The sequence below is a fragment of the Mesoplodon mirus genome, assembly GCF_964341445.2.
Source record: "Mesoplodon mirus genome assembly, chromosome: 14".
NCBI classification, from domain to species: Eukaryota; Metazoa; Chordata; class Mammalia; order Artiodactyla; family Ziphiidae; genus Mesoplodon; species Mesoplodon mirus.
In genome coordinates this window covers 45,460,768-45,603,064 of record NC_138990.1, presented here as the reverse complement: position 1 = coordinate 45,603,064, position 142,297 = coordinate 45,460,768, and the positions used below count along the sequence as shown (strand labels likewise).

At 50.0% G+C, this 142,297-nt stretch overlaps 3 protein-coding genes across 4 annotated transcripts; all 3 read right to left on the bottom strand.

The window, feature by feature from the left end:
- Positions 1-42,749: 42,749 nt before the first annotated feature.
- Positions 42,750-50,624, bottom strand: CENPA (centromere protein A). Its single transcript, XM_082642346.1, has 5 exons — positions 50,359-50,624; positions 45,389-45,495; positions 44,803-44,880; positions 44,339-44,519; positions 42,750-43,990 (listed from the first exon to the last, which is right to left on the bottom strand). The coding sequence occupies exons 1-4, from the start codon at positions 50,450-50,452 to the stop codon at positions 44,385-44,387; spliced, it is 414 nt and encodes a 137-aa protein (XP_082498472.1). The 5' UTR covers positions 50,453-50,624; the 3' UTR covers positions 42,750-43,990; positions 44,339-44,384.
- A 6,287-nt stretch (positions 50,625-56,911) lies between these two features.
- On the bottom strand, positions 56,912-71,059 carry SLC35F6 (solute carrier family 35 member F6). Of its 2 annotated transcripts, none has more exons than XM_082641981.1 (6): positions 70,878-71,059; positions 62,057-62,129; positions 60,997-61,168; positions 60,536-60,748; positions 59,696-59,806; positions 56,912-58,146 (listed from the first exon to the last, which is right to left on the bottom strand). In XM_082641981.1, the coding sequence occupies exons 1-6, from the start codon at positions 70,952-70,954 to the stop codon at positions 57,677-57,679; spliced, it is 1,116 nt and encodes a 371-aa protein (XP_082498107.1). In that variant the 5' UTR covers positions 70,955-71,059; the 3' UTR covers positions 56,912-57,676. The 2 variants fall into 2 exon arrangements, with proteins under 2 accessions (XP_082498107.1, XP_082498106.1); XM_082641980.1 differs by lacking the exon at positions 70,878-71,059 and adding an exon at positions 65,494-66,753.
- Positions 71,060-90,713: 19,654 nt separating this feature from the next.
- On the bottom strand, positions 90,714-129,374 carry KCNK3 (potassium two pore domain channel subfamily K member 3; the record flags this gene model as incomplete). The annotated part of the gene is made up of 2 exons (XM_082642319.1): positions 90,714-93,937; positions 129,092-129,374. 2 exons carry the CDS (start codon positions 129,372-129,374, stop codon positions 93,027-93,029), a joined length of 1,194 nt encoding a protein of 397 aa, XP_082498445.1. The 3' UTR covers positions 90,714-93,026.
- Between the last annotated feature and the right edge of the window lie 12,923 nt (positions 129,375-142,297).

Here is a 142,297-nt window from a genome sequence, read left to right as displayed (position 1 = left end):
GAAAGGGGATGACCGCAGTCTGTCATTGTGATGGATGTGAATGTGGTGACCAAGGAAGGGCTTGCCCCTGAGAAAGTATAAAATACCAGCTTAGGACCAGGGAGCTGCTACAAGTAAAGTCCAAGAGGTGGGCATGGCTTCCGGGAAAGTGTATACAAATCCAACAGGGGTGAGTCCTTAACAGTCTAAGATCAAGTAAGTGGTTTTAATCCCATGGGTTCATCTGGCCTGGCCTGGCCCAGCAGGGTGCGGCTTACCGAGCGGGCAGAGGGTGGTAAGAAATGGAGCCGCAGGCCACTTGTTCGACAAGAGTAGCTATGAGAGACATTGGGCAGTTGTTAGAAGGCAAAGCTGAGCGTGCATGTGAGTGTGTGTGTTGCTGACCCGGAACAGGCTTCTCGGTGCGCTGACACACGTGTGTGTCTGTGTGGGCATCCCGGCCCAGCATGCCCAGTTTCTGGCATTTGGGCAGCAACGTAGCTCCTTTCAGGTGCCCACTTACTCACTGAGGTCAGGAGGGTCATTTGAGACCCGGAGAGGCTGAGCACCAGCAAACACCAGTAAGTATGAGTTAAATCCCCCTTCCGTGGGCCCAGCTGCTCCAGGGCCCTGGAAGGAGGGCAGAGGAAGGCGTGCACACACTGGAGACAAGGCTTCCTGACTCCTGACTGAGGCTTTAGCCGGAGAACACCTGGCTTTTCGTGCCCAGTCGTGTCACCACCACCACCAGAACCCTCCCGGTTCTGGCCAATCCTCTGGCAGATTCCTCAGCCCTGCTGTGCTTTCCATGCTCTCGCCAGCTGTCTCCAGGCCCCAGAAATAATTCCAGCAACTCCCTTGGAAGGACGGCAGCTGCAGCTCAAGGGTCTCCAGCGGCCCACAGAGTGGCTGCTTCCTAGAACGCCAGCCAAATGGCAGAGAGGGCCAGCGCCATGGTCAGAAAAAGAGGAATTGCTCTTCTCACTGAGAGCTACATTCTCAGGCAGGGGTTGGGGAAAGTCACAAGCAGGGGAAAGGAATGAGTTTTCCCGACTGTAAAAGCATCACAAACCTGGGTTACGTGATAAAGTCTAGATTTGGGATAGAAACAGAGCAGGAAAATAAAACTACTCTTTTAAACTGAAAATGAGTATGAATTAACTACAGCCATATACAATGTCTTGAAAACAATAACTGAAGGAAAGAAGCAAGACACAAAAAGTAAGTAAGGTATGATTCCATTCATATAATGTTCAAAAACAGGTAAAAGTGAATTATAGGCACATAGTGGTAGAACTATGAAGAAAAGGCCAAGGAAAAGGTTCTCAGAAAAGTCAGATTGGTGGTTCTCTCTGGGGGAGAGGGGGTTGTGTTTGGGGAGGGCCACAAGCTTCTTGAGAGCTGCAAATACTCGAGTCTTTTACCTGGGTGGGAGTTAAAATAATTTAAATTATTCTTTAAACTGGCCATATATTTTCTGTGCTCTTCTGGATGTATCCCATAAAACATTTCACAATTAAAAAAAAACAAAAAACAAACAGAACTGCATGCCAGTATACAAAAATGGTATGTCAAGTACTATTACAACCATGTGAAAATATGCATTCAAAAACTAGACCAGATGAAAATAAACAACAAGGTTTGTTATGGGATTGTAGGTGATTTCCCCTTCTGATTTTTCAAATTTTCTATATATTAATTTTATAATGAAAAGTAAATATGGTTATTTAAAATGACATAAATACTTCTATATTGTTTGAAAAAATTGACATAAGGTGAAAGACGTTCTCTCTTCTTTTCAGTAGGTGTTACCATCACCCTGCCATCTTCTGGAAGATTTCCTAAAAGGACTGGGCTTTGAAACAAACCAATCTCCTTCCTTGTATCGACTCTTAAGTAGGTTTCAGAAGGACACAAGCTTTTTTTTTCTGAGATATGACTCCTTTAAAGAGGTACCAGATATTTCAACTTGGGCTTAAAATGTGCTTTCAGGCCTCTCTCCCAAATGCAATGCTTTTACCTGCCATTGACTTAACATCACTAGTGCTTCCAGTCAATTAGTGACCCTCTTCCTGTGCCTGCTTCTGCCAGCTGCCTTCTCATGGACCAGACTCACCTCCATCACTGAGGCAGACTGGGTATTTTTACCCCAATCCAGAATTCCTGGAGCCTGAGAAGCAAACCTCATCAGTGCCCATGGACAGACACGACTAATGGAACCCAACTTTGGGGAGATGGACAGCAAGGCGGGTGAGCCACAGTGAGCTTATCAACTCCTTCCTAGAGACAAACTCACATGGGTGAGACAGCCGGGCACTTGCGGGAAGCACCTGGAGTGGCAGGCCAAGTGGGCACGCTTAGGAGGCTTAAAGAAAGGACTAGGGATGAAAATGACCAACTTCCCCTTGACTGGGGCAGTGATGCCATTAGCCTGATTGTGTCCGTATTTCAGAGACCTGTTTAAGGGAGTAGTGATTGAGAGTGAGTGGGACACAAAGGAAGCAAAGGGGGATATGAGGAGGAGATGGAGTGGGCGACGGGGTAGGGCCGTGCTACAAGCATCGAACTTGGCTTTGTCCCTCTAGCCGTGTGACTGTGGGCACATCCTTAACAGCTCCAAGCCCATCTTCACAGCTGTAAAGTGGCCATCGGCACCATCCATCCACATCATTGCTATTAAGCTCTTTTTGTGTCACACACAACTTCATATAAATCTTACAACAACCCTGTGAGGTCATTAAACATTATCATCCCCATTTTATGGCCAAGGAAACTGTGGGTTGGAATTCGTACTTACTAGACTGGAGCTCCTAGAGAGCAAAGGTTATACCTTATTTTATCCTTCCCAGGGTTGGTATGCAGAGTGGACTCATTAAATGCCAGTTGAAGGAAAGCAGGAGGACTGATCATATGAGACAGCGGTGGGAAAGCGTTTTATGAGTACAAAGTGTTAGCCACAGTAATGGGCTGTTAGCAATGGCAAGGAAGGCGTCTCAAAAGAGAGTTCTGTGCCAGTTGTGAGGGTGTTTGGTGCAAGCCTGGGGCAGGGGAACAAAGCAGGCATTCTGTGGGATGAAAAAAAGACAAGAGGCAGAAGTAAGCAAAGATGGGCTGGGAACGGCAAGCCGACCAACGGCCTTGGAGCAGAGAGGCTAGGCTGGGATGAGGAAGCAGCCTGGAGAGCCAGGGTGTGCAGAGCAAGAGGCCCAGGCTTCTGAATGAGATCTGCAGGGCCTGGGAAGCCCTGGAGCATTCAGAGCAGGATGCTGAGTATGGTCAGGGGATATAACCATGATTCGGGGGCTGGACTTCCTGCTTGTTTACCTGGCACAGGTTGAATGGAGGCTGGGAGAGCAGTGACTGCTGTGATCCCGGCATGAGGATGCAGTAGGTTAGTTACGTAGTGCTCACGGAATAGAAAAGGAAGGAGGAGAGCTTGGAAAGGACTGAATGCTGGGAGGGTCTCTGGAGGAAAAGGAAAACAGACTGGGGACGACAGTAAGAATGGCAGCATGGGCAAACAGAGCGAGCAGAGAGCTGTGGACAGATGGAGAGCAGCTGTCAGGGCACGCCTGTGCTTTGTGGAAACGCAATAACAAACGCTGATTTCAGCTTCTCTCTCTAGGAATCCCTTAGGTCAGTCAGAAGATGGCAACTGACCCAATCACCCAAGGTAAGCAGGTGGCGGAGGCCAGACTGTTAACATTTACTGAGTGCTACTATGTTAGGGGCTGTGAAGGCTCATAACACATGGCATTTAATTGAACCAACCTCACAATTGCCCTTGGAGCTGATAGGCTATCTCCACTCGACAGATGATGACTGGAGGTGATGACTAGCCAACATCACACAGCTTCACGGAAAGGAATAGGAGTAGGGGTAATTCTAAACACCAAATACCAGAAGCAAAAGGTCTGGACGGTGCTAATACGCTAACATTTTTATTTACTCGTTTGTTGAACATTCAGGAGACACTTCAAACAAAACACTCTACTCAAGCACTGTCCATTCTACCCACTAAATCTGTTTCTTCAACTCTTTTCTCCAAACCCACCACCTCAGTCCAGGTCCTTGTCAGCTACCTGGATGAGGACATCACTATTACCTGGATAATTCTAATTGGTCTCCCAGCCTCCACACTGTTAGCGCATTGAGCTTGCTAAGATGCAAATCAGATCACAGGGGCAGGCTTAGCACCTGCTAAATGGTACTGTACCAAGCGCCAGATGCTGCACGCCCCCACCCCCCAGCCCCGGAGCTCACAAGTTTGTAGTGGAAAGAAATGCATAAAGAAAAATTTCAACATGAGTTAAGAGAATAGCTGTGTCAGTCCCAGGAGGCGCAGGAAGCACTTAACATTGACTGGGATAAAAGGCTGCTTCGCAGAGGAAGTGCCCTTGAGGTGATTCTTGATAATTGCTTAGGAGTTCACCAGACAGTGGGGGAGAAGACAAGCATGGGCGTTGCAAACAGAAGCAGAGCAGTGCTTTTGGGATGGTTGATATATTTGATTTATGAGGATGGAGTACAGGCAGAGCCCAGATCATCCAAGGCCTAGTGGGCTAGGCCAAGAGTATGGCCTAGCCACACTAAGTGCTACGGAAGTGCGTCAGGAAGGCTCACTTATATGGCAAAGAAGGAAGTGACATCATTAGATTTACATTTTACATAAAAAATAAAAGTATAAAGTACTAGAAGGAAACATAGATATTTTTATAAATTTTGGATGGGTTACGATTTTCTTAGCATAATCTAAAGCCAGAAACTATAAAACATAAGATTGATGTAGAAATGACTAAAATAACAATGAAAAACTGTGATGCAGCAAAAGATACCACAAACTACTTTTAACAAAGACAAATAAAAACTAGTTATGACATGTTTGCACCATATAACTAACCCTAAGGATAACTGTAATACGTAAGTGCACTTATAAATCTTAAGAGAAAGACAAACACTCCAGTACAAAAAATAGGCAAAGGATATGAATAGGTAACCCACAGGGGTAGGGGGAATATAGACAGCTAAGAAGCAAATGAAATAATGTGCATCTTTATTAATAATCAAAGATATGTGAATGAAAACAATGAAATTACATTTTTCGCTTATCATAATGGCATAGATAAAAGGGAACAAAGCCCAGAGCAAGTGAGAAAAGCATGTACTCACTCTCAGACACCATTAGTAGTTCAAATTGGTACAATCTCATCAGAAGGAAATCTGTATGAAATCTGTCTGTATGAAAACTTAAAATGTGCATTCCACATCTAAAAACTTCTTCTAAGAAAATAGTTGGACCATTGCACAAAAAGGTATTATTTATGTGGGTATTTTGTTGCATTGCTGTTTAAAATAACAAATATTTTGAGAACAAGCTGAATGTCTATCAATCTGAGGACTGTTTAAATAAATAATGGCATATTCACACAATAGAAGGCTATGCAGCCATTGAAAAGGATTGTTTAGATCTCTAAGTACTGACATGGGAGGCTGTCTGTGATTCAGAGCTAAGTTAAGAAAAGCAGGTTACAGAACAGGACCTGTGGTGTGTGTATCTACTTGTGTATTTACATATAAGTGAGATTTCACATATATATGAATATTAAATCTCATTTATATGTAAATCTCATTTATAAATATTCATCTATATACATAAACTCACACATAAATGAGCTTTCTGCATAAAACACTATTAACTGCAGTTGTCCCAGAGAAAGGGAATTGCAGCAGGACTCAATCTCTCGGTACTATTTGATTACATAAATATTTTTATAACAAACTAGCTGTGGAATTGACGATAGCCCTGGTCAAGCGAGCAGCAGCCCTGGAGTACACTCTAAGGAAGTCTGTGCCAGCACAGGCAATCCACTAGCAAGTCAACATCTCTTGTACATTTATTCAACTACCATTCATCAGTACATCTCATGGCTTATGGGATCACTCTGCTCTGATGTCTCACTGGCCCTTCAAACTCATCACATCTAAAACTAAGCTCATCATACTCTTTCTGCACCTGGCTCCTCTTCCAGTGTCCCCTATCTCAGTGAAAGACACTCCACCTCCCACCTTGGGACCAAGCCAGCACAAGGGGCATCATCTTCAATGAAGAGAGCAAATGGGGGCCACCTCCACAGGCAATAGCGAATGGCCCCCTTCCTCCACTCCGTTCACCGGGGCCCCAGACAAGGCAGAGTCTTTTCAAATGGCTGCAAAATAGGAGCTGAACACCCTCTCTAACCCAGCCCATCTGGCTGCTGCCTTCCTTGAATGAACAGTTGGAGAGAGGGTGCAATGGATTGTTCGGGGTCCAAAAGCTTTTCCTGGTGGTTGAGTCTGAAAAAGTAGAGATACCTTCATTCACTTAAACAAAAAGAGCTAATGAGCCTTTTCTTCAGCCCTTGCTGGGCTGTGGAGCACCTGCTGTGTAACTGCCAACAAAAGGGATGAATAAGTCTACATCTCTTGAAAGCAAGTAAATGGGAGTAATGGGAAGTCTGGTTGTCTGCCCATCTAATTCACCCTGAATGCCAGCATTTCCTCTTTTCCTTGTTCATCTGCTCATACTAGAAAAGGGGAGGGGTTGGAACTGATGACAGACTCCCAATTACCTTTATAAACACAATTTATTTCCCTTTCCTTCGCAGAAGGGCTGGCCAGATTCCCTAGGTTCCTAGTCCCTGGCAGCCTCCTCTCCAGCCCCAGCCCAGGCCAAGGACCAATCCCTGAAGACAAGTCTAAAGACTAGAGCCCAGCATGCTAAGACACCCAGTTAGGACACCTGGCTCTGGACAAGCCCTGAATGTGCACTCTACCTCTTCTGCTGTAGAGGGTCAGACCCCAGATTCCACATCAGGTACCAGATACCTTGCGCCCAAGCCCTGCTTGGTAAAGGGTCCACTATCTCATGCCTGGTAGGCTGGCATGCTCTTCCTTCTTGTTGCTTATTGCCTTTTCTGGGAGTCAAGTCCTGCCCATCTGCGTCTGAGGCCCCTCCACCTGTTGGCACACTCTTCTGACACCAACTGCTTCCTCTCACCACCTGTGCCCACACTTCCATCACTGTGCTCTACCTGCTGTTTTCAGACACATGCCTGGGTTCCTACCAGCTGTGGTCTCTACCATCATGGGTATGCTGAGCAGTGGAATGAAGGTGCTCCAGTCTCTGTGGCTAGTTGTCCCCTCACCCCACCCCCACCCATTCCAGCTCTAGTCCTTCCCAATTTGCCTGCTTCTGTTGAGGGTCATCAACTGATCCACAGAATGAGGCAGCTTACATGATTAAAACATTTATCTCATTTACAATAGCACCAAAAGCATGATGAATTTGAAAACAGGTGAAGCAAAACTTGTACAACGAAAACTACACAACATTGTTAACAGAAACTAGAGAAGAACTAAGTAAATGAAATATTTACGTTTTTGTTTGTGGATTGGAAGACTTAACATTGTTAAGATGACAGTTCTCCCCAATTTGATTTAGAGATTCAACACAACCTCAATCAAAATCCTAATAGACCTTTTTATGGATATTGATAAGCTGATTCTAAAGTTATATAAAAATGTGTACAACCTAGAATAGGCAAACTTATTTTGAAAAAGAACAAAACTGGAAGACTTACATTACCTGATTTCAAGACTTACTATAAAGCTACAGTAATCAAGACAGTGTGGTACTCGTTTAAGAATAGACAAATATATGGATAGTGCAGAATGGAGCATCCAGAAATAGGCCTACATATATGTATGGTCAATTGATTTTTGACAAAGTAATTCAATGGAGGAAAAGGTAGTCTTTTCAACAAATGAAGCTAAGCAAATGTACTTCCATGTGGGGAAAAAATGAATTCAAAATGGGTAATAGACCTAATCATAAATACTAAACTATAAACCTCTAAAAGAAAACATAGGAGAAAGTCTTTAGGATCTTGGATTAGGACAAAAAAAAGCATGAACCCTAAAAGATAAAATGATAAATGGAACTTAATCAAAATTTAAAACTTTTGCTCTTCAAAAGATACTGTTAAGAAAGTGAAAAGTCATAGACCGGGACAAACTATTTGCAAAACATATACCTGCAAAGGACATATCCAGAACATGGAGAGAATTTCTTTATTCAATAAGAAGACAAACAATACAATAAAAAATGAGCAAAAGATTTGAAAAGACACTTCACAAAAAAGATACAAATGGCAAATAAGCACATGAAAAGATGTTAACATCATTGATTACCAGGGAAATGCAAATTAAAACCATAATGAAATATCACTGCCCATTAGAATGGCTAAACTTAAAAAGACCAATAATATCAAGGTTAGAATGGGTGTGGAACAACTGGAACTCTTGTGCATTCCTGGTAGGAATGTAAAATGGTGCAATCATTTTTGAAAATATTTTGGCAATTTCTCATAAAGTTAGACATACACTTACCATACTACTCAGTAGTCCCACTCTATAGATACTTGCCAGAGAGATATAAAGATATGTGCACACAAAGAATTATCCTTGTAATAACTTTTTTCATAATAACCCCAAACTGGAAACAACCCTAGCGTCTACCAGCAAGTGAATGGATGAACGAATTGTGAGTACAGTACTAATTCCAAATAAACAAGGGAATAATACGCATTAATAAAAAGGAACTAACTCCCAGAGAATGGGAAGAAGATTTGCAAATCAGATATCTGACAAGGGACTTATATCTAGAATATATAAAGAATTTCTACAACTCTGTAATAAAAAGACATAACCCAATTTAAAAATGGGCAAAGGATCTGAATCAACATTCCTCTAAAGAATATATATGAATGACCAATAAACACATGAAAAGATGCTCATTTAGCAATCCGTGGGATGCAAATCAAAACCACAGTGGGATACCACCTCACACCCACTAGGATGGTTATAATAAAAAAGACAGATAATAACAAGTGTTGGTGGGGATGTGGAGAGAAACTGGAACCTTCATGTACCGCAGTAGAAGTGTAAAATGATGCACCTGCTTTAGAAAACAGTCTGGCAATTCCTCAAAAAGTTATCACTGTATGACCCAGAAGTTCCACTCTTAAGTATACTGTATACCCAAAAGAAATGAAAACATATGTCCACACAAAAACTTACACAAGAATGTTCATAGCAGCATTATTTATAATAGCCAAAAAGTTGAAACAATCCAAACCTCCATCAACTGATGAAAGATAAACAAATGTGTCAAATCCATGCAATGGAATATTATTCAGCAATAAAAAGAGAAGAGGTATTGAGTCACGCTGCAACATGGGTGAACATCATGCTAAGTGAAAGAAGCCAGTCATGCTGGAGTACATATTGAACCCATTTCTAACTTATGGGCTGCACAAAACCAGGCAATGAGGCTGGATTTGAGCCGTAGGATACCATTTGCTTGCCCAATCTATAGCTAGAGTAGGGTTTCCTAGTCTTGGCATGACTGAAATTTTGGGTTGGTTAATTCTTTGTTGCAGGGACTATCCTGTGCATTGTAGCATATTTAGCAGTATTCTTGGCCTCGACCCACTGACGCCAGTAGCACCTGCACAAAAATGTCTCGAGACATTGCCATATTGGCCCCTAAGGGGCAAACTCTCCCCTGGTAGAGAAACACTGATCTACAGTGATAGCAAATCACTGACTGGGGAGGGAGGAGGAAAGGGGATTGAACAGAAGGAGGCACAAGGGAACTCCGGGTGGTAATAAAAATATTCCATATTTCAATTGTGGTAGTGATTACTCAGGTATATAAATATGTCAAAACTCTTAAATGAACACTGAAAATGGTTATGTCTATTTTATGTAAATTACACCTCAGCAAAGTTGACTTAAAAGCAACAAAAAACCCATTAAAAAGAGGACTGCTAAATGGAACTCAGAAAAAGAAGAGATATAATTTAGTAGGAATTATATTTAATGTCAAGCTTCCTGGCAGTTAGAGCAAAGGGGGAAATGGTTTGGGAAGGAAGGGGAAAACTCTTCTTATTATTGGATAAAAGGGAAGCTCCGATTCACCCAAAGGAAAGGCATTTTGAATCCCAAGTAATTCCCTGCTCTCCTCTACCTAAACGAACATTCAAAAGAAGGTCTTAGAATGTTTTCGAGAAAGCAGGTCTGCTCTCTATGTAGATAATTCTAGAAGGAATTTATTGGATTACTCTTTAAGGAAAATAAGAAACAGATATATATATTTTTTGTTTGTTTTTGTTTTTGTTTTGTGGTACGCGGGCCTCTCACTGTTGTGGCCTCTCCCCTTGCGGAGCACAGGCTCTGAACGCGCAGGCTCAGCGGCCATGGCTCACGGGCCCAGCCGCTCAGCGGCATGTGGGATCTTCCCGGACCGGGGCACGAACCCGCGTCCCCTGCATCGGCAGGCAGACTCTCAACCACTGCGCCACCTGGGAAGCCCGAAACAGATATATTTTATTGCAGTTTTGCAGAAGGAGCAGAAATATTTTCCCAGTGGTCATTTTTAATATAGAGCAAACATCAATAAAAGGCCGAGGAAATATCATTAAATTTTAACTCAGCAATGACATTTCTGTGGAGGTTAAAGTGATATGGTCCAATTATAAATTTACATCTGGTGCTCTAACCTAGAGTAAAAAGTGACACAAATGTATCTTGTACACCCTTAAACTGGTAATGATAAGGAAGGTGTCTAAATATTGCTCCTCTAGTTAGGCCACCCCAACTCCAGCCATCGCCTATGCCAAGTTCATGCTCCCCACCTCCTCTCCCCTCAGCCTAGTGTTCCAAAATTGAGGAACACTACAGGTGATTCCAGAAGGTACGTGTCCCTCCATCCCCCATCGGAAAGTAGAGCATTCCTATGAAAACCTTCTAAGCAAAGTGGCCTAAAGCAAAGAAGCAATTACCTTAGGACACATCTTGCTAATGGATGCACAAAATAAATCTAGATAAAGCGCAGATGCTCACAGACACAGTTCAAAGCTCTGGCAGCCTGATGCTGAGATGCCGAGTGTAGTTCCCGGGGAAGGAGCTTGGCGGCGCCACTCCTATCTTGAGGTGCGCGTTGCCTCTGTAAAGGGTCTCAGCAAAACAAAAGCTGAACACTGTTTTCGCTTTTTGCCTTTGTTCCTAAAAGCAGAAATCCTCTTTCTGTCTGTTAGCGAAAACAGATACTCATGCAGGTCTTTCGTAAAACTGAAGCAGCCGTAAAATGAGCTTTTGAAGCGGGAGACACCTGTACACGTCCCCGGACATAAGTGACCTTGAATCATGAGTGAGGCGGCGGTTTCTTTTTCAGTTCTCTTTTTCTACTTCTGATTACATCATGGAACACCTCTCAAGTGGTGGATGTGTCTCGTCTAATACTTAGCACTTGCTAATTTCTCTTTTTTAACAAAAGAAAGAGCAAAGTCTAGTTTCTTATTGGAATTTAATAACATCGGGTGGCTTTCATTCTATTTATTTTTCTAGTTATTTATTTATGGCAAACATTTCCATTTACGGTATTGATATAATGTTTCCTTTTTTAAAAAGTCAAGTTTTTTAAAGAAAAATATTAAGCATCTATCTCATAGATGATATTGTAATAAGAAAAATGGAAAGAAGGTATATAAAAATGACTCAGTTGGAGAGACAATACTCTCGACCAGGGGTCTCCAAACTTTTTCTGTAAAAGGCCTTTGGACCAATTTGGGTTCTGTCACATATTCTGTTTTGTTTTAAGTAATCCCTTAAAACTGTAACCACCACTCGAAGCTGGGTCTAAGAACTGTGCTGTCCAGTGAGGTAGCCATGAGCCACGTGTGGTTACTGAGCACTTGAAACGTGGCACTTGAAACTGAGGAACTGAAATTTTAGTTGTATTTATTTTTAAGTGGCTAAGGCACTATGCAGTGCAGCTAATGATTAAGGGAACATATAACTATTTCATAGCAGCCTTAACAGAAATGGCAATGGAAAGGTAACTCCCTCTCAACCTTCTTTTGACTGTCCCTGCCTCTGCAGTTCATCAATAGTTGTCAATAAATTACATTTTAATGGCAATTCATAGTCATTACAATCAGGAATAAAGCAGGGATGCCTTCTCTGACTACGATTATTAAATGATGTTTGCAATTTGCTTAAAAATGCAATAAGAAAATTAAATCCTCAAGATAAAATGGAAAAAAAGAGATAAATTATGTTATGATTGTATACCTAGAAAACCTATGAAAATTGGTAAGACAACAGATTATAAGATAAATAAAATCAAAATATTTTTTTCCTATGCTAGCAGTCAGCCAGCTTGAAATAGAAACAGGAAAAGATATTGTGTTCACAATCGTGAAGAACACTGGAAAACACTTAAGCATAAAAAAATAAAACACTAAGAATAGTCCAGGGCTTCCCTGGTGGCGCAGTGGTTGAGGGTCTGCCTGCCGATGCAGGGGACATGGGTTCGTGCCCTGGTCCGGGAAGATCCCACATGCCGCGGAGCGGCTGGGCCCGTGAGCCACGGCTGCTGAGCCTGCGCATCCGGAGCCTGTGCTCCGCAACAGGAGAGGCCACAACAGTGAGAGGCCGGCGTACAGAAAAAAAAAAAAAAAAAAAAGAATAGTCCAGAAAAGGCAAATCTAAATATAAAGTATTTTCTCTATTTGGATCTATTTTGTTTAGAGGCTGCTCAAGGTTGGGGGTGGAAATGGGAATAAATGCAAATGGGCTTGAGTTTTCTTTTGGGGGTGATAGAAATTTTCTAAAAGTAAATTGCATGATGGTGGCATAACCCTTTAAATATACTAATAATCAGTGAATTGTACACTTAAAGTGGGTGAATTTTATTGTATATAAGTTATATCTCAATACAACTTCACACAAAAAGAGACCAAAAACAAAAAACTAAGACAGGCACAGACTCCTATAGAACTTCTCAAAGTACATAAAATAGGATGTAAACACAATGAAACAAATATATTCAGACAGGAAAAGCTAATATCATAAAATGTCAATTATCCCAAAATTTATAGATAAATGTCATGAAATTCCTATTAGAATTCCCAAAGGGTTTATTTTGAAACAGATAATAATGGAATTGAGAAGAGTCAAGAAAATTATGGAAAGGAATACTATGGGGTAGGTAAAGGACTTCCTTAGAAATAATAAAAGATACTATATGAAATTACTGTAATTAAATCTGTACAGTATCAGCATATGATTAGACAGAGAAGTGGAAAAGAGTACGGCAATTGGTAGCAGATTTCAATTAAATCCAACAAAAGAGATATTTCAGTTCAGCAGGGGGAAAAATGATTTACTTAATAATAGATGGTGCTGGCATCACTGGCTATTTGTCTGGAAGAAAATTAAGCTGGCTCCCTACCTTACAGCATATACCCAAATCTGTAACCCATCTGGAATTTATTTACATGTAAAACATAAAACAGTTAAAAATATTAGAAGAAAGCCCAGGAAAATACATATATAACCTAGAAGCAGGAGAGAACTTTTATGTCAATCTAGAAACCCAGAAGCCATAAAAGTCACATTTCTGACCTTATAAAACTTTTTAAATGTGATATTACAGAAGATGATCTCATTTGATATAAAAATGATATCATAGAAATAAAGTCAATAAGCAATAAATAGCCTGAGAAAACATGTGCAGTGCATATGACAGCTATGAACTCTTACAAATTGATAAGAAAAATACAACCAAGAGAAAGATGGGCACAGGATATGGATAAGTGATACATAGAAGAGCAAATCTAAATGAACCACAACATATAGAAAGGTGTTCAACCTCGCCAGTAATCAAGGAGATGCAAATAAAAGTCATGATGAGGTGCCACTTCATATCCATCAGAAATGGCAAAAATTCCAGAGTGATACCTGATGTTGGCAGGACTTGGGGGAGGAGGGGTGGGGGTTGGGAGAGGTTGCGTAAGCGTTGCTGATGGAAATGTAAATTATTACACACTTTTGGGGAATAGTCTGAAAGCCTCTATTAAAATTTTAAAAAGCTCTCTGGCTCAGCAACTCCACTTGTAGGGCTCCATCCATAGAAATAAAAGCATGAGAACATAAGGAGACATGTACAGAGAGTCTACTGCAGCACTGTTCGTAGGGCAAAAAACCCAGAAAACTGGAAGGAAATTGAATGCCCATCAATGGGGCATGGCTGAAAACCTGTGGTACTATCCAAAGGAAAACTGTTTCTCTATTCACAACACTTCTGACACTAACCACCGGAAGTTAGTGCAGACTCTGGAAGCTAAGGGCTCAGTCCCACAAGATTGTCCCCAGCTGCAGATGCAAGTTGTCACCGGTACTTCTGACCATCCAACTATAAATCTGGGGTTCCCACAATGCCCTCTTGGAGTTTGCTAATTCGCTAGAACAGCTCACAAACCTCAGAGAAACACTTTACTATTACTGGATACAACTCAGGAACAGCCAGGTGGAAGACATGCACAGGGCAAGGTATGGGGAAGGGACTTGGAGCTTCCATACCCCCTCTGGTGCACCACCCTCCCTGCACCTTGATGTGTTCACCAATGTGGAAGCTCTCTAAACTCCTTTGGGCTTTATGAAGGTTCCATTACACAGGCATGAGTGATTAAATCACTGGGCCTTGGTGATTAACCCAGTCTCCAGCTCCTTTTCTCTCCCTGGAGGTGGGGTGAGGGGTGAGGGGTGGGGCTGAAAGTTCCAAACCTCCATCACCTAGTTGGTTCCCTTGACAACCAGCTCCATCCTCAGAGTCACCTTATTAGCATAAACTCAGGGAAGGTGGAAAGGGGCTTATTATGAATAACAAGACACTCCTCTCACACCAATCACTCAGAAAATTAAGAGTTTTATGAGCTCTGTGCCAAGAATTGGGAATGACGACCAAATATATATTTCTTTACTTTATATCAAAACAAAAAAGGGTAGATTGTGGACTAGGGTGCAGATATTGCATTTTTTTAAAAAAACTTTTGGCCGTGCATGTGGGATCTTAGTTCCCTGACCAGGGAATGAACCTGCATCCCCTGCACTGGAAGCGTGGAGTATTAACCACTGGTCCGCCAGGGAAGTTCCTGCATTATTATTATTTTTTTCTTTTTTTTGCGGTACGCGGGCCTCTCACTGTTGTGGCCTCTTCCGTTGCAGAGCACAGGCTCCGGACGTGCAGGCTCAGCAGCCATGGCTCACGGGCCTAGCCGCTCCACGGCATGTGGGATCTTCCCGGACCGGGGCACGAACCCGTGTCCCCTGCATCGGCAGGGGGACTCTCAAACACTGCGCCACCAGGGAAGCACCTATTTTTTTAAGATTAAAAAAAATGAAGCTTCAACAGTCACAAAAGGTCTTCTCTGTTGGTGCAGTGGTTAAAAATTCGCCTGCCAATTCAGGAGACACGGGTTCGAGCCCTGGTCCGGGAAGATCCCACATACCGCGGAACAACTAAGCCCGTGCACCACAACTACTGAGCCTGTGCTCTAGAGCCTGCGAGCCACAACGACTGAGCCTGCGTGCCACAACTACTGAAGCCTGTGTGCCTAGAGCCCATGCTCTGCAACAAGAGAAGCCACCGCAATGAGAAGCCCGCGCACCACAACGAAGAGTAGCCCCCACTCGCTGCAACTAGAGAAAGCCCGCACGCAACAAGGAAGACCCGTTGCAGCCAATAAATAAATAAAATTAAAAAACAAAACAAAACAAAAAACAGTCACAAAAGGCCACATTTGATTCCATTTATATGAAATGTCCAGAATAGGCAAAGCTATAGAGATAGAAGGTAGATTTAGTGGTTGCCAGGAGCTGGGGTCGGGGAGGGGAATGGGAAGTGATTTGGGGGTAAAGGGTTTCCTTTTGGATGATGGAAGTGTTCAAAAATTAGAGAATGGTGAAATCATTGAATTGTACACATTACATGGGTGAACTTTATGGTATTTACATTGCATCTCATTAATGCTGTTAAAAAGGCTTCAAAGCTATTTCAAACTTGCATCAGGTGCTTCAAGCTAAGGCTGCAGGGCCAGCTTTAAGAAGCAGTAATAGGAAAGAACGGACACTTCAGCCTGACTCATAAGTCGAGAAACAGGTCGGAGTGGATGTGCCAGATGTTCCAAAAAAGGGACTGAAATGGGAGAATGCCCTCAACAAGCACTCTCTCCACCACCAAAACAAAACACAACAAAAACAATGGAGGACAGAATGAAACAACTTCTGGAATAGGTTACATACATTGAAAAGGGCCACAAAATGGAGTGTTGACCACCTCCATGACTGCTTTCTAGTATATTCCCAGGCAGAGCTCTATCCCAGTCACCCCTCCCCACCAACTTGGGCAAAATGCCCTCTTCCACTCTGCTGGACCTCCACCACAGGGGCCAGAAGTGCCCACTAGCCTGATGACTTCCATCAGCCCTGTCAGGGTCAGAGCACAACTCCTCTCCACCTCTATCCCCCAGAAGTCAGGAGTCAGGGGGCGGGGGAGGGCGAGCAAAGACTCAGAAAGAGAATGATGAACAAATGAAGCAGTGGGTTCATGGGGTAAAACGGGTGAAGAAAACATGGACTAGAACAGTGATGCAGGAGAGGTGTGAATTAGTTTTCTATGCTGTTTAACAAATTACTACAAACTTAGTGGCTTAAAACTGTGCATATTCATTACCTCCCCTTCTGTGGGCCAAGGAGGCCTAAGTTCTCTGCTTTAGAGCCTCACAGGCTGCAATCAAGGTGTTGGACGGGCTGTGTTCTCATCTGGAGGTCTGACTGGGAAGAACCCACTTCCAAGCTCGCTCAGGTTGTTGACAGAATTCATTTCCTTAGGGTCATAGGCTTCTAGCTAGAGGCCACCCAGCTTCTAGAGGCCACCCAATCTCCTGCCAAGTGGGCTTTCCCAGCACAGCCACTAGCTCATCAAACTGCGCGTCTAGAGCACGTTTGCTAGCAAGACGACAGGGTCTTACATCACATAACAGTCATGGGAATGACATCCCCATCATCTTTGTCATCTTCTATTGGTTAAAAGCAAGTCACAGGAAGAGATCACACAAAGGTATGAACCCAGGAGTTTGTCTTCACAGCCCTTACAGAGAAAACATGCCCCAAAAGTAACCAGAATGCAAAACAGAATGGAACCAACACTCTACTCTACATGAGGGAACTAATTCTCCAGGAGGATCCAGAGGTCTCTTAACCTTCTCCAGTTTTCTCGCGTCTCTAAGAGGTGAGCCAGAACCAACCAGGGCTGCCAAGTTATTGTTATTGTTTAAACAGGTAAAATATACACATGATAAACATTTAAAACTACAGAAAGAGTGAAACGTTCCCCAGTCCCCTCCTCCAGAGACAAGCACCATCATGGATTTTCTTGTGTTTCTTTCCAAGGACAGTCTGTGCATATTTAAGCGTATATGTATATATTTTATATCACATAAATGGCAAACATGCATTAAATATTGGTCTGCCTGCTTTCCTTTCTATTCACTGATATATACTGGATGTTGTTCTTTATCAGATCAGAAATTATCTGCCTTATTTTTTTCAAATGGCTACATAATATTTCTTTGTAAGGATGGATCATAATGTATTTAACTAGCTCACCAATGCTGAGAATTTAGGTTGGGTCTAATTTTTTTGCTAGTACAAATAATGCTGCAATAATATCCCTTCCTATTTTTCGTCGTGCACATGTACTTGTACATCTTTAGGATAAATTCCCAGAAGTGGTACTGCTCGGTTAAAGGGTGTGTGCAGTTTTCGTTTTGATAGATGGTGCCAAACTGCAAGTCTGCTGATTTGAGCTGGGAAGGAATTACATAGCAGCAACATAGCACGGCTGTCACAGATCAGAGCTGCCGATAGAATCTAGTCTCCATCTCCTCACTGTACGGAGGAGGGACCTGAACCATTGTGACTGAACTTCTCAGGTGCTCTCTATTCCCTCTGCACCAGCTATCCTATTGTCCAGCCTGTTCATTTGACAATCATGTACTTTGACAATACTGTTCTACACCGTCATGTAGCTCAAAGCACCTAACTTTAGCACCTAGAGAATACCATTAGCTCCACTTACTGAGTGCTTACGACGTACACACCAGGCTCCCTGCATGTTTTTCCTTAAGTCCTCCTTATAAACCTATGAGAAAGATATTAACAATCCTTTAAATCACAAGGAAACCGAGGCTTGGGAAGATTAGGTGACTTTGTCCAAGATCTCTCACGTCTAGAAAGTAGCAGAGTCAGGATTCAAACCCCATCTCTCTCCCACGTGCAAGCTCCTTCCTGGAAATTGCACTGTTCCTTGCAGGCACTCAGGAAATATGTGAGAGGAGGTTTGAGCCCATCTCAAATAACAGCTCAGTGCAACTTAAGTCCAGTTACTGGATGGTTAGCAAACCTCTCTCACTTGCTAGGCTGCTCCAACAGTCATTTCTGGTCCTGGCTATTTGCATTCTACTGGCAGATATTTAGAATTTAACTAAGTATTGGATGCTTCTCATAACTGTTTCATCTCTTTGCAACTTTCATTTTTTTCACTATGGCCAACTTTTGGTGCTACCTGATATTGAGACAACACAATTTTATAGAATTTATTGGTAAAATTGGCTTAGCTTGGAGTCCTTTGTGCTCCAAATTATTATTACATGTCCTGCTTGTAAAATGATTGATTATCTCAGACAATTTTATTCCTACATTTACAAAAGTTCTTTGATAAACAACTTGCCAGCTAAGACTGATTAGAAGGCATTCTCTGATCAGGGAACTTTGTGACACATATTATGCATTTCAAGGAATTAACACATATTTATGCATTTCTCTTTATGTGAGAACTATCAGGTATTATGAGTAAAACTGCATCCCCCACATCAAAAGCTTTTTTTAAGGGAATCTCAATTTTCAAAAACATATTATCAGCTGGGTAATAAAATCATGTACGTGATTTTCACAAAGATGTAAACACTATCTAAAATTTTAAAAATCGGGGACTTCCCTGGTGGGGCAGTGGTTGGGAATCTGCCTGCCAATGCAGGGGACACAGGTTCGAGCCCTGATCCGGGAAGACCCCACATGCCGCGGAGCAACTAAGCCTGTGCACCACAACTACTGAGCCTGTGCTCTAGAGCCCACGTGCCACAACTACTGAAGCCCACGTGCCTAGAGTCCGTGCTCCGCAACAAGAGAAGCCACTGCCTTGAGAAGCTCGTGCACCACAGCGAAGAGTAGCCCCTGCTCTCGGCAACTATGGAAAGCCCACGCACAGCAGCAAAGACCCAATGCAGCCATAAATAAATAAATAAATGTATTAAAAAAATAAAAATAAAAGAATAAAAATCGAACATAATTTAAATGTTCATCAGTAAGTAAATGTTTAAATATACTACATTCCAATGAAATGATAGGCAGTCAATTAAAAGTTTACATTTCTAAATTAGGTAGAGACACAGAAAAGTTTTTTTTCTAATGTCAGATGACAGAACAAAATACAAAATAGTATCCATGTTGTGGTTACAACTCTGTAAAAATTACATTGAGTGTATGGACAAGGATTTGATGAAACGCAAACATTACACTAGCTATATTAGCAAAATGGTCTATAAGTGGTTTTATAATTGATTAAATATTGGAATATACATTTTAAAGAACAAAATTAAATCCTATATTAAAAGAGATATGAAATATCTAAGTGCTTAAGGGACTCAGAGTTCAAGCAGTAAATCTAGGTTTTAAAGCAGTGATAAATCTGATCTCACTCACTTGCTTATATGAGGACCAATACCAAACATGAAAGGCCACATGACAGGAAAATATTCTTTATCAGGAACAACTTGGGCTGTGAATGGGTCTCATAAGCAAAAACCAGCCAAGTTAGGAATTCATGACTGCCTTGTTGTGCTCCACCTAAATCTCTGATCTTGATCTATACTGGCCAAATTTATCACTGCCATCTCTCCTGGGCCAACAATGAAGACCAGCTATGGAGGGGAGATGGGTTTGCCTATATCCACAATCTGGATAGAGGCTACTGCACATATCTTTGTGCCTCATCTTTATCGTTTTTCAGTAGTTGCAGGGGTTTTTCCGTTATAATCACATTGTAATGGGAACTATACTCAATATTTTATAATAACCTATAAGGGGAAAGAATCTGGTTGGTTTTATTTGGGGGGGGGCACCGTACCACATGGCATATGGGATCTTAGTTCCCTGACCAGGTATGGAACCCGCGCCCCCTGCAGTGGAAGCGCAGCACTGGACCACCAGGGAAGTCCCAGGGAAAGAATTTGAAAAAAGAATGTGTGTGTGTGTATATATATATATATATATATATACAGTTTGCTGTACACCTGAAACAACATTGTAAATCAACTGTACTTCAATTATAAAAAGAGAGAAAAAAAAGAAAATAAATAAATAAATAAGATTAACACCCCCCATAACATGTGCATTTTAAGTCTTTTTAGAAAAACCCACAAAAAATGAGATATAGGCTATACTTCTAATTCCCAAATAAGAAATATGAACTTTGCGATTACAAGCTGACAGTTTTGAGGCGTTTTTTAAGCCACAGAAATCACACAATTCAAAACTGCTATCTGGGGCTTCCCTGGTGGCGCAGTGGTTGAGAGTCCGCCTGCCGATGCAGGGGACACGGGTTCGTGCCCCGGTCCGGGAAGATCCCACATGCCGCGGAGCGGCTGGGCCCGTGAGCCATGGCTGCTGAGCCTGCACGTCCAGAGCCTGTGCTCCAGAACGCGAGAGGCCACAACAGTGAGAGGCCCGCATACGGCAAAAAAAACAAAAAACAAAAAAACCCCTGCTATCTGACTCAATACAAGAAATCCCAAATAGTTAACCGAATAAATATCACTTGTTAATCTTGTTCAAGACTGACAGGACATCTCCGGAATGATCTTTGGACCCATGTTGCAATTATAATCTGATTCTCAGCTTTTCCTTAAGAAACAGGAGTAAGGAAATTGCTGTAGCAAGACCAAGGCTGAAGCACATCCTTGGTCTTTAGTTTAGAAATGTTCACTTCAGCTACTGTAGAGTCAGACACAGCTAAAGTTCTATTTTTTTGCTGAAGAATAAGAGTTGAAAACCAACCTCTGATCAAGCCACTAAATTATGCCAGCATTTAGGGTGTCTAAAAAAAGTTTAATCACAGCATTGCATGCCTTGGGATTGACTTTTTAAAAAAAAAAATTCACCAGTAATCTTACTATTTGGTGTGGTCTATTAAAACACAACATATGCACATCCTTGACCTGAATTCCACTCCTAACTATATACCCAAGAGAAACACACATTTGTTCACAAAAGACAGGTACTAGAAGGGTCACAACAGCACTATTCATGAGAGCACCAAACTAGAAACTAGCCAAATACCCACTAACAACATAATGGATAAACAAATTGTGGTACATTTACAAATGGAATGCTATATAGCAATGAAAATGAGCATATAAAATGCAACAAACGTAACATTGAGCAAAAGAAGCTACTTTTTGAAAGAGTACCCACTATATGATTCCATCTATAAAAAGTTCAAAAATAGGCAAATCTGATCTATGCTGATAGGGGTTAGAGAACTTGGAGGAAGAGTAGTGACTGGCAGGGGACTTAAGGGGGGTTTTGGGATATGCACTGGTAATCTGTTTCTTCATCAATTGCTGATTACGTGGCCATGTTTAGTTTGTGAAAATTCAGTAAGCTATACACTTACAATTCGTATACTTTTCTGTATATCTGTTATACTTTACTAAAAAGTTTAAAAAATAAAAATATTTTAAAAATACACTCTCAATCCCCAATGTTACTGTTTTATGTATGTGTGTGGCCCAAATATTTGGCAATATGCCAAACTTAAAACATTCCGAGCAACTTTCTTAAAGTTGAGTTTCACGTCTGTTGGAAACAGGAGCAAAAAGGCATTAAATGAAAAAATTGGGGGCTACATTTGAATTTTATAACAGAATGAATATATTGATCTACAAAGACGAAAATCTGGTTGAAGCACTAAAAATGGGAAAGGAGGCGACTTCTCCATCAATAGTGGTCATGCTCTGGGGAAGGACAAAGGGAAGGACAGGACCGGACAAAAGCAGGGAGAATAAAGACTGGAGGCTTGAGAAATTAGAGGGAGCCCATGGCGGATTTGAAATCAACAAAGGGAATGCTTGTCCGTGGACAACAAAGGGACACAAATATGGTGTGACTGAGTCCTGGGCACTGCTACTGTGTACAGGACACATTCACAAGGAGTTGAGGCAGTGACAGATCCAAAAATCTTTGCTAAAGCCAGTGAAAATGGACAGCTGTCGGGAGGTGGGGAGCTCAATTCAGAATGCAGATATTCTCCTGTCTTTTTTTTTTTCGGCTGCACTGAATGGCACGCAGGATCTTAGTTCCTGACCAGGGATCGAACATGTGCCCCCTGCCTTGGAGGCGTGGAGTCTTATCCACTGGGCCACCAGGGAAGTACCTCTCCTGTTTTGATTCAACAGAGTCTAGTCATTCATAAAACCTCAACCTCACTTGGGCCAAATGATTTTAAATTTAAATGGGGAGTTAGAGGTCTCAATGGCTGGAAAACCCTGTAAAATATCATCTCAATCTTTCAGTTGGTCATTCTTTCAATATTATCTATTGAATGCTTGCTCTGAGCATTATTTTGTGCTAGAAGCTACATGGATGAAAAAAGAGGTCCAAATTCTATTTTCAACAAGGTAAGGAGCACCATATTGTAGCGGGATAAATAGCCCATTGCTAAATTCTTTAGTTTATTGTAAATCTTATACCCAACAAGTAAGGTTCTTATCTTGGGGTGGTGTTTAAAAGCACGGACCCTGTGATAGTTTTTTGTGTCAACCTGGCTAGGTTTTAGTAGTCAGTTATTCAATAAAACACACATCTATATGTGTTGCTGGGAAGGTATTTTATAGATGTGGTTAACATCCACAGTCAGTTGACTTTAAGATTTTCCCCAATAATGTAGGTGGGCCTCATACAATCAATTGAAAGACCTTAAGAGAAAAACTAAGGTTTCCCAGAGGAAGAAGAAGTTCTGCCGTAAGACTAACCATTATGGGGCCCACGCAACCTCAGCTCCCACATGAAAGCTTCCAGCCCGCTGGACTGCACTACACACATCAGACGCGCCAGCCCCCACAACCACATAAACCAATCCTTATTGGTTCTGTTTCTCTGGAGAACCCCGACTTCTACAGACTCTGAGCAGGCCCTTTGGGTTCGAAGCTTGGCTCCACCACTTCTCTAGCTGGCTGGTTTCTGTACCTCCGTTGCTTCATCTGTAAAATGGGAATAATGACAGTACTGTACTTAACTCACAGGAACTAGAACAACCCCTAACACAGAGTTAAGTGTTTTGAAAATGTTTGTTAAATAAACAATTATGTGCTGCCAAATTTATTTCTTAGCTGGAAAACTTGAGCTAAGAAATAAACTCAACAATTTTTATTCCCAACAACTTGCCACCAACAAAACATGATTGCTCTTTCCCACACCAAGAACAGAACATCCTCAGAACAACAGCATCTCACCAGTTCTGGATGCCTGATTGTTCTTTAGACGGTGTAGGAGCAGGGTGAGTTGCCAGGCCAACTCTATACACAGGGACAATTTGGCAAAGCTGGGGTCAGAGCACTTCTGGAACATTCTTAACTCTGCAAGTTCTCAGCTGCTCAAAACAGCTGTACTTAAAGAGGCTCAGACTCAGCCCAGAGCTATTCCTACTATTTATAAGGGTGGGAGCTTCAGAAAGGTGTCCTAATCATTCTTTCTGTTCCCCCTATCGATACCCTACAGCAGCTTGCCCCAGACCCTGGTGATATCCGCACCAGCTTGCCCCGGATGAAAGATTAAATGGGGAATCAAAATGTTTTTATGGGCACACATTCTGGGGTAAGGGTATGACGATGGTGTTGATGTTGATAACTAACATGTATTGAGCACTTACTAGGTGCCAGACTCTGGTCTCAGTGCTATACGTATATTAACTCATATAAACCTCCTTGTACAGAAGAAGAAACTGAGTCCCTGAGAGAAAAATAACTCATCTAAGGATAGACGGAGAGAAAGTGGCAGGGCTTGGATTTGACCCCAGGCTTCCTGGCTCAGACCAAGGCTCTCCCTCCTGTGTACATTGTCTCTGAGTCTGGATTGTGAGGAGGGAGTCGAGGTGGGAGGAGACAAGGGAACGAGCGCAAAACTGGGCTGTGATTGATGGGAGGGTATGAGAGGGTCAGGGGATGCTATGGTTAAGTCCATTTATTTTAAATGGAAGAAATTTCAAAGATTGAGACAGAACAAATCATATACAATATTGTTTCACAAATTTTTTTTGTTAAAGTATATAATGTGTCTGCTTTTATGCATATATATCAAAGTTCATTAAAGATTCATGCCACAGTATTTGAACCTTTCATCTTCTTATAAAAAATTTAAGACAAAGTGATTTTGAAATTATTTCTTATTTATTCACTAGCAGTGCAAGACAATCAAACACCTTCTTGTTATTCTCATTTGACTTTATTTTATACCAACTTCTCCCTACAGGTTCTCACACTGATAAAGATTTCTTATATTATTATTCTTCTATAAGCTCCTGTCAACTAAGTCTTAGAAGACTTTTCTGAAAAAATGTTCTTATAGCTCAGAAAACAAAAATGTATGAACAGGATCCGATTCTATCAGACTTTGTTTAGTTTTGACACCAGAAAGATATCTTACATACTCTTTTCTAATAATACCAACTTCTCTGGCTCTCAATATTTATCTAAATCCTAATTTACCCCAGAGATTTGTCCACAGTTGTGATGGCCTTTGGCCTACAGGGAGAATTCTTAGATATCCATGGCAGGACAAGGAGAGGTGGAGGTACCACAGATGAAGTCAAACCAAGTCCTCAAACCAAATTTTGGCCAGTTGTGCAGACTTGCCTTGCTGGGTAACTGTTTCCAGAGGTGGAAACGTGCAGTGCATTGAGAATACTGAAACTACTCTGGCTTACATCTACATCTTGGAGAGGCTATGCTGAAAACAGCCAGTTGTTCATGTCCCATGAACATCTTTTCTATACCTAGCTGAGCTCCCCAAGGGCACCCTGGAATTCTGGGTACATAAAGTCCTTCTCTGGAGCCACTTGTCTCTCCCCTCTGTCTGCCAGGCATTTTCACAGGAGGTGGGAAGGGGGCGTGCTGCTTTCTCTCTGTCTTCCCTATAGAAATGGGCTGGTCATACTGGCATCCCTCATCTATGAACTGACTCCCCATGGGGAAAAAATTGGGTTGGATATTCACACAGTGCTTTAACAGGATTACACCCTTAAACAAATCCATAAGTTCCTTCAAGAAGAATAAACCAACAAAACATTCCCTCCTGAAACTTTTCCTTTGGGAAATGACATGAAAACACACTTCCCATTTGAGTTTTTTCATAAGAAAAAACTTTCAGCCTCAGATTTTGGGTGTTCTAATACTGAGATTCCTGGTTTTCACTTACTCTGGAGATAGATAGGTCTGTTAATTTAATTAAACACATCCAATGAACAACATTCCAGCTAGTCCTTTGTAAATTCTGAGAGGCACCTCCTCAAAGCACCATCCTTTAAAAGCAGCAGGATATAGCCTACTGCTGCTGCCACTGGGTACAGCCCAGATAGGAGGACTTCACGTTGGCAGCAACCATACGTTTTGGGCAAGAGCCAACAGTCACATCACAGTCCCTCACCTTGTGCATCAACCCGAGTAAAACCCTGAGGTTTCAAGGCTAGGCTAAGAGAGCCAAAAGGCTCATCGGTCAACTTCATGCCAAATATGTCATATCGATTTGTCCTATGATGCTCTGACCGTCATTTAGCCAAGCTTCCTCCACTCCTGGAACAAAAATGCTTCTGCCTTGCTTTTTTTTTTCTTTTCATTTTTTAAATGAATGACCATTTAAAAGTATAAATCTATGCTAAAGAGTCACCTTTAATATCAGCTAAACAATTATCAAAGAAAACCTATAAAACAGAATGCTAGTTTCTGGCTGTCATTTCACATGTCGAGATGCTGCACGTGGCGTGAAAGATGCTTAGACAGCAAGCAAGACTATGAGTGCATGGAAAGCTCTGTTGAACCCCTTTTTGTGTTTCCATTTCTGTCCATTTGCTTTCCCATGAGCAAGGAGATGCCTCCTATCACAGAGCCATCCCTGTCTTAGGTCAGCAGACAATACCAGCGAAAACTGCAGGATGGATACGCTGGCTTGGGTGTGGTCACTGGTAAAGGGAAGCACTGGTCTCCTGGCTGCCGGCTCTAAGGCCAGGAGTGGCACCCGTGGCAGGTAATCTCCACGACAGCTTCTCCCCATTTTACCACAGTCCGCACCAGCCCTGACTACTCCCTCTAGGAACACATAGCAGACCTTCGATGTGGGCCGCCTCGCCAGACAAAGCCGGGTACTCAGGGAGCCCGCTCAGTACCGAGGCAACCTCCACAGGTCGCCCCAGACTGTCTCGGTGGTTGGTCAACAGCAAGGGGCAGTGGGCGGTGCCGCAGCCAGAAGGTACCAAAGCCAGGGGCGGCGACTGTCTGCCGGTGCCACAGTCTAGGAGGATGCGCGACTCACACCAGGGAATTAACGGCGGGGCTCGGTTCCCCAACACAAACCCCAAGAGACGAGCACGTGCCCTGTGATTTCTCCGGGAGCATTTTCTGCACCAGAAAACTGCGCACTTCAGTTCTGGTGGGGGGGTGGCTCTAGTTCGCTGTCGGGCGGATACCAGTGTCGGCTATTGTTCTCCGGGTCTCCCGGGCGGGAGGCGACCCCCATTCCGCCTCCCTGGCAGCATCTGCCGCTGGACCAAGCCTTTCAGCTCTGCGAAGAAAAGGGTGTGCCTGCGGCGCTGCGGATTATCACAAAACCCTAAACGAGTCCCTACGGGCTGGTGTCAAGGCGGGAGACAAAGCTCCTCGCGGGGACAGCCAGTTCGGTCCCGGATCCGCCATCCTGGGTCCGTCGCCCAGTGCAAGAGCCACGCCCAGCCAGCCACAGGACAGCCAGGCCCATCGCCAGAGCTGAGGGTCTTCAGGCCCGAGACCCGCGACCCCAGCTGCCTGCCCAGGGAGACCCCTCCTCCTCACCGCGCTGGTCTCCTCCTCCCCAGCGTCTACCCGCCTCAAACCCAGGCAGTCTCCACCCTCCACAGCATCCCTCCTCCCCTCCACATTCTTCGTCAGCCCCAGCCTCGCCTCGCGCCACCTGCTCCAAGCTCCGTCCCTCCCTCCTCAGACCCTTCTCTTTCCTCCTCAAACCCTAATCTCCAGTTTACCCCTCTTCCCAGATCCAGTCACCTGTCCCCACCCAGCTTCCCTATCTCCCATTTCCCCCCATCTCTGCTCAAACGCAGGCCTCGCCTCCGCCTCTCTCCATCCCAGCTTCTCTCCAGCTCGGACCCCTGCCTCCTCCCCGGGCCTGGGGCGTCGACGTCTCTCGCTCGCCAAGATCGATGCAGCCAGAAGGGCTCCCGCGCTGGGCTCAAGCGAAGAGACCCAGCTTGGCGCCCGCCGAGAGGGCCGGGCCGCAAAAAGCGGCCTTTGTGGTTCAGACAGGTGCCTCGGAGGCGGCTGGCGAATCGTCCTCAGGCGTCCGCTCCGTTAGCCGGACGGGTGGACGGGCCGCCGGGTCCGGTTCAGGCTGGGAGAACCCCAACCCGGAGGGGAGAGGGACAGAGGGTGTCTGCGGATGGGGGTGGGGGCAGAGGACGGAGCCGATCTAGAACTGGGGCCGGACGGGCCCACGGCCAGCAAGCCCCCACCCAGCCTTCCAGCTATTCACTGCGCCTCGACGAGTGAGGCTGGGCGTCTACTGTGTGCTAGGAGTGAACCCCCTTCAACCAAGCCGCCTCCTCACCCCAGTTCTTTGCAATCCCACGAGCACCTATTAAACGCCTACTATGAGCAAGGCACCGCTCGGCGCTCTGGGAGCTCTGTGGGCTTACAAAGAGGAACCGATTCGGGCCCCAGTTTAGCCCGGGAAGGCTGCCGCCATTCCCAAACCACACTTCCCGCCGCGTCCCCCGCAGCCGGCCCCCTAGGCGCACCCGGACCCCGGCCCTATTGTGCGCCTCCCAGAGAAACAGAGACTGTGTGAGATGGATGTCCCAGCCCGGGGAGAATAAGCCCACCGCCCACCCTGCCATCACCCACTCCTCCGGGATGCCGCGGCTGCGAGGGTCCGTCGGTCGGTGGGTTCTCCTCCGGTCTCGCCGCGGCGCCGGAGCTGCGGGTGCTCGGGGCGGCGGCGGCTGCACGCTCGCTCGCTCGATCGCCGCCTTGGCACGCCGGGCGCTGGAGTCAGAAGCCGCGAGCAGGGGAGGGGTCTTGGGTGGAGGCTGGAGGCGTCCTCGGCCAATCACCGAAGCGACGGCTCCTCCCCAGCGCTCCCCACCTCTCGCTAGCAGGTTAGGGAGAGGCGGGGAGCGGCGGCGCCTGGCATCCTCGGCGCCTCTCGCGGCCGCCGCTTTGGGACTACAACTCCCGACAGGCCCTGCCGCAGGGCCAGGGTCCGAGAGGGGACGGAGGGCGCGGCCTGAGAACCCGCCGACCTCCTGGCGCCCTTCTCCGCGTTCCTTTGGATTTCCATGGTGACTCAAGACATTTCACAAAGCCCGAGCGCTTGGACGTGCTGATGCACGGGTCCCCTGGGAGGGCTACCGCGTCCCCTCCCCCTGCAGGACCCCACCCGAGGGGCTGAACAATGCCCCAGTCGCCTCTCCCGGGCTGCTGCCGGTCTTCCCCTTCCCTGCAGGCCGGGCTAAGGCCGCCTGGTTCCCGCCAGGACCCAGTCCGACGCCTTCGAAATGGGCGCCCGGCTAAATTGCAGGATGGAGAGGGCGGGGGTGTAGTTGTAAAAAAATGTTCTCACGTACAACGTGGACGGCCACTCGGGGCCACCTAAGTTCGCATCTGCACCCTCTGGGGCCTGGAACTCGGAGTTCATAATCTCGGCCAGCGCTTCTCTATCCTGAGCTCTCAGGTCTAGCTGCCTGTCCTATTTCTGACACCTCCTTTCAGGGCGTGGTGAAGCCTCCGTAAATGTTTTATAATTCAATTTACATTAGCTTCACCTTTTTTCTTCACGTTTTGAATACACACAGAATTTAACAAAATCAACAAGTCCAGAAAAGAGAGAGGATCACCATGGCTTTACAACCTCCCTGATTCCCTCTCAGTCCTTCACCGTTTATCTGTTATTTCAGTAGTTGTAATAATAGCTTAGATATGGTTTAGTAATTTGCCTCTTTTCACTTATTGTCACTCCAAAAGCGTTGCTATTGATACGGTGTTAAAATGCAGCATTGAGTCATCACTCCAACCCCATACCGGGGTCCTTGGGGAACCCCAAGGGGCTGCTGTAGAAGGCCCTCCCCTGCCGGGCCCCTGGGAAGGGGTGAAGATGAGGGAGTTCCCTGGCTGTAGCCGCACAACCATGGCCCCGAGAGATGTTTCTCTCTGCAAGATATATTCAAACAAAATGATGCTTCACTACTCTGGAGGGTCCCTCCTCCCCGTCTCAGCAAAATCTACCCGGGCCCCGGGTCCCCGCAGAGCCCACCGAAGTGAGATCGCCTTAGGCCACTTGCTCAGTACTTCTCTGCGTTGGGCTCAGAGCCTGGAGCAGGCCAGGCTGGCATTTGGGCCTCACTTCTGGATTACCACCATAGAATCTCCACCTCTCCTGGGAGGAAAGTTTACTTCTTTGCCCCCTCTCACATCATAAGCTTATGCAGGGAGCCCCCAAATGAGCCTAGGGACTACCTCAAAGCATCCCCAACTCAGAGGAGCATGGGGATGTGCCTGTGAAAACCAGGGGGACGTGGCTCCTCCTTCCCACACTGCTCCAGCTTGGGGCACTGCCATAGGGATTCCCCCAGGCTGGCCAACTTCTGCGCTGACCCAGGGATTTAGGTTAAATGGGTTGAGGTGGAGGGAGGTGGAGTGGAGCCCAGAGGCGGCTCACCGCAGCTGGGTCTGCTGGAAAGTTCCAGGCCTCACATATTGCCTAAAGGGAGAGGAAGCCCTCTAGTGGCAGTAAGCTTTTTCTGCAGCATTTAGTGGACCCCACGTTTGGATTCCTGCTTCTTGGCTTTACTGGGCCTACCTCCCTTGGTCAGAAAAGAAATGCCTGGAGGTTATTTGCAGGCTTGGGACATTGCTGAAAGTCGCACCCAAACCTGAGGTTGTAAATAGCCCCGGTAGTTGATTTTAATTGTATTTATTTATTTTTAATTTAGGCTCTCTCTTGGGAAGTAGAAGGAACGCAGGGCTTGGGGGGTCACACATCCCTAGGTTGGAATCCTTGCTCTTCTTTCTGGACACTTGACCTTGGGAAAGTTACTAAGTCCATCTGAACCTTAGCTCCCCACAGAGCGTGGGGACCATAATATGTTCTTTTAACCTTGCTGAAATAATTACATGAGGAAATGCATATAAAAAGGCATAGCAAAAAAAAAAAAAAAGGCATAGCACACTACCTGACATATAGCATGTACTCAACAAATGTAACTATTATTATTCATTTCTTCAGCAATAGTTGTTGAACAGTGTGAGGGCTATAAGAACATGACACTCCATTATAACAGCCACAAAAGGCAGTATGCTGTCACTTTTATTGTAAAGCTCCTGTGACCAACTGAGGTGAAGTGGAATGTCAATTCAGACAAGAGAAAAATCAGTTCTGAACAGCTCGTCGGAGCATGGAGGCACTGGATTTGGATTTCACCTGGATATTGATTTCCTGAAGGGTTCTAAGCAGAGGTCTGAGATTCCAGGATGAAGGAGTAAAAGTTTGTGGATAGAGAAGCTGAGGGATGTTTGGAAGACAGCTGAAGATCCCACCATGTCTTGAAAGTCCAGACCATGAATGGGAGTGGTGGGAAGAGAAGGAGGACGGCAAGGTAGGCTGGAGTCGGGGCCAGGCTTCACACAGCTCAGGGCTACTGGTTTTTATGAGAAAATGTGTTTGAGGTTCCAAACTGCCTTAACAGCAAGCTTCTGAATAATGGGCAAGTGAAGGGCTACCATAAAAGGGGTAGGAGGAAAGAGTAGTAGGTGTTTTTAGAACACATTTGACCCTTCCCCCTGCACGTGGCAGGTAGCACTGCTCATCTCTTGCAGATGAGGAGATCCAGGTCCAGAGAGTCAGGCCCTCTAAGTAGCAGAACCATGGTTCCCAGCCCCATCTGCCTGATGCAAAGCTGAACCCTTCCTGCTCCAGCATGCCCTCCCCTTCGATCCACCAGAAGGTGACAGACTGTTGTGACCATGAATGACCAGCTCTCAAGGGGAGGCAAGCCAAGTCATCGGCACCCAGATGTTCCTCCTGCAGTTTCAACCTGCTCCTCCTCGAGGTGCCCTGTGAGAAGGGGTGTTCTCCAGCATTCCTGAGGACCTTTGTGTTAAATTTCTTCCTTGGCTTTCTCTTTTCACCTCTTTTCCCCCTCATACTTCTCCATAACAACCCTACTCTGGAGTTCACGTTGTGAAGTCTACTTAGCCGTTAAAAGAATTGTGAGCCAGCAGTCAAACCTCTATGTTCAGGGCTTCCCTGGTGGCGCAGTGGTTGAGAGTCTGCCTGCCGATGCAGGGGACGCGAGTTCGTGTCCCGGTCCGGGAAGATCCCACGTGCCGCGGAGAGGCTGGGCCCGTTAGCCATGGCCGCTGAGCCTGTGCGTCTGGAGCCTGTGCTCCGCAACGGGAGAGGCCTCAACAGTGAGAGGCCCGCGTACCGCAAAAAAAAAAAAAAAAAAAGCTCGCCCCTTACAGATGACTCCTGAGGGGGCATGCCCTTCCTGAGACAGAGAGGTTTCCATGGTGGCGTGGGGTGTGAGGAGGTGGGCAGATGTGGGTCTGGGGTGTATTTTGGTCTCCAGTAAAGAAATCAGTCGCCACTTGTTGAGTAAGGTGCCAGGGGTAGGCTGAGTGCTTTACAAACAGAACCCCATTTAATCTTTCCAACAGCTTGATTAAATTTTAGATGAGAGAATTGAAGCTCAGAGAGGTTAAGTTACCAACCTAACAGTCACAGCGCAAGTGAGTGGGAGAGCTAGGTTTCAGGCTGACGTCTGTCTGACTTTGAACCCTGTGCCTCCTCTGTAGAGGGATTCAGTGGGGCATCGCTGGGTGTGGTGTCCAGGTGGTGGAAGTGGAGTTATTTCAGGAGGTCAGGACTGAGGGGTGGAGTCCTTACGACCCTCCACCCCAAGGAAGGCCAATCCCAGGGCACGTGCAGGAGACTTGAGGGGTCCAGGGCTGGGGTCTTACAGAGACAGGAAAGGCCAGCGGGAAGGTGGCAGTAGATCAGCTGTAAGGAGATGAGGTGAGGAAGGAAGCAATGAGTTTGAGAGGACCAGGGAGAAGAATTGTGTGTTGGTGACTGGCTGGGAGGTGGAAAGGCCAGGCTTACAGAAAAGCCCAAGGTGACTGAGAATTGGAGCATGGTGGGCAGAAGCCCAGTCCCTGCAAGATGGAGGTTGCTTTGTGGAGTCTGGCTTTAGAAACTTATGTTGCAAGACCCCAGGATGTTGAGCAGCCAAGGGGATTTGGAGATATAGAACCCAAATCCGGAGGAGGCTGCAGCCAGAGGGTGGATTTGGGGGCCATCTGGAGAGAAGTCCCAGCTGAAACCTGGGGAGAGTGCAGGAATGCCATGCAGAGGGACAGAGGAAGGACCTTGGGAAACTCCTGGCCAGGAGGGCAGACGAAGGGGAGCTGCTGGGGGGTTGGGTGGGCGATGAGGGCCTGCCCTGCACCAGGCACATAAAGCAGCACAGCAAGAGGGATTGTGGAGAAGCAGGAGAGGCACTGGCTTTAGAATCAGGCTGCTATAAACTTGAACCAGATGCTGTGAACCTCTGTTACCGTGTCTGTAACCTGGGCTAACAGTACCCATCTCTCAAGGTCTTTTAAGGATGGATGGCACAGCACCTGCTGGAGTAGACCCTCAGTGTATGGTGGTTATTATTATTCAGGATATTGAGAACAGTGCCTGGTGAGCAGTTGCAATGTAAGGGGTGAAGGTGAAAGTCCGCCTGTGCGCACAGGAGTATGTGGTAAAAAACAGAAGCAGGGCTTCCCTGGTGGCACAGTGGTTGAGAGTCCACCTGCCAATGCAGGGGACACGGGTTCATGCCCCGGTCCGGGAGGATCCCACATGCCACGGAGCAGCTGGGCCCGTGAGCCATGGCTGCTGAGCCTGCGTGTCCGGAGCCTGTGCTCCGCAACGGGAGAGGCCACAACAGTGAGAGGCCTGTGTACCGCAAAAAAAACAAAACAAAACAGAAGCAACCACGGTTGATAGTCAGGGGAAACTTGCCAGGGAGAGGAAGGGCCAGAGCTGGGATGGCTAAGAGGAGGGGCAGCAGGGTACGGGGGAAGGTTTTTCCAGCTGCAGTTGCATAGCCATATGAAGCTCTGCACGGGAGATAGGGGTGTAGAAGGGTCGAAGAAGGTGAGTCCTGGGACAAAGAGAGAGGGCAAGGGATTGAGAACATAGGAGGAATTTGGGGGAGCCCTGGGAAGGAGAAAATAGCAAACACGACAATGCATGGAGGTACCAATGTGCAGCAGTGCATGATGGGAAAGTCCTCAGTTGGGAAAGGCACTCAGGCTCCCGGGGCTCCCATTTACCCATCTGTAAAATGGGGTCAACCCCACCTGTCAGTTTACTTCCCAGAGTGCCACTGAGGATAGGTGCAAAAGCCTTTTGCTAGAACATACAGAATTATAAAGTCTCAGAGACGGACTGAGGCCAAGTGGAGCTCATAGGTGAAATGTGCTTTTCCCCCACTGGCTTCTTTCTCAGAAAAGTTCAGAGGAAATTATTTTCAAGTGCTTTGATCTCCTTGGCAGAAAGACACCAAATAAATTCGAGATGTTATGGTACATTAGTCCCTCTGCTTGGGAACTGAGGGTGACCAATTTTATTCAATAGCTAATGACAACCTTTCAGAATTGCTTAAACCACTTAAGCCCCCCACCAAGTCCTAGCGCCTAAGATGGCTGCCCTCTGAGCCCTCGTCATGCAACAGTCCTGAAATAGGGCTCCTGTGAAGGCGATTTGAGGGCCAACAGCCAGTTTATGTGGCCGTACTCCTTGCTTGGTACCAGGTTGTCCAAGTCTGTGAATTTGGCCCGAAGACTGTGTTCAAGCTTCTGCCACATGGCCGCTCAGCCTCCCTGAAGGCATTGCTATGGAACCGTGATAACAATAGCAGCTGCTGCCGTTTATGAGGAGGCAGGCGCTGCCAGACCCCGCAACGGGGCTGACGGGGAATGAGCAGCTTGCCCGGGTTACAGAGCCACAGTCAGAGTCGGGCTTCAGACATGCGGCTGCCCGTGCCAGGCCCAGATTCCTTGCTACTCTGGTTGTTTCACTACCTCGTGTGGAACGTGAGGTCCCAACAGTCCCCTCAGGGTTGTCAGGAAGGACAGGTGAGTCTCAGCCACGTGAAAGCCTCTGGAACAGGAAGCTTCTTTACCAATGTGTTCCATCTCTCTTTTTACAGTTATTTTCTAATTTAAATACCTGCACAGATGTTATGATCTAATCGGGTTTCTTTTCCTTCAGGTTTCTCCCTGGGCCTGTGGCCTGTGGTTCTTGCCCCACTGGACGTTAGAGGTGAGCCTGGGGCCTGCAGAGCTCTCTTCCCACCGTGAGTTCTACAGTTCTCCTTCTGACTCAACATCCTCTGCCCCTGGGTGCCGGTGGAAAAGGCCAAGTGAGTCTGGGACTCCCTCCCAAGCACATAGGGACCGGTCTCTTCTACTGGGCATGTTCACTTGCACAGACCTGAGCCCTGCTGCCCTGAACAGCCCACGCCCTGTGTCTGCCGGGGTGACGTTTCACCTCCTCTCCCCACACCACCACACCCGCTCTCTGTGATGGACCCAGTGTCCACTTCCACCGTCACACAGCCTGCTGTCTTGTGGATGCTGCAGTAACAGTGAGATCCGGGTGATAGACAAGGGCTGTATTCATTTGCAGAAATACAAAGTACCACGTGGGATGGGGGGCTTAAACAACAGACACTTATTTTCTCATAGTTCTGGAGGCTGGAAGTCCAAGTTCAAGGTGCCAGTGGGGTTGTTTCTTCTGAGGTCTCTCTCCGTGGCTGGTAGATGGCCATCTTCTCCCTGTTTCTCCACACGGTCTTCCCTCAATACACATCTGTGTCCAAATTTCCTCTTCTTATAAGGAGACGAGTCACACTGGATTGAGACCCACCCTAATGACCTTGTTCTACCCTAATTACTTCTCCAAAGACTCTGTTTCCAAGTACAGGCACATTCTGAGGTACTGGCCGTTAGGACTTCAACAAAGGAATTTGCGGGGGACACAATTCAGCCCATAACGAGGGCCAAGGGGACATTTTAGAGGGGTCTCCAAAGTCAGAATCCTGTACCAGTGAGGGCAGTGGCAGCAGGGAGGGAGGGGGACAGGAAGTGTCCCTGACGTCCTGCCACGTCTGTCGTACCTGGCCATGGTGGCCACTAGGGCTCCCACCCTTTCTCTCCTGACGGAAAGGTGAGGGCTGGAGAGTTTCCTGGGACCCCAGAGGAGCTGGACTCTGCTTTTTGTAGGAATGGGTTTGGGGAGAACAGAGATCCTGGGGCCCCTTGGGATCCTGGGGGTGACTCAGCTGACTGCTGCCACAGTCTAATGCTGTGTCTCTTTTCTTTGTCCCTTCTCTCCCTATGGTGGTCTCCCTGGCTGGTCGTCCGTCCCCATCTCTGCGGCAGAACTAAGAACCATCCTCCACCTCATGCCTGCAAAGTCCCCTCGACCTCAGTCAGGGGAGCTTCTTTGCTCAAGAATTTACTCAACCTCTCTGGGTTTCCATTTCCTTGGCTGTGGAAGGGGGAGGCTGGGAGGGACCCCAGGGAGAGAGCCCCATGGGACCCCAGGCCTATGAGAGCCCCTGGAAATCTTTTTCTGTTGTTGAAATTTTATTTATTTATTTTTGGCTGTGTTGGGTCTTTGTTGCTGCACGCAGGCTTTCTCTAGTTGCGGCAAGTGGGGGGCTACTCTTCGTTGCGGTGCACGGGATTCTTCTTGCAGTGGCTTCTCTTGTTGCAGAGCACGGGCTCTAGGCGCTCGGGCTGCATTAGTTGTGGCTCGCAGGCTCAGTAGTTATGGTGCACGGGCTTAGTTGCTCTGCAGTATGTGGGATCTTCCTGGACCAGGGCTCGAACCCGTGTCCCCTGCATTGGCAGACGGATTCTTAACCACTGTGCCACCAGGGAAGTCCCCCTGGAAATCTTTTGTGTGGTATTGCAGGACTGTCTTATCCTGATCTCTTGGCTCCAGGAGAGGATGAGAGGCGCCTGGTTACTGCTAATCCCTCGGGCTGAGTGTGCAGACCTGTCATCATAGCTGCTCCACTTCCCCCCAACACAGCTTCAGGGGTTGGTGACCTTGGATTTGGTGTGCCATGATCTTGGTCCCAGTGACCATCGGTTAGCACGTACGGCCTTCTAATCACCACACCTAACTACCAGGCCATCTCCTCACTGTCATTCATATATTAATGTGCCTGGTAAGTTTTAGTTGTATTGTTTTTCTATACTCAGTCTTCCAAGTTTGTAGTTTACAGAGCAAATTTATCTACTCAACTTTTTAAAATTTTGTAAAAAATACTGGTTCAGTTGCAGGGGAGAAAGGAGGACATCAGGCAGGGGGAGAGTTGTGATGGTGACGAGAGCCTTGTGGTGCCCAGCATGGGAGGGTCAGAGACGAGCTGAAGACACAGCAGTGCAGGAAATGAAGGCACCGCCTCTCGGCTGGCCCATGCCTCTTCCTTGAGACTGTAAGCAGCCTGGCTTTAGACATAGATTGTGAACAGATGGGTGCATGTAATGCTCCTTAGAGAATCAGAAAGCTCAGGGTGGTCCTGGGAAGCCAGCCCCCTCCACCCCTACGATGCCCCTGTCCTACTTTCTCCCCCAGGGGACCTGAGAGTGAGCAACAAAGGCCTGGGAGCAAGAGACTCCCCTGGGGGAGGGGGAGGTGCTCTGAGAGGGCCTTTGTCTGGTCCTGGAACCTTCCCTTTCCTCCTTGATTTGAATGGCAAAACCAAATTTTAATAACCTCCAAGCCAAGGAGCTGGAGTCTCTGATTTAATAGTCATGACAATCAGTCCAGTGGTGACTTTGGAGCTGTCACTGGACTGTCTTCTTGCAGGAAAGCCTGTCATTTTTGGGAGGAGTGAGGTATGGTCTATATGGGCCCCAAGAAGGGGAACTGGAAATAGTAGGAGGAAATTACTGATTCTTCTGGAGTCGGAGTATCAGGGTATGGAATAGGCTGCCTAGGGAAGTAATGAGCTCCCTGTCAGTAGAGGAGTCCAAGGAGAGAACAGCCAGCTGCTTTGCAGGGAGGTGTGGGGAGGACATTGTTAGAAAGGAGATTCAGGCATAGGTGTGTGTATACACTGGCTGGTTATTACCATTATTCCCAAACCTATGAGTCTGATTCCACGAAAGGGCTTGAAGAAAACTAATTTTATCTCAAGTGTACTAACTACGCTGTCTCTTGCGCCTTGTGGTGGAATCTGGGTCTAATCTGATGTTGGCTGCCTCCTGTTCTTTGCTGCTGTTTCTGTGGAAGAGTTGCAGGTGAGTCATGCTATTATTAACAGCAGAGTTAGGGTTTCAGTTCTCTGGGTGTCTGAATGTGATCTGATAAAAGGGAATAGAGTGAGATTTGACCCTGTGTGCGCACTGGTAAACCAAGGAAATCTAACACTGAAGAGGCTTGGAGAGACACTTGTTAGGCAAAGGGATGGTTTCGTATTTTTTGGACAGAGTGACAGTTCTCTTTCTCTCCACAACCTTCGCTGGCATCTGGTATCTGGCCTTCTGCCATCTACTCTGAAGACCCTGTTCTGTGCAAGTTGATGGTCAGAGCAGAGAGGGTGTCCACACCGACTCGGTTGGCTGGGGTGGAGTGGGGACCATCCAGAACTTAGCAAACACCCAGAGAGAGGCACCTTGCCAGTTCTCTTCAGCTCACTTAGAGACTCTGAAACGCAAGTCTCTTGTTTCTCTCCTGGATCAAGCTGCATTTGATACTCTCTGGGTGCCATTTCTTGGAATCCTCTACAGGCTGGGGATTTGGAACTAACTGTACATTTTCATCAGACAGTTTAGCCAATAATGAAAATAGCTATTATCAACTGGGATTTAAACATAAACATTCAGGAATGAGTCTCATTTTTTTCCCCATTGGGAAGATATATTATAAAATTTGAAAAAAATGTTATTGAATGTTTAGAGTTACAAAACTAACATTCTTTTTGCAACATATTCCTCTATTCAAGTCCTTTGCTCATTTTTAAAATAGATTTATTTATTTATTTATTTATTTATGGCTGCGTTGGGTCTTCGTTGCTGCCCGCGGGCTTTCTCTAGTTGCAGCGAGCGGGGGCTGCTCTTTGTTGCAATGCGCGGGCTTCTCATTGCAGTGGCCTCTCTTGTTGCAGAGCACGGGCTCTAGGCGCGCGGGCTTCAATAGTTGTGGTGCATGGGCTCACTAGTTGGTGGCTTGTGGGCTCTAGAGCGCAGACTAAGTAGTTGTGGCACATGGGCTTAGTTGCTCCGTGGCATGTGGGATCTTCCCGGACCAGGGCTCAAACCCGTAGTCCCCTGCATTGGCAGGCGGATTCTTAACCACTGCACCACCAGGGAAGCCCCCTTTGCTCATTTTTGAATCAAGTTTTTGTTGTCGTTTTTAGTTCTCTATATATTCTGATATTAATCTCTTAACAGATATGATTTGCAAATTTTTCTCATTCTGTGATATTTGTCTCATTATCTCATTATACATCATTATATGTTATGTATATGTCATCATATATCATATATATCTCATTATATATCTCACAAATACTTGTCTCATTCTGCCTTTTCACTCTGTGGATAGTGTCCTTTGATGCACAGAAATTTTTAATTTTCATGAACTCAAATTTGTCTATTTTTTCTTTTATTGCCTGTGCTTTTGGTGTCATATCCAAGAAATCATTGCCAAATCCAATGTTGTGAAGTATTTGCCTTATGTTTTTCTCTAAGAGTTTTATAATTGTCATTTTTACATTTAGGTTTTTGGTCCATTTTGAGTTGATTTTTCTATATGGTATTAGGTAAGGTTCCAACTTCATTCTTTTACATGGGGATATCTGGTTTTCCCAGAAACATTTGTTGGAAAGACTGTCTTTTCCCCATTGAATGGCCTTGGCACCCTTGTCAAAAATCATTTGACCATATATGCGAGGGTTTATTTCTAGGCTCCCTATTCTATTCTATTCTGTTCTGTTCTGTTGTGTTCTATTCTATTCCATTGGTCTATCTGTCTTTATGCCAGTAGTCACTTGGACCATTCTCCTACTGAAGACAACTAAAAAAAGTTGGACAACTATATTTTTTCTTCCTTAAAAGCATTAAACTGCTAACAAGATAGTGACTACTTATTAGTAATTACTGATCCAAGATCAAAGAGAGGACAGAAATCTAGAGGTGAGTTTAACAGCAGATTAGGCCTAACGCTTTCTCATGGGGATGTTTGCCAGTCCTAAAAAAGTAGCTGAGGAATGAGGTATGCTTTTGCTAACCTTGTGGGGTTAGGGAGACAAAGGTTGAAGTGCAGGCCTGCCAATGTAAGCATGATAAGCTGACCTTGCAGGGCAGGTTGTACCTTAGGAATAAAGTGAATGAGAAACAATTCCAACCTGACACTGTACCTTGGCTTTTTTTTTTTTTTTTTTTTTGCCGTACGTGGGCCTCTCACTGTTGTGGCCTCTCCTGTTGCGGAGCACAGGCTCCGGATATGCAGGCTCAGCGGCCATGGCTCACGGGCCCAGCCGCTCCGCAGCATGTGGGATCTTCCCGGACCGGGGCACGAACCTGTGTCCCCTGCATCGGCAGGCGGACGCTCAACCACTGTACCACCAGGGAAGCACTGTACCTTGGCTTTGAAACATCTGGGTGGCTCAGAAAATCTCAAGCTCTAAAACTGAATTAAGGTGGTTCTGAATGTTTAGTGCCTCCAAGTACATGGCAGAGAAAATGCCAATCCTCTCTAGAGGAAAGTACCATTCTAGGCCTCAAATTATTTCCTCATATAGATGTGTCGGGCATACTATCAAATGTAATCAACACCAAAGAGAAAAAAACATGAGTGAGAATCAACAGAAACCACAAATAGAAACAGACCCAGAGGGAGTCTAAATATGAATGTTATCAGACAGTCTGTAAAGCAACTATGCTTACTATGTTAAAGGATATAAAAGCCAAGCTTGACATTTTAAGCAGGGAACTAGAAACTATAAAAAGTGACAGGACAATTTTGAAAAGAATCAAAAATTCTAGAACTAAAAATACAATAACTGAAATTAAGAAAATGATCTGGTTTAAAACTAGATTAGACATAGCTGAAAGAAAATCAATTAATTACAGGGTAGAAGAAAGAAGATATGCAGAAGAAAGAAGATATGCAGCACCGATAGAAAAAAGATGGAAAATAGAAGAGGGGAAGAAACATTAAGGATACAGTGAGAAGAAGGCCCAGCAAGCAGATAATTGGCATCCCAGAATGAGGGGAGAGAGAATGCAAAGGGGCAGTGTTTGATGAGAGAATTTTCCAAAATTGATAAAAAGACATCAATCCATATCCAAGAAGCCCTATGAATGCCAAGCAAGACAAATAAAAAGAAATGCACACTTAGACACATCAGAATGACACTGCAGAACACCAAAAACAAAGAAAAATCTTCTAGGAAGCGAAAGTCAGAGATAACATTAGCTTCCAAGGAGCATCTGTTGGACTGAGAGCTGACTTCTCAACAGCAAGAACAGAACCCAGAAAATAGTGGAACAGCTTTCTCATGTAAAGAGAGAAAATAACTGCCAATCTACAATGCTATATATGATAGGAAGCTCAACATAAATTCATAAGGATGGGGAAGACAGGACAGGAAAAAACAGTAACAAAAATCCTGAAACTTAGAAAGCAGATGGATGAGTAGAAACTGACTTCACAGACCCAAGACAGTGGAATCCTAAACTAGCAGTGGGGGAAGTTAAGAACCATCACAACCTACAAGGCAAAATCTTTATAAGGCTCAGGAACAAAAGAGTATCAATTACTTCCACAACTGGGTGTGAGTGAGGGTTGGCTAAAATAGAGGATTGGTTAGATGCTGCTTAGGAAACAAGTCCCTAAATGTTCTTCTCCTACCACTCAATCACTGGTGACTCTCTTTCCCCCATCCCAGCAGAAGCTTGGAGGCTGATTCTCAAGAGAGAGAAAGTCGAGTCTCTGGACTTCAGGAGGCCAAAGCCAGGGAGATTAAGGAAGCTTATGCACAGTGAACTTTGCATATGGATATCCTCAGCACTCCGCCACTCAGCTCCTAGAACCAGCTGGGCCTTTGCTGTCCAAGTGGTAAGGGCTGGATGATTCTGCCCTGGGGATCTGGCTGGCCTAAGAGAGCAGGGTGTCCCCAACAAAAGACCCACCTGACCATTCTACAGTAAAGCTCCAAGTCAACAAGCCCCACCAACATGCTCAGAACTACCTATTAGCTTTTCTGTCTCCCACTTTTAAACGTAAAGATTGTTAAACATTAAAGGAAAACCTTATAAGTGAAAGGGAAACTAGAACAGGAAAAACAAAAACAACTTAGAGGAAACAGGATGATGCAGCAGAAAGAAAACAAAAACCAGTAGCAAAATTATAATAAATATCCTTAAAATGGTATTGCATCTATGAAACAAGATTGGGATTGGGTGCTGAGAGCACACGTCCTGCAGACTGTGTCTATTGGCCCTCAAAGCTCCATTCTCACCCATTCAAGTTCTCGTCCCTAACACAAGGGGGTTAGAAGGCAACAGTTGGGTTCTCAGACTCCCTTGCAGCTGCTCTGGCTAGGTTCTGCCAATGGAAAATGCTGGTGGGGCCTGGCAGGTGGGAGTTGAGACATTTCTCTGTTGTTTTGGTAGTGCCTTTGGCAGCAGAAGCAGCAGCAGATGACAGGAGCTTCCTCGGTGTCAGTGGTAGCTGCACAGCATTGGCTGGAGCGGGGGCTCCTTATTCCTGCTCAGTAGCATTGGTGTGGTTCTAACACAGTGGTGGCGGGGGCCATGCTTCCAGCCGAGCAGCAGTGAGCGTGGGCTTTGAGCATTGGAAGCTTCCTGATCCTGGGGTAGCGTCCTCTCTTCCCTTTAGCTCTTCCGGCCCTCTTGACATCATTTAACCAATCCCTTCCATTAAATTCCACTTGGCTTGAAATATCTAGATTGGTTTTTTTTTTTTTTTTTGAGTAAATACTGATTGGGATGCTATAAAAAAGAAACATTCAAAAAATAAGAGAGTTCTTGGATATTAAAAAAATGTGAAAGCAGAAATAAAAAACTCAATGGAAAGGTTAGAACATAATGTTGGTGAAATCACCCAGAAAGTAGACAAAAACAAAAACAAAACTCCAACAACATCAGCAATGTAAGTGCTCAAAGTTTACAGTAAATTGTCATGATCTCATATAACAGTATCATGGTGTAAATTACTTATTCTCACGTTACTGTATAAATACTCTGTGGTGCTGAGCACACATCCTGCCTGGCATTTGCGTGTGACATGTGACCATGTGTTACAGTGGGGTCCTGGTTAGTACAATTTTAAGAGAGCAGAGAAGTGTCAATTTAAAGAAAACTAGAGGAAGAGTATAATCTTCTGATTAATAACATACTGACAAGAACTTTAAATATAGTCATAGATAGGTAAGCTTTATTCCAATGTCTACATAAAAATGAGTTTATGTCGAACAGGAAACGGTTTTTCCAAAGGGTTAAAATCTATCACACAACAGAACTGGGTCCTTTCCCCTTTAGTTTGTCTCTCAGTTCAGTTGGCTGACACATCATTATTAGTGTCCGCCCTCACTAATCATTTTCACCACACACAATATCTAAAAGTCTTCGGGTGGCACTTCCCATTTCTCTGGAAATCTCTTCAACTGCTCTCAGTTACAAGCGATGGGCAAGGTTTTTATCTGCTCACACTCTACTCCACCGGAGACAAAAACACATCCCTGAATTCTCATTTAAATTGTGGCTGTTGGCAAAGTGTCCAAATGAAGAACTTAACGCTAACACACAAAGGACACAGTATAATCTCTGCATAATAGTGACTTCGCTTCAACGTTTTCTCATTAAAGAATTATTTTTATTATCTCTCCACAAGGGAGTTATAAAAAATACCTGTAAAAACATTGAAAAGGCTCTTGAAAGTCCTGGAATGAAAAATCCTGCAGTATAAATTACGATACATCGTCTATGACTTGCAAATAAGAATAAAATAAATTCTACAAGCTAAAATTTCTGAATGATTTTGATAGGAATTTACCAGAAGGAGCCAGAACATCAAACCTTAACGATTTCCTGTTTTCATCCCAATTGAGTTTTTGAAAAGCTGTATAATCTGTCGACAGGCACAGTCCACACAGGAACTTGCTGCTGCCACGAATGATGAAGTCAATCTGAAGGACAGAGATTTGTATGCTGGACGCGCCAGGCTCTTCCATGCAACTGGTTGAGGTGGTCTTCTCTTATTTTTTCCCTTATGTTTTAAATAAAAGTAAATATACATATGGTAAAAAATTTAAATGGTACAGAAAGATCTAAAATAATCAGTAAATATCCTTTTCTCTCATAACCTAGAAAATCTGATGTCTTCCAAATCATCAGGTGTGTGAATAATTTGCAAAGTGAAGTCAAACTTGGAGTCTCTTCATCTGAAAATGATTGTCAGGACTTTTGGAATGTGTTGATTCTGTCACGTATTACCTCTGTTACAGAGGAAAGCCATGCAGTCTTCTCCTTCTTAAAAAAACCTAATTACAAAAGCAACACACACACTCTGCTCAGAGATAGCAAGTCCAGGCAGCACCTTGTACGCCATGATCTGGTCCTAGTTATGGGCAGAGTCCCTGGTATCATCCCTGAAATACAGGAATCACAATTACTAACAAGGCATTTTCAAAAATAAGAACTTTGTTTTAATCAAAATGAGGTCATCTGGTCCTTGTAAAATGGAGAGGATTAACTCTGTCAGAGATTCAGGTTGTCTGATCATTACTTAATTGAAAAATATCTTTATTTAACATTGTACAAAAGGGCATGAGCCACAGAATCCCAAGCATTCAAGTTAAAACTAGGTCAAACCTTTCCTAGAGAACAAAGGGAAGGCGAGGCAGCAAAGGACTAAGGATGGAGAAGGAAGATTCCTTCACAGAAACTCCCACCACAGTGATGAGAAGCTAGGTGTTTTTCCCCCAAAGTGCACTCACTCTCTGGTGAGCAGGAAAAGCTTACAGAGTCACGGGCAGCAGGAGCTCAGCCGAGCCCTTCCTGAATGCCTCGGATCCTCCTGGCCAGCTGCACGTCCTTCGGGAAGAGAGTGACGCGGCCGGCGTGTAAGGAGAGGAGATAGGCATCCTCAAAGAGATGAACTAGAAACGCTTCTGCTGCCTGCGGACAGAAAGAAAAGCAGAAAGACTGACACAGACGAGGGGGCACGGGCTGCTTTTTGCTGAGAGACCTGCTAAACTCAGTCTCTAAGGGCTCAAAGGACTGCGGGGAAGGATTATTCACAGAATGAGACTGAACTTTGCCTGGGAATTTCACTACCACCAAATGAGAACCTAGCCTCCAAACCCTGGGTGTTCCTTGTTCTTTTCAAGGAGGTGAGATTTAGCCTTGCCTTTCTCCCATACTCAGCCCTCACCCAACTGTACCTTGGCCCCCTTCTTACCTCTTGTAGGGCCAACAGGGCCTGGGCTTGCCAATTGAAGTCCACACCACGAGTGAATATGACACATATTTCTCTTGCCTGCGAAGGAGTGGGGATGGGGAGCAAGGGAGAAGGGGAGTGGGGAGGAGTGGAGAGTAAAAGGAGATTCAAGAGAAGACAGACTCTCTCCATGAGTCTCCATGAATCTTCATTTCCGTTATCCCTTCCCTTAATCATAGAACCGAACTAGTAGCTGGTGTCAACTCCAGGGAGCTTAGAGATTGGCCCGTCTCTCCTCATTGGTGGTGGGGAGAGGAGGAGACAATCTCTCAGGGCAAGACAAGGGATGAAAGGGTGGTTGGATGAGAGAGTTCCTTGTACGTAATCAAAGAACACCGTTCAAAGGTGGTAGGGGTTAGAAATTAATTCCATAAAGAATTAGAAGGTGCCCTTGGTGGGCTCATGTTTTCAGAAGATGAAGAGTCCCCGACCAGGCTAGAGAAGAGGTCCCTTGCCATTTGGGCAAGAGGCGATAGGGGCCCAATACCTGGGAAATTTAAAGAAAGGAGGTGGCATGGGGGTTGGCGGGAAGCTCCCTGGAGCTCACCAGGCGGCTGAAGGGGCTCTTCCTTAACAACAGGTGTGTGCTCTTCTGAAGAGTTCGGATCTCCTTCAGAACCCGATATCTCCGGCGAGCAAGGTGACGGGAAGCGCCTGAGCAAAAGAGTTGGGTCATAGAGCAAAATGCATTGGATAACGGGTGGTGCATTGCAACCTGGCTGTCAAACTACCAAATCGTAGACTGTATATAATAAGCCCCCCCAAAGCAGGGCTTTTTGTCTATTGTAGTCATTGTGGTTATCTTCAGCAACTGGAGGACAGTGGTTGGTGCTAAATAAATTTTTGTTAAATGAATGAATAAGTGATCCTTTGAGGGTCCTACTGACCCTCAGTGATGATCCTCTGAGGGTCTTATTTTAAATGCCGACTCTTCCATGCAGCCTTTCCTGACTCCCAATCCCTTTCAAACCGATGGGTCACTTCCCTCCTCTGGGCCCACAGTACTCTGTGCATCTCCTCTATCTTTCCCACCTGGATTGGAAACCCAGTTTCCAATTTTGTTTTTAGGGGTTTTTGGCCCTGCCACGCAGCACGTGGGATCTTAGTTCCCCAACCAGGGATCGAACAGGCGCCCGCTGCATTGGAAGCACGGAGTCTTAACCACTGGACCACCAGGGAAGTCCAATTTTTAGGTATTTTTTAAGAGCTGGAAGGAATCTGAGAGATTATCTAGTATAATTCCCTTGTCTCTGTTATCCTGAGGCCCAGAGAGGTTAAGACAGTTGGCCAGAGCACGTTAGCGGCCAAGGTGGGAGCTCAGAAGTGGCATAACTCAGTGCCAGTGTCGGGCCTTTGGGCTATGAAGTCAGAGCCTTTGGCTCAAAGCCTAGTTTCAACAACAACAAAAAAAGACAAAAAAATCTTAAAAGCATTCCTAAAAGTAGAAATCAAAAAAGTCAAACTCTGATCAGAAATTAAAAACACAAGAATATAAAAAATAAAAATCCTTCTAACTCTCTTGTTAAAGAGGAAAATTCACTGAAATTAGACTATTTAGAAATGAATAAAAATAAAAAGTCTACACCTTAAAACTTAAGCGATATAGCCAAATAGTCCTAAAGGAAAATGTACAGCCTCAAGATCTATCTACGAGAAAACAAGAACATTAAAAGATAATTCCGCTAATTGTTCAACTCACGTATTAGGAAGAGAATTATTAAAGTAAATCAAAAGAAGGTAGAGCAAAAGAAATATTAAAGATAATAAACTAACTTAATGAAAAAGAGTGTAAAACAAAAACAGTACAGCTGGCTCCATAAATTAAACCAAGGACCAATAAAAACAAATGAACCTCTGAGAAGTTGAACAAATAAAAAAAAAGAAAAAAAAACCCCATGAAAACTAACATTTTGAAGAAATGTTATTCATGGTCCAGCCAAGAAGAGAGAATCCACACCAAGTAGTTGCATAGAAGGGATTTAATATGGTGAACTAATTGCCAAGTGTTAGACAAGCTGCCAAGAGCAAATGGGGACGGAGGGGCAATGCAGAGGTGTGCTGGCAGTGGAGACTTTATCCCAGGGGCCAAAGAAACAGGGGACTTTTTAGAAAGAGAGAGGCCCCCCACCCAGGAGACGAGCTACTGGCACCTGCCTCCCTCCTCACCACCAGTCCCCAGTCCAGTCGCTGGAAGCAGCCTTTAATAATCACACACGGCAGTCACAGAATGGAAAGACGAGCACAACTAAAGATCACCAAGCAATGTAAAAAGGCCAACACCATGAAAGGAAGGGACCAAACTCAGCAAACAAAATAACCAATACCAGAGGGACTTGAGTTATTACAGAAAAGAGAGAAAGAAAAATACACATAATAACCTCAGAGGGGTAAGGGGAGATGTGAAGTCTATGACTCAGGAACAAGTGTTTGTGAAAAGTAACCAATTAGAGAGATCACGGGAAAGAACTGGGATTAAACATTCAATAGTTGGGTCTTAAAATCCGACATAAGGAGTTGGGATTTAATCCTAAGGTAATGGGAAGCCACGGAAGAGCTTTAAGCAGGACGGAGAGATGATCCACTTACATTTAAAGATCATTCCAGTTGCTGTGTAAGGAGAGAACCGAAAAGGGACAAGAGTGGAAGGGAAGTCGTAGCCAGGTTAGGGTGCTGGGGGCTTGGACTAGGCTGGTGGGAGTGGAGAGGGCAACGAGTGGCATGATTAGGATGCGCCGTGGAGGTGGAAGTGCCTGAGCTTACATTTGGATTGGATGGACATGGGGGCAAGATGAAAAATCTCTCCCGGGTTTCTGGCTTAAACAATCCTGTGAGTGGCTATGCCATTTCCTGAAATGGGGGAAACCGGGGATGAAGCGGCAGGAGGGGAGTAACCAAAAGTGTGCTTTTAGATGTGTTTAGTGTGACATACCCAAGAGTCTTCGAGTAGAAAGGCCGTTGGATGTAGGTGTGCGGGGTCAGAGGAGAGATGTGGGCTGGAGCTATAAATGTGAGAGCTGTCAGTGTATGAATGGTACTGGAGCCACGGGGAGGGATGAGCCCACCTGGGGAAGGGAAAGAAGGGAAAAGTAGACCATGGAAGTCCAGCATCAACATGCTGAAGAGAGGTGGCACAGGCAGTAAAAACCACTGAGCAGAAACTGCAGAGTGTGTGTATCACGGAGCCAGGGGGATGGAGTGTTTTGAAGAAGAAATGACCCACTGTGTCAAATGCTTCTGAGAGGATAAAAGAAGGACGCAGGCATGTCTAATAAAGTTGGCAACATGAAAGTAGCTGGTGACCTTCACAACAGCAGTTCAAGGGTACTGGAAGTAAGGGTAGTGGTTGTGGGGAGTCAGACTGGAATGGGTTGAAGGGTGTCTGGGAAGAGGGGAAACAGACACATGTGTAGACTTAAGTCTGGCTGTTTTAAAAAGCTGTGGGGCTTCCCTGGTGGCGCAGGGGTTGGGAGTCCGCCTGCCAATGCAGGGGACAGGGGTTCGGGCCCTGGTCCGGGAGGTTCCCACACGCCGCGGAGCAACAGAGCCCGTGCGCCACAACTACTGAGCCTGCGCTCTAGAGTCCGCGAACCAACTACGGAGGACCGCGTGCCTGGAGCCCGCACTCCGCAACGGGAGAGGCCGCTGTGATGAGAAGCCCGCGCACCGCAACGAGGAGTAGCCTCCGCTCTTCGCGACTAGAGAGAGCATGCATGCAGCGGTGGGGGGAAGACCCAACGCAGCCAAAAATAAATAAAATAAAAAAAAAATAATAGGGGCTTCCCTGGTGGCGGTGGTTTTGAGTCCGCCTGCCAATGCAGGGGAAGCGGGTTCGTGTCCCGGTCTGGGAAGATTGCACGTGCCGCGGCTGGGCTCATAAGCCATGGCGGCTGAGCCTGCGCGTCTGGAGCCTGTGCTGCGCAACGGGAGAGGCCACAACAGTGAGAGGCCCGCGTACCTCAAAAAAAAAAAAATAAATAAAATAAAAAGGGTAGCTGTGAAGGGCAGAAATGAGAAATGGGGAGTGTGAGGGAGCCAGGGATGTGGGGTGCCCTTTTCTTTAGAACAGAAATAGCAGAGCACATTTGCCAAATGCCAATGTAAGGAGTATGAATTTACTTCCAAGTGCCGGTGGTAAGGATAACAGAAAGCCCCTGGGAAGGTGACAGAAGAATATGACCAAGAGCTCATGTAGGAGGAGTGGCTTTTGATGGAAAGGGGTCACCTAGGTTCTCTGTTGTGAGAAGATAAAGGGGAATCCAGTCTGGAGGCTTCTATTTCCTCAGTGAAGCATGAGGCAAGGTCATCCTGAGCTGAGAGTGAATCAGGGGACTGGAGTTGTAAGGACGCTTCTACATCCGGAAGCAACAGTGAACATCATATGTAACAATATTCTGTTAAAATTACAAATGAGACAAAGATGACCAAAACATTGCTCTTATTTCAACACTAGTCTCAGGGCCTCACTAACAATAAAATAAGAAATAAAATGTATAAAAATGAAAAGAAGACTCAAAAGTCATTATTTGCAAACAGTATAATGGTCCACTTAAAATTTTCAATTAAAGCAGCTGAAAGACTATTAGGATTAACAAGAGAATGCAGCAAGTTAGCTAGATGCAAAGGTTATTTATGTTAAGGAAAGAAAAATAAAAACCCATTCACAATAGCAACATCTATAAATAACCAATAATACTTTCTTCACCCTCCTCTTAGCTATGGAGCAGAAAACAAGTAAAGCAGTTGCTGCCACAGTTCTTGTTTGTGGGTATCCCATCCACCAGACCACAGCACAGAAACTAAGGACCACAGACCAGCCTTCTTTCCGGGCATGCTACCTCTGGAAGGGAACAAGGTGGGAGCACCGGCTGAGTTAAGGCACTTTGGTTAAGGACCAATACAGCCACTCACTGGAGGAAAAAAACAAAACAAAACAAAAAACCCCCAAAAAACCTGGAAAGGCACCTTCTAAAATTAGAACTGTTGTTTGAAATTGTCACAAAAAGCAGCCAATACTTTTGCATTTGAAAAAAGCACAAACACCGATTTTTTAAAATCCCGTGTCTGCGGGAACAAGCTGGGTGACCTTGTTTAAATTATCAGGTCTGTCTGCGCTTCAGTTGCCTCATCTGTAAAATGGGCACAATATAAAATTGAGTTAATTCATATAAAGAGTCTAACACAATGCCTAGTTAGTGGTAAGCACTCAATACACGTTAGTATTATTAAGCATACTGTCGGGGCCAGTCCTTTCTCCTCCTCAGAGCTGCCTTCCCCAGCCCCTCCCCGGTCTTGGACCTTGGGCCGTCCCGGAACGGATACTGGACGGCAGAACCGTTTTGCCCCCCTGCAGAGGAAGGCCAGCGGACCGGGGGTCGGGAGACTGGGCTGGACCCCAGGCTCAGCAAGCGAGCATAGGTTTTTTCGTCTGTGAAATGGGCACGCGGACCCGGCCGTACCCACCTCACAGACAGGCTGCAGGGAGGCCGGCTCGGAGGGAAAGGGATCACGACGGGTTACCTAAGGGTGGGCCCGGCCGGGGCGGGGCGGGAGCCGGGCTCGCGGCTCGCCTCCTTGGGGCCTCGGGCTTGCGGATCCGGCGGCGCGGGCCCATGGTTGGCGCTCAGGGTTGCGGACCGCGGCTCCTTCTCGGCCTTCCGGGTCCGGAGGCAGAGGCTGGGGTTCAGGGGAGGGCCAGCAGCGCCCCGGCCGCATGCCCCGGCTGGGTGGCGTTCAAATTGCCCGCTCCGCCGCGGATTCACTGCCGGCGTTTTTTAAAAACCGAATCCAGCGACTCCCAGTGGCTGCCTCTGGAACGCTCCTGGAGCAGAGCGATTGCGGGGAGGACCAATGAGAGCACAGGATGAGAGCTAACGGCGGCGGTGATAGGAGAAGACAGCGGGGACAAGGCGGATCGATGGTAGGAATCAGCCAATGGGGACTTGGAAAAGTGAAGTGAGGCGGGAACTGCCCCAGTCCTCCGCTCCCTGGGGCAGGACCGCATCTTTGATGGATCAGACCCAGGTCCTCCGGTGCTCTCTGGTCGAGAAATGAAAGCTCGATTATGAAGATGTAGCTGGTGCGTGTGTAGAACGCGTTTCTCTCTAGACGAATCACCTTGCGCAAACATTTTGTGTTTTGCTCTATCAATCTTGAGGTGGGTTTTAAAGATGAGGAGACGGGCCCACGGAGAATGTGACCATCCCATGTCTCGCCTGAGACCAGGAGCAGCCCATGAATATGACTCAGAAGTCAGCTTAACTGCATGAAACTTATTGATGATTAGGGTCCTGGGACAGCCAGGATGGGGCCTCTCACCATGAGGTCAAGCAGGGCAGGCCTCAGCTCTATTTTTGGGTCACGGTCTCCAGCATTTTCGTAACAGGGAAATGACCCCTTCCCTTCCTGTTGGGGATAATATGTATTGAGGTCAAATGTAGAACTAGGTAGTGAGAATAAAGGGAATTTTATATTCTACACTTTGTTTTTTTACATTATCTAGATGTTCTACAGTTAACATGCACTGTAATCAGGAAATATGTTACGAAATCAGTGATTTTATGGAACCCTTGTTCACTGCTGGTGGGAACGCAAAATGGTGCGGCTACAGTGGAAAACAATATGGCAATTGGTCAAAAAATTAAACACAGAATTACCATATGATCCAGCAAGTCCACTTCTGGGTATATATTCAATTAAAAGCAGGGGCTTGAACAGGTATTTGTACACTAAGGCTCATAGCAGTGTTATTCACAATAGCCAGAAATGTCCAAGCAAATGAATAGATAAATAAAATGTGGTATATACGTACAATGGAATATTATTCAGCCTTATGAAGAAAGTAAATTTTGATATATATTACAACATGGATGAGTCTTGAAGGTATTATGTTAAGCAAAATAAATGAGATACAAAAGGACAAATATTGTATGATTCCACTTACATGAGGTGCCTAGAGTAGTCAAATTCATAGAGACAGAAAGGTAGGATGGTGGTTGCTAGGGGCTGGGGGAAGGGAGGAAAGGGGAATTATTGTTTACTGGGTACAGAGTTTCAGTTTGGGAAGATGAAAAAGTTCTGGAGATGGGTGATGATTGCACAACAAATATGAATGTTCTTAATGCCACTGAATTGTACACTTAATAATGGTCAATACGGTGAGTTTTATGTTGTGTATATTTCACCACAATAAGAAAGAAAGAGAAAGAAAGAAAGAAAGAAAGAAAGAAAGGGAGAAAGAAAGAGTAGAGGAGGGGGGAAGGGAAGGGGAGGAAGGAAGGGAAAGGAATGTTTGGTTGAACCCATTGAGATGCAGTCAAATCACAGAAGGACAGTTGTTTTTCAGTGACACAGAGGCAAGAAGTCCTACTACACCAGTCCTCAGGACCCATTAATCAGACAAAGCAAATCTTCACTCATTAATTCTGCTTTTAGACCTAGAGTGCCTTCTTTGCGCCATTAGAAATAAGTAGAAAACAAAGGTAGAAAATAGAGGTGTTTTTTTTTTTAAGATTCCACATATAAGTGAGATCATACAGTATTGTCTTTCTCTGACTGACTTATTTCACTTAGCATAATGCCCTTGAGGTTCATCCATGTTGTTGCAGATGGCAAGATTTCTTTCTTTTTATGCCTGAATAATATTCCATTGTGAATATATATATATATACATACCACAATTTCTTTATCCGTTCATCCACTGATGAACACTTAGGTGTTTCCAAATCTTGGTTATTGTAAATAATGCTGCAATGAACACAAAGGTGCATATATCTTTTCAGGTTAGTGTTTTTGTTTCCTTTGAATACTCAGAAGTAGAATTGCTGAATCACATGGTCGTTCTATTTTTAATTTTTCCAGGAACCTCCATACAATTTTCCACAGTGGCTGCACTAATTTACTCCCACCAATAGCGCACAAGTCGTCCCTTTTCTCCACATCCTCCCCAAAACTTGTTATTTCTTGTCTTTTTGATAATAGCCATTCTAACAGATGTGAGGTGATATCTCACTGTGGTTTTGATTTGCATTTTCCTGATTAATGATGTTGAGCATCTTCTCATGTCCCTGTTGGGCATCTGTACGTCTTCTTCGGAACAATGTCTATTCAGATCATTTGACCATTTTTATTTTATTTTATTTTTGGCCACACCACAGGACATGTGGGATCTTAGTTTCCTGACCAGGGATCGAACCCGTGCCCTCTGAATGGAAGTGCGGAGTCTTAACCACTGGACCACCAGGGAAGTCCCCATTTGCCCATTTATAAATCAAATTGTTTATCTGTTCTCACCACTGAGTTGTATGCATTCTTTATATATTTTGGATATTAATCCAAGATCAGATATATAATTTGCAAATGTTTTCTCCCATTCAGTAGGTTGCCTTTTTATTTTGTTGATGGCTCCCTTTGCTGTGCTGAAGCTTTTTAGTTTGAAGTGATCCTACTTATTTATTTTTGCTTTTGGTGTCAGATTCAAAAAACCATTGTCAAGACCTATGTCAAGGAACTTGTTCTTTTCCTCTAGCAGTTATATGCTTTCAGGCCTTATGTTCAAGTCTTTAATCCATATTGAGTTAATTTTTGTGTATAGTGTAAGAGAGTGGTCCAGTTTCATTCTTTTGCATGTTGCTGTCCAGTTTTCCCAACACCATTTACTAAAGAGATGGTTCTTTTCTCCATTGTAGTCTTGGCTCCTTTGTCATAAATTAATTGACCATGTATGTGCAGGTTTATTTCTGGGCTCTCTATTCTGTTCCATTAATCTATGTGTCTGTTTTTAGGCCAATACCATACTGTTTTAATTATTATAGCTTTGTAGTCTAGTTTGAAATCAGGGAATGTGATGCCTTCAGTTTTGTTCTTCTCACTCAAGATTGCATTGGCTATTTGGGGTCTTTTGTGGTTCCGTACAAATTTTGGATTTTTTGTTCTATTTCTGTGAAGAATGCCATTGGAGTTCTGTAGAATTGAATCTGATAGGCATTGAATCTGTAGATTGCTTTGGATGGTATGAACATTTTAACAATATTAATTCTTCCAATCCATGAACATGGAATATCTTTCCATTTATTTGTGTTTTCAATTTCATTCATTAATGTCTTGTAGTTTTCAGTATACAGGTCTTTCACCTCCTTGGTTAAATTTATTCCTGGGTATTTTATCTTTTTGATGCAATTGTAAATGGGATTGTTTTCTTAATTTCTCTTTCTGATAGTTTGTTAGTGTATATAAATGCAACAGATTTTTGTGTATTGATTTTGTATCCTGCAACTTTACTGAATTTGTTTTTTAGTTCTAACAGTTTTTTGATGGTGTCTTTAAGGTTTTCTATATATAATACGTCATTTGCAAATCCTGACAGTTTTTCTTCCTCCTTTCCAACTTGGATCCTTTCCTTTCTTTCTCTTGCCTAATTGCTTTATCTAGGGCTTCCGATACTATGTTGAATAAAAGTGGCAAGAGTGGGAAAAACTGTCTCATTCCCAATCTTAGAGTTAAAGCTTTCAGCTTTTTTCATCATTCAGTGTGATGTTAGCTGTGGGCTTGTAATATATGGCCTTTATTATGTTGAGATACATTCCCTCTATACCCACTTTGTTGAGAATTTTTATCATAAATGGATGTTGAATTTTGTCAAATGCTTTTTCTGCATCTATGAGATGATCATATGATTTTTATCCTTTATTTTGTAAATGTGGTGTATCACACTGACTGATTTGCAGATGTGGAAACATCCTTGCATCTCTGGAATAAATCCCACTTGATCATGGTGAGAGGTAACATCACTTGTCCAAAGCCACCCAGTGAAGGGAGAGACAGAGCTGAGGACACATCTCTGGGTCCCCCTAAACCACATGGCTGTTTGCTCCAATCCTCCTACCGTCCTCTGATCTCCTTGAGTGCTGTTTGCTTGTTAAAGTACAGAGACCTTTGGACAGAGCGAAGGCAAATGGAACCACCTGGCATGGTCCTAAACCTCTTGTGGACAGCAAGCCTGAGGGCTACTCCAGGACCTGGATGGCAGTCCTGGAGGACACCCCAGCCCCAGGGTCCCCCAGGACCACTATGAACGGGGCAGGAACTGGTCAGTTCACTACAGTGCAGATGGTCTGAATTACACTGTATTTGAACTGATGTTTACAGAAGTCTGTTATCAGTCAATTCTAATTTGGGGTCCAGGGCCCTATTATTCCACTCAGAGCAGTAGGCCACAGCTACAGACATTCCTCACAACCCTCTAGACTCAGCAGGAGAGTAGAGACTCTTTCTCCCTCCACCCCCATTACCAGCATGACACAGCATGGCCTCTCAAACTCATCCTCCGAAGCACTCCAGACACTAGGATAGAGAGGACGCACCTCCAGGGTCTGGAAGGGTACTTAGGGTCAACATAAACATTTTACGAGGCATCCTGTTTTATCTTGTAATCGATGCGAAATTTACACTCTACTCCATGATGGTATGTTTTAACAAAACATTTCTCCCTCTCCGAGCAAAGCCGATGCTCCACACCATGGCTCTGCTGGGACTTCAATTCCTGACAGACCGCCCTAGTGGGCAGTGCCGCCTTACAGGGCACTCCACTGTATGTTGGCATTTACAGCCACCTTCCATTTATATCTTAGGTAATATTCACAGCCATCCTGTGAGATGCAGGCTTCCCCATTTTAGAGATGTGAAGACCCAAAGCTCCAGGAGATAAAACAAGTTGCCTGAGTGGGTGGCAGGCCTGACCCTAAGTCCCCTCCCCATCCTCTGCCACCTCTCACCACTGAAGTCCCATTATAGTCCCCCCAACCCTTCAATGCTAAAATCCACACGTGATTTCTATGCTTTGGTACTTTACAGCTTTTCCATCCAACGTTCTAGACGTTACCTCCAGAAATGTCCTAACCCTCGTGCTCCTTCCCTCTTATCAAAGAAAAAAGTCCACACTGCCAACTTCCCTCTTCTTTTTAAAAATAAAAAGCCTGAAACAACACTGTAAGGCCCCAGTTTTTTTGGACAAAGCAGCTATAGCACCCACCACGCTCGATCTCCATTTCCTTCTTCCTGTGACACACACCGCGGCCCAGAGCAGCTCAGGGCCCCCTGAGACTCGGAGCTGGTGGGATGGAGAGGCCTTTCTCTCCTGACGGTAAGAACCTGCTGGATTCCCACTGCCCGAGGGCTTTGCTTGTCAGAGATCCCTTCTTCCAGGATCTAGTTTAAGGAAGGCATTCGGTATTTGTTTCACGATGGAGCTGCCCAGGAAAGTGATCTGCCACAGAGTGAGGACCACTGGAATGAAGGGCCGCTCAGCTCCCTGGGGTCCCTGCTGCCAGTCCCCTCTCTTCAGGGTGGGGTTACTGGGAGGATAACAGCACAGGATGCCTCTCTCCCAGCCACAGGAAGTACCCCCAAAGATTTCTGAGACTCTTATGGTAAGTGGGCACACAGGTTTGGAATCAGGCAAAAACCCAGCTTGAAATACCAGCTCCACGAGGAAGTCACTTGACCTTCTCTGGGCCACACTTTTCTCACCTGCATCCACCTGTGCAGGCTGTTATGCAAGAGAATGATAGCTAAGCACTGAACATAACGCCTGGGATACCAGCATCACTCTCAATGGTAGACTCCTGGTAAACCCATCACCTTGGAGGGTTCTCCATGGTGTCTGTCGGGTTGCTGGGGGTGAGGCAGAACCCCAGACGTGCTCTACAACCCAGCCGACTGCCTGGTCGTGTGGCAGCACGGCCAGAGCCCATGGCAGGAGAGCCCTTTTGCCAAACAACTTAGAACTCTGGGACTCAAGTTTCCTCATCTTTAAAATGGAAGGTGAAGAGTTCATAAAAGCTATTACCAAGGGCTGCCTGGAAATCCCCCTGTAACTTCTCCCAGGTGGGGAGGACTTCAAGGTGTGAGCAAGGATGCCAGAGCAGGCGTGGGGAGGGGTGCCGTGGGCAGGGGGCATCTTCAATAAACGGGCTGTCATCTGAGTGGGCAAAACTCAGGAGACACGAGGAGGTTGCCTCATACCTTCGTGAAACATCTGTAATGGGAGTCATGACAAATATACTTTTAGACTTAATGGTTATTAAATCTAAAACCATAATTTAGTTATATATGAAAGTAAGTATATATATGACTTTAAATCAATAGAAAGTTCTTTATGAGTGACATGGGTTGTACACTAAAAACCATGGATAAGCTAAAGGATTATATTTCTTTGAATACAAAGTTTTAAAATTGGGAAAAATAAATAAATAAACGGGCTGTCACTCCTTCCCCAGGTTGGTCAAAACCACAGGCCTGCAGAATGGGCCCAGTTGGGCCGGAAGGCATGGAAGCCACACTGTGGACACCTTCTGCAGAGCAGGGTGCCAAGGCCCAGAGTGACCAGGTCAGGGCTGGGGAGCACACACTGAGTTTGCGGCAAGGCCCTGGCTGAAACCCCGGTTCCCAGACAGGGTTAGAGAGTATCTTACAAGTTTTAGAAACTGTGGTGCTTAGTTCTATCAGAATTTGCTCAGTGACCTCTCTTCTTGGGAGAACCACATTTAGCTTATGATTTAGGAGGAAACCCTAGGGCTGCTGGTTCCTGCAATTCTACTCCGTGATGTAGCTCGAGTGTTGCAGGAAGGGCTGGGGAAGCCTGCTGGGGGTCGGGCACTGCACTCAGGCCTGAATGGGGTGGCGACAAAGGAGGACCTGGGTGTTGTGTCATCTTCTGTGGCAGCAGCTGCCCTGGGCAGGGGGTCTGTGGGGAGGGGGCAGGGCACTTGAGGTTCACCAGCCACGTGGCCTCAGCCTCAGGGTGAACAAGGAGCGTCCAGGTGGCAGTAGAGCAGGAGGCTCAGCTGGCGTCGTTGATGGCAGTCCGAGGGCCCCCCAGCAGTCTCTCACGCTCGCCCTCCTCTGCCGGGGGCCGGCCCCTGGACAGGCGGCTCAGTAGCAGGCAGTGCAGCCCGTTGTAGAGGGCTGTGCCCGTCAGGAGGATGAGGAAGCCAAGGATCTGCAGCGGGTGGAAGGCCTCCCAGCCCAGCGTCAGGCTCAGTGCCCAGATGACAATGGTACGCAGGCTGTCCAGAACCATTCGGGTGGTGGCGCTCAGTTCCTTGGTGACACTGATGCCCGCAAAGTTGAAGAAGGCGATGCTGCTGATGTTGCCCAGCAGCGCCAGTGCGATGAGTGGCTGCCGGCCCACCTGGCAGAAGGCGTCCAGTGCGTCCTCCAGCGTCCCGCGAGGGTTTCCACTGAAGGAACCGGCGGGGATGTAGTACATGGGCACCAGCAGCAGGAAGAGGATCACGAAGCCAAAGAGGCCTGCGGGAGTGGAGGGAGCACGTCACGCTCTCCGCCGGGCCCCCCGCCCCGGCAGCGTGCCCCGGCCCACCCAGCCGGGCTCCGCTGACCTCCCAGCCACCCCTCCGAGCCGCCCTCACACCAGCTCCTTCCTTCCAGCTCCTGGAGCCGTTCTGCTCACTAGGAACTACAACGGCCTACTGAACGGGCTCTGACGGCCCCTTCTCCACTTGAATCCGTGTCTTCTGACCGGACAAGAATAGGAAATACATTTTATATTGTGACCAGTGCACAGACATGTACACATACTTTCACAAAACGACAGCTACCCTGACAATGTACAATGCTCTCTGACACTTTTTTTTTTTTTTTTTTTTTTTTTTTTTGCTGTACGCGGGCCTCTCACTGTTGTGGCCTCTCCCCTTGCGGAGCATAGGCTCCGGACGCGCAGGCTCAGCGGCCATGGCTCACGGGCCCAGGCGCTCCGCGGCATGTGGGATCCTCCCAGACCGGGGCACGAACCCGTGTCCCCTGCATCGGCAGGCGGACTCTCAACCACTGCGCCACCAGGGAAGCCCTCTCTGACACTTTTTAAACTCAGTTCTATTCACTGACGAAAGGGTTGCTGGCTGCAAGCACGACACTGCTCTCACGAGTGTGGAAAAACAGAGCTAACTCAGCGCTGTTTGTGTGCGACAAGGAGCTGGGCCAGAATGTAAATCAAGGCACTGCTTCACTCAGAAAGTCTTGCTAGGAAAAAAAAGCGAGTGGAAGCAATCAGTATGCTTGATGACATAGTTGATCTAGGTGGTTAACGTTCTGCTGCACGCCCTCAGCTCACGGTGGACCAGGCACCAATAGCTCCCTGACAAGCCCGTAGGTCACACTTCGGTAGCACTGCTCTAATCCGCCCTGCTAGTTCCATAGTTTTAAAGCATCATTTTGACTTACTTCCCTGCTCAAAAACCTTTGGTGGCTCTTCCCTGCCTGCCATTTAAAGTCTAAGGCCACTTGCCTGATGTCCCAAGGCTCTCCAAGATATGACCCTGACATATTCAATTCCTGATCATTTCCCCTACATCAAACCTGTACCTCCTCCAAACTATTCCTCACTGGTTTCCAAACTCATATCCAGCTCCCCATGTCTCCACTCTGCCTGGAGTTCCCTCATGTCCATTCTTGCTTCCTGAAATCTGTAGGGCAAATGCCACCTTCCCTGGGCCATGACACTCAGATATGCTTGGCAAGTGAAGCGTCACTTGAGTAAAAGCGGTCCGAGCTAAAACGCACTGCCTGCTCCTTTCTTGCAGGTCGGCTCCTCTAGAGCGGGGCTTGCGTCTCATTCATCTTCGTCCCTGTCCTCCCTTAGCTCCTGGCCGAGTGCACGGCAGCTGTCAGGGTATTTGTCAACATGAACATGGTGAAGGGAGCGAGGAAGGAGGGCGGGAGGCTCGCCCTTCCCAGAGGCCCCCGGCACCTTGCCAGGTGCCCTCACTGCCTTCCCTCCACGTGCCGCCCCGCAGGGCGCGCCCCACCCAGCGCCCTCCTGCCAGCCCGTGTTCACACGCACCCTCAGTGCCGACTGCCCGCAGTGGGTGCACGTTGTGCTTGTAGACAAACTTCTCCTCCAGCACCATCTGGATGGAGATGACGATCTGGGCCATGATGATCAACAGGTCCCCTGTGGGAAAGGAGGGGCCCAGGGTGAGGCCAGGCTGAGGCAGACATCTCAGCCCACGGAAACCTAAGAGCCCCTACAGCCCCTGACTCCGCAGGGCACTGTACAGTCCACGAGGTCCGGCCACGACAGCCCCCGCCCCTGACCTCCTGGCCCCTGAGGGGTGAGGCAGGCCACCAGGGAAGGCACTGTCAGCCTGTAAGGCTCCAGAAGGTCCAGGGGTCTGCCTGGGCCTGAGGGCTGCACAACTGGGGTAAGCAGGTCTTTTGAGAAGCGACAGGCTCTGAGATGGACATTTCTGGTTTAACCCTGCCATGCGTGAGCAGGGTGGCCACTTCACTGTAAAATGGGCTGCAGTGCTTCCTTTCCGGGACCGTGAGGACGGCAGTGACGACGAGCGCAGTGCGAAGCACCGGTTGTACGCTCGCTCAGTGCTCAGTCAGCATGAATTCCTTTCCTCCTCCGGATCCTGCAGTCTGCGTGGCTGTAAGTAGATCGCAGAACTAGCCCTCTCCTTCCTCAGACCTCCCCCTCCTCCCCCACCTCTCCCTCATGCTTGTCCCTTGCTGGTCTTCCCTACACTGTTCCCATCACCTCGGGAGCAGGTGCATGTCCACATCAGCTGGTGTCCCACATGCCCTCCCCCAGGGCTTGGCGGGCAGCAGAGCTTGTAAAATGCTTTGTCGAGTGACTCTGTGCTGGGCAGCCCCGGGATGCCCACCCCGGCCACACCTGTGATCACTTCGCTGAGCTTGTGCTGACTGTCGTGCTTGTTCAGGAGGTCAGCCAGGCCCACGACCACCAGCCCTGCGATGGTTGCGAAGATACCCAGCCACTGGCTCAGTGCCAGCCTCCGTCCCAGGAAGGTCACCGAAAACAGGCCTGTGAATATGATCACTGCTCCCCGCAGCATCTGGAAGCTGGAAGCACTGGTCATGTTCAGGGCTAGGAGAGGAGAGACATATGACATTAGCTCCTAAGGGCCCAGCTTGTCTGTTCACTGAGGTGTCCTCAGGGCTGACAGGGCTGGCACGTGGTAAGTACTCAGTAAACCTTGGTTGCGGGCGTGTGTGTAAAGGTCGGTGGGAGAAGGGTGGGGGGAGCTGAAGATGAGTTGGGGGTGGCTCTTTCCCAGCAGCCCCCTTGGGCCACAGGCTTCGCTGAGCCCTTGGCAGCCTGGCTTGGCTACTCACCCACATACATGATGTTGGTCCCGGTCATGTCGCAGAGGGCTGGGGGCAGGAATAGAAGGGGGTTGAAGGGCTGCTGGGGATCCGTGCTGGTGTCTGGGTGCCCTGCAGCTCTGCACCGGAGTAGGTAGAAGACAGCCAGGCAGAAGAACTCCCCCAGGAACATGCCGACTGCCTGTAGGGACAGAAACAGGACTTCAGAGCTGGAAGGAAGACCACCTATAACAAGAGTTTTTTTTTTTGGCCGTGCTGCATGGCTTGTGGGATCTTAGTTCCCCAGCCAGGGATCAAACCTGTGCCCTCGGCAGTGAAAGCATGGAGTTCTAACCACCGGACTGCCAGGGAATTCTCTGTAACAAAATTTTTTAAACATAACTTTTCTTCACACAAGAGTTTACCTATAACCCCAACATGTAAAACAGACAAAAGCAGAACTGCTCTGTGTGAGAGGCCAGAGCCTGCCTCCTAGGTCTACCCCTAAGCTCTTCAAACACCTCGATGGAAACTCTAAGGCCATGTAGAGCCTGATCTGAAAACCCACCAATCTAGACCAATCCCTGGTCATGTTCCAGATGGAGAAACTGAGGCCCCAAGAGGCTTGAGAACTTATATAAGGTCACAAAGCAAGTTGCTGGCAGAGCTGGACTAAACTTTAAGTCTCCTGCTTCCCAGTCTAGCAATAAGGTACCTTCCATTGATGGTGTCTGCCCTGCCCCAGTGGGGTCTGGGCTCCCCGTGGTTGGGGAGCAGGTTTTACGACAGGGCTGGAATTTTCCAAATGTGTCCTGACTTGGCCATGGTGAGGGCTGGCCTCAAGGAGTCCAGGGCATGACCGCTCACCAGGACTTGTGCAGGCTTCCTACAGGGACTGTGCCTTCTGACCCCTTCCAGGGACACCTCACACCCTGGCCTCTGTTCTGGGAGGGAGAGAGAGAAGCAACTGGCTCTCCTGAGAGCAAGGGAGGACGCCCCAAACCCAGGTCAGGAAACAACAGCATGGCCTCGTGGGGGCCCCTGACCTGAGGCCTGGGAGACGGAGATGGGCGAGGACAGGCACAGATACCTGGAGGAAGGGATGCTGGAAGCTGTGCTCCTGGCTCCCTCCGCAGCCTGGGGCCACGAAGTTGTCCGCCCACCTGCAGCAGACAGAGAGAAGGTCAAACCCTGCAGTGTGGCAGCGGGCTCTCCCACCTGGTCCTGGGGCCTGCAGAGAGCTCACACCACCTGAAACCAAGAGACCAGACTTAGCGGACTCGGCCCAGAGCGGGGCTCCCTCTCGAAGGGACCAGTCTCCACGGCAAGGAGTCTTCCCCTGGGATGGCAGACAGAACGCGGGGGCCTGTGACCCTTTAGCTGAAATTTCATGAACCTCTAACAGAAATTTAGCATTTCCTCCATTTATGAGTGTAGTATTGCAGTACCTGTGACTTTGTCACACACGGAAATCACAGCTCTTCTCATTATCACATTCGAGTCACTGCAGATACTGTGAAGTATTATTTACCCTCATCACTGCTCCAAAATTACAGTAATTAGACCCACTGCTTACTCTTTCATATGTTAAGAAATGCATGCACACATGTACATTACTATATCACAAACTGGCTTAATGTCTTGATAACTTTATTTCAATACAATTAGATTTTTCTGTAATCCTTGGTCTTTTATTTGCACGTTTTAAAACAGTACTCTAGGCTTCACCAGACTATCAAAGGGACCCATATCAAGAGTCCCTGGTCTACAAGGTCACGTGGGCCCTGGGAAATGGCCACCTGACACAGACCACCCGGTCACCTTCCCATAACCTGAAGGGTCTGGAGGGTTTTCTCTAGCACTGGCTCGGAAGCAGGTGGCAAGTACATGGCACTTGCGGAGTGGGTGCCAGCCAGCACCCCGGCAGATGGGCCTCACTGATTATGGCATGCTCCCCGCCGAGCCCAGAGTCCGTCACGGCACAGCGCTCTGGGCAGCTACCGCCAACCATTTTGCACTGACCAACATCTGTCACTAAAACTTATGCCTCTGAATTTCACTTTCGCTGGCCTTCGTTATGTCCCTGGGAATCTAATCTCTCTTTCATTTGAAAGCCCTTCATATACGTGGAGACTTCCCCACCTTCTGAATCTTCTCCTGGTTAAGCAGCCCCATCCCTTGCTAACCTTTCACTCCCCTGGCTGCTGACTTCTGGAAGCACTCTGGTGGGCCCAGGCCCACCCAGAGCCAAGGGCATGTGATCTGGCCCAGACTGAGTCGGGCAACAGGGCAGCCCCTCCCACGTGTCGGACATCCTGGTTAGTTGACCTGGCTTGGACTGCATGCGCCACATCACACTGCTGACTCAAGTCAATGCAGACCAAGGGCCGCTTGCGGTGGGCCACTGACCTGCCCCCGCTGCAGCAACCCCACTTGTAGGCGGTGGCGGTCCCTAAAGTGTAAGACTCAGGACTTTTTTTTTTTTTTTTTTTTTTTTGCGGTACGCAGGCCTCTCACTGTTGTGGCCTCTCCCGTTGTGGAGCACAGGCTCCGGACGCACAGGCTCAGCGGCCATCTCATGGGCCCAGCCGCTTTGTGGCATGTGGGATCTTCCCGGACCGGGGCACAAATCCGCGTCCCCTGCATCGGCAGGCGGACTCTCAACCACTGCGCCACCAGGGAAGCCCCCAGGACTTCTTCTTAAATGTCTTTCCTTACAATGTTTGTCAAGAGCAGCTACGTGGTGGTCCCCAGCCCATCTGCTGGCTCCTCTGTGCACAAGCCTCAGCTCCCAGAGTGCAGGGAAGCCTTCTGCTTCCTGTGCCCCAAGCAGGGGCCACTGGTCATGCCAAACGGTGCAGGTCTGGGTTTGACAAAGATCCTGTGCAGGCGGCGCTTCTCTGTGCCTGAGTCTGAGGAAGGGAACAGGGAGCTCTTTCCCACAGCCCGGGGCAAGTGGGCAGGCGGTGGGAAGGGTGGGCTGAGCGCTGGTGGTAGCACAGACCTGGAGGGAGAGATCACTTCTACAAAGAGATCTGAACCTATCCCAGGGCAAGTGAACAAAACAGGACTATGGCAAACTTATCTCAAGGTAGGAGACCCCACCCACTCCCACAGACGTGAGGAGGGAAGGTAGGAGGGCTTCTGGTGCTTGGGAATGGTGGAGGTCAAAGGACAGCTGATGGGCAGCTAGAAGTTCTGATATGCCTGGTTGGGAAGGCAGAGGAAATCTGGGTCAGGGGATCAGGCTGGAACCAGACCCAGTACCAAAGGGGCAAAGATAATCCCCATCAAGGACAGAAACCACCTGTTCTCTGGGGTCTCATTTCTGCCCGATCTGCTGTAGGTTGCGACTCTGGGATCCCCAGGCAGGGAAGGACAGGACATGGGATGTGGGTGTGGGACACATACCACCTGTATGGCTCGCCCAGCCTGCCTGGCCTGCTCTCCAGGCAGTTTCACAGACAGAGCCCTCTGGGAGGGCCTGGGTGGGGCAGCTGAGCAAAAGAGAGAAGCGAAGGAGAGCCAAGAGGTCAAGCTTTACCAAGGGCGCAGAAACAACTGCCCTGGAGCGAGGGAGCAGGTCAGAGAGAGAGTTCCCAGGACTCCTTCAGGAGGGACAAGGGCAGTCCTGCCAACTTCATGGTCAACCAGAAGCCTAGGGCAAGGGCTGGTATGGAAGCCCCTTCCCCATCCTGGGGCCACATCCAGAGCACAGACTGGCAGGCTCAAGGCCCCCCCATCTAGCAGTGGGGCCACCTCCTGGAACTCCCCCTGGGCTCCTGCCTGTGCACCTTACAGTCATGACAACTCGTATCTCCATCACTTTCTGGTTCCATAGTCCTTGTCACTTGAGAGGCTGTGAGCTCAGCAACTTCTACAGCTTTCAATCCCCTGCTCCTGGCACATTATTATACAGAAGTTCAAACATTTTTTTGTTGTTGTTGAATGAGTGGGACTTCCAGACACCGCTAGACAAATAGGCAGGTACTACAGTCTGACTGCTAATTTGCCATCCGGTCCGAGGTGTCCCCTGCTGGTGGGACCAGCTGGGCCTGCCCTTCCCCAGGGAGGGGCCCTGCACGGGGAGCAGGCTGTAGGGCTGGTGCTAAGCCTTCTCCCCTCCCCCTGCGCTGTCTGCTTTCTCCAAGGGGTGGGTCTGCCTGAACAGGCTGGGGCTGGCAGGTTCCCAGCAGGGGAAATGCAATCTTTTTGTATCTGAGTGCCTGAGGCAGGTTTACACCCCAAGGGTTTGGGTGTCAGGACAGGCTGCCTGCCCTGCCCAGACTCTTGGGGCCAGGCAGTTCAGGCCTGCAGTCACTTTGGGATAGAGTCAGCCTTCTCATCTTGGCCCTGGGAAAGGTCTGGCTCACAGAAGGACCCCAGGTAGCACAGAACAAGAGCCAAAAGCCAGACCCGGTTCATCTGGGGGTGAAAGCAATCACTCCCCAGTGGGATAGCACTTACCTCTTTGCAAAACGCTTCACTAACATGTTTTTATGAATGTACAATTCACTGTGTACTGACCTTGTACCAGGCCTGTACTTCTCCCTGAGGAGGCTGGGCACTTCATGTGGGCTGTGTGGTTTAGGCCTCACAAGGAGGATCCTCATTTTACAGATGGGGACTTCAGACCCTGGGGTGGAGAGAGCCGTGTTCAGGCTCATACAGTTAACAATGGGCGGCTCTAGGGCCAAACCCATCAGCTTGAACTTATTTTCAGAAAAGGCAGCAGGATACACGGAAAGCTCAGACTTTTGTCTCTCACAGGTTGGATGAGTTATAGATTTCTCACCTATAAGTTGGGGATAATAATGCCAACACTGAAGAACTGGCAAAAGTACTAAGACATGTAAGACCTGGCATATGGCAGGTGGTCACTACACGTTCTTTGCTGTCCCTCTTCCCCCTCTTTCTCCTCTGCTGAGAGGAGCCACTTCCCCTTGCGTTGGGTGGGTGTGGCCCCAGCTCTGCACCAGCCTGAAAGCTTCCGGGGAGAGTATCCATCCTCTGGGACCCAGCCTGCAGGCTGACGCAGAGGCACCTGGAGGGCCACGAAGTGCTGAAAGAGGAGAACAAACTCGGCCATCATCTCGGGAAGCTCCTTGTTTGAGAGATGAGAAACCCAGGGACAGACAGGGCTTGAGGGACACAGGGAAGCACCAGTACCCAGGAGCACCACCCCCTGTTCTGTGCTCCTTCCTCAACACCCATCACCTTCTTACTCAAGATTCTTCCCACCCTCCTGGCTGAGGTGAGGAAAAGGTCAGCCCTGCAGATGGGCCCTCCATTCTCTCTGGACACTATATCCTGGGGAAAGCTGTGGTCTCTAGGGCAGGAGGCCTTGGGGACCCACCAGGCTCAGGCTGAGGCCACATGAGGTAGTGCCCTCCACTGGCAGAGGAGGGCTTCCTTTAGAGTTCCCTGGGCCTTGGAGGGCTCCGGGTGGGCTACCCTTACTAGGGGTGAGTCATTCTGGCGTGGCCTCGCTCAGTAAACTCAAAGCTCAGCGTTCCGAGAGGTGTACGCGTCTGTGTGGGACCAGGGGTGGCAGTCAGAAGCTGAGGAAGTGGTTAATGTGGCTGCCTCGGACCGATTAGCTGTGTATCCATATTCGCCACAGAATCTGTGCCATTTCCGCTCTCATCCTGGGCCTCTTAAGCCCAGTGAGTCAGCTTCTTTCTCTGGCTTGGGATCTTCAGAAGGGCCCCAGGGCTTCTCCACTCTCTGGGGTGTCATAGCAGGTGGCCCTGGCTCACGTGGTGATAAATGATGACAGCCCCCACTCTCTTAAGTATTAGATAACTCTCCTCCGTAGATCTTACAAGGAGTCTGGGAAGAAGGTGGGGCAGGGATTATCATGCCCATTTTATAGATGAAACTGAGGCTTGGAGATGCCCAGTGACTCATCTAATCCCATAGCTTCCAAGCCTCATGCTCTTTTCACTGCTACACTGCCCTGCTGATTTAAGGCTTTCTCCAGCTGGCCTGAACCCCTCTGAAGCAATTATCCCGTACCCACTTTTGGAACCTATGGGTGGGGGGAGGGGCAGCTGTCAAGGCAAAAGTTAGAGCTGGTGCAGGAAGGACAGTGAGTCCTCCCCTAAAAGAGGCCCAGTGATCGCAGGCCTCCTGCCACCTTCCTGCAGGTTCCCCAGACCCAGTGGGCCTGACTGTTGGAGAAATGACCCCCATGGCCCCTTCGTGGCTGGGTGGGCTTCACAGCCTTCAGAAATTTAGGAGGGGATGTGAGCCTTCCTGAGTGAGCGTCTACTTGACCCTGGCTCTTTACATGCAGAACCCCAGCTGGATTCAGGAGGGTGGGGCTCCGAAACGTGCACTGATTCAGGCAGACAGCCCTACGCGGTGCCAGGGGAGGGCAAATGTTTGGTCCCCAGGAAGTGCATCAGCAGAAGCCTGGTGAGGGGGAGAAAGCAGCCACAGAAAGGAGAAGGGAGGGACCTTCTGCCAACACCCAGGGACGAGGCTACAGGGCCAGCCTGATCGGTGACTTTCCCTCCTGGGGGTAGGTGATCCCCAGCTCCAGCCCAGTCCAGCCTGGCCAGGCCGGCTCCCTGCAGCACACCCAATCCTGCTGAGTGGGCAGTGACCTCCTGCAGCAGACAGCTGACCTGTGGTCCCAGCACAGGAGCAGCACATGCTCACGCCCACTTCCTCATCCACTGTCTTCAGTCCTCCCAAGAAGCCAGGGAGGGAAACATTATGCGCATTTTACAGGCCAAGAAACTGCAAGAGGCTACTAGAGACTCTAACCCTGAATCCTGAGTGACCTCTGGGATGGAGGCTTCAGATGCTTGTCACCCAGTCCCAGAGGGAAGGCACCCCGATGGCAGGGAGAGGAGATGCCACTTATAGGATTACAACTTCCATGGGCACATGCTTGTCTGTTCTTGCCTGGGGAGATGTAAGAGGAAACCCCCAAGGAAGAGGGAGTTTTGGGTACTGTAGCTGTAGAAGACCAGCACTGGACCAAAATCCTGAGACCTAGGTTCTAGACACCACCCCCCTCTTAAGTATTAGATAACTCTCCTCCGTAGATCTTACAAGGAGTCTGGGAAGAAGGTGGGGCAGGGATTATCATGCCCATTTTATAGATGAAACTGAGGCTTGGAGATGCCCAGTGACTCATCTAATCCCATAGCTTCCAAGCCTCATGCTCTTTTCACTGCTACACTGCCCTGCTGATTTAAGGCTTTCTCCAGCTGGCCTGAACCCCTCTGAAGCAATTATCCCGTGCCCACTTTTGGAACCTATGGGTGGGGGGAGGGGCAGCTGCCAAGGCAAAACTTAGTCACACACACACGAAACTTTTCTTGGGACCTTGACTGTAAACTGTGGGGATGAGAATGGATCATTTCTGTGTTTCTAACAACTTTAAATGCCCCTAAGAATGACTAGAGAAGTCCCCAGCCTCATCCATAGTGGAGGTTAAGAGCATGGATTCTAGAGCCAGACTACTTAGGCTCAAATATAAACTTTGCCACTTAATAGCTGAGTTGAACTTGGGTAAGCAAGCCCCTCTTTCCAGAACCTCAGTTTCCTTATCCAGGGACAAGGAATTTATCTACCTCATAGGGTGGTTATGAGAATTCATTAACTTAACTCATGAAAGGCGGCCAGGGCAGGACGTGGCACGTGGAGTTCTCTGTGTATTAGCTGGTTAGCGCTTGCTGTGGTCACATTCTCGTCTGTCTGTCCCTACTAGAAACTGCAGGTCAGCGTGTGATTTCAAATCAATAATCTCTGTCAGGATGTACACAGCTGCTCTCCCACGTTCTTTCTCTGAGAGCGTCCTTCTCACAGTCTGGTCTTAGGACACTGTTTAGGGTCCAATACTGGGGCCCATCACAGGTAGGGAGGCTCCTAAGAGGCCCCACATCAGGCCACAGGGCAGGGGACAGGACCAAAGGTTGGGACCCCACCTGGGAACCTCTTTCTGGCCTCTCAGGCAGCCTCCAAGGGCAAGGCGTCCTGGGGCTGAGGATCCCCTGGCTTCTTACCTGACAGGGCTGGAGCTTTTTACGGAAGGAGCTGAGTCAGCACAGTTTACCTCAGTAGGTAATTCAGCTCTCCTTGTGGACAGCGGCCCTGGCAGACCACAGCCACCCTATAAGCACCAGACTGAGGCCTTGGCTTGTGGGACGGATGGACAGATGACTTGTTCTGCTGCAGTCAGATCCTGAGATGGGAGCCCTCAGGTTGAGTTTCCTTTATAGCTAAGGGCTCAGCAAAAGGAGTACCCTTCAGGAGGCCTCAGGGCCCAGGAGCCCAGCACAAGACACAGACACAGCCGGCCAGAGCCCAACGAGAGAGACAGGTGGGCCTCACCCAGAGGTCCACCTCCTGTGGAGAAGGGAGGACACTGTGATTGCCAAGCGTGTACACAACTGTCTCCTCTGCTGCAGATTCTAAGCATCTCAAAGCCTGGGACCTTCTCTCGGTCACTTCTGTCTCCTTCCCTAGGTCTAGGCAGTGCGTCATACACTGTAAGGACCTTATACATGCCTGATGAATCGAACAGGATACTTCTCTCCCAGACCTCTCTTCTGGGGCATTTCTCACATCACTGATGGAGTACGCTGGGAAGAAACACCCCCCAAAACGAATAAGATACGACTATCCCCACCACCCTCAGGGGGCCTGGAGCGCAGCCCAGAGGGTGACTGGGGTGACTCCCCTTTGCTCTGGAGCCTGGCACGGCTCAGGTGGAAGGGAGGTCTGACTGGGAGAGGGTTACTGTCTACTGTCCTCCACGTGCACCTTGGAATTGGTTCAGAGAAAGGGCAGGCTCTTGGTACTGGGGCTCTTAGATGGTGGGCAGAGGGGCAGGAGGGCCCCGCCCCGAGGTGGGAGCAGAGAAAGGGACGAAGGGCCGCCAAGAGAAGGGGCTGCTTCCCGGGCTTCCCGCTTGTTACAGAGAGGAGGCTGTGCTCGGTCCCTTAGCCTCATGACAGCCCCAGGTCCTCAATCCCCAACCTCCTGAGGACTGTCCTCACCGTCCCACGAGCACCACACCCTCTTACATCAGAGCTGAACTGCCCCCCTGCCCACCCTGCCTCGGTTAATGCCACTTCTGTTTCCCCAGGCAGAAGCCCAGGAGTGATTATTGGATCTTGTGGGTCAGGCCCTGTGGCTTCACTCTGCACCTGGTCTCTCCCACCTGACCCTTCCCTTCCCACCTCACTGCCTCCTCCCAGTTGCCCGTATCTGCTATGCAGCAGCCTTGGAGTGGTCTTCCCTGCAGCCAACTACTTTTCACCTTGACCACCAGGTTCATCGTATCACTTTTAACATGTCACTCCCCATCTCAAAAGCCCCTCTTTGATTATGGGATAAAATCCAGCCTGGGCATTTGGTGCTAGTTACAATCCACTTGGATCTGGCCTTGCTGTTCCTGCCTCGATGTCCCCACCACATGTAGAAATCCTACCAAAGCTTCGAGGCCCAGCTGTAACCCTTCCTCCAAGAGGGGCCCATGGTGCACCCCCTTCTCTGTCATCGTAGACCGCCACGCTCACTGGTCACTCGGTCCGCATGATGTTTATGGTAGCCCTCCCTGGCCCACAGCTCCTGGAGGGCGGGGCCCCTGATGCCAGCTTGGAAGGGGCAGGGGAGAGAAACTCCCTCCCATTTAAAGATGAGGAAACTGAGGCGCTGAGTTAGAAAGTGACTCGCTGAGATCAAGCACACAGCGAATCAAAGCCGGGGCTCGGATCCTCCAGCCGGGGACACGGCCCTGCCCCGCATTTTCCTGGGCCTCGTACCCCTTGGGTGGTCCATAAACCGCATGAACGGATCAGAGCAACTGAGCTGGCTGGTGAAGCCAGGAAAGGAGAGCCGCGAAGGGAGGGCGCGGAGTCCCCTCCCCTCCCGGCCAGGCCCGGACTCACTTTGCCGACAGCGTGTTGATGGAGCCGGTGACGAGCATGAGCCCGGTCAGGAACACCTGGTACTTGGTCCAGGCCATGGCGGCGGATGCTGGGAGCGCGAAACAGGAACGCGACCTCCGCGCTCGCTGCAAGTGGTAGCCCCCAACCTGGTCACCCCGGGGTCTGGGGCGCGAGTACTTCCGGGCCGGGAGTCATATGACCTGAAAGGCCCCGCCCCGCGCCTGCTCACTCCGCCCCCAGGGAGGGCGCGGGGGCCGGGCGTCTGCGCTCTCCAGAGCCGGAGCTGGGGCGCTGGTCCTCACAGAGTGACAGTGGCAAGTCACGGGCCCAGGTCTCCCCATCTGCAAAAGGGGCTGATGGGATGATGAAGTGAGAATGCATCGTGGATATTAGAGCGTTCTGTAAACCCTTTAGAGAGATTGAGCTGAACAATGTCAGAGGCAAACCACGAACTAGAAACGTCCAGCGTGGGAATCTCTTCTCTACTGGATACCCAGGGAACTCCCAGGAGGCCTGAGACATGTCCCTAGAGATCCCAACCCGCGGTGTTGCTCACATCTTACAGAAAAGTGGCGTAAGAATCTAGTTCCTGCTCCCTGGGAGACTGTTTTATAGCAAAAGAAACTAAATTAAGAAAAGCCGGGCTTCGCCGGTGGCACAGTGGTTAAGAATCCGCCCGCCAATGCAGGAGACACAGGTTCGAGCCCTGGTCCAGGAAGATCCCACATGCCGCGGAGCAACTCAGCTTGTGCGCCACAACTACTGAGCCTGCGCTCTAGAGCCTGCTAGCCACAACGACTGAGCCCGTGTGCCACAACTACTGAAGCCCGCGTGTCTAGAGCCCGTGCTCTGCAACAAGAGAAGCCACCACAATGAGAAGCCTGTGCACCACAACGAAGAGTAGCCCTTGCTCGCCGCATCCAGAGGAAAAGCCCGCGTGCAGCAACGAAGACACGACACAGCCAAAAGTAAAATAAATAAAAGAAAATAAAATAGAAAAAAGAAAAGCCGAGTGATTTGCTTGTGATCAACGCTAGTGAGTGACGGAGTGGGGGTTTGCATGCACATTCTTCAGTCTCCGCCAAATCCGTGCCTTCCGCTCAGCGCCTCCACGAATCTCACCCCGTTGCTCCTTTCTGCATTCCCCGGATGCTGCTCAGAGCATGGAAGGCAGGAAGTCCTCGGTTTGTGCGCAGAGGCTTCCAGCTTTTAAAATCCTGCTCCTAGTTTTCAGCCCCCAGCTGCCCTCAGTCCTCACCTCCAGCTCTCTGTCTGCACGCCATGCCATGCCCAGTCACACCACAGGCTGGAGCACAAGGCCTTCGAGGATCTGCTTCAGACCCAGTGAGCACATTTTCCCGTTATTACAGATCTTGCTGCTGGGGGTGCAGGGGTAGGGCCTGCCTGCCACCTCCTCCTGCTTGCCCTAAGACTGCCTTGACCTTATGAAAATGACCAGTGTTGAATCACAAAAACTCGCAAGGGGCTGGACCAGGAACACCTGAGAGAAAAGGTGTAGAAGGGGGGTTCTGGACAGAAGTAGGATAGAAGGGGAGGGGCTATCCCAGAGGAGGGAACGGCGGTGCGAGTGGGCGTGGAGTGTGTCTGGGAGCCGCAGACCATCCGGGAACTTTCCTACACTGTAGTCTGTTCTTTTCAGTCAGTGGGGGAGTTGAGAGACGCAGAAAAAGGTTTCTTCTGAGCTTCTTGTCTTCAACACCACTAGTTTCATGTAAAGGAATTACTTCAGTTATCCAAAAATATTGACTTAGACGTTGAGGCCTGTAGAGATGAATGAAACACAGCTTCTGTCCCAAGGGGTAGACCAGCTCGGTCCACAGCAGCTGCATAGCCCCATCCCTGTCGGAGCCAGTTCCTACAGCACAGTGACACACTCAGCGGGGCTCTGAACTGTTTTCCCCACGTGTCCAAGCCAAGGACATTGTCTTGAAATAAACATTACTAATGATTAGTGGTGTCACCTTCCTGACATGATGTCACAGTCTTTGTGTGTCTCCATAGCCACATCATAAAATGAATTTTAGTTTATCACGATGTTCTGACCATTCATCCAACTGCTATCTTTGGAGCCCAGGAGACAGAAGGATTTATTGGCAAATACACATGGAGTCCACTAAGTGCCAGGCCCAGAGCCAGTCATGGAAGCCCAAAGACAAGCAGGACGAGGTCTCTGCCCTCAAGGAGTTTGGGATTTTATGGAGGAGAGGAGTGAGCTCACCGGCAACCATGCGGCAGCATGAGGATGTGTAAGAGGCAGAGGGAGTTGGGAAGGGGACAGATTCCTCAAGAGGGGTGGGAGTAAGGGCATGACAGTGACAATCAGGGCTGTCCTGGATCAGCCACCCCGTCTGTGCCCGCCTGTGGAGAAGGCGGTTGCTCCAGGTAGAGACAACCCTGCTGGACACACGGGAGGTGGTGCCAGCCCCCGCATTGGGGAGTGACCTACACCGAGGTTCCAGGCGTCTGCCAGCCTGGCTAGACTACACTTTCCAGGTGGAAAGTAAGGTTGACATTAGTGTCCCCAGGTAGCAGCAAGGCATGGGGCCTCAGGAGATTGGAATTCTGAGAAAAGTAGAGAGGAATCAGGGTGGATATTGTAGACAGAGAATGTTACTTGCCATTTCAGTAAACAAAGGGTGATGGTCATAAAGCCCTCAGCCACCGCAGCCCCCAGCGGTGCGCCCTGAGGGGATTCAGGATGGAGAAAGCGGGATAGGTAGTTAAGGTGCATATCAAAGGAATAATTTTAATAAGTCCAGATTCTTGCATTGCTCCATACAAAGTAAAGCGCTAAAATCATTACCTTGAGATGTGTGTGTGTGTGATTAGCAGTAATCTTTTTTTTTTTTTTTTTTTTTTTGCTGTACGCGGGCCTCTCACTGTTGTGGCCTCTCCCGTTGCAGAGCACAGGCTCTGGACGTGCAGGCTCAGCGGCCATGGCTCGTGGGCCCAGCCGCTCCGCGGCATGTGGGATCCTCCCGGACTGGGGCACGAACCTGTGTCCCCTGCATCGGCAGGCAGACTCTCAACCACTGCACCACCAGGGAAGCCCAGCAGTAATCTTTGATGTTCAACCACAGGGGTTTTTTTCCAGCAAAACTCCTCTATATCCTGGCTCCTCCCGTACCTCTCTGGAACAGTTCCTCAGAGCTATCTGAGAAGCTGATTCCCGGGCTATAGTCCTCAGTAAGAGCATCGAATAAAACATAACTCGGTTTTTAGTGTGTTATGTTTTGTTTATTCTGTCGACAATATGTTCATACACTGGCTTTGCAAAATCCTTCAGATTGTTATTTGATGAAATTCAGGGGTAGAGCTTAAGGTATATTTTGGTACAAATTTGCCTCGTAATTTTGGAAGTGCTGATTTCCTGGGCTAAATAACATGTTCCCAAACATATGTTGTTAATACTTTGTACTTGGCCTGGATCTCTGCCCTTCTAAATTTCTGGGGAGATCTGGTGTCCTTGAGGATGCTGCCCAGGGAAGCCACTGAAGACTTTGGTGGCTGGGGACAGCGGAGACAATGGGTAAGGTGAAGTGGGGCAGGGAGATTTGGGGGCCTCCGGAGCCTCCTCTCTCCCTCTCCGAAACTTTACAAAGTCAAAGGTGGGCCAGCCTTCTTTGGGTGGTGATCTTGTCCATCAGAGTAGCAGTTGTCTTCTAATTGCTCAGTTTTTATTGTCCTGACTAAAGACTATAGCTTGCCCAAAGATCACTTGGAGTTATATGAAAGGGAGCAAATTTTCAGCAAAGGGAGGAAATTTACTGACCCTTAGGGGTGCCAGAGCCACAGAATCCTCATGTGTGGATGGGGTGGTAGGTGGAGATAGGAATTTTTTCATGTACCCCTAAAAGGGCAGAATCTCCAGAAGTGGAATGACATCTGTGCAAGTTGTCCCAGGCTAGGGAAGAGAGGGAGGCTGGGTCTGCCACTTAGAGCAAAGTGACTGGGTTCAGTCACTTAACCATTCAGAGCCCTACTTTCCTATCTATAAAATGGAAACAGTACAGTCTCAGCTTTTTGTGCAGAGGGAAGGAGGGCAGATGTGGGAGTGCAGCAGAGGCATGGGGAGAGTTATTATAGCTGCTCTGAGGTCAGGGCAGGTCTAGCTGAGCAGTGCCAAGAAGGATCTCAGGCTGTGTGTTAAAAAGCACTTCTCAGGATTTTCATAAAAGCATGATACAGGCTTTGGGTCTTTTCTCTCAAAGTCTGGGACACTTTGAACAAAATTGTGTGCTACCTTCAAAGAGCCTCTAATTTCCAGAATCAAATAAAGTGCGTCCCTGCAAACTTCTGCATTCGTACTCAAAGCTTACTGCCTGCCTGTGGCTTGTCTGAAAGACTGAACATTCTCTAATGAATTTAATCACATTTTGGATTAGAAGAGTTATTTTACCCTGGGAAGGACAGTGATACATTGAGAGACAGGCCAGGTCAGACATGTTTTGGTTTGAACAAGAAGTTTTTTGCTGTACGTCCTTGGGCCATTTCCCTCCTGTGTAGACTGCTCCCCTGCTAGAAGGTGCCCTCCTGATGGGCAGGTAACCAAACCTTAGTCAGGCTCCTGAACCTTCTCCTAGGCCCATCTGCGCACTTTCTTATAAAATCCAGTTTTATCAAGAACCCTGCTAAGTCAGTTTAACCAGAACCTGCCCCCCACCTCCATATCTGACCATCTTTGTTATCTGATGGAGTTCCTCACCTTCCACCATCCCTCAGGGGATGTCTGATTACCCTGGCCTGTCTTCAGCAAGAATCCTATTATGTCGGTTTAGCCAAATGCCCCTTACCCCGATGTATCCTCTTAGTAATTTTCCATCCTCTGACTACTCCCCACCCCCACCCCCCTGACCTGTTACTAGGCTATAAATTCCCATTGCCCATGCTGTATTTGGAATTGAGCCTTGTTCTAGACTGAGGTGTCTTTCCCCCTATTGTAATTCTCCTGAATAAAATCTGTTTTTATCACTCTAACTAGTGTCCGGCTCTGTTTTTTCTTTGACACAGGACTGGGTATCTAGTTGCCCATCTCTCCCGACAGGGTGGGCATTGCAGGGCAGCCATCTGAGACTGTGGCTGGAAAGAGGAGGGAGGGGTTTGGGAGGAGGAGGGCAGGGTCAAGATCCGGCTCTCTCCTGGGGGGAGACCCAGGAGACGACAGAACCGGGCCTGACAGGACCTAACAGGGAAGGGAATGTGAATGGTCCATACCGGTGCAGACGGGGTAGATGTTGTTCGTGAGCTCTTTCTGGCTGACTTTACAGCTGGTTTCTATGGCGACCAGAGATGATTAGATTAGGCAGCACCTGCTCCTTCCAGCTTCAGGCCCTCATAAGGTCATTCTCAAATCTTTCCTCTTTGCCTTTATTTCATAACATCGTCTTTGGCCTGAAGTATCTAAGCTCTTATTATATTGGGTTTGCTGGTGTATGAGACCAAAATGAATCACGGCTGATAATTCCAGAAATGCCATTTCCAGGGATTTATTCTAAAGGATTTTCCGTATGAGTTTGTTAAAGCAGTGGATCGGGAACCACCTAAATGTCCATTGAAAGTATAGTAATTAAATGGTACCTCCATATATCCCCCACAGGGAATGCAGGGTGGCTTTACAAAGGGACAAGGATGCTATTTATATGCTGATGTACAGCGATCTTCAAGATGCCTTTTTTGTTTGTTTGTTTGTTTGTTTTTTAAATACCTATTTATTTGGTTGTGCCGGGTTAGTTATGGCACACAGGATGTTCGTTGCTGCCTGTGGGATCTTTGTTGTGGCGTGCAGATCTTTAGTTGCAGCATGGAGAATCTTTTAGTTGCTGCATGCAGGCTCTTAGCTGCGGCATGTGTGATCTAGTTCCCTGACCAGGGATCGAACCCCCGCCCCCTGCATTGGGAGTGCCGTGTCTTAACCGCTGGACCACCAGGGAAGTCCCCAAGATGCCTTGTTAAGTGCCCTGTGCAGGAAAAGCTATCATTTGTGTAAAAAAGTTAAAAAGAATCTTTGTAAATTACAAAGATTACTCTGGACACACATGTAGAAACTGATAATCCCGGAATTTGGCAGTAGAGGGCTAAAAGACTCACTTTTCATCACATACCCTTTTTCTACCTTTTGGATTTCATACCATATGTACCTTTGCCTATTCAAAAATGATAAACAGAATAAAGGATGCAGTACCAGGAAGATGGTGCACCTATGAACGGGACACTTCATTTTCACAACTACCAGAATTGAGAACTTCTCCCAGACACACAGCTTCCCTAAAACTGTGTGGGAAGTTTGGGAAGCACAGTCTTGCTGCCCAAGAGCTGGGTTATGGTCCTGAGGACTGAATACTGACTTGCTGTGTGCTTGTAGGCTGGTCACTTCCCCTCTCTGAACTTCAGTTGGACCACCTGACAACCTAGGGGCCTCCCAGATCCTGGGCTCTGCCCTGCAGGTTGGCCAATACGAGGTTCACCACACAGCCACTAGGTGGTGTGCTGCCCTTACTGCTAAAGGAGAGATGCTGTGGCTGGGGCCCATCCAGCTTTTAAAAATGTTTGTGAGTCACGTGAGGAAACTTTAATATCAAAAAGCATCCACCCCAGGAGTATCTTGGGCATTGTAAGGTAAGTGATTCAGAGAGATGCAGAATAACAAAAAGAGGGGCTGAGGGCTCCGCTTCTCTCGGGATCAAATGGTGGAGGGTGCAGTCAAGTGTCCTCAACCACGATGGGAGAGTGGACTGCTTAAGAGGTTGGCAGGACCCCAGGCCTGGCACAAGGTTTCAGCCTCCCTGTCAGTTTAGGGATTCCTTGGCTGGGGCAGACAGCCTTGAAGGGCATGGGCTGTGGAATCAATGGTGGGCAGGTCTGTTGACCTCCTTGAGCCTCTGTTTCCCATTTGCAAAATGGGTATAATAGTCATAGCTACCCTATAGGGTTGATCTGGCAAATAAACAATTATATGTAGTTCCCTTAGTAGTCTCTGACCTTGACACATCAGAAGAGCTCAGTAAATGTAGCTTTCGTGCATATAAAGAGTGGAGACTCAGCTGCGTCTATGGAGGACACTCCTGGGGACTGATATCCATGACCAAGCCCAGATGGAAGGCAGGAGGGCTTCTCGGAGAAGGAGGTTCCCCATGTGAGGCAGAAGTATGCTGAACTGTTTTGCAGATGGAGCTAATCACTGCTGGGCTCAGAAGGGGAGGATGGCCTTTTATTTTTCTTTTATTTTTTTTTTGCTGTACGCGGGCCTCTCACTGTTGTGGCCTCTTCCGTTGTGGAGCACAGGCTCCGGACGCGCAGGCTCAGTGGCCATGGCTCATGGGCCCAGCCGCTCTGCGGCATGTGGGATCTTCCCGGACTGGGGCACGAACCCATGTCCCCTTCATCGGCAGGTGGACTCTCAACCACTGTGCCACCAGGGAAGCCTGGGAGGATGGCCTTTTAAAGAAGTTTTTGGCCAAAGCCAGCATTTGAAATGGCTGGAAATCAGTAGGACTATTAATGTGTAATTTTTAGCGACTCCAGGCAAACGACCTTTTCTCCACAGCAGAGATGGGTTTTAGCCTGAGGGGGCAGGCAGGGCAAGTGTGCCAGGGGAGGACATGTTCTCTGGAGTGAGATGTGACCGTGTGGGCGGGGCATCGGCACCTCCTAGCTTTCTTTCCCCCTGAGCGGCTCCCTCCGCTATGGAGGTGCCTGGAGGAAGGGGCGTCCTTTTCCCCCACACAATGGGGATGTTTTTCACCACATGAGGTGGTGCCTCCCAGGAGGGGCTCCTTTGATTCCACCAAGGGGAATCGAAACCAGCTTGCTTTAGGCCTGAGAGAGTCGAGTGGAAATAGGTTTTCCTTTCTCCAACATAGAGAGACCTGCGGGAGATCTTTACTGAAAGCAGCAGATCTCAGTCTTTCTCACTTTCTTTCTCCAAAACAGTGCTTCCAAAAGGTTCCTGTAAAAATGCAGATTCCCAAGTTGATTGCTTGGAGATTCTCAAAGGGTGGGTCTGGTGAGTTGGTCCTGGCTGGCCTGGGCTGTCTCCGCACCATCCGATGAGGGTACTCCTGTGTGAGGGGCCCTGGGGCGGGGGCCGGGGGTCAGCACTGAATGATCCTAGAAGCATGGGCTGGAGAGAGACAGCCGAAGGACCACAGAGGCCCCATCTCAGGGCTGCTGGCTGAGCAGATGAGCTTGGGCAATTCCTTCCAGAAGCAAAGAGCAGCGTGGCCCAGGCTGAGGGCAGTGAGGTGCGGTGGGAAGGACACTGCATTTTCAGTCTGGGCTTTGCTCCTTCCCACTTGTGTAACCTTGGGCAGATCATTCAACCTCCCTGAATCTTGGCTCATCTGTAAAGCGAGGAGAGTGATTCCTGCCTTGTACAGTGCTGGCATCTGGTAGGTATTCAACAGTGGTGGCTGTTCTTTTCCCTGTAGTAGAGAATTTTAACTTGGCCATGGACCCCTGGGGGACAGGCTTCAGGGTATCTGCCTGGGCTGTGGGAACAGGGGATGGGGTGAGCCTATGCCCCTCGTAACTCTGCCCAAGCACACCCTCTCCCTGCCAAGGACCCCCTGGGCCAGCCGGTCCAGGCCTCTCCCTGATTCTTATTCTCTCAGTTCAGAGCTGCTGAAAGTACAGATTCCTGTGACCACCTCCTTGGTCCTTCTCAGGCCTCAGTTTTCTGATGGGTGAAATGAGGCAGGTTGAGCCTTTGAGGTTCCTTCTAACTCTGGTCAAATCTTGTGCAGTGATTAATTCTGCCCTAGGCAGACTGAGGCAGGGAAAGGCAAGCCCCATGTGATGCTTTACAGCCCTGCTGAAGACGGGACCTGGACCTGCGCTGACTCCCCGGCAGCTCCCAGTGCATCCTTGGTGACACGGGACATTGTCTGCATGTGAGAGTCAGATTTTTCCCCATGAATCGACAGGAAGGAAGGGAGAAGTGCTCTCCACAGTTGTTAAAACCAGAGAGGCCTTTCAGGCCGAGACTGGCTCTGCCACTTTCCTTGTATGACTGTGGACATGTTATTTCAGCATTGAATCTCCTCATTTACAAAATCGAAGGGCCTCTCCGTAATGGCAGACCCATGAGGCTGGGACAGCTTGGTCCTACCCTGGGCTGTCTGTAAATTTCCTCATAAAGATCCATCCTGTCCTCATGCTTTCTGGGCCCTTCTTGAGGTTGGCTTGGAAGCTGAAGCTCCCTCCTCCTAAGCGTTTTAGCTGTGGGACTTCAGACAAGTCCACAGGCCCAGCTGAATTATGCAACCCTTATTTGTAGGGTTTGACTGCTTCACAGGTTCAGGGAGGAGATGAAGGGGTCAAATGTACAGTGATGCGCTGGGTATGGTAGATTACAAGGTTCATCTTCACACCCCAGGCAGCTGCTATTCATTTTTGATGCTTTGATGCAGGACGACAGCAGTCTGGTCCAGGCAGGCAGCTGGCCCAACATCCTGGAAGCCCATTCATTTGCCCACCCCTACTCCCAGCCCAGAGCTGGCCCTGGGGGAGGTGGTCTCTTGGGGGAGGGACTTGGGTCTTCTGAGTTTCCTCAGCTGTTGGGTTGTGGAAGAGCCAGGTGGACATGTGGTACCTGCCTGCCCCTCCTGGCCTCATACCCTCCTACAGGCCTGTGTTCCTCCTTCCTGCCCTGGAGGCAGGGCTGCTGGGGCTACTGCTGCCCCCGGAGCATCTGATCTGTGGGTTGGAAGCACCTGTGAAACATGAGGCTGGGGAGAGCCAGGGAGATTCCATCACAGGATTTTGAAAATCTTCCCCCTTCCTAGCTGTGCCACAGGCCCTCCTTGGCCTCCCTGGCAGGCAAGGAGAGTAAATTGTTCTCAGCTCTGGAAGCAGCAGCTGGGGCATCCCAGGCCCTCCCAGCTCTTGGAGAAGTGCCTGCTATGTGCCCCCTGCCACTCCCCTGTCCAGGCTGGTATAGAGATGGAGCAGTCCTTCCAGAGAGCAGCTGCATCCATCAGGACAGAGTGGAGGTCACCGTACTTTGCTGCCAGGCGTGTTTTCTGAAACTCTAAATTACATGCATTGCTCCTTTGCCCTGGCTCCCTGCTGCCTGTGGAATAATATACCCACACACCCCAGCTTGGTGGATGCATCCAGGGTCTCTCTTCCACTCTCCTCATCTTTTCCCTCCTCTTTCTCCCTCCACAGGTCCACAACCATCTTTTTTTTTTTTTTTTCTTTTTTGCGGTATGCGGGCCTCTCACTGTTGTGGCCTCTCCCGTTGCGGAGCACAGGCTCCGGATGCGCAGGCCCAGCGGCCTTGGCTCACGGGCCCAGCCGCTCTGCGGCATATGGGATCCTCCCAGACCGGGGCACGAACCCGTATCCCCTGCATCGGCAGGCGGACTCTCAACCACTGCGCCACCAGGGAGGCCCCACACAACCATCTTTTGATGCCTGTTAAGTGTAGGTACCTGTGAGGCTCCAGAGATATAACCATGAAGGAGATGGACACAAAGCTTCCCTCCTCAGCCCCACGCCCTCCCCATCCCAAGAAGCCCTGGGCTCTTCCCATTGTTCTGGATCCTTCTGAGAGCATTGCCTTGTCTGAGCCTTCATTCAAGCTCCTGCCTCTGCAGTGCCTTTGCCATTTGCTACATCCCAGCCTTCCTTCCAGGCTCTGTCAGGGCCAGCTCTATTCCATGTTCATCCCCTCCCCGACCAGTTCTCCCCCCGCATCAGCTCCCTCCCCTCCCCAGCATGTGTGCATACCTGCGAAAACAACAGCACAATCAAGACAGTGAATATACCCCTCACCCCAAATCTTTCCTGTGCCCCTTTTTAAAGTGCCCCTCCCGGCGCTGTAAACTGTCGATTTGCTGTCTGTCCCTCTAGACCAGTTTACACTTCCCAGAGTTTTCAATGGATGGAATTCTACAGTGTGTCCTCTCTGTCTGACTTCTGTGATCTTTTGTGACTCATCCATGATGCACGTATCACTGGTTCATCCCTTCCTGTTGCTGAGTGGTAACTAGCTCTCGGCATGGAAATGCCCAGTTGGTTTAACCATTTCCCTGCTGGTGGATGTTTGGGTTGTTCCTGTGTTTTGCTGTTACAAATAAAGCTCGGCAGCTTGTGCTGATAGGGAAGGAGCACTGCTCGGGAGCTGGCAGCCCCCCTGGCTCTGTCACCCACTCCCTGTGTGCAGGTTCCCTCTCCTCGCCGAGCCTCAGTGTTTGCTTCTGGAACATAAAGAGGACTCACGGGTCCTAAGGTGCCTCTAGCCCTGATGGCTGCTGTCTTTATGTGTCTGCATAGTCCTGGCCTCCCAGGGCCTGCTCCACCCCACTGTGCTCATGGTGATGGGAGGGCCCGCGTAGAGTCTGGGCCTGGTTAGGACCAGGGTGCTCTGGGCACAGCGCTGCCCAAGCCTCGCTCTAGAGCCCCGAGGAGGAAGCTCCTGTTCCTCATCCATTCCAGTGGTCTCAGGTGAAGGACTTTGGAATTAGAAAGGACTGCCTGACTTGTGCATGAATCCCCTGCAATGTTCGTCCAGGCTCCGCTCCAGGGACCAGAGTCTTTGCCTCGCGTGGCAACCCCACTCACCGTTGGCAGCAGACAGCTGACCCTCAGAGTCTACCCGCCTTGGAAGCTGGGGGGCCCAGGCAGGGGAGGTGGAGCTAGGTCTGCCCCTGTTCTCCCTGCCTGGCTCACTGGCTCCCTCCCTGCCTCCCAGCAGCCCCAGCAGTGCCCTACTTAGACCCCAGGGAGGGGTCTGCCCATCTGTTCCGCCAGCAATGGGCTGGAGGGGGCGGGGCAGCAGCAGATTCGTATCGCATCTGTGGTGCCAGATCTGGAAGATTAATCCCAAATCATTCAGGTCTTGGGAACACTGGACTCGTTTCCCTGCAGCCTGATTTCACCCCCTGCCCCTCCTTCCCCCTCCTCTTGCCCTCAACCTGCTACTCCCTCCCGGGGGCTCAGGGAGGGCTGTGCTCAAGCTTACCCTGTCTTCCAGAGGCAGCTGAAGCAGCAGCCAGTCCCTAACTGCCTGGGAGGTAATCTGGGAAGGTGAGAAAACAGAGCAGCACAGCTACCCAGAGGGTATGGTGGCCAGTTTGGAAGGTGGAAGCACAACCTCGGGGTCAGAAACTGGTTCTGCCACTTACTGGTTGGTTGGGTGACTTTAGGCAAATGGAGTGACCTCCCTCACCTCCTCTCCTCACCCAGGAGATGGAGACAATTGATGTGATGAGGGTTCTGATGAGGTTCTGGTAACACATCTAGCCCAGCTCCTGGCGCTTGCTTAATACATATTCTGTGCTCCACCCACCCCAGCCCCAGCTGACCTCAGGGTCCTGGACGTCAGCAGCTTCCCGTGGCAGATCTCAACTCTTAAGGTCATCTGAGTGCTCCAGTGACTGCCCTCCCACCCCTCCCCTCAGGGACAGACCAGTTGCCTGAGAGAGGAGCTGAGTCTGAGCCGGGAAGGGGATGAATGGGCGGTGCTCAGCTCTGGGGCTGGGGCTGGGCTGGGGCTGGGCAGAGCTGAGCTAAATGATGATGCCCAAACGAGGCGGTGGCGGTGGTGGGTGGCGGGGGGAAGAGGGTGAAGGCTGAGCGAGGCGAGGAAGCACCTGCTATTTTCAGCAAGTCCAAATCCCCAGCCCAGATCACTGACATCCTGGGAGACTGGAGAGCTATGGACTGGAGGCTCATCACCTGTGAGCGTTGATTAAACAGACAGTTTTAGAGCACAGATAAAAGGAAGTGGTAAGTAGCTGAAGCCAGTAACAGTTCACCAAGAACATGCTGGAATAAATGTCGTCCTAAATTAAGGGTCCTCTATTCGGTCTTGTTCTCTTTGATATTTTCATCAAAGGCTTGAATAATGGCACAGAAAGCTGGATTATCAAATCTGTGGGTGACACGGAGCTGGGAGAGAGTGGGAGTAGATTTAACAGTGGAACAAGGCTTCAACACCCAGAACATCATCAAAAGCCTGGAACCAACCAGATGAGATTCTAGTAGCGCTAAGTCAGCAAGATCTTGCACTGACATTAAGAAAAGCAGGGCTTCCCTGGTGGCGCAGTGGTTGAGAGTCCGCCTGCCGATGCAGGGGACACAGGTTCGTGCCCCGGTCCGGGAGGATCCCACATGCCGCGGAGCGGCTGGGCCCGTGAGCCATGGTTGCTGAGCCTGCGCGTCCGGAGCCTGTGCTCCACAGCAGGAGAGGCCACAACAGTGAGAGGCCCGTGTACCACACACACACAAAAAAAGAAAGAAAAGCAGCTGCTCAGCTACGTCGCAGGAAAGATCTGGCTTGAAAGGTACATAACAGGCATTGACTTTCTCTCTTACCCTGGCATTTGCTACCTGGCATGTGCACACTCAAGGGCAAAGAGATGTCCTCAGTCTTCCCCGGCCTGGATAAATAAGCAGGACATCAGAGAGAGGAGGGAGAACCACTTTAGTTCTGAGTTGTCGATGTGGGGGAAGAATGCTGTGGTTCCCTCCTCTCCAGCCTAACCAGGTTGGGGCAGCGGGCTCCCAGGAATCCCTCACTGAAACTACCAGAAGGGGAGACAGCATCTTCTTCCCAGGTTGGATGTCTACTTAGACATAAACTTGCTGCTCCATCTTCTGCTTATTTGGACAAGGGTGAAGAGCATTGGGGAGGGGTGGCAGGCGTTCCTGGGGGCCGTCTGTACTCCCACTGACTGGCATGGTCAGGATGTGGGCGTGTCCTGTGGACCAAGTGGACACTGGAAGTTGGCTGGGCCACCTTTGGATTTTTACAGTGCTCCACCCAAGAGGGCAGGCTGTGGGGCCAGAGGAGGCTGTGGGGGGACCCCCACGGGCTAGAGCCTGTGGGGACATAGGGTTGCCCCTCCGTGGAACAGGGCGATGAAGAGGCTCCTGTGTGGGTTCTGAAAGCTGGCTCTGGAGAGCCAGCACTGGGAGCCAGGCCACACGGAGGGCTTCCACTGTCTTTTTTTTTTTTTTAAGTCTTTATTGAATTTGTTACAATATTGCTTCTGTTTTATGTTTTGGTTTTCTGGCCAGGAGGCATGTGGGATCTTAGCTCCCTTACAAGGGATGGAACCTGCACCCCCTTTACTGGAAGGTGAAGTCTTAACCACTGGACCACCAGGGAAGTCCCTCCACTGTCTTTTTTTTTTTTTTTTTTTTTCGTTGCGGTACGCGGGCCTTTCACTGTTGTGGCCTCTCCCGTTGCGGAGCACAGGCTCCGGACGCGCAGGGGCCATGGCTCATGGGCCCAGCCGCTCCGCGGCATGTGGGATCTTCCCGGACCAGGGCACAAATCCGTGTCCCCTGCATCAGCAGGCGGACTCTCAACAACTGCGCCACCAGGAAAGCCCCCTCCATTGCCTTTAATTCCTCTCCCCAACCTGAGACTGTGGAAGGGCCAGAAATAGAAGGAGGGGGCTGGGGAGAAGAGCATGCCTCCTCCCCTTTCTAAGTCCCTTTGGCTGATGGATGGTCTATTCTGGGAACAGGGAGACTATGAGCATTAAAATGGATCTGAGATTAAAGTTTTAAACTGGACTAGACTGGACTGGACTTCCTTATACCCAAGAGTGACCACAAAGCTCTGGGATTAGCCCCAGCTGATATTTAAGAGGCAGGAATGGAAGACTCAAGCTAGCGTTGCTAAAGGCCGTGAAGGGAGGAAAAACAAAGCCGTTTCTCCCTTGGGGTCCACCAGGTTCCGACAGTACAATAATCCTGTTGCAGGAGCCTGAGGGCCATGGGGCTTTCAGCTGCCAGTAATGGAAAACCGATCTGGGTCTTACACTTTTTGTCTCCTGTGATGAGACGGCCTGAGGTCAGGGGTTTCAGGGGCCGCTCACTGTCACAGTGACAAATAAGCTCTTCATCTTCTCCTTCTGTCATCCCCACTGTGTCCATGATGTCTTCTCTCATGGCTGTCACTATTCCAGGCATCACACATAGACCTGGCAAGGTCCAGTCAAAGTAGAGTGGCATTTCCTCCCCTGTAATTTCTTTTAGGAAAGCCTCTCCTAGTAGCCCCCAGCAGACTTCTCTGAAGAACCCATTAACCAGAATGGAACACACTCATACTAATTCAGTCTTCGGAAAGCTGCTTGAGGTCACCGTGATTGGTTTATTTCCTGGAACAGGCGTTGAGGGAGGGTGAGCACCTGAGGAATGTCTCCCTCTGCCATCGAGGCAGAGGGCGCAAGGATGGCTCTCGATTAGGTAACCAGTGGTGTCTGTCACAGTGGTTCACACGACAAGCTCCGGGAAAGTTTCGGTGGGCTGCAAGCTCAGCGTGAGGTGGCTGCCCATATGTCAGACGTGCTCTTAGGCTGCATTATAGGAACATCCTGAGCAAGGGAGGGGATGCTCATCACCTCTGTGCGGCTGGACCACACATGACGGATCAAACTCCTGGGGAAGAAGTAACCTGAAGCTCTTCCAGAGAAGGGCTGGTGAGAGGTCTAGATGTACTGTTTATGGAGGTGTGCCTGAAAGAAGAGGACATTTAACCTGGAGAAGACTGGGAGGTACCTGCCCATGTGGGGAGCCATCTTGAATCCTTTAGAGCAATGCCTGAAACAGAGGGAGTTACTTCCTGTGGCTCCAGAAGGCACAGCCAGAACTGGAAGCAGTTCTTGTCTCAATAGAAAGAATATGGTCAATGTCTCCATATGGTCATTAGAGCTGCTTTTCAGTGAATGAAGGGGCGGCCTCAGAGAACAAGGGTCCTGTAAACCGAGGCTGTATGGCCTGGTAGGGAAGATGTTGAGGCAATTCTTGTTTTGTGGGGAGGCTGGACTAGATGTATTCCAGGCACGGGTGTGCACTGGAAAGTGCCTGAGCATTAGAGCCAGAGGGTCCTGGGTGCGGCTTTGCTACTTACTATCTGTGTGACCTTGGGCAAGTCACTTAACCTCTCTGAGTCTTACCTTTCTCACCTACCAAAATGAGGGTAACAGCACCTGCCTCACAGGGTGGTTGTGAGATTTGTAAAGTCGTGGCACATAGTAGGTGTTCAGTAATGAACATACCCTGGATTCTCGGGCATGTCCTTTACCTTTGGAGAGAGGCTGGCACAGTACTTCTGGCAGTCAAAAGTTTCCTTAGAAGTTTTGGTGGCCTGAAATAAGGGCAGGATGAGAGTTTTTACGACAAAGGTGAGGACAAAGCACAACACAGCCCAGGCCAGGCTCCTTGCCCCAGCGGCACCCTCAGTCTCCCCAGTTGGACCTGTGCAATCTGGAAGGACAGTACCTCTCAAACCCTGATGCTGGGTCCAGAACAAGCCCAGGGCTGTGGGTCTTCTTCCTACCACTCTGATCCGGTAGTCAGACCAGAATACTCTGTAGTCAGGGAGGATCTGTTCACGTGTTCCCTCTTCAGGGAACAAGAACTGTGGAAGAGTGTTGACTTAGGGACTTGGCCTGGGTCAAAGTCACGAACTTCTCCCAGGGATCCTGTGGCCCTTCCAGCTGAAGGGTGGGGGTTGTTATTAAGGGCATTGTGCTGCCCTTAATCCAAAGTCCATGGCTCTGGACAAAGTTTGCTCAGGGCTCATGGTGAAGTGGGTAAAATGTTCATGACTCCTTGTCTCCTTCTGCTAATAGGTTCTGTGAGTCACATCCACCTGGGCCCCCCCAACCCATGGGAACCAGCCTGGCACACTGTGGGGGACACTTGGGGCCCAGAGGTACTGGGGCACACAGGGAGCCGTGGCCCGGCACAACCATCAACAATATGGAAGTGAATGTGGAACAGTGCCGGCTCTCAGGACCTTGAGTCTTCCTTTAATTCTGTCATCTGTAAAATGGGAGCGTTAATCCTCACTTAAATCACAGAGTTGTCCAACGAACCAACGAGAGAATGAAGTGAGAGGGCTTTGTAAATGGAAAACGCCCTTAGCGTGGATTTTCTGGGAGTTCACGGCCAGAGAAGATCATGGAGAAGATCATGTCAGTTCCATCACAGCCCCCATCCTAAGGGTGGCACTACCCACAAGGCCCTCGCCTGCAGCTGGGTGAATAAGGGGTGGGGGTGTGAGTCTCCTGGTGTGTGTCCAGATGTAGATGTGGGAAATTTCCAGCATGAGAGTGAGAGTGACTCAACCTCAGAGATTAGCAATTAGCAGCTTTCATCTGAAATCAGAGTCAGAGAAGGCTGGGCCCCTACTCTGTGTGGGTGTGTGGGGAGGGAGTGTGGAAAGTGAGGCTATCTGGATACCCATCCTGGCTACACCGCTATCTTGCCTCTTGACCTTGAGCATCTCACTTCCTCTCTCTGAACCAAAATCCCTTCCTCTGAGAAAGAGGAGCTGGACCAGAAATCTAGAGGAGTGTGTGTGTGTGTGTGTGTGTGTGTGTGTGTGTGTGATTCTTTGCAAACTTTGATCAAGGTGATGGCAGTGCCTGAGGCTGTTGTTCCAGTATCACTGGGCAAGAGGAGGGGACCGTGTCCACTACAGACTGGGCTGTTCAAAGGCCCCTAGGGAAATGAAGTCTCAGCCTTCTAGGCTGAACCCAGCTTCGGGAGCGACAGGGGGGCTTAAGCTTCATGCTACTCAGTGCAGACGGCGAGGTGCGCCCTGAGGAGGGGCTGTTGCTTTTTCCTCTGACTGTGTGTTTGTTCTGAAGTTCTTCCCTGGCCCTAGACATCCCTTCCCTGCCCCTGGCTTCCTGAGATAAGTTGTAGTGAAGCTAAAAGAAAGAAGGAGCTAAATGGTCCTATCTATGGGAGTGCGAGGACTTAAGATGGAACAGAATTTCCTGGCTGCATCAGGATCTGTCATCCTTGAAGGGAGACATGTTTAGGTTATAGTCTCCCCACTCACCAAGATTCTGAATAAGAAATGACACGTCCTAAACAGCTCTGCGACTTCCACCAAACTTTTGCTGAAGACGTGGACCACCTGGGGACAGGACGCAGCGAGGTGGCTGAGAGCTTACGCCTCGGAGCCATCAGGCCTGGGCTCAAATCCCAACTCTGCCACCAGCCCACCGCCTGATCTTGGCACGTGAGCTACTCCGAGCCTTGGTTTGACCTGACGTATAATAAGGAATCAAATATGTATTTCATAATGTCACGGCCTTCAGTTATAGAAGGACTTATAAGCTAAGCTCCTTTTGGAATTTATTGAGGGGGTAGGATCAAACTTCTCTCTTCATCAGACAGGTTTCACTAGATCAGCATTTCCCAAAGCGTGCTCTGTGGGACCCGGGGTGTGAGGAAACGTGCAAACAGAAGGACTGGTGCTGGGAGTGATTTTGGGCAATGCTGTGAGTTTAAGCACAGGTAAACAGCTGTGTCTGCCGCCGGCCTTTTCAGAACCTTCACTGGGCTAAGATGTCTCGGGAAACTCCACACTTGAGCGATGTGTGCAGTGTTGCCCCAGATTCATCTGACCAAGGAACTCTTTTGGCCACAAGGTATACCATGGGACACATTTTGGGAAGAGTTCCATTGCGGACCTTTTTCTCTCTTAGCTCCCAGGAAGCTTCTGTTTCCATTTGAGGCTGGCACAGAGGAACCACATCAGTCAGAGTCTTGGTATATTTATACCCCACCCCGCTCTGGGGTGCTGGTTTTCTATTTTTGTTTTGCTGTACATATATTTTTTTAGTGCAGGATGCCTCAGAGGCTGTGTGGAAGTGAGGAGGGTGGGGATGGCATCACCTGGAGATAAAGAGCCCATGGTAGGACCGAGGGCAATTCTGAGCCATTAGGAGCTATGGGCAGGGGCTGGGGTGCAGGTCATTGCTGCCATGATTCTGATCACCCCCGGAAGACTGGGATGACTGCAGCCCCTTGGGGAATTCCTTCGAATTCTGATTATTTCACCCTAGACAATGAAGAAAAGAGGGCAAGTGTCAGCAAGTTTATGTCCTGTAGGAACTTCTTAGGAAAGTCAAAGCTATATTGGACTGGTCACTGCTGACCTCAAAAATGACATTGTTTAACTTAGCTCTTCTAAGAAAGACAGAGGCAGATAGGCCGTGGGCAGGAAGCCCTGGCTTTTGATGAGGTGGTCTTAGGTGCGGTGAGCCAATGGGAGCTCAGGGCCGGTTGTGCCGTGGCCACCCCAAGGACCGAAGGCCAAGCAGTGTGTCCCGGGGGCCTGCCTGCAGCTGCAAGGAGCAGCCAGGAGCGCCGTCACACAAGGCTTGGCTGTGTCCTGCCTCCTGCAGGTGCCACCACTTCTTTCTTCGACCCCTGGATCCCCAGTAAGTAGGTCTCTCTCTGTATTTTTCAACTGACCTATGTGGGTGGGTGGGAGGACTGGGATAAAGCAGTCTTACCCACACTGCCTTTATTTCTCTAGTGTATTTCAATCTGCAGGGAGCAAACCATTAGTGGGGAGAGAAATCAATTTAGTGGGTTGTGAGCAGCATTTTATAACATGAACTAGAATAGAAAGTATTAGAGTGCATTGGCTGTAGTAGGGGTTAAGTATTGTTTCATGAAAGAAAGACAGACAGGGAGATAGGCATGGGTTGTGGTGTCAAAGGCCACCGTGGATTGTACTCAGTGACATCTGGAAGCCACTGGCTAGCTGATTCCAGGCACTGGCACCACTTGAGGATGCATCTGCTTCCGGGTCTATCCTGGGCTCTGGGGCCCAGTCCCAGGCTGAGTTGTCCCTCCACACCCAGAGGAAAATGTACCTGGAAGAGAGGTGCCTGCAATGTATCTCACCCCTGAGCTGCGTCTGCTGGGTGTGTCCTCAGACCCCAGAGGGGGAGTGGCCACTCCCTGGCAGTGCCAAGGGTACACGATGACAGAGGCGGCTGAGCCTGACCCTGGTCTCCATGGACAGCATTTATTAGGTGCCATTCTCAGTGTGAAGACAGATAGGCAGGAGGGGCTGAAGGGAGGCCGTGGCAGCTGCGGCCTGTGGGGTCCAGGGGCTGCCCGGGGTGAGGGTGTGGGCGCGGGGGCATGTCACCCACACGTATTGCATATTCTGTGGCAGTGTGCCCAGGCATAAGGCATTGGGGAAGCAGAAAGGCTGCCTTCAGTGGGAGGGGGTGAGGGAGAAGCAACACCGGCCTTCCAGTTCCCTAGGAAAGACCTGGCCAGAGACCAAGCAGTCTGCCGTGCTCCGCGAGGGCCATTCGGCCTCCTTCCCCACCATCTCCCTACAGCTTTGGTTGTGGCTCCCTTGGGACTGACGGGACGGGACCCCTCGAGGGCAGGGTCGTACACTGGACAGAGGCACCCCAACATAAACACAGAGGGCAGCCCCGGATCCTGGGCCCTGCTCTCTGTGGCACCTGGGCAGCCAGATCCTCCACACTGAGACGGGACTCACACACAGGCCAGGCCAGACTTCTTCCCTCCCTCCCAGGGGTGCCCAGAAGCCGGAGCGCAGGGTCAGGGTGGGGCTAAGGCTGATCACCCTGGGGGCCTCCACTACAGCTTCCCTGAATGCCAGGGCTGGCCTTGCTCAGCAGTGTTAAGGAGCTAACACGGAAACAGTAAGAGGGGGCAGCTGGAGGGGGAGAGGCCCCTCACCCATCCCTTGATGCTGTCCTGAGTCACGGTCCCAGCTCTAGCTCTGGGCCCTGACCGTGGAGCCTAGGGTCTCACCTCCAACTGTTGCTCTCTACCTGGGCTTCTGGGTTGCAGGTGGGGTAGGCAGGGGGTACACCTGGGAGGAGCGTTCCTTGCTGCAGCTATGGCTTATCTCTAGCTACTTGGGACACAGGCACCGGCACTGGTTGTGGGGTCAGGGTTCACATCCCAGGAGGATACGCCTGCCAGCTCTCTAGGCTGCTCTGCCCAATTCCCCAGCTCCTAGAGCTCCAGCTCCTGGCCCTTCTGCTGTCAGCCCCAGCTCTGCTTATCTGGCCCTAAGGACTCCCCTGTTTGTAAGTAGGAAGTTCATTGACCGAGTGGTCTTACCCTGCTTCAGCGGCCCACTCAGAGCCCTGCCTCGTGGCCAAGCAGAGGAGCGGCTGAGCCCAGCACTGGCTCAGTCCTGGGTTCTGGTTCTGGTCTAAAGCCCAGTTGCCTACACAATGCCAGGGTGTGCAGGCTGGGAACTTTGCTTTCAAAGAGCGGGAAGAGGAGTCGAAAGAAAGAGCACTTAGGCTCAGAACAAACAGCCTGGGTTCTTGCTCCCCTTTGCCTTTTGCTACCCGTGTCACCTTGGGCAAGTCATGTTACCTGTCTGGGTCTCAGTGTCATCTGTAAAATGGGGATGACAACTCCTGCCCTGGTGACCTAACTGGGGTGTGGTGAGAATCAAACGAATGGGTAGTCAGGACAGGGTTTTCAAACTCACTTCACGGATCTAAGAGTCGGTTATTAGCAGCAGCGGCCAGTGATGGCAAGGAGGAAGTTTTCTGTTTGATTTCAAGGCCAGTGTCTGGAAGGCTGGACTCCCTCTGGCCCCACATGAGGATGTGACTGGAGGCCAGTTAGCTCTCACCTACCAAGGGGACCACCCTGCAGACTGCTTGGCCCCTGCCTCCCCCTTCCCTTCTCCACCCCTTCTGCAGCCTTCCTATCCTTGCTTCCATCTGCCTGACCTCTGGGGACTAGCTTTAGGGACTGCTGGGTTTCCATTTCCTCCATAACTGCAAAGCCATGCAAAACAACACAAAAGGTAGTGGGAGACTGGGAGACACAGCTGGGGATGAGGAAGGGGAGTGGGACTGAGTGGGGTGACCTCGACAAAGACACCCTGACTTTTGGAGCCAAGGGAAGGTGGGAGACCTGGCAGGACAGAGGTATAAATAGAGATGCAAACTTACACAGAACACGAAGGTCCCTCCGTAAGGGACAGGGGGAGGGGGTGATGGTCTAGTTACCAGCAGGGCCTCTGCGAATTGGTGAGCTCCTTCTTTTTCCAAAGGGATGGGAGGCTCCCAGCTTCTGCCTTCCCTCCCCGACCCCCCCCCACCAAGTTTCACATTTCTCGGAATTTGCAGGGCGCAGATGCGGGCTCCAGGGGTCCTCAGAGCCCCGGCTCCTGCCGGCTGGTGCAAGCAGGCACAGTCGGAGATGGGGGGCGGGGGAGGGTGGTGAGGGGTGTAGGGGCGCCAAAGGCGGCTGGGGCGGTCTCTTCGCCGACCCCGCTGCTCCTCCGGGCAGGAGCCCCCCGCCCCGCCCGCGCTCCCAGGTGCTCCAGGCCCCGCAAGGCGTTCACACGGAGCTCCTGCGCTTCATGAGGCTGCGGAAGGTGGACAGGCTGTGTAGGCCCGTGGACACGGAGCTGATGGCGGAGCGCTGCGCCCCGCTGCATAGGCAGCGGTGCGAGGGCGTGTCGCTGTAGCGGCCGCCCCCTCCCGGCGACGAGTGGCTCTGCTCGACGCACGTGTCGGACGTGGAGAGGTCCCGCGGGATGATCATGGGGATGGAGTACTGCAGCTTCTCGCGGCTCTTGTACCAGAGGCACGAGCACATGGACTGGAAGTGCAGCACCTCGGCGTAGACGTTGCGGAAGCCGCCGCCGCCGCCTGCCGCAGCCGTGGACGAGGCGGTGTCCGTGGTGTGCGCGCTGCCTCCCGCGCCGCCGGTGCCGCCGCCCGCCTGCCCGTTGCGCGTGAGCAGCGCGCGGTGCTCGGCGTCGCGCTTCTCGTCCTCGGCATTCATGGTCATGAAGCGCAGCACCACGAGGTTGAGGAAGGCGCCGATGACCGTGAGGCCCGTGAGGATGTAGACGAAGCTGAAGGCCACGTACTGCGGCTGCGTCTGCAGCGCCTGGTCCTTCTGCAGCGCCACGTAGTCGCCGAAGCCGATAGTGGTGAGCGTGATGAAGCAGTAGTAGTAGGCCTGGAAGAAGGTCCAGTGCTCGTAGTAGGAGAAGGCCGCGGCGCCGATGCACAGCGTGCTAATGCACGAGAAGAAGCCGATGAGCACCATGTTGGCCATGGACACGTCCGCGCGCCGCATGCCCAGCCCCCTCTTGGCGCGGTGCAGCAGGTACTTGACGAAGGTGTTGATGCGCTCGCCCAGGCTCTGGAACATGACCAGCGTGAGCGGGATGCCCAGCAGCGCGTAGAACATGCAGAACACCTTGCCGCCGTCGGTGCTGGGCGCTGCGTGGCCGTAGCCTGGGGGAAGAAGGGGAAGAGGAGATAAAACACGTGCTATGGGGCTGCCCTTCCAGAAACCTGCCTCCCTTCCCCCTGCTCTCCCCTCTCCTTCCCCAACCTCGCAGAGTCTGGCCTCTTCTTCCTTTGGCCGAAGAGAAGACGACTCACAGTTATGGGTGCATCCTTGTCCCTAGGCACTGGGCTAGTTCCTTGCTGATGATTTCTCGCTTACTGTCATGACCACTCCAGGGGGTAGGTAGGAAGGAAAGAGGAAGCAGGGAGGGTTAAGTGACTTTTCCGGGGTCCCACTGTTTGGAGGCAGAGCAGCCTGCGTTTGAATTAGAGTCTGTTTGGCTTCAAAGACCCGACCATTTTCTCTACCCAGAATAGGAGCTGACTCGTGCTGCTGTTAGGAACTTAGTCTAGAGGCAGCGTGGATAGCGTGAAACGGTACTGGCAAGTCAGTTGGGAGACCTGGATTCTAGTTTAGTGTCTGTGGGCTTTGGACTTGTTCCTAGTCCTCTCTGGGCCTCGGTTTCCTTGACTGTAAGGGGTGGAGGTTGGACTGAATGAGTCCTGCATCCTGCGATTCAGTGTGAAGGGAGGGACCCTGGGGGTCCTTGATGACTTCCTTGCTTCCAGCCAAAGCTTATGGGGGTAGTTCGCCCCTGGAGCCCACCAGTCTCCCAGAGGCAGCTGGCCCACCCGTGTCAGAGGAGGAGAAAGGAGACAGTGCCCTCCCCCCATGAATTAGTGCCCCAGACTCCTCATCAAACCCTCTGTGGGGCCCTGGCGTCATCCTCTATGCCTGGCCCCAATGTAGGGTCTCTGCTCATGGGGATGCGGCATTGCCTTTGTCAAAGCAAGGGCCCTGGGTGTCCTTCCAGGTGTTACTATCACCAGTCAGACAGTCTCAACCCTATCACGCCCTACCATGCCCCTCAGCCCTCACCCAGCTAGGAGCCAGGCAGAGGCAAAGCCTCCCTCTGAGCCAACCATCACATGGCCTAAGTCAAGAGTTCTGCCTGAAGACCTAGAGGGGAAAGGACCCTAGATGGGAACTCAGAAGCCCTAGGCACAAGTTCTGGCCCTGTCACTAGTGGCTGTGTGACCTTGGGCAAATTACTCCCCCTCTCTGAGCATGTTTCCTCATTTTAAAATTATGTCTGCTGGTCCTGGCCCTGCTTCCTTCACTGAGCTATTAAGATATTTATTACTTTTATTAACAGGATTATTATAATAAAGTAATGCTTTCCATTTTTCCCACCTTTTAAAGCCTTATCAAAACTTAACCAAGGGCTTCCCTGGTGGCACAGTGGTTAAGAATCTGCCTGCCAATGCAGGGGACACGGGTTCGAGCCCTGTTGCAGGAAGATACCGCATGCTGCGGAGCAACTAAGCCTGTGCGCCACCACTACCGAGCCTGTGCTCTAGAGCCCACGAGCCACACTACTGAGCCCGCATGCCACAACTACTGAAGCCCGAGCACCTAGAGCCCATGCTCCGCAACAAGAGAAGCCACCACAATGAGAAGCCCGAGCACTGCAAAGAGTAGCCCCTGCTCGCCGCAACTAGAGAAAGCCTGCGCCCAGCAACAAAGACCCAATGCAGCCAAAAATAAAATAAATTTTAAAAAATTTAAAAAAAAACTTAAAAATGCTGCTGCTTCTCTGCAGCCATCCTGGGTTGCTCACAGCTGGAAGTGATCCCTGCTTTGAGTGGCACTGAGAATGTTCCGCTTTGAAGTCCAGGGCCAGTACTACCACCATCGCCTACTCTGTCACTCAGGTCCCCCAACTGTAAATACATATGTACAGCTAAATACTAGCTTGGGGTGGGTGGGGGTGGGCACTGCTGGACTTTGTCATGTTCCTCCCTACCCCCCCATTGCCAGCCATGACCATAGGCTATGCCCAAAATATGTTTGATGAATTGATGGCAAGGCAGGATACCGTCTGCTTTGGTATGGGATCTGAATTCAAATCCTGACTCTGCCATGGACTGTGTATTTTCTAAAAAAAAAAAAAAACCTCTCCGAGCCTTAGTGTCCACATCTGTAAAATGGGGCTAATAAGTAGCACCTGCATCACAGGACTTTTGGGGAGAAATAAGTGAGATAATGTGTATAACACTTAGCACAGAGTCTGGTACATAACAAGCGCTCAGTAACAGCTCACAATGAAGTGTCAGGTTTCCCTCACATTTCCAAGAGATCACCTGGGCTGGCAGACAGCTCATTTCCAGTAAACTTTGCATCTCTGTCAGCTTAAAGCCATGTGAATCTTAAAGCTCAGGGAGGTCGAGGGACTGCTGCTGGGGTGTGTGAGGCTGTGGGCTGCCCTTAGAATGGGCTCCCCTGCTCCCTGACCATGGCATCTAGCTGGTGACTGTGTCACCCTTTGCCAGGGGCCTGGATAGCTGAGCTCTTGAGCTACCATGCCTGGCCCATCTGCACCCCAGCAGGGTGAGAACAGATTGTGCCCGCCAGCTCGGCCACAGCAGCCAGACCACAACTCACCTCGACAGCTGGGCAGGCTCTGAGTCAAAGCAGCTGCTCATCCTGCCCTTCCCCGTCCCCAAGGCCGGCGCAGCATAGGATGCGGGGGAGGGAACAGCACTGAGGCCATGGCTGAACAGGGATAGGGAGGCATGGACCAGCCCCAGCTTGACCACAGGCTGGCTGTGTGACATTGGGCAAATCCGTTCCCCTCTTTGGACCTCTCTTGTCTGCTCTGCACTCTGGGGGGTTGAGCTACAGCTGTTAATCCCCACCCTGGCCACCACTGCCAGAGCTGCTGTCAGAAGTAAAGGAGAGGGTGGTCCAGTGGTTAGGACTCCACACTTCCACTGCCAGGGCCCCAGGTTTGATACCTGGTCAGGGAACTAAGATCCCACAAGCCGCATGGCGCAGCCAAAAAAAAAAAAAAAAAAAAAAGGAGTAAAGGAGAGACTGGACATAAAAGTACTTTGGAACCTGTGGGGTTCATGACAGAAGGACCAGTGAGGGGTCTCACAGAGGAAAGTCGGCCTGAAAGTGCAGTCCTGAGTGGCAGGCAGTCCCTGATGGGGTCAGGCAACTACATCCCAGCATCCCCTCTCACCACCATTGCACCTCACCTGTGTCTGTTCATAAGCTGTAACTGCTCCCGGTCCACCATCCTTTAGGAAAACCCAGTGCCTGCCGGCCTGGCAGCCTCACTACCCGCTGTGGGCTGCCCACAGAGCCCCCCGGCCCCACGTCTCATGCTCTGCCATGGCCACTGTCCTGTCCAGTGTTGCCCCACCTTTGGGGTCTGGTGCCCTCCAGGGCCCACCCTTACTTCCTACCACATGCTGAGGCTGCAGATCTTATCCTTCAGATACATTTTTAACTTTAATTCTCAAAAACTTCCTACAAGGTCATTATTATGACTATCTCCACTTTATAGTTGGAATAATGAAAGCTGGAGAAGCCTCGTGAGTTGGCCAAGGCCACTAGACCTTCTGACTCATCGCTCATTCTGATGTCTCAGAGCCAATTTATCACCCAGGAAGGTGATCAGGATGGGAAACTGAGACCCGAGAGGAGAGCAGTCCATTTGGAGCCTCGTCCTCAGCCACTGCCCTGAGCTGGATCGGGCAGAAATGGCAACAGGGGTGCAATGCCAGGGCATTCAGATGCTTCTCCAAGCATCAGGCCTAGGGTCAGCATGCCCCCACCCCTTCGCCTGTTCTATTGTCACTGGGTGAAAGGGCGAGGGAGCTGGGAGGACCTGCTGACGTGGGCACCCAGCTTGGAGGGGCGCCAGCTGGGGTGGAGCCACTCCCAGAGGGCCCTGGAACTTCTGGGAAGTAACTGGGAGTTTGGCAAGGCCTGTCTGCCTGCCAGCAGGCCTGCCGCCTGTCCAGTGCTCAGGCTTGGTTTTTACCATGGAGAGGGGGCAAAGGGAGTCCCCGTTTTCTCCTTCCTGTCCAGCCCTGCGCATCTCAGGATGAGGGGCTCCATCTGTCCTTGGGTGTTGCTGACATACATAGAGGCTATGCTCCGGGGCTGATTCTCTGAGGATCCTCCCTCATTATACCTGATGGACCGACCAGCCAGAACTCACGCCCTGACCCTGAGACTCTAGACTCTGCCTCTCAGAGAGCTGACTGGGGCTGTTCCTGTCCCCTCTTCTCCCAGCTACCCTTCCTGAATCCACCATATGCTCAGATCCAGAAAGGTCCTTACTGACCATATGGCCCAGTCCTTATATTGTACAGATGAGGTGATGGAGGCCCAGAGAGGGAGAGTGACTTGCTCAAGATCACACAGCTAGTGAACGGAAGAGCCAGGACTATAACCTGGGGTATTCCATTCCAAACTCAATGCTTTGTCCTCTGCCCTATGGCTCAGTATAACCAAGGTTGACCTGTTCATTCAACCAGAGCCCAGCAGCCCCTGCTTGGGAGCAACCCAGCTAAGAGATGGCCTAGAAACCTGGCTGGAGCATAGAACTTACCTGAGGAAGCCAAGTGGCTAGATTTAAAAATTATGTGGCTGGACATAAATATTAATTATGAATATTTTGAGACAGCAAGAAAAATTAGGTGGGATGGGAACCCTGGGGCCTTAGTTCTTCTATTTTCCTCCCAACATCACCAAGGGCCTCAGAAACTGGCCAAAGCTCTGTCTTCCAGGGAGATGCAGAGGGTTGGGGGCCATCCCTCCCTCTTACTGAACTTTTTCTCTCTGTGGACTATTTCCTTCCAGTCGAAGTACAAATAACCAGTCTGAGACCTTGGTAATGGCCTTGGCTGGATTGGACTCAGCTGTCTGTTCCCATTGACCTCACATGCCCGCCAACTTGAGTGTCTGACCTCTTACCCCTGGCCTAGCTGGCCACAAAGTTAGAAAGCTGACCACAGCCTTGGGTGGAAGAAAGAGCTTGGGACTAGGAAGTGGGAGATCTGGGGGTCTGACCTGGCCCTAACCATAACCAGCTTGTGCCTTGGGCAAGTCCCTTTTCCTCTCTGGGGCTCAATTTTCCTCATCTATGACATGGAAAGACAGGACAAGATAAAGGGTTCCCACCTTTTCCCCCTGCTATGGATGCCTTTTTTGTTTTTTTGTTCACTCACACCCACTCATACAGTCTAAATTTTAAAATATTTTACATATGAAGTATAATATGTTGATCAGTACAGTGTAGCTACTACCTAGAATAGGTACTGGATAGATAATTGTAAAAAAATGAATTATTTTCCCATCAAAATTAATTAGGAACACATTTGCCAGTCAGAACTTCTGAGTAGCATGGGATAACTAATTCTGAGACTGAATTAAGTTATTATTATGCTTTTGAAATACTGAAAATTGATATTTCTATTTTCCACGGGGATCTCTGCAGTTTAGTGGTATAGGTGAGAGCAGACTCTGGAGTCAAACAGCTTTCAGTTTTGGCCAGGATACTTAATCTTCTAAGTGCCTCAGTTTCCTCATCTGTAAAATGGGAATAATGATGCACTTACCTCATAGAGTGGCTCTGGGGACTTGATGAGTTAGTGGACTTAAAATGCTTAGGATGTTGGGATAAATAAATATTATTCATTAGTATGAATATTTTGTGGAACATCAAAATTAGATGGTCTTTAAAGTTCCTTTCAGCATTGACATTCTGAGATCAGTGTTTCCCGAAGGTAATTTCCTGGAATACCAATTTCATGGACTATTAATAACTGTTGGATGAGAAAAGTGTTGCTTGGTTAAATGAAATTGCAGGAATGCTGAATTCAACTGCATTTGTTGTCATTTGATTTAAGTGGAGGCTTTATCAGAGCCACTAATGTGTTCAAGAGCAAGGTCAGGGGGCTTCCCTGGTGGCGCAGTGGTTGAGAGTCCCCCTGCCGATGCGGGGGACACGGGTTTGTGCCCTGGTCCGGGAGGAACCCACATGCCGCGGAGCGGCTGGGTCCGTGAGCCATGGCTGCTGAGCCTGCGCGTCTGGAGCCTGTGCTCCGCAACGGGAGAGGCCACAACAGTGAGAGGTCCGTGTACCGCAAAAAAAAAAAAAAGAGCAAGGTCAGTTGAAGTTGGGAGAATGTGCTTAAGTTTTCCTGCTTGTATGACCTTGGAACACTTCTCTCACAGTGCATATTGCTGGACAAGTGTTCCTTGGAGCACAGTCTGGGAAACGCTCCTCTGTAGCAACAAGAATTCTAAGGTTCTTCTTCCGGGTCTCTGACTTTGAGATTCTCTGGTGTCCCGTCTCTGGTTGGCCCAGCCCTTCTGTAGATTAGAAACACACAGCCCTTGGCAATGCCTAGCTGCAACCTGTTTCTTGGTTTCCCGCAGACCTAGTTATCTAATGTAAATATGGCCCTGGCCGGGCTAATGTTTGCCCTGAGAGAAGATGGATGAGGTGACCCGTGGCCAGAGGTACCCAAAGGCTGTGCACTCTGGGCCAAGCTGGGCTGATGCAAAGCTGCACCTGGGGAGGGGGTGTGAACTCAGCATGCTGTCTGGGTCTGGTGGGGCAGCCAGAGAGGACTGGGGGCTTGAGGGAGATGGGGCAGCTCCAGGGGACTGGCTGTGAGACATAGGCACCCCCAGAAGAGGCTGAGCTCTCCTGCTGGGCCTGCAGAGGGCACCTCAGAAAGACCCAAGGAGGACCCTGAGGCACAGACAGGGAGCCGCCCCCTTGATCTGGAGGTGGCAGCAGTGAGAAGCCAGGAAGTAGGACCGGAGGCTCCACAGGGACCTAATTGGTGTGTTAAAGGAGATGAGGCGGAAGGAAGCTGGCCCAGGCCCTGGGAGGGAGGGAAAAAAGAGGCTGCCCAGCTTGGTGGAGATGGGGAGGGGAGCGCAGGCCCTCTCCTTCCATCCTGCAGGATCCAGCTCAGACCTTGCCTTTTCCAAGAACCTTGGAGCGCCTTCCCAAAGCTGGAGGGACCTCTCCCTCTGCCTCGCTCTCAGGCCTGGATTTGTGCAGAGGAGCTCTGCAGGGCTCTGAGCCCCCGGAGGGCCTGCAAGTCCCCTCAGTGTCCGGCACAAGGCCGGGTGGGTGCAGCTGCTCAGACAACGCTGTTTAGCCCAGACAGCCCAGAAGTATGAGATGTGGATGAGAGAAACCTCCCCTAGACACCCAGCAGTCGGCAGCAGTGGGGGTGGGGAATAAGAGGAGGGCCCTTTGTGAGTCATAGCTCCTGCCCTCCCTGTGGCCCCCAGGACCCTGCAAAATGAAATCAGCCTTAGGGCCCAGAGGAATCCCCTGCTGTCCCTGGCCCTGGCCAAGGCCTGAGCTAGGCCTGGGAAACCACTGGGGCCTGAAGGACCTGGGTTGGCAGGAGGGACCAGTGTGCAGAACTGGGTCTGGAGTTTGTCCCCCTCCAGGCCAGAGTGCCTGGGAAGGACAGCTCGGAGGCACAGCACCGCCCCCCAGCCCTGCCCCTCTCCAGATCCTCTCTTCTCATCCTCCTGGCTCCTCTTCCAGCTTTTGTCCCCACTCCCCACCATGGTCATCCCCCTCCTCCTGCCTTCCTCCCCAGCTTCCCACGTGGTGGCCCACTGCCCTCTCCTCTGTCTCTTTTTTAGCTCTCTTCCATCCGCAGGTGCCCCTATGACTCCGGTTCAGGGTTCTCTGATGTAGGACAGCCCCCCTCCTCTGCCCTCCCCAGGCCCACATGGGATTAGGGGGAGCTGAGGGGGGTGGTGCTGGTGTCATGGAAAATCCCCGCGGCAGCCAAGGTCAGTGTTTGCAGACACAGCCTGGCCTGGAGCCAGGCCTGCCTCCCTGGCCAGCTCCCTCTGGCCTATCCCAGAGGCTGGCTTTGCACAGGGGCCCTCGGAGGCACCCCAGGGCTGCTCTGGGTGCCTGGGGCCAGGGGCCACGGGAGCCATCTATCCTGGAGTATGGGAGACTATGTAGTTCAACTCGTTCATTTTATAGATGGGTGAACTGAAGCCCAGAGAGGAGCGGGGACAGAGCCAGGACTGAAATCCAGGGCGTTCTGATGTAGCTCAGTCCTCGCTGCAGAGGGGAGCCCTCTGAAGTCTGTTCTGGTAGGACTAGGAAGAGTGAAGGCTGTCGTAAACGTCCAGTAAATTAAGCGCTAGCTTGAGGTTGGGCTAGGCTTGAGGTGGGTGATGGGGCCAGGGGAAGTAGACCCAGATGATCAAACCACAGTCCTTGACCTCAAAACACTTTCCATGTGAAAGGGAATCAGCTGAAACATCTCAGTGGAAACACAGTGGAAAACTTCAATGCCCCGCCCAAAGAAGAGGTTATTATTACACAAATTATTAAGATGCTAGGCAAAGGTAGGAAATGTTTTAGGAAGAATTTAAGACAGGACCTGAGGGAGGGCTAGTGGTGGAGAACTTCAGTTTGGATATCAGGAAGGGTTTCATGGAGGAGGTGGTATGTGCCCTGAGCTCTAAAGGATGGGTGGGAAATGCAGGGCTCTGATGGAGGGGAGCTGTTGAAACAAAGACACAATGCTAGGAAGACACATGGCATGTTAGGGGCAGAGAAAATTAACCCGAGGCCGATGGGCATGCTCACAAATGGGGGGCGGAGGGGGACAGGCAGACTCTCTCAGGAAGGCAGCTACACGATATGCCTCAAGAGCCTTGAAAATGTGTCTGCCCGTGACCCTGCAATGCCACTTCTAGAAATCTCTCCTGGGAAAATAACCAGAGATTGGAACAAAGATTTATGAACAAGGATGTTTATAGCAGCATTTTCATTGTGAAAAATTGCAAACAGTCGAAATATTCACCAATAGGGTTTGGTTAAACATATTAAAGTATATTTATGTGGGGGAATATTGTGTAGCCATTAAAGTGCTGTTCTTAGGAGTCTCTTAATTACATAGAAAACCACCATCGAAGGTTAAATACAAATGGTAGGATACAGCCCTTCATGTATAATGAGATCCCACGTAAATATACAAATTTGAAAAATGCAGCTATACACACACACGTACACACACATAGAAAGAGAAGTTGGAAGGAAATATACTAAAAAGCTCCTAAGAGTTTATCTTTGAATCATGGGCTCATGATTACTTTTAATTTTCTTTTATAGAGTCTATATTTTCTACAAAAATCTATTACTAAGTATAAAGAAATGAATATTATAAATGTAACAACAAAAGTTCTTGGTTATTTGGAGCAGAAAATAGTGAAGGTTGGTATGGTGAGCAATGGCTAAAATGGGAAGAGCTTGGAAGGGGAGGTGAAGGAATTCAAATCTTAACTTGAAGACTGAGGAACCATTGACAGCTTCTAAGCAGGGGAGGTACACGCCAAAGAGGTATGAAGATGGATTTTCCTGGCATCCCTACGTGTAGGGGTGGGGAGGGCAGTGGGAGATGGCAGGCAGGAGGATGCATCAGGAGGCCTCTGCATGGTCCCATTGTCAAGTGCTCAGGCTTAAACTAGGTTCAGGAGGGGAGAGGGGAGGGGAGGAAGGGAGGAAAGAGGAGGAAAGGAAAGGAGAGGGGAGAAAGGAAAGAGTAGATACAGTGTGTGAGATGCTCTTGTATTTGTGGATTTAAACTGTAAGGCCCATGAGGGCAAAGATTTTTGTCTCTTTGGTTACTACCAGATTCCTCACACTTAGAAGGAGTGCTCGGCATGTAACTGGCACTTAATAAATCTCTGCTGAATGAGCGAATCAAGGAAAGGAGTCATCAAAGATGAGCCTGAGGGTTGAATGGGATGGAGCCAGGGAGGATGGACAGAGCACGAGGCCCAGAACGGGCAACGTCCCACACAACACAGGGCAGCAACACTGGGTGAACCCAGGAGGGTACTGACCTGAGGGCTGTGAGGTCTGTTCTAGCCCAGCCACTGCAGCAGGTGGCCATGGTCCAGGCCTGTGGCCTGTCTGTATCCTATGACTAGCTGGATAGAACATGTGTGAGCTTAGAACTTGTAACAGATTGGATCTGGTGGGGTTTTAATTAAATGAATCCACCAGGGACAGTCTGGCATTGAGAAAGGAATTCTACAGCACAATTGAAAGTGGACTTGGCCACCTCAGCAGATGGCTGGGATGCCAGTCCCCCCACCCCCACCCTTGTGCTTCTTGAAAGGCTGTGTCTGTAAGTCTGGCATCTGGCTGGCCTGAGTCCTACACTTACACTCTCTGGCTCTTCCTGTTTTGCCCATGGAAGAGAAGCAGGCACATGTTGGCATCTCCTTGTCAGACTCCCCCAAAAGGGACTGAACTGCTCCCAACAGGAAGCCTTGTTGGGTCATGGGGGCAACAGTGGCCAGCCTGGGTGTTCCCTGTTGGCTGCACCATGTGTCCTGGAGCTGAGCCTGCCCAGAGCCTGGCTGCCTGAAATTGCATCCTGCAGGCAGTGTTACACGTGGCGAGGTGGACCCCAGAGGGTAGGGTACGCACGCACGGGGTTAAAGAACACCCAACCAGGAGTCGGGGGCCTGGCTCCCATCCTCGGTCTGCCACTACCTTGCTGTAGGACAGGACTTGTTGAACTTTTTCCTGTAAATGGCCAGATAGCAAATATTTTAGGCTTGACAGACCTTATGGTCTCCTGCAACCACTCAGCTCTGCCATTGTCTCGAGAAAGCAGCCCTAGACAATATGTAAATGAATGGGCGTGGCTGTGTTCCAAAAAACTTTATTTACAAAAGCAGGCGGTGGGCCAGTTCAGCTCACAGGCTCTAGTTTGCTGAGCCTGCTGTAGGGTCTCTGTTAAGGCATGTCAGCTCCTGAGCCTCTGTTTTCTTACCTATCAAATGGGAAGTTAGATTAGAAGGTTAGTTCTTCTCAGACAAGCTATATTTTAGGATTTAATAAATTGCTAGCTCCCCCTGTTCCACATAGCACACACAGGCCCTGAGGATAGGCGTGAGTTTTGAGCAGGGTCTGGAGCCCAAACCTGCATGTGGAATTGGTGTCCACAGCTCTTTGGAGGCATGGCTGCATCTTCCCATTTCTGAACCCCGTTCACGCTCTTTTTTTGTCCCTGATGGGCTTCTACTCCTCCATCAAATTCCATTTCACAAGTCACCGGCTCTGCGAAGCCTTCCTTGATCCCACCCACCTAAACAAGTCAGCGCTCCTGGAGCCCTTTGTTCATCACTCACCAGTCCACAAACATTCATCCATTCAACCAGCAGACGTTTTTTGAGTCCTTAATATATGTAGTGCTCTAAGTTCTAGAATAATAACTATTTCTGTGTTGCACTGAAGCAACCCTTTGTCATTTACAAAGCAACTTCTATACATTCTATTGTTTGAGCTCACACAGCGATCCCGTAGAGGAGGTATTTACTATTATTATTTTCTATTTTACGGGTGTGGAAACTGAGACTCAGTGAGGTAAAGCGTTTTATCTCAGGCCATAAATGCTAGAATCAAACTTGAAATTCAAAGGCTCTTCTCTTTCCATTGTACTTGGTCGCCTCAGGACCCTCCAGGGCCGTATGGAAGTCAGAAGACCTGGGGTCTGCTTCCAGCTGTGCCGCTGTATGGTCACAGGTAAGACCCTGCTCTTCTCTGGGCTTGGGTCTCCTCTTCTGGGAGGTGGAGGAGATGTTCTTGAGGTCCTGTGACATTCTAGGATTCTGGGCTTACAGAGGGGCCACGTTCCCTCCCCTACAAACAATGAAGAAAGCAGTCATCTCGGTGGGACAGTTGGGTCCCCAAAGCAAAGGCCCTGAGCCTCCAGGTGCGTGTTAGGCCCACAGATGCTGGGGCCCTTTGCAGAGCTGTCCTAGTCAGCACTGAGCAGAGGCTGTGCATAGGGTGAGAACCCTTGGGTTGTCATGGGAAGTGGGAGGGTTAGAGATGGGCTGGTCCCATTGAAGTAGGGGGGCAGCCAGAGCTGACTCTTCAGAGACAAAACTGTCCTCCCACCTCGCCCCCCACACAGCCTCCCGGCGCAGGAGGCCGCAGAGAGTCAAGGAGGAGATGGCTGCACGTCCCTGCCTGAAGTCTTGTTGGTTCCCAAGTTCTCTCTTCTGACTGCTGAGTGCTAAAGGGACCCCTAGCCCCACCCCCATCTAGCCCTAGGGACCAGTCTCTGGAGCCTTGAGCTTTTACTCCTTTTTGCTTCTTTAGCTGCTTCCTTCTTCCTTCTTCTTTCTTCCTCTGCCTGTTCCTCTTCCACCTCCTCCTCCTTTTCATCTAATTTTGTCCTCTCAGTCTCCTTCTGGACTCTGAGGACAGGGATGGTGTCTTGTATTTCTCAGGAGCTCAGTGCCTGTCACCCAGTAGAGCTAATGGTAATGGTGGTAGTGGTGATGTAGCAGCAGCAGTAGTAATAGTAATAGTAATAGTAATAGTAATAATAGTAATAGCAATAGTAGTAATAGTAATAATAGTAATAGTAATAGTAATAATAGTAATAGTAATAGTAATAATAGTAATAGTAATAATAGTAATAATAGTAATAGTAATAGTAATAATAGTAATAGTAATAATAGTAATAGTAATAGTAGTAATAGTAATAGTAATAATAGCAATAGTAATAGTAGCAATAGTAATAGTAGTAATAGTAATAATAGTAATAGTAATAGTAATAGTAATAGTAGTAATAGTAATAGTAACAATAGTAATAGTAATAGTAATAATAGTAATAGTAATAGTAGTAATAGTAATAGTAATAGTAGTAATAGTAATAATAGTAATAGTAATAATAGTAATAGTAATAGTAACAGTAGTAATAGTAATAGTAATAATAGTAATAGTAATAATAGTAATAGTAATAGTAATAGTAGTAACAGTAATAGTAATAATAGTAATAGTAATAATAGTAATAGTAATAATAGTAATAGTAATAGTAATAGTAATAGTGGTAGATCATAAAGCTCACATTTGTGGAGCATCTGTGTGCCAGGGACTGTACTCAGTGCTTTACATTATTTCATTTAATCTTCACAAAAACTTTATGGGGTAGATATTATCCCCACTTTCCCTATGAGAAAACCGAGGCACAGAAAGTTTCCCTAACTCATTCAAGACCACACAGCCAGTGAGTGGCTGAGTCAGGGTACAAATTCAGACCTGTTGCCTCGTGCAGCCTCACCAGTATTAGTTGATTCGATGCCGCATCTGGAAGGCAGGTGCCTTGGTTTTGAGCCGAGGAGACTGAGCTGAGTGGCTGGGTGACAAGGCCGCACAGGTGTGTGGCAGAGCCAGGGCGAGTCCTGCTCTCTTTCTTCCACATCCCAGTGGCCTCCAGGGTCTCTGGGCTGGGGTCAGGGATCTGGGTCCATGGCCCATCTAAGTGGGACCTTCATGAATTGCTCTTCTTAAGGTTGTTCTGGAAAAGTCATGGCAGCTTGTTCCCTGTCTGTCAAGCACGTGCTTTCCCCAGCTATGATGCTTCCTCTTTCCAGCCCTTCTCCCAAGAGGCCAGATCCAAGAGTGTGCTGGGTCTCCCCAGAAGACGCCCTCCACTGGCTCCAGCCAGGCAGGAGGAGGTGGGAGAGCTCAGAGCCAGCCCTGGAAACAGCTAAGGGGGGGCATCTGGGGAGGCTGAGTGGGCAGGAGGGGCCCCAGGGAGGCTGCAACACTTGTCTGGTCTCGAAAAATCAGCTGGAAAATCACCAAAGCAAAAATGGCTTTATTTCCTCTTAGCTGGCCTTGATTAATTAACTGAACAAATATTTCTTAAGCACCTACTACTTTGTGCCAGGCACCAGGCTGAGTGCTGGGAGAGGATGCGAAGACGGGGATGGCTCAGTCTTGCCCTCTGGGAACAGAGAAAAGCCAGTGGGCAGGTGAGAGAAGACTGTGCCTTAAGTGAAGAGTTATCGCTGGATGTGGGGAGTCTATGTCAAAGGGGCCCTTCTGTGATGGTGGGACTGCAGGCCCCCAGAAACCAGGAGTCAGAAGGCACAGCAATGTTGCCAGTGCTCCTGTGGCTCGGAGCAGGGCCTCTGAAGATGCCCCTGGATATGGGGAAGCATTGTTCAGTGTGGTGTGAACCCCTGGCTGCTGCACAGAGCTGCTTGGCCCTGGTTGTCACTAGAAATTGGATCAAGGTCAGTGTCTGAAGCCGTACTCTCTCTTTCTCTCTCTTCCTCCTTCCTCCTCCTCCTCCTTCTTCATCTTCTACCATTTATGTTTTTTTAAAGTACACTTTTAATTTTAGACCAATGTTAGATTTGCAGCGTTATTGTGAAGCCCTGCCTTCCTTTTTTTTTTTTTTTTTTTTTTTTTTTTTTGCGGTACGCGGGCTTCTCACTGCTGTGGCCTCTCCCGTTGCGGAGCACAGGCTCCGGACGTGCAGGCCCAGCCGCTCCGTGGCATGTGGGATCTTCCCAGACCGGGACACGAACCCGTGTCCCCTACATCGGCAGGCGGACTCTCAACCACTGCGCCACCAGGGAAGCCACCCCCCGCCTTCCTTTTTAAAACACTCACAGCCTCTAGTGATGCATTGCTGGCTGCTGTGTTCCCACCCCATCCCCATTGCCTTCTCCCAGGAAGCCTTCTTCCTGTTCTGGGCCACAAGCATCCCCTTCTCTCAGCTCTGCACACAGCATCCATCTCTGCCACTCACTTGGCCTCTTGGCAGACGCTGCCTGGCATATTTACCCACTTCCTTATGCACAGTGATGCCTCTGTGAGCAAAACTCCTTTTAGTCAAGTCTGCCTGTGCAGAGTGGAGGTTGGGGGCGGCCGGCCCGGGGTGGGGCTGGGCCCTGGACAACGCTTTTGAGAGGCGGTCAGGGCGCAGGTCTGGTCCCCTGTGTGGGGACTCGCCTCCTGGCCTCCCCTCTGTGTAGCTGGGTCTGGGGTGGCAGGTGGAACCGGGAGGGGACGGAGTATAAGAGGATGGAAGGGGAGAGAAAGAGGGGACAGTCATAGGCCAGAAGAGGGCCTGTGCTTTCGCTGCTCCTAGTGCACCTACTAATAACTGTACCGGTGTCAGGAGCTCAGCCACCCTTGCAGCAATCTTCTCAATTCTCACCATGATTTTCAAGGTGGGCATTACTAACTCCATTTTGATGAGGAAACTAAGGCTCAGGTTAAATACTACTTGTCCAAGGTCATGCAGATAAAAATTGGAAAAGCTAGGATTCAACCTAGATCTTTTCGCCTTCAAAGTCCAGGCACTTTCAGGTGTCCCTGGGACCCTTCACTTTGCGAATAGAGCATGGAAAATGTGTCCCGCTGGTCATCATCCTAAGACCCCTGGAAGCCCCTCAGGGTAGGATCTGGGTCTTAGAGTCTCAGGGCTCTGCATCCATCCTGATGGCATCCTGCCAAAGACCCTCTCTTCTGAGCCCCTCCCCTGCTTTCTGCCAGCCTAATGAACCCAGAAGTTGAATGGCCAGTCCTTTCTGTCCCAGGGAACAGCTCCCTGGAGGTTCTCTTTAGAGATTTCTGGATGCTTCAGTCAGGCCCGGAGCCAGACAGAGCAGGAGGTGAGGAGAGGAGAGCTGGAGGGCAGGGGCCCAGGGCCCCCAGGGAGGCTGTCTGTGGTGGACATGTCTGGTGTGGCTACCCCCTTCCTGCCTCTTCGGAGCTGTCCTGCCACAACCCTAGTTAAGGATGGGCCCAGGTAGCACCTTTGTACCATGTGGCCCTGGACTATGGATTGGACTAGGGATGCGTACCTGATCTAAGAGGACCCGAACTATCAGCTGGGTGGACCAGTCAGGTTGTCTCTCCCAGGAATTGTGATGAGGGCTGAGGGGCTGGGTAGTTTTGGGGGAGCTGAGCTGCAGGGTTACAAAGAATTGGGTCCTAACTGAGACCAGGGTGATCCAAAGCCACACGCAAGTCGGGGTTATTGGGGAAGAGAAGCCAGAGTGAGCAGAAACAGCAGAGACAGGGATGGTGTGGCCTGAGAGAGATGGAGAGAGAGGCCTGGGCTCCTGACTGCGGGTCTTTGACACTAGCTAAGTGGTGCTGTTTCCTTTCAGAAGTCCCCTTTTACTCACACAGGTCCAAGGGGGCACGGCACCCTGGCTAAGCTCCAGCCACTCCAGAAGAAGAAGCCAGGCTCCCAAGCACTGTGTCCCAGGTGTGTCTGGCAAAGTGAGCAGTGCAGCAGAAGGGCCCTGGATGAGTCTGGGGAGACCCATAAGGGCACTGCACACTGTAGTGTTTAGGAGTATTCCTGCTGAATCCACGCAGCAGCCCTACGTGGCCCACTGGGCAGGGGTGGTCTCCATTCGATGTCTGGGGACACTGAAACCTGGAAAGGTTGGTGTCTCACCGGAGTTGGACCTGGGACCCAGGCTTCCTGATCACAGGCCTGCTGCTTCTCCCATAACCCACACTGCCTCTCTGATCCCCTCTCTTATTAGGTAGCTGGGTGACTTTGGGGTTAGAAATACAGTGTGCAAAGTACACAGTACAAGACCTGGCATGTGGAAGGTCTCAGGAGGTGGGAGCTGTTGTTAACATTATGTTTTTTTGTTTTTTTGTTTTTGCGGTACGCGGGCCTCTCACTGTTGTGGCCTCTCCCGTTGCGGAGCACAGGCTCCGGACGCACAGGCTCAGCGGCCATGGTTCACAGGCGCAGCCGCTCCATGGCATGTGGGATCTTCCCGGACCGGGGCACAAACCCGCGTCCCCTGCATCGGCAGGCGGACTCTCAACCACTGCGCCACCAGGGAAGCCCCTGTTAACATTATGTTTTAAAGCAGAGCTCTGCGCTGCCACTCACCACTCAGAAGCCTTCCTTAGTTCCCCAAATGCACACAATACATTCTAGGGGTTTCCTGCCCCAGCACGTAGGCTGTGCACAACCTAATGCACCCCCAGCCTGGCCTGCTCTCTCCTGGCTCCCCCAACACTTCCAGTCCCCTCTGCGCCTCACCTCTGAGCACTTTCTCATGCTGTTGGGCTGCCTGGAGTTCCCTCTCTCCTCTCTTCAGCCCTCTGAGGAAGGGCACCTCCGGGGCTGCCTCCTTTGGGGCGCCTCCCCCGTCTCCCTGTTGGAAGAACGGTACCTTCCTCTGCCCCTGCCACTCTCTGCCAGGTATTAGGTTTGGCGTGGAGGTGGGTGCCTCTCCCACTGGCCCACCTTGCCCTGTGTCTGTGGTGGATTCCCAGCGGATGCATGAAGCTGGTCTGGATGCATGGGTTGGGTTTGGCAGGGAGGCCTTGGAGCGAGCGTGGCCCCCATGGGCTCTGTCTCCATCACCTGCTTCCCACTCTCCTTGCTGGTCATGGCTGGTGGCCCAGACAACTCTGGGCTGGCAGGGAGTTTGGGAGCAGATGCCAGGAGATGTGAAGGAGGTTTTTCTTAGGCTCAACACCCTGCCCAGGGCTCAGGAGCTCAGATGGTGTAGGTTGGCACAGTGCCCAGGACGAGAGGGACTCCAGGCAACAGGGACTTCAGCCTGAAGCCAGCTGCCAGGACCTTCTCTCCCATGAGCCAGCCTGTAGAAATGGTGTCCTCACCCCTACCACTCACACGTGCATGCGTGCGCACACACGCACACGCACACATACACACACACACACTCACTCACTCCAATACATGTCCCCCACCGTGGCCTCTTGGCATGACCCTGTCCACCATCCAGGGCAGAGAGTAAAAGAACCAGGGGGGTATAGGGTGGACATACCCAGGAAGCAGGAAAATCTGCCCTTCAATAAAAGGAGAGGAGTCCCCTACAGGACTTGGCCTCTGGGCCCCCCGCTCTTCCTTCAAGTTCCAGGCCCTCAGGCATCTAAAGAAGCCACCAAACACAGCTCTTCCTCCACACAGGTCTGGACCCAACCGAGAGGCTAAGGTTCCGCCCCTCTCCATGGAAACACACTTCACTCAACCCTGGGCCCTGTCGGAAATGCTCCTTAGGTGGAATGAAATGAGGCTCGGGCCATTGCTTCTCAGCCATCTTCAGTGGAGACACAAGCAGCTGTCCCCATCCTTGGGACACTGCCCTTTACACAGAGACATGGAAGCAGACACTCACCCCCCCAGCCTGCCTCCCGCTGCCTGACTCACCCCGGGCTTGTCACCTCTCCTCTGACCTCTGATTTCCCAACCTTTTCAATTAGCTCTGCCACTCCACCAGCCTTGCAGGTTCTCCATCTTCACTGTTGTTCACAGCCCAGAATCGCAGGACAGCCCGGCCGGGCTGGGGTATAATTGGAGAATGACTTCCCGGCTCCTACGGCCTATAGAAGATGCCTATTCGTGCAGGGATGTCCCGAGCTTGCTTTCTACAGTGCCTAGAGCTGCAAGTTGAGCAGAGTCCCCTGGACCCAGCCCTCCCCAGCTACTGCTTACAGTGTTGCTGTGCCTTCTCCTCTGTCCACCCCCATGTGGAATCTGGGTGAGCCGGCTTTCTCTGCCCTTGACTTTATTCAAATGATTAAATGACTCTGTCACTGCTCCCTCCTCCCCAATTCAAAATAGTCTTAGCTGAGCTTTATATAGTGCTTACTACGTGCCACTGCTCTAAGCAAGCTAATATATGTTCCTCTTTTACTCCTCTAACATCCCTATTCTGTAGGTACTACTATTATTCCTATTTAAAGATGCAGGAACTGAGCCCAGAGAAGTTAAGTGACTTGCTCGAGGTCACACAGCAAATACCTGGCAGCGCGAGGCTCTCCCCATACTGCTTCTCCTGCTCTCTCTGAGCGCTTTGCTCTTTTCCTCCAACTCCCATTTCAGAGGTGGTGAGGCCTCCCCTCCCAAGGCTGAACCCCTAACTACATGCTGCCCCGGCCTTGGGCTTTTCTTCCTAACCTTTCTCCTGGAGGCCCCCCATTTGAGGGTATTTTAAAATTGTCCTCTGCTAACTTCTCACTATTTGCCTCAGGTCTTCAAAAAAGGGAAGGGAGGGAGACAGGGAAGGAGGAAGGGAGGCAGGCCCACCATGCCCCTGTTGCTTCTCCCCTCACCCATCAGGATGCCCCTGCTTCACCCACGAAGACTACTCTCCCCAACAGCATCAGGAATTTCCTGAGTACCAGACCCGGTGCCCTGTGGGCAGGGCTGCCCTAACTACATGGCACTCTGGGACCAATTAGAAAAGAAACGGGCCCCGTCTGGGTGGATGCAGCCCCTGGGAGAGTGCGTGGCTTGGTAAGCAGGCTGGACTTCAGCAACCCACACCTATCAGCTGGATTCTTTTGGACAGTCCATAACCTGGACAGTCATACATGGCGGTCTTGGCTGTTGGCATCCTCATTTTCCTTCATATTCTGGCCATGCTCAGCCCTGATGGCCGGTCCTCTTCCTCACTGGATACCCGACCCTCCTGGTTCCCACTGGTCCTTTGCAGTCTCCCCTGCTGCCTCTGCTTCCTTCTCCTGCACCCTGATTTTAAGAGTGGACCAAGATTCTGCCTGGGCTGATCTGATTCTGGTTCAAGGGAGGCCACCAAGGCCTTGCCTCCAGCTCCACTCCACACGGTCACCTGGCTGGAGCATGAGCACCCAAGCCTGGCTGGGCCCCCAGAACCCATCCCTCCCACCATGTTGGCCTCTCTGTACTGCCTGATTCCTAGTAATTCCTCAGTCAACCAGGCTGAACACCTTGCCTTCCCCTCTTCTTCTCCCCCAAGACCTAGTCCCAGCCATTCCTCTTTTCCTAGTCCTGCCCTTTCTTTCTGTTCCTATAGCCACCACCTAGGCTCTCATCCTTTCCAGTCTGGACCTGGGGAGCCGATCTTAGCTGTCATCCCTCGGTCACTTCCTAATCTTCCTCACACCTACTTCCAGATGACACTCCAGTCTGCACTTGTCACTGCTCTGCTCAAAACCTTCCACGACTCCCCATTGCCTACAGGGAAAGAAGCTCACACTTTCAACCTGCATTTCAGCGTCCTCCACCATATGTGCCTGACCTTCTCCAGCCTTAGCTGCTGCACCGTACCCGGGGAGAGGGCTTTGGAGCTCACTTTTGGCAGTGCTTTTCCATAGCTAAGCTCTCTGGAAGGCTGCTGGGGGTGGGGTGGGGGGGGGAGGGGCTGGGGGAGGGGTGGTTCTGCCCTTGTCGCACTTCCCACCATCCCCTGCCCCAGGCCAAGCCTTTTAATGGCCACCAGCAGCCTGACAGCTGCCCTCCACCCTGGGCGGCCTGGATTAGAGTCCAGCCAGACTGAAAATGTGGAGGCAGGTCTTAGGGGGTGGTCAAGGGATGAAAGGAAGAGGAGCCTCTCCCAGCCTGCGAGTCACTCACCCTGGGAGACAGGCATGGCTTGGAAGCGGTTAGTGGGACAGCGGGGGCAGCATGTTTGCAGGAGGCGTTAATCCCCATACTCCCTTAGATTTGTGCAACGTTTCAGTGTATCACTCACTTTCTGAGTGAGATGCAAGAATCACTATCACTCACCCCACTGAGAAATGAGGAAGCTGAGGCTCGTGCTGGTGAGGTGACTTGGTCAAGGTCACAGAATGTGAAATGTGTGCATCAGAGGCAGGATGGAGTTTCAGGGTGGCGGGGGGCGTCTTTCATGCCAGCCCACCTGCTCACCCCAGGCTGGACCCAGGCTTTCTGCGCAGCAGGGACCTCCCTTGCCATCCAGGGAGGGGTTGGTTAGCTCCGGCACTTGGTGGGGAGCCCTGGGGGAGGGGCTCATCTTGCCCTGCTCCATTCCTGGCCCAAATTGGCACCAGCACCTGGGAAGGGCTGCCGGCCAGCCACGTGCCAGTGTTACTTTAAAAATAAACCAGGGAAGAACGTGGCTTAAAAATAACCCTGGGGATGTGTGAGGAGCTAATTACTGCCGCAGCCCCCGGTCAGGGCTTCCAGGAGCGCGCCGGGGCCCATGGTTCGCTGCGTGTTCCCTCTGCCCATCTCTTCCAGTTGGGGACTGCGTACCAGGCCCTCCTAGAGCAGCCGGGGGCAGACAGGGCCTCAGAATCCTGAGGGTGGAAGCTGGAGGCGGCTCTGGGCATCCTGGGCGGCCTCCCTCACCTCGGCCAGGACACGGGGAGGCGGGGGAGGGACGGGAGCATCCAGGCCAGGAGGGAACTCCGACAAGAGTCTCTGGGCCTCACCCCTGTCTTCCCACTGGAACCAGCCAGGCTCCAAAAGGGACTCTGAAGTCCTGAGCGCCCCCTTCTTCTCTGCATGTGGTGTTGGCAGCCAGGTGGCTGCTTTTGCCGATTACATCTCCCTGTTTAGGACTCCACCTAATCATTGTAGCTGTCTCCTGAGAAGAACTCGGAGGCCCATCTTGGCCCGTCGGGGTAAGAATGCACGGCCCTCCTGGCTGCCCCCTCCTAGTTGCTTCCACAGACATCCCTGGCCTGTGAGCTCGCGTCTCTGGACCCTCAGTGCCGAGAGCGCTTGGTCTTCTGCCCAGCCAGGCCCGAGGAGCCCCCAGGCTCTTTCCCCAGTGGCGGTCAGGGAAGCAGGAGCCACGCTCTCATCCTGCAGGCCAGGTTCCCGCAAGGCTCTCAGAAACTCTTGCAGATCCCCTACCTTCAGCGCATCCTGAAGCGACAGGGAGGAGGGGACACAGGGCCCAGCAGAGGACGCAGCCGAGGACAGACGTGCAGGATCAAAGAGAAAAAGCAGAGCTTTCCCGGAGGAGGGAGGCAGAGGCCAAGACTGCTGGAAGCTGACAGAAATGATCAAAGGACAAGGATGGATGGGAGGGGTGGGGGGAAAGGAGCAGCCAGGAGACGCAGGCAGAGCGGCAGTTGGGGGCAGGGGCTTTGGGGTCAGACAGGCCTGGACTCAGGGCCCTGGCTGGGTGCCCTGAGCCAATAATCTTGCTGGGCCTTGGGCCTCATTTGCATAATGGACATAATGATGACTACCTCATGGGCCTCTGCAGAGGGAGGTTTGTAAAGCATTTATAAAAAGGCCTGAAAATGGGGAGCTGGGATATTGTTTGTTCCCTCTCCTGCCTCTACTGGGATCTGGCCCCTCTGTTCCATGTCAGGCTGGTCAAATACAAAGGATGCCCTACCACTCTCTCCCTCCCATGCTCCTGGAACAAGCTGTTCAATGTTAGTTACACCATGTTTTCATGGTCAATGTCTCCAGTGGGCACCACATTGCCAAACACACTGGTTGCTTCTCTGTGGTCAACTGACTTGATCTCCCAGCAGCAGCTGGCCTGGTTGACAGTTCCCTCTCTCTCAAAACAATGCCTCCTGGCCTTGGGACACTGCACTCCCCAGGTTTCCCTCCAGTGTCCTGGCAGGTCCCCTTCCTTGCTTGACCTCCCAGTGCTGGAGGAAAGGCCTGCCCTGGGCTCTTCTCTCCCATTCTCCCCTCTCCCTGGCTGATCTCATCAAGCTGCATGACTCTAAATATTATTGCCATCTGATAACTCTTAAATTTATATCTCAGCTTTGATCTCTCCCTTGAGCTACAGGCTTGTCTGTCTAGCTGCCTTCATGGATTTGTAATAAGCATCTCAAAATTAACCTGTATGTCTAAAATAAGAAGTCTGGAATCTCATCTCTTTAACAAACCTTTTACTCTCTGAATTTTATTTCCCATCTCAGTAAATGCTTACCTTCCACCCAGTTGCTCAGGTCAAAGATTACCACTGATTATTCCCTTCCCCCTACTCCCATAGCCCTCTGGCTCCCTCCTTTCCCCCAACACATACATCCTATCCAGCAACAGGTCGGGCCAACTCTGTCTTGAAAACACACCCTCAATCCACCCCTCTCTACAGTCTCCACAGTCTCCACCCGAGTCCCATCCACCACCATTCTGTCTTTCAAGTTACTCAACTGCAGCCTGACGGGTCTCCCCGCTTCCCTCTTCTACTACAACCAGCTGACCTCTAGCAGCCAGAGGGAAATGGTAAAAATTTAAGTTATATCCCACCACAACCCTGCTTAAAACTTTCCAGTGGCTTCCATCACATGTAGAGTAAAATCCAAATTCTTGCCCATGACCTCCATGGCCCTGCAGGATCCAGTCCTCCCATGCTTCCGCCCTGTTGCTCAGTGTGCCGCAGGCACACTGCCCTTTCTGCTCCTGTTCCTCAAACATGTCAGCTCTGGCCTACCTGGGACTTCACATGTGCTGTCCCCATGCCCCGCCCCCACCCTGGAAGGCTCCTCCTTGATCTTTGCATTCCACAGGGCCCCCTCCCTGGAAGGCTTTCCCAGATTGCCCATCCCTCCTCTCCATCACTCTCTACCCCATTCTCTTGTTTTACTGACTCCTGGCACTTGTCACCATTGGGATGATTTTTTTTTTGTGATCACATAATGTAGTTTATCAACTATCTGCTTCCTCTGGAATGCAGGCATCGTGAGGACCAGGGCTGAGTCCCTAGGGCCCGGAACGGTGCCCAACACATGGAAGATGCTCAGAAAAAGAAAGAAAATGGAGGAATGACTGTGTGGGTGCTGGGGGAGTGGGAAGAGTCAGGAGGCCTGAGTTTGAGGACTGGCTCTGATATCGCACTGCTGGTGGCTGGGGCAGGCCACGCCCCATCTCCCCCTGCACTCTGCCCTGGCCTCAGTCTCCTCATCTGGAAGAGAGAAGGGTTGGGCTGAATTGGTGATTCTCAAAGAATCTGAATGACGCCAAGAACTGCAGTAATGCCGTCCACTGCCAAGCTGAGCCCTTATACTGCATGAGCATGCTGGTGTCAGCACCCTGAACTGACCCCATTCCAGCCAAAGGCTGAGGAAGGTGATCGTATGCTCTGCAACGCACACATATTGTGTAATGGCCCAAGAACATTTTGAGATATCAAACCATTGTGAGGACCCATGCGGCTAACTCCAGCCGCTCAGAGGTCTAGCAGGTCACTGGTCTAGGGGGGACGTTGAAGGTTGGTCCACGAGCAGGACCTTAGCTCCCAGGACCCTGGAAGCCTCTGAGCTAGCCGAGGGCCTGGATTGTAGGAACAGCCACCAGTGCACTCATCCCGGGCCAGCTCAGGTCCAGGGGCAACCTGGGAAGAAAGACTGTCTGCAGCCTCTCTCCTGACTACCCTCCTGCCTGAAAGTGCTGGGGGGTCAGCAGGCTCTCAGCACCACTGCTCCTCCCACACCCCATCCACAGACTACTGTGGGAGCTGCCAGCTGTTAGGGGGCCCCCCTTTCTGGGTGGGAGGCTCCCGCATTCCAGCTGTCCCAGGGGTTGGGGCAGTGGACTCACTCTGCTGATAAGCAAGGCTGCGGCCATAGTCAGAAATACTCTTTCCAGAAAGGGGTGACTTGGAGGTCCTGGACAAGGCTCTATTCTCGGGACTGGACACAGAGGAAGTCCCTCCAGGGCTCAGCCATCATGGGGTAAAGTGGGGACAAGATTGTAATACTGGGTAGGGTGCATCTCAGGAGGCGCTGGAAGCAGAGGCCAGGATTAGGTCCTGGCAGAGCTAGAGTAGAGATGGTCCAAGTTGTAAGGGGCTCAGACATCACCAGCCCAGTCCCTTGCAGACAAGGCCAGGGTGGAATGTGACTTGCTGTGGGTCTCACAGCCAGGTAGGAGCAGAGAAAGAGCAGAAGGGTCTGTGTCCCCCACTTTCCTTAGCTCAGCTGTGCTACATCAGTCACAGCTCTGAGAAATGACACGTAGCCCACTGACGATCTTAAGGGGAAGATAGGGGACGTCAGGGCCTCTTTGGTGCCCAGGGAAGACAAGTGCTTAGGAGTCTGGGGCACTGAGCTGGGCACCCAAGGGAAGGAGGGCTGCCACTGAGTTTAAGTCCAGGTTTCTCTTCCTGTGGCTCCGCCTGGAGGTAGACCAAGGACCAAGAGTAGCCCCGGAGGGTCTTCCTCTGTCTAGCCCTCATGGTGGAAAATCCACTATGCAAGTCATGCTGAAGAAGGGTCACGCTGGCTCAGCCAGGCTAGAGCCCCCCACTTTGTTCCCAAGTGAGTGATACTCACACAGCTAAGGGGGCTGACCCCCTTCCCTGGGGTCATTTGAGAGCTAAGCCATGGAGGAGCCACCTCCTGTCCCATGACCCCACTGAGACCCTCTCAGTCCCCTTCTCCTCTGGGAAGAGTGGGACCTGCCTTTCTCCTTGGGCCACCCGCTGACTCCTGGGCCCTCTGCCACCTGGCTCACCCCAGGAGCTTTGGCTTGTGAACTCCAAAGATTCTTCCTCAGCTGCCCCTTGACTGTTTCTCAAGTCCCAAGGAAACCCAGAAGGAAAATGCTAGCTGCTGGCTGGCAAGTGGCCCAGCCTCCCAAGTACAGAATGCTGATTTGAATAAGCTCTCTTCTTTCCTGTGCTTCCCAAACCTGGCTGCAGATTCCCCTCACCAGGGGAGTTTTTAAAACTCACAGCCTCCTGGGCTTAGCTCAGGCCCGGATACCCATTGCCCTGGCTCCAAATAACTACTGCTACGGGGACCAGCGTCCGACTCAGCATGCAGGGGCCATCTTCCCTGCCCTCCCCCCCTGCACGCCGGGGAGCAGGTGAGTTGCCAAGTCACCCCCAACCAGGCCCTTCTCTTACTCACTGGCTGTTCTTAAGAACCATCACTCAATGCTCATTTCTAGTCTCAGGTTTCCCTCCTGTTCAAATGCATGGAACTAAGGCCACTCCATGACGACTGCCACCCCCTGTCCCCCAGCACCATCCTCTTCACCCTCCATAGGCCAACACCCACTTCTACGATGCCCCAACGTCCAGACCATCCAACCCACCTTCAGCTACGGGGGGCCAGAGCACCCCTCGGGGGGAGCTTGATTCTGGGCTTGGAAGGTCTGGACTTGACTCTTGCTTCCACATTCACTGGCTCTGGATCACGGGAAGCGATCTTATGTTCTCAAGTCCAGTTTCTTCATTGACACCTATACCTCTGGGTTGTTATGAGGTTCAGGAGAGATACTGTGTGACCAAGTGTTTTATAAAGCGAGTGCTGGGCCTGCTTTACACACCCCTGCTCTGCTGATTGCCAGCAGCGCACCTGTGCAGGCCTGCCCTGGCCCCTCGGAGCCTCAGGGTCCTCCTCTGTAAAATGGGAATTGTAATAGTGCCGCCTTCATAGAGTGGTAATACATGTAACGGGCTCAGCCCAGAGAAACCTCCCAGTGAATGGCAGCCTTGGTTCATGACCATGGAAACTGAGGCAGGCTCTGTGGGGTGTGACGGCTTCATGTCAGGTCTAAGGTCTGGACAGAATAGGTCCAGGTGAGAACAGATCTGTTGCGTCGATCTGAGACTTGCTCCTGCCTGGAACCACCCAGCTCTGCCTGCCCCCAGGGCCCTGGGGAACTCCCCTGCCCTGGTGGGAGGACAGCACCGTCCTGGGGGAGAGGGCTGCCTCCTGTCTGAAGCCTGGCATCACCCTCTTGGGGTTGTTCAACCACGGCCTGACAGTTTGGGTCTCTGGAGAGAGCCTCCCAGATGGTCCTGTGGCCAGCGGGCTGGAATGTGCCTCTCCGGATGTTTCTGCGATGGTTATTTCTGCATCGGATCTGTGGTCAGGAGAGGCCCTGCACATTCCTGAAGAGGGACACTGAGTCCATGCCAAGCCGTGCAGCAGGGGCCTGGTGTTGTCTATGCAGAAAATGTCCACACACCAGTGGGGGACAGTATCATCTCCTTCAGCTCAGTGCTGTCCCAGGAGGGCCTCCTGAACACCATCCATAAGCCTGGGTTTGGTCTAGGCTCCAGAGTGGATCTTTGGTCCAGAAAAGGAATCATGGAGAGGGGAGGAAGTGAAAGCACTTCCTGGGGGCTGGCTGAGGTCTGCTGGGTGACCAGGGTGGGGCTGAAGTGAGATAATCAGGATTCAGGTTGCCATTACCCTCTGGTTCAACTGGGGTCATGAGGCACCCACTAGTTCAACTGGGGTGACCCACTGGTTCAACTGGCATGATGGAGGCAGCTGGTGGTTCAGTTGGGGTCATAGGGGCATTCCATCCTGATCCCTGGTCAGGATCCAGGCAGGAGAACACAGGTTGGAGTCTATCACTTCCCTCCTCCAGTTCTTGTCAAATCAAGTCCACCTGCCAGAGTCTAGCACTCAGCCCCCTCCAAGGTTGGCTCCCCCACCTTTCCTTGGGCAGACTTATGGCCCCAGCCTAACTCATGCTGCTCCCTTACCCCGGAAAGCCCTCACTGCCAATCCTCACTTACTAGAGTTCTCATTCTTCATTTACGCCTTCCTCAGGTACTACCTGCTCCAGGAAGCCTTCTCAGATCCTTATTCTGAGTTACTCCACTAGGATTTAGCATATATACCATTCAACTTGTGGTTTCAGGATTCCACTGGACTGGGGGCTCCTTGGGGAAGGATCTGGATCTTAGTTTTCTATTCTCTTGGTGCCTGGTATAGTGTCTGGCACTCAGAAGACCTCAATGATTTTTTTAGTAAACTAAAAATGAAGTTTGGTAAACCTGAAATGAAGGTTAAAGTCAGTACTATTTGGAAGGTGACCCAGAGGGTCTGGGGGTCCCCAGGACACTGATGAGTCCCACTTAGGGTACTCTAAGTCTCCAGGCTGCCTCTTTGAAGATCAAGAATCTAAGTATCTCAGGGTTGGTAAGAACCTTAAAAGTCACTTATTGCGGTCCCCAGTGTGATATATGGGTAGCGTGATGATCTTTTTGATGTGTCAACTTGGCTAGGCTAAAGCTCTGAGTTATTCAATTGAGCACTGATCCAGGGGTTGCTATGAAGGCATTTTGTAGATGTGATTAAAGTCCGTAATCAGTTGACTTCAAGTAAGGGAGATTATCCTAGATCACTTGGTGGACCTGAATCAATCAGTTGAAAGACCTTAAGAGGTGAGCCAAGGCTTCCCTGAAGAAGAAGAAACTCTGCCTGTGAACAGCAGCTTCAGCCCAAGCTGGAGAGAGTTCCAGCCTGTCCTTCCCGATGTCCTGCTGTATAGATTTCACTCACCTAGCCAGCAACTACCATCACATAAGTCAAGACACATAAGTCTATCTATCTATCTATCTATCTATCTATCTATCTATATTTCCAGCTGGTTGTGTTTCTCTGATTGAACCCTGACTGGTACAGGTTACCTCTGCATCTACTTCCTCTGGGGCAAACCAAAGCCCTGCCCCAGCCTCAGAGGAGGGTCCACCAGCTCTGAGGCCATTGGCTCTGACACTCCATGACCAGATTCCTAAGGACCTTTCCAGCTCTACACAATCTTGTTCTTAAAACCACAGTCCCCACCTCATGTCTGTTCTCAGAAGTCAGGTCTCCAGGTTATTTAGATCCTTGCTACTCAAAGTGTAAACCGCAGATCAGCAGCATTAGTGTCCCTTGGGGGCCTTGTGAGAATTATAGACTCTCAGGCCCCATCCCAGACCTACTGGTTCAGAATCCGCATTTAAACAAGATCAACCAAATCGTCAGAGATGACCATCGGAGAAGTACTAATGTAGAGAATTCCGTATTGCTGAGCTAGCCTTCTCTAGTTCCCCCTGGGGAGCACCTCCTTTGTACAAATGGGGAGACTGAAGCCCACCAGGGTAGTGCCTGTGCCTCTCATGAGTAGGCGGAAAGCAGAGAGAGAGAATGATTTGTCTAAGGGGAGAGAAAGAACCCAGTTTCTAGCTCCCAGGCCAGGCTCCTGCCTTATATTCCCTGCATCCATACACTCTCTTCACAAAGGCGTCCCTGTGTGTCCCTGGAAGAGGCGGGAGTGGGAAGCAGGGTGGTAAGGAGCTGGCTTTGGTGAAGGGGGAGCGTGGGAAGTCGGCCCCGGCGTGGCGGGGATCCCAGGGGGCCATAGAACCAGGAGGACCAAAGCTGTCGTCTCCAGGTAGTAGCTGAAGCCAGCTCCGGAAATGGGAAAGTGAAGGCGTGACTGCAGCAGTGGGGGCTCGGGGTGGCTCCAGGTGAGGGGCAGGTCTCCGGGAGCCACCTGGGAGCTGCCTGAGCATGGGCAGTTTCTGGACAACGGGGAAGTGTGGACAGACTGGGAGGTGGCCGCATCAGCTGGGCCGGTGACTGCTTCACGACAGGCATTGGTCACGTGCTGAGGACCAGAGCCTAACAGAGGGGTCAGGAGGGGGCCCCAGGCAAGCAGGACAGGCCGGCTGGCAGTCTGCTTTCTTCTCTATGAGCCTGGGGGTGGGGTGGTGAACAACACGGGAGGAGGCATCAGTAAACAGGGTTCCCTTCTTCTCCAATCAGAATTTTAGTTTCCACACTCTAAAATGAGAGAGGTGGAGCTAACTGATTTCTCTTTGGGCTAAATGCTCTACCTATAGTTCTGAGGATGTGATAGCCTGAAGCTGAGGTCACAGCTGAGTGCCCTGCATGACCCTGATACCTCCATTGTTTGTGACATTCATATGAGAGGGACAGCAGAGCCTCCGTGGGGAGCAGGGGGCTGCATGACTCCATGAAAAGATACTTCCTACAGCCCTGGGTGTAAGCCCTGTTACTGTCATTTTACATTTGTAGGGTCCTGGGCCAATGTCTGAACCTCTCTGAGCTTTCCTTTCCTTGACCATAACAGGATGATAATGCCTGCCCTCCCAGGGTAGTTGTGGGAATGCAGGCGGTGAGAAGTGCCTCGGACAGAGCCTGACGTGTTATAGACACGTCAGTTCCCTGCATCCAAGGCAGGGGTGGGGTGGGAGGGAGTGAGTGCCCATCCTGGGTCTCTGCTGAGGTTTGCCTAAACTCATCATGATCTCAGTCAGAGCTGGGTCTCTTCCCTTGCTGCTGGCTGACGGCAGGGAAATCGTTTTTACATTTTTTTTATTACAAAATCAACTCACAGATTTACCGTTTGTGCTGCCAGCTGAAAGCTGTTTATAGTGGTGATTTGCACCACATTCATCTGCGCTTGTTTATGTTTTCTTTGAAAATACTTATTGTGTTTGTCCTGTCCCCACTGTGGCCAGGCATGTGTCTTCTATTTCTGTCCTATTCTGGCCCCCACTCCCTCCATGTCTCTAGCCCCCAATCATGACGTGTGGGAACTGGACGTGCAGGCAGGAGGCATGGCAGCCAGAAGGACCTCTGATCAAATACGTCCACTTTGTGGATGAAGAAATTGGTGGTCATAGAGGACCAGCAGCTAAGCTAAGTGGAACTGGAACTTTTGCCTTCTTGCTCCGATCCAGGATGGGTTCTCCTACCACTGTGCACCTCACTCTCCCTGATTGGTCTGCTGAGGGTCTGCCTGCTCAGAGGAGGGAGCATTGCCCCTGAGCTTGGATGTCAGGCAGACTCTAGGCATGAGTGAGGATCTGGGAAGCCTGGGATGGGGGAGTGAGATTAGGAGGATAAAGGGAAGGGTGTGGCAGCCTCTGGTCCCCAATCCCACTGTCCCCACCTGTTAGGAAGGAGCAGAGGTGCTGTGGTCATAGTAATCCTTGGGAAACAGAGCAGTTCCCTTCTGTAGGGAAAGTGACAATACATGAGAAATAATAACACTTAAAATTGTAGATACTGTTTATTAAGTACATACTCTGTACCAGGCACTTCTTTTACATTATCCCATTTAATCCTAGGAGGCAGATATTATTCTCCCATATAGTAAATGACAAAGCAAGTTCAGAGAGACTCAGTAACTTGTCCAAAGTGACACAACTAGGAGCAGGCGGTGGAGGTGGCGAGTGGAGAGGGGGGTTGAGTGATGAAGCCAGGCACTCGGGCTTCTAAGCCAGCACCCGTGTTCATACGCCACCCTCAGGAAAGGCTGTACAGTTGAAGCAGAGGGGGTGGTCTGTGGGCAGCGAGGAAGGAAATACTGACTGAGAGGGGACAGTGGGACCGTTTCAGGCTGGACTGCCTCTCCATCCCCCGGGAACTCAAGAGAGTACTGGGAACAGCCGAGGGATAAGCGGACAGAGGCCCTGGTGCTAAGAGCAAAGTGGGGGTCGTGAGGAAAGCAGGCTGGGGTGATGGAGAGATCTTTAGTCTAGGCACCCAAAGGGTTGTACCTGCGACTTGCTGTGTGAATTTGGGCAAGTCACTCACCTCTCTGGATGTTTGGATGGCTGCTACTGTCCCCTTTCACTTTTTATTTGAGGACTCTGGGATTTGGGCGGGTGGCAGGCCACTTCTGTACTTTCCTCCTTCTTAGAAAGATGTAAGAAATACAAGTTCCCCCATGAACTACCTGCTTGAATTCACAACCTAAGGATTCCCAGGCCATGTGGTGGGCGATGGGAGCCTGTGCTCTGCTGGAAGCTGGGGAGAAAGCAGAACAGAAGGTTTTCTGTCCCAGCTCCATCAGCTTAATCAATCACCTGGCCTCTTGTTGCCTTAGAGCCACAAGGAATCCAGGGACCTGCGGTGGGAGAACGGGCACCTGTGAGCCCATGGCAGTCTCCGGGAGGGCCTGGTGCTGGGCACAGCTGTGGCACGTGGTCTGGGTTGGTCAGGGGCCAGGGTGCAGGGGAGCAGAGGCTGGCTGTAGCGTGCTGGAGCCAGAGGCCCTCTCTTTCTGGGGAGGGTTTTGCCAGAGGAAGAGACAAGCCTTGGCTACTTGGCGTCCCCAAAGTACAAGGGTCTGGGCTGGGTTCTTGAAGGAGAGAAAGAATTGGTAAAAAATACAGGGCATGGGACTCAGAGAGGCTCCACTGAATCTATACTTTCAAGTCACAAGGCCATGGTGAGTCACTTACACTCAGAGCCTTAGGTTCCACCGCTGAAAAATGGGGATAATAATGCCCATCTTGAAGGGCTGGGGAGAGAACTGAATGGGAATATAAATGAAGTGTCTTGTACACAGCCTGCCAAAGAGTAGTTAATAAATGGTGGTTGCTATTAGTATTGTTGCCGTTCCTGCTGTCAATAATAGTAATAAATAAAGAAGCAGTCGGCACAAGTGGAAGGAGCGGGGGCCTGCGAGTCAGGTTTGACTATCCTATTCCCATCACCTCTTTGGTTCCTTCTCGGTAAGAGGAGGGGGGGGCACCAGCTGATCTCAAGGCCCTTTCCTGCTCTGACAGCCTCCAGGCTATGAATAGATGTGGCTGGGGCCCCGGAGGAGCCTAATGACTCAACAGCTAGAGAGGTTAAGCCTTCCCAAAAAAGAGTTTCCCTTTGCATTTGATGAACTTAGGGCCCGACAAAGGAAGGGTTTCCTGTCTGGAAGACTAGGGACAAGGGAGCTGGAGGAATCCTCGCAGTTAGCGGAGACTGTGACTTACCAGGTGAATGACTAACTCAGACCCTGCTGACCCTCAACCAATCAGGGCTGCCCATGAGTGCCCTGCAAGCTGGCATGATTGAGCACGTCTTGGCCATGCCAATCCTGGCTGGCTTTGGGCTTCACAGCATATGGAGGCAGAGGAAGCAGCCAAGAAACCAGCAGGGGAAGGAACACTGGGCTTAGAGTCAGAAGTCCCTGCTTCTTACTCTAGCTCCACTGCTCACCAGCTGCATGACTCTGAGGGAGTCCCTTCCCCTTCCTGAGCCTCCATGCCTTCATCTGTGCAAGGGAGCTAACAGTACCTGCCCTGGCAACTTCCCCGAGCGATGAAGGCTGAGACTCAAGAAATGAGATGAAAGTGCATTGTGATCACTAAGGCACTGAATGAACAGGAAATTTTGTCATTATTCTATCCCAAAGGGACTCCCAGTCTCTCAGGAGACCCATTTGGGTCCCCAAAGGGGTCAGGTGGACACAGACTGCTGCCTTTGGGTTTTGGGTCAAGATCAGTCTAATATAGGGCCCTTTCCAACCATCTGATCACAGCCCAGAGAGGTGTTTCTTAGATCTGAGCCCATATGGACAGCTCCCAGCCAGGTGTCATAGCCAGGGTGAGAGGTGACAAAAAGTCAGTGATGGTTGGGTGGGGCAGAGTGGGCAGTGCCCGTCTAGGGCCCCCACAGAGCTAGGGTGGTTCTTTGATGCTCTCTTTCCTCTTGCCAAGCTCCTTATAAATAAAAAAAATCATCAGAACCACACTCTGTCTGCCTCTACCCCCAGCTTTTAGCATCCCTCTTGGTGAGGACTACAAGCACTTTGGGAAACGGCAGGGATGGAGGGGAAGGATGATGCCGTCTCACTTCTGCACACCTTAAACCCATCAGTAGCATTCTCTGAGTGTTCCTGTGTATTGCTGGGTACTGTGCCGGCACTGGGAGCACAGAGATGGGAACCACAGGGCCCTGCCCCCACGGAGGTTAATTACACCCCCTGTGGTTAAAGAGACAAAATACACCCCCTGAAATGTAAATAGCTGTGCAAAACAGCCTACACTGTGTCACTCAGCTGGTCTTGACAGCAAGTCCTGCAGGCATCCACAGCCAGTGGCCTGGGATGGTCTGGCAGACTTCAAGGAGGAGATGGGATTTGAACCAGACCTGAAAGGTTAGCTTGGACAAGATAAATAGAAGACAGAGAAAAAGGCATGCCAGATACGCACACTTCAGGTGTTCTCAAGGGACAGTTGGGCTGCAGTGGAGAGATCATGTCAGGAAGAAGTGAGAAATTAAGTTGGACATAGAGATTGCAGCCAGGTATGAGGTCCTGAAAATTTGGGATGAGGAGCATGGATTTATGGATTACATGGGCAGCAGGGGGGCATTGAGGGCTTCTGAGAAGGGTATTGGTATGGTCAGAGCTGTGCTTTGGGGAGATTCTTTCTGGCAGCCTTATCCGCGGGAGCTTGCCCTAAAGGGGAATGAGGCTGGAGGCAAGGAGGTCAGTTGGGTGGTTACTGTGGAGCTGGGGACCAGGGTACTGAGAAAGATGGGGGCACACACCAAGGGCGAGATGTGTGGGGAGAGAGGGAGGGAAGGTCTAAGGATCTGCAGGGCTCCTGAAACCCTGGCAGGTGGCAGGGAGGTGGGAGAGGGGAGGAGACGCCGGACAAAACCCAGTCTGGTCCTTCCCAGGAAAGCAGGCTCCTCTTTGGGCAGACCTGAGTCTGACCATCCTGCACTAAACTCACAGCATCAGCAGGACCCAGAGGTGCCCCCACTTGGGCCACATCCACTCCTGGGGTCCTTTTCATCATCTTCCAGAAACCACATAGCATAGCTGCCTGTGGTCTCCAGAGAGCAGCGGAATCTCGGGACAATCCTGCAGTGGACAAACTGCAGGGACGGCGTCCAGTACTGCCTTTTACCCCTCTCGGCTCCTGTTGACTCCCAGGAAAACACTGCCATCTTGTCATGGGCTATGCCAAATGGCAATGAGCCCGTGGGAGCTCAGCCAAGGCTAGGAGGAGGACCAGGGAGAGGAGAAGGAATGGGAAAGATGGAGGAAACAGCTTCTGGAGGCATCCTAGTGAGCTCTGGGGGAAGGTGGGCTGGGAGCACATCAGGACCCGGAGGAGCCCTGGAGATCATTTCAGCCAAACCCTCATTGTCTGGAGGTGAACTTGAGACTCGGGCAGGGGAAGGGACTTGACCAGTGTCATACAATGGGACAAGTAACGGAGCTGGGCTGGAATTATAGTCTTGGGAGTGGGTAAGGTGTTTAGTCCTGTTTGAACACCTGAATAGCACACCAAGGGCCTCACTGGAGATTCTTTCTTGGATACCCACTTGTGCGCTTTGTGTGTGTGCCTGTGTATGTCCTGTGTGAGCTTGCGTGGGTACCTGTGTGTGCACCTGTGCCTATACTGTGAGAGAGTCTGGGTGTGTATGGCCTCCTACACTGAGGTCTGCCCTGGCTGGAAGAAGAGAACTGGGGCCATTCCTGGGGGGTGACTGTTTTCCTGGGACAGCAGTAAAGAAGGCAGACAGGGCTGGATCTGGCTTCCAGCACCAGCTCTGCTGCCCTAAGAAAATTAAAGGCACTGGCTGGCAGAGCCTAAACTCCTGGCGCTGGGCACACACGTGCACGCAGACACGCACACACACACACACACACACACACACACACACCCAAGAAGTACTCCTAGCCACAGTTACGGAGTGTTCCAGGCACCCAGAGCGGTCCCGTGTGCCTCAGAGTGTGCCAAGTACCTGCATCCACACGTCTCCCTGAAGCCCCAGTCGGTGTAGACACGCTGGGGTCCGGGAGCCGATCTGCAAGGACACGGAGGAGTCGAGCGTTCCCTACCACTTATACTCGGCGCCCTGCTCCAGGGCCTGGCGCGGCCACACCCCTCCTCCCCAGCCGCCGCCCGTCGCTCCTGCCCCTCTCACACACTTCAAGAGTCCCCTGGGGCCCTCTCGCAGGCTGGCAGGGACAAGTTAGGGCTGGCCCTGCTGGAGAGTCAAGTCCGGAGCCAGGATTCGACGCCTCCCCCGAGCCCTGTCCCTACGGAGCAGACACGTCAGGCTGAACTCGGGTTTCTGGGAGCGCGGGGTTCGGCGCCTAGACCCTCTCCGGGTGAACCCCCCAGCCCCAGCCGTTTCCGGACTACCCCAGAACCCGGCGCCCGGCCCCCGGGTCCCCGCCCCCCGCCCGGCGAGTAGTTACCGATGGTGGTGATGACGGTGATGGCGAAGTAGAAGGAGCCGGCGAAGCGCCACTGCACGCCGGCCTTGTGCGGCTTGAGGCGCAGCACGACGCGCTCGAGCTCCTCGTAGCCGCCCTGGCTGAGGTTGTAGCGCGCCCGCAGCTCCTGCTGCCGCAGCTCCAGCCGCTGCCGCTCGATCATCTCTGGCTCCGACTCGAGCGCGTCGAAGACCGCGGCGCCCACCAGCAGGTAGGTGAATGTGCACACGATGAGCGCCAGCGTGCGCACGTTCTGCCGCTTCATCGTCCCGCCCGGGCCGCCGCCGGCCCCCCGGCGCCCCCGGCCCGCGCCCCGGCCCCGGCCGCCGCTGCTGCTGCCCCGGAGGCGGCCTGGGGCATGGCTGCGCTCGCTGCTCCCCGCGCCGGGCACCCACTCCGCGCCCCGGGGCCGCAGCCGCCAACGCCGCCGCCGCCGCCGCCGCCGCCGCCGCGGAGCTGTCCCTTCAGCACCACCCACCGCCCTCCTCCGCCCGGCCCCGCTCCCGCCCCCCGCCCCCCGCCCGCAGGCCGCCTCCTCCCGCCAGCCCTCCCGCCCAGCCAAATAAGGACTGGGGAGACGCGCCGAGGGAGGGAGGAGGGGGGGCTGCCGGAGGGGGAGGGGAGGGGGAGCGACGGGAGAGCAGCGGAGAGACCGGGCAGGACAGAGAGCGAGAGAGAGGGAGAGACCCAGACAAAGATAAGTAGGCAGAGAAACGCATATAACTACAGAGGAAGAGAGAGAGAAGAAGAGTCAGAAGGGGGTGTGACAGGCAAGGAGATAAAACCAGAGGTAGACTCATAGACACAGAAAAAAGAAGAGGCAGGCAGAAAAATACAGAGCGAGAGAGGCACAGAGCGAAAGATGGAAACAGAAAGAGCCGCAGGCGAGAGACACAGAGACCTGGATAGCTGGAGATAAACCGACGACACAGAAAAAGAAAAGCAAGGAAGGGGAAAGGAACTGGGCCAATCAAGCCTCTAGGCCACCCCACCTTCATCCCTCCACCCAAATCACAACAGGCTGTAACTGGACGGGACCTCGGGCCTTGCTGTCCTGCCCTTTACGATGTGGATGAGGAACCCGAGGCACAGAGAGGTCCAGTGCCGCGCAAGGGCACACAGTGGGTTCGTGTCAGCGCTTGGACTCAGCCAAGCTTTCCCTCCTCCCAGGCCCTAGGCCCTCCCCTGTGCCAGGCTGCTGGCTGTCTCAGAAATAGGAGGGCACAGTTGTGGACCGGGCACACACAGGCCAACCCCCAAGGGAAAGCCCTGCTCTCGTGAATTGTGTCCCTTCCTAGGTCAGCACAGCTCCTGGAACTGGCTGAGGAAGCACAGGCTGGTAGCCTAGGCCACTAGCATCCAGTCCTAGGGTCTCCTGTTCTGCTCCCCAGGGGCCTTTGCAGACAGGCCTGACATCTAGGGCCCCTGTCCTGCACCAGCTGGCCAGGCTGGGCTTGCGCCGGGCTGCCAGGGATAGCACTGGACACCACCACGGGGCATCCCAACAGAACTGGGATCTAACAGAAATAGGGTGGGTGGCGGAGGGGCCCAGATCAGGAGCCTCGCCGACAAACTGGAGGAGCCAGCAGACCTCCTCCTACGCCTCAGTTTCTTCATCTGTCAACATGGTGCAGTGGTGGCGAGGACGGCAGGCTGTGGGGCGTCATCGCCCCCTCGGAGTCTTGCTCCCTTATCTCCTCGATGAGGTGCCACAGCAGATGATCCCACAGGCCCTGCTTAACTCCAAACAACTCCAGACTTGGATGGGCTGAGTGAGCAGAATGACTGGAATGCAAATTCCACTGCCAGGGAGGGTCAGAAAGTCTTTCACAGGACCCTGGTATGGGCCATGGGGAGAGACATGGGAGAGGCCCCAAGACCTCTGAGGGTGGGCTCAAGAGGCAGCCAGCCAGAAGCAGGAGCACCATCTGTCCACATCCTGGGCTGACCTGTCACTGCCAGTCACTACACTGCTTCTCCCAGGAGTGCCCCCAACTCATCCCTTTCTTCCACCATTCATTCAACAAGTATGTATCAAACATCTGCCTTGTATCAGGCGAGGCACGTTACATTCATTAGCTCTAGTCTTTACCACGATCCTGAAAGGAAGAGATGGTTATGTCCATTTTATAGATGTAGAAACTGAGGCTAAAGGCAATACAGAGAATCCCCCAAGGGCATTCTGCTGGGAAGAGAATTCCATCTGCCTTCCAAGCCCGTCTTCTTCTCCATAATGACTCCCCGAGCCTTCATTTATTTTCACTGTAAATGGGATAGCTAATCACACTAGCTCTTGAACAGATTGTTGTAAGGGATCAAAGGGGGTGACATACATGTAAGTCAGACAATATGAGGTTCTATAACAACTTCTTCTCCCCTAAGACTCAGGTCCTTGACCAGAGCCTGCTGGGAAAGCCTTGACTGGTGGCACTTTGTTCCCCCCCCGCCCCTCAAAGGTCTTTGGGTTGTGTCAGATTCTTTCATCCGCCACAAACTTTTGGTCCTGCCCCTTTGGCCGTGAACTCAGCCTGTTGCAGGCTTTCCCTCTTGGCATCCTGCGGCTCTTTGGAAGAAAAGCACTGCCTTTCCTGGCTTCCCAGGGGTGCAGGCTCAAGTTAGGTTCTGTGTTCCTGGCCACAGTCACCCCCGAAGCCAGTCTAGGGGAGCAAGTGGCTCACTAGCCTGGTTTTCAGTGTGAAAGGCTACGTATGTGTCCAAGGTCTGTTCACCTCTGGCTACCAGGCCAGACTGCTGTGCAGATGAAAGGTGATATTAGGAGTGAAAGAGCTTTGGAAAAGGGAAAAAGCTCTCTTTGGGGGCAGGGCATTTATTATTAATAATGATGATGCTTGTTCTCACAGCACTTCAGAACTGGAAAGACCTTTAGAGATCATCTAGCCCAACCTTCTCACATTACAGATGAGGAAACTGAGGCCCAAAGAGTAAGAAGGGTGTTGCCCAAGGTCACAAAGCGAGTGGGAAGTCCAGGACTCACGTGCCATGGCTGGGGTCTTTCCTATTATCTCTCATTATGTCTGAGATCAGGACACCCACTAGCAGGGGAGCACAGTGCCCTTGGAGCCCAGGAGGGCAGCCTGGGTCTCCTCCTCCTACCCCTCCTCCTTCCCTTCTCTTAAGGAGGGGGGACCAGTGGGTGTAATTGCACGGGTGCCAGTCAAGTTTTCTGAGTAAGCCCCAGGCAGGAACCGCATTGGCCAGCCCTCGACCTGGGTGGGATGGTGCCAAAAGCCTGGAAGCCTATCCTGCTCCCTTCTGTCCAGGACTTCCAGGACCTGCCTGTACCTCACCACCCGCCCCTCCATGGGGATGCCCCACCCTCTGCCCAAGGCCAAGTGTCAGAAAGCACCTCTGTCAATCCTGTCTGTTATAAACGATAAAAACTGCTCAGCTGTGGCTTCTCCAAATTCTTGTATTTTTTTTTTTAATCCATTGGTGACTCCAGGGGAGGAAGCTTTGGGCCAGTAAGAGAGAGATTTTTTTTACATCCTTCAAATCATTATACTGGTCAGTCTTCTGTGCAAGGATTTTCTGAAATCCTGTCCGGTACAGAGAACACAGGGTGGAGAGTTGGGAGGCCTGGGCTGGGGTCCTGGCTCTGCCACCTGCTTTCTGTGGGCCAGTCACTCCTCCTGGGGCCTCGGTTTGCACAGCCATAAATGGAGGGGTTTGGATCAGGGCATGTCTGTTCCCTTCATTTATAACATCCCATGACCTTCCTGGCTTGCTTCTGCTCCCCCAGTTCTTCCAAGAATCAGGTGAAAAGAGAGTATAGTCACTGCTTTTAAGACTTTAGTTTGTGAGGAAAAGGACACAGTCTAAGTTAGGATAAATGGTACAGAATTTAATTATCATTAGTTGCTGCATATTATTATGTACTAAGCATCATACACATATGATTTTACAGGTATTTTTTATTGGAGTATAGTTGATTTACAATGTTGTATTAGTTTCAGGTGTACAGCAAAGTGAATCAGTTATACATATACATATATCCACTCTTTTTTACATTTTTTTTCCCATATAAGCCATTACGGAGTATTGAGTAGAGTTCCCTGTGCTTATTTTCCAGTTTTATATTCCACTCCGTTCCTCTCTAAGCTCTAGACACATCCAAGTACTTTTGTGCTTCACTCCTGGCTCACGTGGCTCCCATCAGCTGGGATGCTGGTACCTCCTCAACCTCTCCATTTTCTATCTATCGAACTCCTATTCAGGCTTCAAGACCCAACTCAAAGGCCACACCCTCAATGAAGCATTCCCCAGTTGCCTCCAATCAGAATCACTGGCTCCTTTGGGCCTCCACAGCACCCTGTCTAAGCTTCAACTCAGTAGACATTCCCCCTGCCTCGCTGACTCTTTAATATTTGTCTTCCTCCCCGGCTCATTATCTTCTCCAGGCAGAGACCCTTCTTACTCATGGTACACCTCCCGCAGTGGGAGCACCGTGCTTTGCACATCAGAGTCGCTTCCTTGGGTACTCGGTACACAGTGAAGACCTTAAAGCATCCTCACCTGCTGGGATAGAGACCAGCAGTGTCAGTGAGGCCAGGGACCCAGACAGCAGAGCCTGTGGGCAGAAAAACCCGGGCAATCTTTTTCTGTGACACGTTGCAGATACTTCAAAGGCTGGAGCAAGCCCTGCCTCGTTGAGAAGAAGAGGATAAAGATAAATTTGAGAGTCTGAAGGCCTGAGAAAGTCAGTGGGGAGAGCACTGCACTGGGAGTCCAGGTCCAGGAGCTTGGTCCCAGTGCTGCTGCCAGCTACCGACCAGCTGGTGGACTCGAGGAGTCACTTCGTCTTTCTGTGCCTCGGTTTCCTTTTCTATAGGATGAAAGGGTGGACTATCTTGAAAAGTCTCTTCTCACTCTGACATTCCGTGATGTTAATGAGAGGCCTAGCCCTGTGATTAGCAATGCTCATTCTATGACAGCCAAGAATGTGGTCTGACAGATGAGGGGCACAGAGGCCTCTCTGTCCCTCACTTTCTAGCCCTCCTTTATTGGCCAGTTTGGCTGGAAGATGGGGGCAGGAGGTGGTGAGGTAGGGGGAGAAAGGGCTGACCCCTAGTCAGACAAACTGGGGTTCAAATCCTGATTCTATCAATGACTAGTTGGACCAGAGCCTGCCGTGAAATTCTGGTCCATCCTGGCTGGACGAGGCCATAAGCTCCTGGAGGGCAGGGATAGGGCCTTAGTCATCTCCGCGCTCCACAACGCTTGGTACAGCACCTGGCACAGAAGGTGCTCTGGTAACACTCCTCCATTCATTCCAGTAGCCCTGGCTGGGCTAGGTGGGTTGGCAGGGCCTGGAGCCCCTGGTTTGCTGTAGGGAGGAGTGTCCAGGGCCATCTCAACATCAAGCCAGGGGCAGGCCTGAGCAGGGGGAGGGGCCCCGCGGGCCCAGGAGCTGCAGCAGAGAGGGAAGTGGCTGACACGGAGAGTTGCCCCAGGGATCCTGGCCTACGAGGGCAGGTTGATTGGATTCAGGGCACTTAGGGTATGACTGAGGTGTTTCTTGGTGTGCCTCTGTAGGGAGAGGCATGGAGGATTAGTCTGGATTTACAGAGCATAACCAGTCCAGCGCAGCCAGCTTGCGTTTGTCAAGAGTCACTATTTGTTTAACATCTCAAGCCCAAACCAAACACAAAAGGCAGCTGTTCACAAAGGAGAGGCTCTGCGAGCTGTTGGGGGAAGAGCGCTACCCCTGGACGTGGACACCTGGCTCTGTTCTCAGTCCTGCCCCGATGGGCTGGTTGACAAGCTCAGAACACAGACTTGGGTGCCCTGCTAGTGACAGTGAGAACCAACCGGTCTTCGTGGAGTTGCCATGGGGAACGGGCTTGCTCCCTTCGTTAGCAGAAAGCCTTAGTCCAAAGTCTGCACCTGGCTACCACATTGGACGGATCCCTTCCCATAGAGACGATCGCCTTGGTGGCCTCCCTCTCTGACTCTGAATACAGCGTGGAGATGAGCATCCTCGTGTGTGTCCTTAAGGACCTGCAGGGAATTTCCACTGGGACGCATACCCAGAAGTGTCACAGTGCTTATGCCCACTGCATGGCACCCAACACCGCCGGGCTGTCCTCAGTGTGGCTGGCTTGGTTTTCACTCTCCCTGGCGGTGTGTGAGTTGGTCTGCGGTCTCCTCACTGACACTGGTACGATCCACTTTTCTATTTTTGCCACTTGTATGTTTCACTATTTTCTACTAATTTCCCCTTTTCTCTCCCTTTCCCCTCCCCTACATTACTGGGGTCTTAGGCAGGCCAGCAGGTGATGTCAAAGCGAGTTCTGGGAGAAAACCAGCCGCTGTTCTCCAGCCTGGGGTGTGTGTGCGCGCGCGCGCGCGTGTGTGTGCGCGCGCGTGTGTGTGTGTGTGTGTGTGTGAGCGTCTAAAGGAGGCTGTGAGCCTGAGACTTTCAGTTTCATGCCTGATCTCCTTTTCTCCCCCCTCTCTATCTGCCAACCCTTGTCAGATTCCCCTCCACTCACATTCTCCTCTGTGTTTGGCCAAGCTCACAGAATAATTAAAACTAGAGGAAACCTTAGACCAGACAGTGCCGATGAGGAAACTGAGGCTTGGCAAGGGGAGTCCACATCTCCAGGCCTCATGGCTTGCTGGGCCATGGGAGTTGAGCCCAGCTATCCTGACCTCTAGGGCAAGGTAAGTGCCCTAGACTTTCCCCCTTCACATCACTAGAATTAAGTCCCTTAAGCCTGTCCTCAGTAGAGATTCTGGAGCTGCCATGACCTGTATTCTCTGACAAATGTGTTGCTGCTAAGGAAAAGAATGAGCCTGGAGATCTAGTCAACAGCCTCACAAATCTTGAAATCCTTCTTTGCAGGTTTATGGCTTCTGAGAAGCAAGCAGAGGCAGCCAGTTCTCAGCAACAAACACAATAATTATAATATCACTTGCAATGATTAATCAGCCAGTGAGTATTGAGTGGTGCCTGAGAGCATGCATGGCAGCGTGTGTGTGTGTGTGTGTGTCCATCCGGGTGGGGGAGAGGGCAAGGGGGGTGACTTTATTCCCAGTGAGCATGTTTTAGGTGTCCTTCCCTCAGTTGAGGGGCTGGGTCACAACCGTGGCAGTCCTTGGGTAGAGTTGTGATCTGGCTAGAGCTGCAGCTGTTTCTGCCGGGAGAGGAGTCCTATTTCCTGTCGTCCTGGATGTTGGGGTCCTAACCATATACTGGGAGAGAGGAACTGACGAACAGAAGCAAGTTCTAGGCCTGTCAACCAGATTAACGTGGGACTTCACCAGCGTGATGTACATGGCAAAACCAAGGAACTTGGCATGTTCAGCCTGAAAAAAAGATGCAGCGGACATGTGAGCTGTCACACGGAGGAGGGATTAGCTTTGTTCTGGGTGGCCTAGGAGGGGCCAGTGATCTGTGTGGAAATGCTCCAGTGAAAGAGCTTTCAGCTTAAAATAGATGGAACATTCTCTCTGCCTCTGCGGAAGCAATGGGCTGCCCAGATGTAATGAACTCCTGGTCAATGAAGTTATGCAAGCACAGCCTGATTGATCGCTTGGGTTCAAGCTGTCTTGTTTTTTTTTTTAATCTTTTTTTCCTTCCAGTTTTATTGAGATATAATTGACATACCGCCCTATATAAGTTTAAGGTGTACACTGTAATGATTTGACTTACATATATCATGAAATGATTACCACGTTGAGTTTGGTCAACATTCATCATCTCATATAGATACAAAATTCAAGAAAAAAAGATCTTTTTCCTTGTGATGAGAACTCTTAGGATTTATTCTCTTAACAATTTTCCTATACAGCATACAGCAGTGTTCATTATTATGTTGCACACTGCATCCCTAGTGCTTATTTATCTTAGACCCAACTGCGAGTTTGTACCTTCGACCGCTTTCATCTGATACCCCCGCCCCCACCTCTGGTAACCACAAATCTGATCTCTTTTTCTAAGGGTTTGTCTGTTTGTTTATGAAGTATAATTGACCTACAACACTATGTTAGTTCCTGGTGTACAACACAGTGATTTGATATTTCTGTGCATTACAAAATGATCACCACGATAAGTCTAGTTACCATCTGTCACCATACAAAGATATTACATTATTATTGACTATGTTCCACACACTGTACATTTCATACCCATGACTCACTTATTTTGTAACTGGAAGTTTGTACCTCTTCATCTCCCTCGCTTATTTGGGGTTGAGGCTATTTTAGAAGGATCCAAAGAGCTAGTACAGTGCCTGGCACATAGGATCTGCAAGAAATGCCTTCTGACATGATTGCTAAAAGTACTGAGTTTGGGGGCTGGACTAGATGCACTCTGTGGTTCATTCATGCAGCATTTCCTCTGTGCCAGGCCCTTTGACCCTCCTGGAAATGCTATAATTCTCCGGCCCCCAGAAGGGCTGTACCTGGAGTCCTTGCTGAGCCCTCACAGCACTGCTTTCTCCCAGCTCCCCTGTCCCCACCCACCCAAGGTCCCCACACATATACCCTACACCTCACTGCTTGCAGAAGCCCAACACTCACAGGTTGGAGTAAGGGCCTAGAGGCCCTAGGGCTCCAGCAACGGAAATGAGCCTCCAGCAGGCTAATTACTGGGAGCTGATTCTATTAAGCGGATAGCTCGCTCTAGGCAAAGCAATTACAGCTAATCAGCCCCTTGCAGCAGTCCAAAGGGACAGCCGTTTGAGCCAGACACATGCGTGAGTAGGAGCATCAAGGCAGTCTGAGGCTCAGGCCTGGGCAGATTTGTCTCAGGCCAAAGGCTGCTCAGAAAGTGGTACCCCAGCCCCTTCCCTGGGCTGCCCAGATCTCAGGCCACTGTGGTGCTGCAGCTCCATGGAAGCAGCACTGAATGGAAACCCAAAGACCTGTGTTGAGACTTGGCTCTGCCACCAAGGAGCTGAATTTCACTGGGGAGAGTGCCTCTCTGACCTGAGCCTCAGTTTCCTTGTCTGTCAAATGAGTAGGATGGACTAGGAAAGAATCTAGTCCAAGCTTGAAACTGGAGTCCATCTTGATATTGTACTGTATACTTAGAAATGTCTAAGAGGGAAGATCTAACATTGTGTTCTTATAAAAAATAATAACAACAACAGGGGACTTCCCTGGTGGTCCAGTGGTAAAGAATCCACCTTCCAATGCAGGGGACTCGGGTTTGATCCCTGGTCAGGGAACTAAGATCCCACATGCTGCGAGGCAACTAAGCCTGCGCACCACAACTACTGAGCTCATGTGCCTCAACTAGAGAGCCTGTGTGCTGCAAACTACAGATCCCACGCCCTCTGGAGCCCGCCTGCCACAACTAGAGAGAGAAAAACCTGCATGCCACAAAGAAAGATCCCACATGCCTCAACTAAGACCCGACACAGCCAAAAATAAAAATAAATAAAATAAAAAATAAATAAAATCTGTTAAAAATAATAATAACAATAATAAATAAAGAGGTAGGAGGAAACTTTTGGAGATGATGGATATGCTTACAACATAAATTGTCTTGATGGTTTCATAGGTGTATGTATACTTATATCCAAATGCAACAAGTTTTATACATTAAATATGTACAGCTTTTTGTATGTCAATCATGTCTCAATGAAATGGTTTTAATTAAAAAAAAAAAAACAGAGATGCTAGTCTATCTAGTCCATCTGGTTTGGATTCTAGTCCAGGCTAAAATGACCTGACCAGCTAAAGAAGAACTTTTGAAATCCTCAAACATGGAAATATATGCTGCAGGATCTAATTATTCAGGCTATTAAAAAAAACGGAAATAATGTATTTTTTAAAATTATGAATGCCCTCCTGGAATTTTTTTCCTCTAGAAATTTAATGAAATGTGTGTTCCCTAAAAAACAGACAAGATTTTTTTGACCATGATTTAGTGGCTTCCAGATTCTTTGAGGAAGTTGGGTCATGTTAGCGGGGGAAGGAATGGGAGAGGAGGTCCCTGGACGTGAGGGGGTAATGAGCAAGATGGAGACAGGAGCATCACTGGGCCGTGGCAGCGTCTGTTCTACCTGTGCTCATTCCTTTCCCAGAGGAAGAACTCCCTGAAAGATTCCTGGATGCTGTCAGAACGCTGAGGAGGAATTTATTTATTCATTCATTTATTTAAAAAATTTTTTATTTTATATTGAAGTGTAGTTGATTAACAACGTTGTGTTAGTTTCAGGTGTACAGCAAAGTGATTCAGTTATACATATACATGTATCTATTCTTTTTCAAATTGTTTTCCCATTTAGGTTATTACAGAATATCTAGCAGAGTTCCCTGTGCTATACACTAGGTCCTTGTTGGTTTTCTATTTTAAATACAGTAGTGTGTACATGCCAATCCCAAACTCCCAGTTTATCCCTCCCCCACCACCTTTCCCCTTTGGTAACCATAAGCTTGTTTTCTAAATCTGTGAATCTGTTTCTGTTTTGTAAATAAATTCATTTGTAGCATTTTTTTTAGATTCTGCATAAGAGTGATATCATATGATATTTGTCTTTGTCTGACTTACTTCACTTAGTATGATAATCTCCAGGTCCATCCATGTTGTTGCAAATGGCCTTATTTCATTCTTTTTAATGGCTAAGTAATATTCCATTGTATATATGACCACATCTTCTTTATTCATTCATCTGTCAATGGACATTTAGGTTGCTTCCATGTCTTAGCTATTGTCAATAGTGCTGCTGTGAACATAGGGGTGCATGTATCTTTTCAAACCATAGTTTTCCCTGGATATACGCCCAGGAGTGGGATTACTGGATCATATAGTAGCTCTATTTTTAGTTTATAAAGGAGCCTCCATACTGGCTGTACCAATTTACATTTCCACCAACAGTGTAGGAGGGTTCCCTTTTCTCCACACCCTCTCTAAGACCACTGAAGAGGAATTTAAACATCAGTCCCTCCCAGCACTGAAATTCTAAGACTCTGGGTTGGTACTAAGCAAATGACATGACCCAAACTCACCATGTGGGCAGCCTAGTGGAGGAGACCAGAAGCCAGCAGACCTCAGCAGCAACCAGCTATGAGAGCTGGGCAAGCCATGGCCCCTCTGTGAGCCTCAGCTTCCTCCTGTATAGCATAGAAGGATGAGAGCCATCTCCACGAGGCTTCCCTCACACAGTGGTTGTGGGATTCCAAGTGAGATGATGAATGTGAAACTAAGACTAATTAATTAATTCTTTTAAAAGGTGAGAATGTAAACTATTAAAAAGCTTCTGTACAGCAAAGGAAACCATCAATAAAATGAAAAAGCAACCTACAAAACAAGAGAAGATATTTGCAAATCATATATCTGATAAGGGGTCAATGCTCAAAATAGATAAAGAACTCATACAGCTCAATAAAAAAGACCAAACTATTTAATTAAAATATGGGCAGAGGATCTGAATAGACATTATTCCAAAGAAGACATACAAAGGGTCAACAGGTACATGAAAAGATGCTCAACATCACTAATCACCAGGGAAATGCAAATCAAACCCACAATGACCTATCACCTCACACCTGTTAGAACGACTATTATCAAAAAGACAAGAGATAATGAGTGTTGGTGAGGATGTAGAGAAAAGGGAACTCTAGTGCACTGTTGGCAGGAATGTAAATTGGTGCAGCCGCTATGGAAAAACTGTATGGAGCCTCCTCAAAAACATTAAAATAGAACTGCCATATGATCCAGCAATTCCACTTCTGGGTACTAATCTGGAGGAAATAGAATCACTATCTCAAAAGAGAATCTGCACACCCATATTCACTACAGCATTATTTACAATAGCCAAGATTTGGAAACCAACTAAGCGTCCATTGATGGATAAAGGGATAAAGAAAATGTGGTATATATACAATGGAATATTATTCAGATATAGAAAAGAAGGAAATCCTGCCATTTGTGGCAACGTGGACAGACCTTGAGAGCATTATGCTAAGTGAAATAAGCCAGACAGTGAAAGGCAAATACCCTATGACCTCACTTATATGTAGAATCTTACAAAAACTGAACTCATAGATACAGAGAACAGATTGGTGGTTGTCCAAGGCAGGGGGTGGGAGGTGGGTGAAATGGGTGAAGTGGTCAAAGGGTACAAACTTCCCGTTATGAGTCCTGGGGGTCTAATGTACATCATGGTGACTACAGTTAACAACACTCTACTGTATATTTGAAAGTTGTTAAGAGAGTAGATATTAAAAGTTCTCATAGGGCTTCCCTGGTAGCGCAGTGGTTGAGAGTCCACCTGCCGATGCAGGGGATGCGGGTTCGTGCCCCGGTCTGGGAAGATCCCACATGCCGCGGGGCAGCTGGGCCCGTGAGCCATGGCCGTTGAGCCTGCGCGTCCGGAGCCTGTGCTCTGCAATGGGAGAGGCCACAGCAGTGAGAGGCCCGCGTACGGAAAAAAAAAAAAAATCTCATAACAAGGAAAAAAATTATAACTATGTATGGTGATGGGTGTCAACAAAACTTATTTAATAATAGGTACACATATAAAATCATTATATGTAATATGTTATTACACATCAATTATATCTCAATTTTTTAAAAAAGAAAAAAGAGTGTTTTTATTAACAGCAGCTGGGACCCAGGTCTCCCTCTCTAATCCAGCCCTTCTCTCTTTTGATTTTCATGACTGTAGCTTTCAGAGCAGGGTGGCCTTGCTGGAGCAGAGAGTGGGGGCCACCTGACTGTCAGCTTTCCCTGGCCTTGGTGATCTCAGATGGCTGGTGCCCCTGTGATCAGACCAAAGCCTTGATCTGTCCTCAAAGAGGAGCCCTGGCGCTGATTGGTAACCAGTGGCCTTGCTGGGCCATGCATAGCCTTTGGGCATTCATTGGGGGGAGGAGAAGCAACCTTGATTCAGATGCTGGGCTTGAGGAGAGCCTATTCCCCCTGGATCATACTGGCAGGAAAGAGGAGGGAGGTGGGATACAGGGGGAGGGGGCACCAAGCAGGCCCGGATTGCCCTGCTCATCAGCACCCCACATTAGTCACTTGCCAGAAGAGAGGGTATGAGGAAGAAGCCACTTTATTCCCCATACTATTCTGAGAGTGGTGGGAGGGAGGGCTGTACTGGGAGGTTATTGGAAAGCCTGGAGTGCCAGCAGAAGAAATCTGCACGGCTGGATGGAGGCAGTGGGAGAACATGAAAGGTGCTCGGGCAGGGCTATTCCAAAGAGACCATG

Bases quoted from the DNA above. Each gene is read 5' to 3' on its own strand.
- CENPA (XM_082642346.1), bottom strand. From the start codon at position 50,452: ATGGGCCCGCGCCGCCGGATCCGCAAGCCCGAGGCCCCAAGGAGGCGA. The intron at 45,496-50,358 runs GTAACCCGTCGT...TCTTTTGCTCAG, and splicing joins CCGGCCGGGCCCACCCTTAG to GCGCTTCCCGTCACCTTGCT. The intron at 44,881-45,388 runs GTGAGCTCCAGG...ACTCCTTCGCAG, and splicing joins AGAGCCCCTTCAGCCGCCTG to GCAAGAGAAATATGTGTCAT.
- SLC35F6 (XM_082641980.1), bottom strand. From the start codon at position 65,669: ATGGGTTTGGCCCTAGAGCCGCCCATTGTTAACTGTATGAGCCTGAAC. The intron at 62,130-65,493 runs GTCAGTACACAG...TGTCTGCTGCAG, and splicing joins AAGTACAGGCCTGGTACAAG to GTGGGCGGACAACTTCGTGG. The intron at 58,147-59,695 runs GTGCGTGTGAAC...CCACTCCCGCAG, and splicing joins GCGGGCAGTCGGCACTGAGG to GCCTCTTTGGCTTCGTGATC.